Source organism: Tiliqua scincoides, chromosome 6, assembly GCF_035046505.1.
Source record: "Tiliqua scincoides isolate rTilSci1 chromosome 6, rTilSci1.hap2, whole genome shotgun sequence".
Lineage (NCBI taxonomy): Eukaryota > Metazoa > Chordata > Lepidosauria > Squamata > Scincidae > Tiliqua > Tiliqua scincoides.
Genome location: NC_089826.1, coordinates 23,213,455 through 23,335,350, shown reverse-complemented (window position 1 = coordinate 23,335,350; position 121,896 = coordinate 23,213,455). Strand labels below are relative to the sequence as shown.

Here is a 121,896-nt window from a genome sequence, read left to right as displayed (position 1 = left end):
GCTTTAAGCCATTTTCAGTATACTTCTGTTACTCCAATTCTGGAGACTGTTGTTGGTTATAGTTCTAACAGCTCTCAGATTTCTTAGCAAACTACAGTCCCCCCAAAATGCATTGGGGAAATAAAAGTGCACCGAAAGTGGATTAAAGCTGTAGTGGAAATGCAGCCCAGGTCTTCTCCATAAGTACCAACATGTATTAGTACAATTCAGACATGGGAAACTGAACCTTACACTTTCAGTCCAGAACTATGAGGCCCCACCAGTAGGTTACCCAGTTCAGTTCACAGAATTCCCATGCCCCAATAGTCAGCTCCACTCTTTCTTCTAGTTTAGTGTGTGTCTGAGGCTAAGAGGCAAAGAAGGAAGGCCCATAGCCAGGGAGACAGACCAGGGACAGACTGCACTTGCTCCCGTTGTGGAAGGGATTGTCACTCCCGAATTGGCCTTTTCAGCCACACTAGACGATGTTCCAAAACCACCTTTCAGAGCACGATACCATAGTCTCTCAAGACTGAAGGTTGCCAACAGTAGAACACATAGCACTGGATCAAGTCTGCATGTGTTTTGACATTCCTTGAAGGTGCAATTAGTAATATGGAGTACAAATATAGGTCGAGTACAGAAAAGAAAAAAGAGGAAAAAATGAAAAATCAGAAAAGGCCAGTCAAGTTGATTTTGAAACAAAGATCAGGTAAAATAATCACCTAGTAATGAGGGAGAAAGCCAGTCCTTGGATATCCCTTCATTATTAGGAGAAGAAAAAGCAAATGAGGACTTTGATGAGGTAGAAGGAAAGAAACACAATAGCACTACTCAAACTAAGTTACCCAATTCTGATAAATGTTTTCATCTAGTTTCAGGGCCCAATCCTATCTGATATTCCAGCACTGATGAAGCTGTGCCAATGAGACATGCGCTGCATCCTATGGTACTAGGATTACTTTAAAATTAGTACGAACTCTGTGGCTATAGAACAGGGATGCCCAAAGCCCGGCCCTGGGGCAACTTGTGGTCCTAGAGGACTCCCAATCTGGCCCTCAGGGAGCGCCTAGTCTCCAATAAGCCTCTGGCCCTCCGGAGACTTGCTGGAGCCCGTGTTGGCCTGATGCAACTGTTCTTAGCGTGACAGCCAACTGTTCGACCTCTCGCATGATCTGTGGGATGAGGGCTCCCTCCACTGCTTGCTGTTTCACATCTGTGATGCAGCAGTAGCAGCAAAGGAAAAGCTGGCCTTGCTCTGTGCAAGGACTTTTATAGGCCTTATTGCAAGACCTTCATTCATTCATATAAGTTTCATCTCTAATATATTCATTTATGTAATTTTTTCAAATTTGAAATGTAAATTAATTCTTTTTTTCCCCCAGCCCCTGACACAGTGTCAGAGAGACAATGTGGCCCTCCTGCCAAAAACTTTGGACACCCTTGCTATAGAATGATGACTTAAAGCTGATTGTTCATGTCTGAAATACTTTATTTTGTTCAGGGTGCTGATCTCAAAAAAAATTTTGGAACTTGTAAGATTTAGAAATTGTCTTAAAAAAAATCAATGAAAATGTTTAGATCAGGGGTGCTCAATAGGTGGATCACGATCTACTGGTAGATCGCGAGGCAAAATGAGTAGATCGCGAAGTGCCGACCCCCCCCTTCAGGTGCCTCTGGGAGGAAACGCTGGGAGTAAGCCCCATTGTATTCAATGGGGCTTACTCCCAGGTAAGTGTGGCTAGGATTGCAGCCTCACAGCCTAATCCTAGGCATGTCTACTCAGGAGTAAGTCCTGTTATACTCAGTGGGGCTCAAGGTACACCAACATACATTGTACACATAAATGTTATATGTTATGATGGCACGAACATTGTAAAAAAAACTGGTAGATCTCCGGGCCTTGCTGGGTTTCAAAGTAGCTGTCGAGCCAAAAAAGTGTGAGCACCCCTGGTTTAGATAGACCAGGGGTGCTCAATACGTCGATCGCGATCGACCGGTCGATCTCGAGGCAAAATGAGTCGATCGCAGGCTTCTCTCCCGTCCACGAATCCCTGGGAGTGAGCCCCGTCCTGGGAGTGACGCATCCCTGGGAGTGAGCTCCTGTCCACGCATCCCTGAGAGTGAGCCCCATTGACTCTACTGGGGCTGACTTGTGAGTAGTCCTGCAGAGGAGCCGCTGGCAGGCTTCTCTCCCGACCACGCATCCCTGGGAGTGAGCCCCGTTGACTCTACTGGGGCTGACTTACCTTTCCCCTGTTTTTGCACTGGTATGTATGGAGATCTGCTCCCCTCCCCCCAAAATCCATCTGTTGGTTCTGTGTGCAAGGGGTTTTGCACTGGTCTTGCTGTGATGTCTATATAGAGATCTTCCCTCCCCCCACACCTTTCCCCTGTTTTTGCACTGTTCTGTATAGAGATCTGCTCCCCCCCCACTTGTATTGGAATCGAGGAAGATCTGGTGAGGAGGTAGATGTGGTGTCAGCAGTGGCCCCTTTAAGGGTAAGGCCTGGGCATACAGCAGAGTGTGCTGCACAGCTGCAGCCACTTGAAGGCAATAGGGCCCTCAGGGATATAAGAGCACCTGAGGCAGGAAGGGCTCCACTTATTTATGTGAGTCAGCCTTTTCCTACATGAAGATCATTAAGTCCAAGTACCGTTCCACCATGACTGATGAACATTTGGAAGTGTGCTTGAGGCTGGCTGTCAGCAGCTACTGTCCGACTATGCATCCTTGGCTGATTCACTTCAGTGCAAGTCATCAAAGTAAACTCAAGTAATTACAAAAAATGTTTATAGTTAATTATGTTGTGTTGTGCAATATTGGCTCAAGCAGTTATGCAAGGTACACCAACATACATTGTACACATAAATGTTATATGTTATGATGGCGTGAACATTGTAAAAAAAAACTCTGGTAGATCTCCGGGCCTTGCAGGGTTTCAAAGTAGCTCTCGAGCCAAAAAAGTGTGAGCACCCCTGAAATAGACCATAAAGCTTGCAAATCTTATCCATGTGCCACTTCCCCATACTGAGAACTTCTGTGTTTATACCCATAAAATGCACATGTGAATGTTCATAATATATAGTATTTATTTTTTTCCTTTGGGACCAAACCAGAGAGATATATAAAAAACAGCCATAGTGTAGGCAAAAAAGTAATTAAATTTCCCTTTAATTCAAACATTTATCAGCAAAGATAGAAAATGGCCTTTTTTTTACTTGAAGCTAAATTGCCCCTCAAGGATTATGTCACAAGAATATGCTCATTAAAACTGATGACACTGAACAGTGCAATATCAGTCACATCCATGTGGGGGACAATAGGCACACTGTACAGAGATTTAATCCACATTGCTGTATTGTATACCTAAGTTTAGTAACTTAGACCTAAAACATCTGTTGCCAATTATTTGTAGTTACAAGCTTCTAACAAAAAAAAGGCATGACAGTTTTTGCAACTATAGCCAAAGCCTCCCCAGTCCTATGCAGTTAAACACACTTAAGATCAAAGTATGTTGTGTGCCTAATGCAGCACAAAACTGGGTTAACATTCCTTTTTGAAGTTAAGGTTGCTAAATCCCCTTTCAAACCTCTGAACAAAACAAGAGCACCTAAAACAGTTCCTTTCAAATTTTTTGCCAGAGCAACTTCGTTGACATAAAAAACCCTACATGTACATTTCTTTTCTGAAAACGAAACATGCTCATGAAATCACATCTATACCAATATAATTCCCAACTAGATGAAATTAAGTGTGTTTAAAGAATAATTTGATCCAATTTAAAAAAAAAAACAACACCCCATAAAATTGCAGGAAGAGGCAAAAGCAACGACGGATCATTGTGAGCACAGCAATGATTCTGAGTATGTTCTAAATTATCTCTTACTGTTTCATCCATGCATTTTCCATCTTATAACTGTTACTGATTTAACTTTAGGCACATATATATCCAAGTTTCTCTTGAGCTGTGCTTGTATAGTGTGCATATGTCTGGATACCAGAAGGTGGCCATACAGACTATACAAAAATGTTTCTAATATAAGAGATAGTAAACCTCACACTTAAGCTCCTGTCATGTTTTTTCTCCTCATCCTCAGGATAATCTTCAACCAGAGTCTGTACATTTTCTAACTATATTAGAAAGTGTTAAAATATTTAGCAGGACACAAATAGCAGCATAGGCCAGGGCTGCACTATTTGTAAACAGTGACACCTCTATTTTGCAACCCCATATGCAGCAAAAACAAGAGGCTTAAATAAGGCCTTGGTGGTAGTGCACAAACTAGTACATGACATTCAGTTGTGGGGCAAAAAGCCTAAGAACTCAAAAAACAAACAACTGTTACCTACTTTTTAAACCCTTTTCAGAATTTGGTCCTCTGTGGATGATCAGAGTACAAGAGGCTAGCCACCCTTGCTAGAGCTTTCCCTGCACTCAGTTCCTTCCCTCTGCAGGCAAGTGCTAAATGCTGGGATGTTCAGTGTGTTCATTAGATGCAGCTAGCTGGCATGCTTCCACTTGCCCCCTCATTTATTGATTCTCCATGGGGGACTAATATCTGAAGAGGGCTTTCATATTCTCTAATTCCATTACTTTTATTTGTCAGACAGTGAGGTGGTTAAGCCATAAAGCTGTTTTTAAGCAGAGTACTGTATTGTTATTTTTCAAGCTAACAGTAATCTCAAGAGTCTCAGTAACACTTACTTGTTATCCAAGTATATTGATTTATTTATTCTCAAATTTAGCAGTACACATCCAAGATAGGATTAAAAAAAAACACCAAAAACTAAGGAACTTAGAGTCCAAATTTCATAGCATTAACCTTTGAAACAGGTGCTCACCTGATTAAGTTTGTTCATTTCTCTTCACACATGTACTGATTCAAGTTAATCAAATATACAGCTTGACTATCAGATATGTCATTTGGATATGAGCGCAATCTAGAGATGCAGCATGCTTTACAAAGTCCCTTTAAAAATCAACAAGACTTAATGAGTTTCTTAAAGAACTTAATGAATTTCGTATGTTGCAATGGGACACAGGTAAGCTCAGCTTCCTCTTGACACGTCAGCCATTTTTAGTCATTCTTCCTCCACCCTGGAAGTGCAAGTGTGTGGAGGGAAGGACGTATGCGTACTGACTAGCCATGCCTTGTAAGCCCATTGATCACTCTCCTTGGGCATCCCTATGTTTGTATGCAGAGGGCAGTGCTGAATGCATGGAAGGTTCCTCCACCTGATGGGGAAATCTGGAATCTCTGTGGGGTTTGCATACCTGACTGCAGGGATGTGCAGAGGAAGTGACCAGCAGGTGCCCTTGAATAGTTCATATGCAAATGTATAGTGGGCATTGATAGCAGACATGCTGTTGTTTCCCTCCATCCGCTTTCAAGGAATGCAGGAAGAATACATTCTGAAGGCAGTGACTCGTTGGTTACAATCCAGTGCATCTACCAGTCTTGTGCTTGTGAATTTGACTTCTCCTTCCCTATTTTCATTGCAAACTACCTTTAAAACTCAGAACAGTTTTAAAAGCAGGTTTATTTTAATTTAAAGGATTGAGGATGAAGGAAAAGACTTTCTCTCTACCTGTAACTATTTGCCACTAGACTGAGCTTATTAACACGCATGCAACAAATTAAGAGTGTATGGCAGGGAAAAGTCTTCCACTGCATTGCTACTTGTTTTGAAAACATTGACGTTGGAGTCTACCTTGAGGACTGCTTCAAATGCGACAGAATATCTGTGTAGGAAAACAGGATGCAAACCAGGTGCAGATTCTTATGAGTGACCAACACCTGCACACATATTGTGCAATGTTTAAAAAATATGACACACAAGTTGATTTACAGCAAGCCTGTATGCTGTAACCATACATGGAAGTTTTCTCTGGGTGTATATAGGTTTTGTCACATTTCAAGCTGTCCAAAGATACGACCTGAGAAGGTTATTATGGAAAGGAGTCCCACCATGCATACAGCCTTCCCTTTAATCTTCTCTGGATCCTGGTCACCATTTCCTACAGAGACAAGGTATTTAAAAACAAACCCTGTATTGATGTTTGAAATCTGACTATCATTTTATTGGCAGTGCATCTTATTTGTTTGGTTGGCATTATAAGGAGTTATGTTATACAAGGAGTTATAATGTATAACCTGAAACTGGCTTAAGAGTGAGTGAGTGTGTAAAGTATTTCTCAGGATAAAAAATAACCCATAGAAGACAGACATCTAGTTGGTTGACCATATTTTGCTATCTTGCACAATCAGAAAGTATTACTATTATACTAGGATTTGCTGTTGCCAAAAGACCTTCTGAACATTAGAATTAGCTCTGCAGTTTATGACCAACTGGCCCTGTGAATGAAATTCTTAGACCTACATTCTGAATTTTAAATCAAAGCATATTTTCTGACTGCTTTTGGTCTTAATATCCATGGATATCCTAGAAGGCATTATTTAAAAATGATAACATTGGATTAAAGTGAATTCAGTTTGTTATTTTTATGGATGCTATTTTTCCTAAGATTTTTTTGAATAACACAATTGAGAAGAAGAAAACCATACAGCGTAATTAGCTGCTGGATACAGTGCAAATGTCATTACTGAATTCCTATACAAAATGAAAGAAGAGGGCCACTTTAGCTTTTCTGCACATTAGCTTAGTAACAATTAAGAACATTTTTACATTTTATATGTACATTTCATCCAACCAAACAAACCCCAGTTGCAAGAAGGTAGCAGACTAGCACATGATCATTTAATAATAAATAATGTTAGACAATAGCAAGATAAACGCACACCCATTGCAGTGAATAGCCAATAGTCTTGGCACAAGTTTTTGGCCAACTGAAATTTATGCCGAGGAAAAACAAAATGGTGTTCATCTGTAAATATAACACACTCACCTATCAGCCTCCATGTTACTGTATCTTAGACAAATTTTAAGTATTCAAAGGATCAATTTTGGGAGGCTATCTACCCCAGATCAATGCCAATGAATGGAGAATCATTGGGGTCTCATCTCCCATGATAATTCATATATTATTTGCTAGTGCATGGTCATATGTGTATGGGTTACAGCAACAGTCATAAGAAAATGGCCGATCCCACTGGAATGTGGTGAACATTCAAAATCATAGTGTGAACGCGGACAACGCCCACTGGGAAACTGGTCTACACTCAGTGGGTTTGCTTGCATTTTTTGTCATTGCATAAGGGATTGCCAACATTCTCTTGTCATTGCATCTCTCCATATTTTGAACATTCTCTGTAACACAGATAGGCACACACTACACATTCATGCAAGCTAACTGACCAGCAGAAATTTTATTTATATGCATTTTAATAATAAACTATCCCTCCCCTTGTAGAATCTTGACAATGTTAGTAAGTATTATTTCTAGCTATCAAGTAAAATAGCTTTATTTTCATTTATAAAAAAAATTACCACTTTTTAAAAAGAAAGTGTTGAAGTCAGTAGAGGGTAGAGTACTGTATATTGAAATTGTGGTGGCATTCAAGGCATTCATTTTCACTCTCATAAAGAGAGTATTTAAAATTATATATATATATAATTCTAAAACCACTGACTGCCCATTTCTTTTACTCTCTGAATACAGAGAGACCAGTTTTGTGCCTTTAGCACTTACTACAGTTTTGCTCACTGAACTCTGAAGCTCTGAAACTGGTATTTTGTTTCAGTGCATTTATGGATGAGTGATATTTAACAACAGATGGTGTGATGTGTTCTTTGGCACCTCTTAATCTCATTAAGAGACCAAAGTCTTGGATCCTCTTCTCCTTAGGAACATTCTGTTGGCAACCAAGTGCTACCGAGTGTCATTGCCTATTGGCTTTGAGGAGTAGGATTGAACTGTACAATATGACTAGAAAAAAGATATACCAAGGAGTAATATATATTTTGTCTACAACCATCTTTTCTCAAATCAGTTGCACAAAGTTTGGTCCACTTCTTCAGTTAACAATCCATTCTCATAAGAGCTTTGGTTATAGCATAAATGTTTTTTGGTAAACTAAGGAGTAGGTCCATTTTCTTTCCTTCAGTTATCTTCAGGTGGATTTTTCATTGTCTTCTCCCAACTTCTGAACTCGGGAATATTTTTTGCACGAAGACTTGAAACAGCTAGGGGGCCAAGATACTGGCCATGAGAAACAGCAAGGAACTGAGCCTTGCACATTCTTCTCAAAGAAATTGAATATTGGATACCACCATGCTCTAGAAAGAAAGTTCGTCTGTGAAGAGACCTTCAAGTTCTGCATTAAGAAAAGGGGGAAAAAATTCTGTTCAGAATATGTAACTAGCCACACTTGGTAACTGAAATTTGTTTAATCTCATCTGTACACAAAAGGCACTTCTATGAAGCAAAAGACATGAACATTACAAGTACAATGGTCAGACAGTACGCTCCAGATGAGTTTATTCTACTAAATTCTTACCCCATATTGTGTTTTGTGCAAGAATGTCACATTTGAAATAGATGTCTACTAAAATAAAACCTGGCATAGTAGCATTCATGACATTTGTAATCCTTCTCTCCTCTCAGGCGGTCAGAATGCCATATATGGTGTTTCCTAGGCAGACTGTTCACCATTCAGTAATCAATAATTATTCACAGATTTTGTATAAGAACCAACTCCGTCTTTTATGCCTTTGGGGTTAAAACTGCTACACGAATCACATACTCTAGTTCCACTAAAACTGCTCTCTGAAAGCATTATTTTAGACAGACCTGTTTCTCATAATATATTTCTTCAATTCTTTAGAAAATAGGCCAGGATAGTACACAGTTTTGTCTTTCAAAATGTAAAGCCAGCTTTACAAACAAGCTCCCAAGATGTTTGTAGCATTTTGCCCTTACAAACCTCTTTTATTTTCAAAGCATTATTGCTAAGATACCATAGGTGCAATTAAGCAAAAATGAATTTCTATTAACAGCCCAATCCTAACCTGCCCTGGAGCAGGCAGGCCAGCTGGCCTGCCCTGCATCCAGAGCAGGGTTGGGGCTGCCCATGGTTCAGCCCAGGGCAAGGGGAATTAATTTACCTTACCCCGAGTAATGCCGCAGCAGCCCCGATGGGGCTGCTCGAATCTATGTCACCTAAAGAAGTGGCATAGACCCAAGTAGCCTGGAGCTGCTCTGGGTTGCCCGGCCCAGGGATTAGAATCCAGTGCCAGATCCTGGCCCCATCCCCATGCAGCCGCTGCCCACACCAACATGCCTTCATTCCACCTGTCCCAGGTTCCAGCGCCAGCCTGGAAAGACCAGTGTGTACCTACCCCTCCACCAGCTCTGCAGGGCCTGGGGCTGCCTGCGAAGGCCGGCACACATCTGTGCGCTGGCCTGAGTCATCACAGAACAGCTTTATGGCACTTGTGCAATACTCTTCAGCTGGCACAACAGCTTTGTAAGTGCCAAGTAAAGCCAACTGAAAGAAGTAGGAATTATTATACAGCACACATGAGATGGGATTGTTAGTCCCTCTGAATTCAAGTGGATATTTCTGGATTATGTCTTATATTTTCTCGGATGTTAAATCATGCATATCCCACAAATAGATTGCTGGCATTTAGATAAAAAATGAGAAATGCCCAGTCAAGTTCAGCTTAACTCAGCTTAACTCTTAACTTACATTATATACTTTGCAGAGAAATGCGATGAAAACTTCCATATGTGATTTAAAGCTGGTGGATTACTCACCTTTTCATTAGCCATTGAGTGATACCACCAGAAGAGCCTTGTAGTGATATAATAAGCAATAACGACATCTACAGTGTAGTGTTCATGTCCTACTAGGATACAGATTATTCCAGCAGCACTCATCAACCAGCAAATCAAGTGATACCACCAAAAGTGACGAGGAGAGTCTGTTCAAAAAAAGAAAAGATGTCGATTATGGGAATAGTATTTGTAGTGATAAAATAGATGCAGTTTAAATCTGGACTCATGGATATATGCAAATGCATGTATGTGTGCATGTACACATGTGATCTTCAACTTCTGTGCTTAGTTCACTAGAACAAGTTATGGACTTGAACCCTCATTAGCAGGAAAACATCTGTATTACATTGTGTATGGAAATTGTGCAGCTGACTGAACATCAGATTCATAAATGTCCTGTGTGCAATCTTGGGCAACGAGGGCAGAAGGTTGTAGGTTCAGTCCCTGGAATATAAAGCTAAAAGGAAGAGGGAAGTGCCTCTTCCTTACACCTTAAAATGTCACTGCCAGCCAGAGTAGATTACACTGAACTACATGGACAAGTGATTTGACAGCATAAGTAAGTTTCTTACATTCATATAAATAGTAATCTGCATCCTGAATGTACCATTGCTGCTTTTTAAAGAGTTAGCAGTTAATGACCCCCTGGCTCACTCCAATTCCTTGAAAGCTGCCAGTTGGTGGGCTAGGAGCTATCACACATTTTACAGTTACTTGCTGGGAGTCCAAAACAAGGAATAAGGGGAGTTGCTGCAGAGAAACTGTTACCCTGCACATGCCCAATCTTGTCTGATCTTGGAAGCTAAGCAGGGTCAGGCCTGGTTAGTACTTGGATGAGAGACCGCCTGGGAATACCGGGTGCTGTAGGCTTATACCATAGTCTTTCGAGACTGAAGGTTGCCAACCACCATTTGCAGAGAAAGCAAAGAAAAAACCCCTATTTAAGATTTCCAGCTTGACATCTCAAAGAAAGAGATCCTATGGTTGCAGTGCAACAGTTTAGCACACTCAAGTGTACAGTTAAAAATATATCCATGAAATGAATCCACTTATCCAAAGGAGAAACAGCCCAGTCCTATGCATGTCTACTCAAAAGTTTCAGTTCAATGGGACTGACTCTTAGGTAAGTAGACATAAGATTGCAGCCTCAGGACCCAATCCTATCCAACTTTCCAACAGCGGTACAGCCGCAATGCAGCCCTGAGGTAAGGGAACAAATGCTCCCATACAATGAGGTGGCCTCTGTGAATGCCGCCCCACCACAGGATGCAGTGCATATCTCACTGGCATGGCTGCACCAGCACTGGAGAACTGGATAGGATTGGGCCCTCAGTGTCTTTCTACCACATACCATAGTCATCACGACTCAAGAACAGCCCAGCCCTTATGCATAGCAGAACACAAAACATGATTATAATTGAGGAAGGAAAGTAGGTAGGAAAATTAGATCAGACAATCATTCCTTTCCTCTGCTTTTTTGAAGGATCACTGCTCTGGTGTCAATTTAAAGTTATTCTATCCACTTTATGCAATTAAGTCCCCAGCTAAGCAGTGCACTATTGTTTTATGCCGCTCAGTCAAAAAATAAATGGCAAGGAGGTGGGAAAAAGGAAGCCTATATAGTGATCTCTAGCCAAGGAGTTAAAATATATTGATAAACAGGAATGAGAACACAGGAAGCATCTTTATACTGGCAAAATGCCTGTTCAAAGAGATCAGTGGAGCATATTGTACTTAGCTTCATAATAACAGAACACTACTTGCTCTTGCTTCCAAAACCACATTTTTGTATAAATCCCAAGACAGTCATTTTCCTGATGTACAGTCCACTTTGATTGCAAAGCAGCAGCATTCCAATAAAAAACAGTTTGATATTGTGGGCAGAGTTCACAGGCTAGCCTGCTGAAGACTAGCTGTACAACCCCAAAGTACTGATTATTGCAATCCCCTGCCTGCTTTTTTCAAAAAGATGTCTGTTAGTGACATATGCTAAATGAGTAGGTAGTTTTAATGGGGATGCCTCACTGAATATTCATATAAGAGAAAGCATGGGAAACCACTATTGCCTAGAACAGCCATTTTCAACCACTGTGCCATGGCGCATTGGTGTGCTGTGAGTGGTCCACAGGTGTGCCACAGGAATTTGGGGGAAGGAAATATATTAGTAGGGCCAGTGGGGACTGTGAGTCGTCATCGCCCCCCCCCCCCACTGGCTGCATGATGTGCCTTGTCAATTTAGTGGCTTGTCAGTGTGTCATGAGATGAAAAGGGTTGAAAATTCCTGCACTAGACAGTCTCCCCTGCGTAAATACTTCACATTTTCAGAAGCTTTTTCCCCCCACTTAAAGTATGAAATAGTTAGAGAACTGCTGATCTATTCCATTATTGCCTCTACACTACATCAAGCAGTAACAGCTTTCCAAAGTCTTGGGCAAAGGTTTAGGGTCAGACTATATGAAATGTTAAATATATTGACACATATCATATCAGATGCAAACCTCTCTCTTCCCCTACCTTAGAATGCCTGTTTCCCAAAGAATAAAAAACTCATGAGCCTGTGAGCCTGACAGGGACCACATCTGACGGTTAATTTACCAACGAAAATGGAAGCATATCAGTTCGTTTATTCTCATTTGTCATCTGACCCTTACCTAATTCTGGTCTCCGAGATCCCCCAATAAGGAGATGCCAGAGACTGAATCTGGCACTTATTGCATTGAATTGTGACCACTGTGCTAAACAGACCTGGACTGTGACCACTGTGCAATTGTACTTCCATAGAGTGGTTATTCTTGCTCAATACACCACTCATGCCGACCCATTCTCCATGCAGCAGCTGCAGTATTTCTCATGCTAGTGTGAGCTTCTCTTTTAGATGTTTACACTACTGTGAAGAAAGTCTCTCCAAGAGATTAGCTGCTCCACTCTATAAAGGACACGCCTTACAATAAGTACCATACATGAAGCAATTTCAAGAGGCTGCCACACGGTGGCTGTAATGCTTGAACTGGCTAACACACTCTTATTTTCAAGCATCAGGCTATAGTATGTACATGAAGTTGGCATAAAAATCACTGCAGAAACATCCCTGAAGTATTTTGGGGGGAAAGCAAGTACTTCGTAAATACTGGAAACTTACATTCCTTGATAAATAGGTATGTGATCGTTAGCACTACAGTGTGGCCACTGAATAGGAAGTCTCCACATAAGATGTGCGAGCCAGTTATGGAGAGTCCACCACCAGAAATTAGTCGCAAGATCCGTTGAACCTTAGCTTGAGAATCTCCATTGAGCTAGGAAGAAGTTGAGGGAGGGGAAAAAAAAACAACAAGGTGAAGGACACATTTCATTGGGGGGAAAAAGCATTTCAAGCCAACTCATAAAGTGTCATAAATATTCACCAGTTTTTGTTTGTTTGATGTTACCTTTGGAGCACACTGAAAATGCATTCCAGGCACAGGTAATGTGGTGACATACATGGTAATACATCGGTAGAGGTACAAAGTTCCCAGTATAAAAAAGAACCTTCGTCCCACTATGGATCTGAAAACAGAAGACAGACATTCATAGTACTATACCATAAATGCATCTCTATTCCAGAAGCAGCAATCTGGAAAATTCAATACCACTTTCTTTCCACCTTTAATCTGTGCTGTGTACACATAGCATAATGAGAATTACAGATATATTTTAATCCCACTTTTCAGATTTAGGTTCCAAAAGGCAACCAACATAACTAATGTTTGTTTTGTTTTTAAAAAGTTACTTTAAGAAACAATACAAATGAACCCGAGTTACACACAGTAGAGTAATATGAGGGAATAGCTAGATCAGGGGTGTCAAACTCGTTTCATACAGAGGGCTGAACAGCACTCATCACGCTTACTGAGGGCCAGAAGTGATGTCGTTAGGCAGGAAGTGATGTCGTTAAACAGGTCAAAAATAAGCACTTTTTCTCACTTAGGAACTCATTAGCTGCAAATGGCAGAAGAGAAAATATGCTAATCTTGATCATATTTCAAGATATGGGAAAGCCCAATTTTCATGTGGCCTGCCCTTTCAGCAGTAATACTTCAGTACTGCTTAGCAGCCGAAAGTGTGAGGGCCAGATAAAAAGCTTCCGCGGGCTGCAAGCGGCCCCCGGACCTTAAGTTTGACCCCCAAGCTAGATGATCCATCAGCTGACTATAATCTTATCAGCAAGCTGAAGAATAATTTCCTGCTCCATAGAGAAAGTATGAGTAATGAATCATAATCTGAACGATGTGAATGTCACATAATTACTATTTTAATCACAGGAATGAGGCACAGGAAAGTCAAGGTGGATTAGGGAAGAAATCTCACATATTAATGCAACTAACAGCACAAAACTAGTTGCTTCTTGCACCAGGGCAGCAACCACAGTGCTGTTGCGAACATGCTGAAAAGCACAGAAGGTATTGCAGAAGGCCTGCAGAAAGGCCTGCGCTGTTCTGCTGGTGCCAGATCCAGCACCTGCTCATGCAAATTACCTATGAAGAACATATTATTTAGACCTTAGTTTTAGTTATTTCTCTCATAAGAGGTTATCGCTTATGTCATACTCCCAAGAACCTACTAGCTGGCTAAGACAGGAAACAGGATCCTAGAACAGATGGACCTCTGGACTACTTAAAAGGACTCTTAGGTTCTTTAGCCGAGTACTTATAACTTGGTGTTGTAAAAACTCCTACAACATCTTATGGAAGGAGCTTGGGTTTTCAGGGCTTGCAACAGTCACAATCATCGTTGGACTGCTATACAGTATGTGCACTAGAGTCCCTCATATAGATTACTCCTGTGTTAGCTGCTGCACAGAGAAAAGGCTGAAGCTGATGCAGATTATCAGCAATTCTTTTGAAAGCATATTACGTACATGAGCATTGGGAAGTAAACAAAACAACCACCATGGGGAAGGCGCCTGGTTATCACACTTTCCTTTTGCCACATGGTTCTAACTGCAGGACCACTTTCTTCATGGAGATTTTAGGACTCATGAATAACCCAGAGATAACCTTATCATCACCCAGAGATGATATCAAACAAATAACACTACATATCTAACATTTTCAAGAAAAATAATCTTTGCATTATATTTAATCAAATGGGTTGGAACTTCAAAGCATAACTGGTCCAACTGCTTATACCACAAAATCATGCAAGTTTCTAAGAAGAAAGGACTGATCATCCCAAAATGAGCAAATAAATCTCTCCCTCCATCTCTGTAACTGTATTGCTGAAGACTCACGGCAATCTTCTGTCAAACCCATTTCTTTCAATATATAGCAAATATTTTAAATATTTGTTTAAAACATGTTTTAAAACAAAAGGACAACTTTGAGAATTCTCTTTGCAAGAAGAAGCAAGGGCACTTACTTGTATCTAAGAAACAGCCACTGGATTATCCATAATCCAACTAGTATCATTCCATTTATTTCTGATACAGAAAAAGCCCATTCCACACGATCAATATAATCAAAAAACTTATCCGGCAATGGAGGACTGAGTTCCTTGGGAGGCACCCTCTCATGTACCACTGTAATCATGACAGTTGTTAGAACTAAGTTAAAGAGGGCGTACACAAAGGCAATGCCTGTTTTCCACCATTCCAAAGGGAATTTGTTTCTAGATTCAGCAGGCATAGCAATCTGGATATAGTCTGGATATTTTTTGGTGCCCTTCCGCAAGCCATTGGATAAGCCCTTGGGTTTGTTACTGCCATTCTGGCTCTCATCACTAGCAGTAAGAGCAGGTCGAACATAACCATTTGCAGCTTCATTGTTCTGGCCTTCCATGTGCTCTTCAAGCTTTGCTGTCTCTATGGTATCCATTGGGTCTACCATGTTTGGAAAACCAATGAATTTCTATCCAATTTCCAAAAATCTCTCACTTTTTTCCTCCGCAGTCTGCCATCCAAAGTTCCAGTCAATTACAGTCTTTGCACGTTCTCCTTCCAAGGACTTTCAGTATGATCTCTGCAAACAAAGTGGACAAAAAATAAAATTTGCAAAAATCCACACAGCTGATATACTTGGACAATACTGCAAAAGAAAAGTGATATTTAATGAAAGAGTCACTAGCCAAGCTGGGTTTATTGTTTAATTATTGTCATGAGCAGAGGTTAAAAACATTTCTGCTGATGTGAAGTCGGTTAGAATTCAATGTATGGGGTTTCTCTCTAAAACCATTTAAGCTTTTAAAAAGTGCAAGAAGGGCGGTTCAGTTTGAAATTCCTTCCCAGATGGTCAACTTGTGGATCAATGACTTTCGTTGCAGAAGGTTGTACTTTAGATTTCTGGTCTGTACAACTCATGATGACCCATGACCTTCTCCACCCATGCAGTCAGAGAAGCAGCAAATTAATCCCTGGTGGCTCATCCAATCTAAATGAACATCTAGTCCACCAAGAGAGTGTAGTTCAGTGCTGTTCAGCTCTTACAGTTAATTCAGTCTTTGGCTACTATCATGCACAGAAACACATCTGCATACAACCAGGCCTCAGGCCTTTAAGTACACCTATTTACGAGCAAAACAGAATGTCCTTAATCAGAAAAAAAATCCTGTCCATGTTTAATTCCCCTGGTCTTAATGTCAACCTGCGGATTTAGATGGAAGGGAATGTGCTATTCTCTATAATGGGCTGCATGAGCAGGTACAATAATCTCACAAAGTGACCTGCTTGGTTAAGTATTGCCCAATACACAAACTAAAATTTGAACCATATGATCAAGATAATCATTTCGTGCAGGATTATCAAATTAAGCTTTTGTAAATGGAATTTTAGAACAGGTACAACCCAACAAGATTTACCACAGATACTCACCTATAAGGCAATAAATTTGTGCCCAAAAATCATGGGTGAATTGCCCCCTTGCCTTATCTGCACAGTCACAGACAGAGGAGTGAGGGGCCATCTGCACCCTGCCTGAGTTGGTGGACTCTGAAGGAGGATGGGTAGCGGTGCCTCCTCCTGGCCTTGTGTGGGGTTCCTGGCAGCTGCACCTCCCACTCACCTGCGCCCAGGAGGTGTCCTGGCTGCCGCAGAGGGTCTGCCTCCTGCAGAGGGTCTACTTCTGAGTAAATCTCGTGCAACTATGTGCAGCTGCACTTGCTCAGACATTCCTTGTTGCTTTTCTCTCTGCTGTGAATTGAATTACACACTCCCAGTTACGTGTTATAAGCTGCATGTTATATGTAGAACCTCTGACTTAACACACCAGGCGCCTTAGAGGAGGATTTGACTAATGGTTCTGCTAGTATGCTGTTTACTGCGCACTTAGAGCCCAATTCTATGCTTGTCTACTCAGAAGTAAGTCCCATTAAAGTCAATGGTGCTTAATTACAGGAGAGTGTGGATGGGATTGTGGCCTTACTCTGATAGGGTTTACAAAAAGGTTGTGAAGAACACAATTTTAAAAGTTAATGAATAAAAATGTATCTTATGATCAAAGAGATAGATCATGGTTTTTAATAAATTAGAGACTGTTTTTACTATGCTATGTATACATACTATGTATGTACACTGTGTTTTTAATAAATTAGAGACTGTACAGTTTAGGTAACAATTACTGGTAGGTTATTTTTTTAGGATCTGGCCTTGGGTAGAAATCAGACAAAATTAGTCAGGCTAAGTTTAAAGCCCCCAACTTATTTGAGGGTCATAGAAAATTCCATGATTTTTGGCTTAAAACCTGCCTTCGACTTATCTGTGAGATCGACTTATATGTGAGTGTCTGCGATACACTGTGCAATTCTGTCAACTGTGGGAAAATTCTGAGATAATGCGGTCAACTTCCTGCATGCTCTCACAGTGTAGTGCTGCTGCTCACTGCTTTCTCAGTTTCCATACACAGTATCTTTGCTTTCCCAGTCACTGTCACCAGTAGCCTCTCACCTCAAACCTCCACCCACATATTCATACCCAAGCACCAGCTGCCAATCATGGCTTGTGTGGTTTTTTTTCCTCAACATATACCATCTGCATACATTCATATAGCAAAATTTTTTGATTTTGATGTTTTTCAAATGTTTTGACTTTCAAGAATTTAACCCCCATGTAAAAGCAACAGGTGGCTAATACAGCAGGGCAATGACGCTAATTTCCTTATGTTAATTTCTGCCTGTAGCCTAATTTGCAAACATTCTAAGTCAGTGTTTCTGCATTTGTCCTCCACTGTACCACTTCACATTGTCCACCTATTTGAAGTACCACCAGAAATAAGTGGCGATGACATCACTGCCAGTTACTTCTGCATTGTGAGGCCAGATATGACATTACAAACACCATGAAGAGGCTCAGGGTGGACAGGAGGGCTTTTTGAGTGTGGAAAAGCATGATTTGGACACTCCTACTTCGATTGCATTCCTGGTCTCGCTGCTGGTGGTAACACTGGTTGAGAAACACTGTTCTAAATGGGTGAATCTGGTGCAATAGTGACATGTGCAAAGATACTCATATTGCACCACCGTTCTCTCTGTTGATATTCCTAGAGGAATTAGTATTAATTCCACAGTTTTAGTGCTATAGTCAAGACTCACCTACCCTAGTTAACCCTCCAAAATGCTGCACAAAATGGAGGGATTCAAAACAGGGTTTCAGAGGAAGAACTCATAGGATACATCAGATGCTTTTAAAGGTATTCTGGGCCCAGATCATTTAGGGTCATAGTTTCATTTACAGTAAAACAATTATCAAATGTGTATTGCTACATAAACCTGCATGTGACAATAATGTAAGTGGAAGAATAGGCACTTGTCGAAAGGGTACATATCCCTCTCATGCACACTCCCACCCTCTTCCAGAATCCAAACATTTTCTTTTTCTCACTGGCTGAACATGGCCTGGGAGACATTTGCAGGGGAAAAAGAATCAATGATAGAAGGAAAGGTTAAGCAACCCTACCGCCCAATTTCCCCATACAAGTGTCCTTACCTCCTTGACACAATGGAAAAAATTGGGTTAGGAACCCTACATCCTTTTTGTAACCTATGATGTACTCTTGAGACAAGAGCATGCAATTCTTTTTGATGAATGCTTTCCCCTGGCCTATCCTTTGCCAGATATAGCACAAAATCCATTTGATCTCTAGACAAGACAGAAATCATATCTAGCCATTAGAAACCAAGTAACTTGTATGCCTCGAACAATGAAAGTAGCTGGGTCAAGATCACCAGGAACAATATACATGGTCAGAGTAGTGATCAAAGGAACATACTTCAATGTACTAGTCACAGAAGTTTATTTGCTCTGGCTTACCTCTGTCTTCACACCAGCACAAATGAGAGTTGCCAACAGGATATTACTCACATAAAGTGTAGCAAGCACAAATAACCGGAAACCCAAATAAAACTCAAAATTAAAAATGAAACTGAGTATCATGATATCAAAGACAGTGTTAACCACCAGACTTGTATACTTTGAACAAGATTCTAGACAATAGTCTCCATCATACCAAAATATAAACTCATAATTTCAAAGTCATATCCAGACACACACACTTTTTGAAATGGGTAGTGCACAGTGCACAAAGTCTAATGTTTGACTGATGCAGAGAACTGCAATTAAACCAGTGGTTCCTAAACAGTGCACAAAAGTACATCAGTCCACCACAAGAGGGGATGCACTAAGTCTTGAAAAATTAAATCACTGTATGGGATGCATTCACCATTCTGTGCCCAACAAGGTAGGGAAACCTTGTGCAGTATTGATGAACTATCAATATATGTTGCCCTGTCTATATCATCCTTGGAGGGGCAGGGGGAGGAATTTGATGAACAAGCCACTGTAAAGCTGACAATCACTACTGTCCAGAAAGCTTATCCTTCAGCTATGAGTGATGACAAATGAAGGACAATCTTAATTGGGCTATGCTGAAGTTGCCAAGATAATGCCTGTTCATATCTTATAAAAATGCCAAGGAGGAAGTATGCTTCCAAACTGGATCAAAAACATTTGTCCCAGGCATCATATGATTGGGCAACACCAAATAAAGCAACAATCCTATACACATTTACCCAGGAGGATGTTTTATTGAACTCAATGGGATTGACTTCCAAGTATAGGGCATGTTTAGGATTGCACTGTTAGACTTGTAAGGAAAAATTTTACAAACACATCTTATACAACTATAGTCCTCCATTCTGTCACTTTTTGTCTGCCAGAAGCACTGTCATACAAATCAATTGCAAGTTTAAGGGAGAAATGATACCAAGGACATATATAGCTGTGAACAAATCAGAAGCTTTCATAAGTGGAAAAGGTCTGTTATGCTACAGTTCTACCATTCATTCATCCATTATAAATATGTGCTATTTAACAGGAAACTGTCCAGCTCTAGTTCTTCTGTCCAGAATTCAAATAATACCAATTTACTGCAATGGAAGATTGTACTGATGGTGGTTTTGTGGAAACAAAGCCACTTTAATATGCTCTATGCGTTTCAAAAGTCATTTTTTCAAGCGCCGGTACCGTAGATTTGAACAGGACTGCACTGCAGTAGGCATTTTTCTAACTGCTCACTGTGGCCTTGCTCTTTTCGGGGGGGGGGGGGCTGCTCTACGGCCTGTGTCAGTCAGCACCCTGGGAGAGCAGCCAAAATGTGGTGCCAAAGTAGGCACTGCATTCCGTGTCTTGCGGAGCAATAGTAATGGCCTTCCTTAGAGGAAGCTGCTATAATCCCTGCTGGCATCAGACCCGTCTCCCATCTGCGTACGACTTACACACAGAACTTCACTCTATGTCCCCAATGTTCTCCCATTCTGATAGCTAACAAGATTGACCAGTAAATATTCTGAATTAGCGAGAAACTTCACAACTCCCAAATACAGGTGTACCCTGGTATCCGCAGGGGTTCAGTTTCAGAACCCCCCCAGTTAGCTGAAATCACGATTATTGGGGATGCCTCCCCACCCTCCAGAGGCTTCCCCTGCCTCCCAATGCCTTTTAAAGGCATAAAAACATCACTTCCGGTTTTACAAAAAAAAGAGATGGTAAATAACCTTGCTTATGTTTTGTATATAGATGAGCACAGTGTCATTTGTAGTCTTTTATAGCATAATCCTATGGATGTCTGCCCAGAAATAAGTCCCATTGAGTTAAATGGGACTTACTCCCAGGAAAGTACAGCTATGGTTTCAGCTTAGCCACTGTGAAAGTGGCCAAGCTTAAAATTAGAACTTTTTTCTGGTCACCATTGCCAGAAACTCACTAGGTGGCCTTAGGCAGGTCACTTCCTCTCAGCCTCAGATCTCCAGCTGCAATATTGAGATAATTCCATTTATTTACCTTACAGGGTTACTGTAAGATGACATCAAGCTAATACATATAAAACACACACAGAAAGCACTAAGTGTTATAAAGAAGCAAAAGTTATTTGTAAATATACATTATTGGTAAATATACCAATAACTGTATGGTTTTTAAAAGGCAAAACAAAAACAAAATACAACTAGCTGGGCAGCAACACATCCATAAAATGGGCTACAGGGCTTTCGGACTCTGCAAAATACTGTGGTTCAAATCCCAATCACATTCCCCTCTATGCATTATTTTATAATTAGTTCAAAGGGGGGGGGGGAGTTCAAGTGAAATAAATCCCAGTGTGTCCAATACAGCTTACCAGAAAGCAAGTATGTTCAGGGCCAAAGCCCAACATTCTATTTGATAAGGGATGAGTTACCAAGAAAACAAAACAAACTTACAGTCCATTCTACTATCTCACTCTTCTACAGGTGCAGACTAGGCCAAACTTTCTGTTTAGGAGAGGGGGAAGCCATGAGTGCTGAAAGGGCTGTCCTACAGAAAACAATCTTGGAGAGTCAGGGAAGCTAGTGATTGAAGCAAGGTCAAAAACAAGAAATGGACAAGTCTGTTACAAAAAAAAATAGATTAAAGGAGACCAAAACCAACAACCACCTTAATTAACTGAATGCTGTTTCTCAAATTCTCTCTCCTACATCCTCCAAGTCAAAAAGTCCTCCCCATCCTGAGCAGCGCTTACCGTTCTGCCATGACGCTGTGTTTCTTTCAAGTTGATCTGGGCACAGGGATGCAAAACAGTAAGTGCCACTCACTGGTGGGGAGGCTTTCTCAAAACCCAAGATCTGGCCAAAGGGCCAGGGTTTGGAGAAGAAGAATTATCTTGAAAGAATCATATAGCAGCCTTGGAGGAAGAGTGGACTAAAAATAAAGCAATGAACAAAACAAACTTGTGTATTGCTAGTCCAAATTTTAAAAATAGAATTTCATTTGCACACAACCTTAGTGGAAAATTTAGAGATGGGAAACAAAGAAAGGAAACATGTGATTAATTCCTGCTTGTAGTCATCAGGACACCCTTAACTGTACAACGCAAAAAAGACTCCGAGGTTTCATGCCATCTTCTGAGAGACAGGGAAACGCAAAACATGTATATTTTTTGTATCACATTGCTTTTAGTTATTATTTAGCAACAATTCCTAATTTTTTGTTGATTAAAATGAAATCATAGAAATGAAATACATATTCTGCCATTTTCCTATGCACATAAAATAACAGGGCAACAACCCACTGAAAAGCATAATAAATCTGGTCCAAAATAAACCAGTTCATTGTATTGGTTTTGTTTCTTAAAACCATTCTTGTTGCCTTCTAAACTCACACCCGTTTCATGCTTCATGGGTAAAAAGCATCTAGCTTTTTGTTTTTGTTTTTACTTGAAAGCCATTATTTGTTCCACATTTTGACCTTGTGGCAGTGTCTGGTGGCTATGCAGGATTCTTTAAAAAGAAATATGGATTGAAAGAAAACACTGGAAATATAGAACCCGAGGGCTGGTTCATATAATTGCTTGCCATTCTGTTTTCCCCTCACAAGAAGCATCTGCAGGGATGCTAGTGTGTATGTTTTTGAGTGCTTCAATACTGCCATGACCATATAAATTGCTGCACATGATCATGATTTGGTGACCAAAAGAGCCCTAAGGGTACTGAGCTCCCTGGTCTGCCTGAATTTGCTCTGCCCTTAAGTTATTTATTTGTTTGTTTGTTTATTTATTTATTTACATTTTTATACCACCCTTCCTCCAAAGAGCTCAGGGCGGTTTACACAGCTGCTCCTCCCCTCCTCCTTGTCCTCACAACAACCCTGTGAGGTAGGTGAGGCTGAGAGAAAGTGACTGGCCCAAGGTCACCCAGGAAGCTTTGTGGCTGAGGGGAGATTTGAACCTGGATCATCCAGGTCTTTAAGTTAGTTTCATAACTTAAAAATTCTTAAATCAAGAAACTAATTATGGTTTAGTTTCACATTTAAACAAATATAACTTTAGCCATCACTAGTCATGGTTCACTTTTAAACCAGAGACAGAGCCAAAACCTATCCAACTTTCCAGAGCTAATGTGGCTGTGTCACTGGGTCATCTTGCGCTGCATCTTGCAATGGAGGGGCGGTCATGGAGGCGTCCTCAAGGTAAGGCACTGTTTGTTCCCTTACCTCAGGGCTGCAGTATGGCTGCATTGTTGAATAGAATTGGGCCCTGAAGTCACAGTTAGAAACAGGATCACTGAGGTTTGGAGGGAGGCAGTGGCAGACTTGGGACAAAGTGCACCTTAAATTCACCACCACCAACTCCTCACAATCACCACTGAGATTGTACTGTGCAAAATTTTGCAACATTCTTTATCTGCTGGCTTTGTGTACAAAACTGCCAATTTCTTGATGACAGTCTGGCAAAAAAGACAGGAGCATAATTGCCTTATGCTTTTGCTGTGGCCGCAGGTCATTTCAGGACAAACAACTCGTTTCCAAGCATAGCTTCCAGGACATAGGAAAGTGCAATCAAATTAAGGCAGAGACAAACCAAGCATTTTGTTTTGCATGCCATTTCATAAACATTGGACATAGGGCTCATTTGGCAATAATTGTTACCTTGAGGATAGAAAAATGACTTGCTCTCTCCCGCATCTCACACACAGCATCATAAGCAAAGCTGACAGGTATCACTTTCGAACCAGACCAATAGGCAACAGGTTAACAAATAATGGTGCATTTGTCACCTTTGATTTACACCTTATTAGTCAGAAATTGTATCCATGAATATAAATTATGCATTTGGGACAACCTCTATTAGACAGCACTGCACAGATGCAATGGCAACAGTGAAGAGAGTCTTCTTTGCAATTTCCACTCTTGCCAAGTAGGCCCCAAGTGGAACTCTGTCTTGTCCACTTTGGAAGTTCCTTCACTTCTGCTCTAGCAATCATTTCAACTGCTTCATTTCTCTCAGGTTCTGTTCATCCAAGGAGATGTCCAGGCTCAGCCTAGTGAGAGTGGACTTTAGGGAGTAATTGTGTCTACTGCTAGAGCAATCTCTGAAATCCAGAATGTGATCAGAACTTTGATAGATGCAATCAGACACTGAATAAGATGTAAATAATTCCAGTTTAATTTACAGCCCAATCTGACGTATGTCTACTCAGAAGTTCCACTGTGTTCAATGAAACTTACTCCCAGGAAAGTGAGTATAGGATTGCATCCTAAGTAAATACATACTGAGAAAACCAGTAGCCTCAGGCCTAAACCAAACATGCACTTATCCCATGGGAAAATACATCCATGAGTTCAACTCACATGGGATTTATGACCACATGTTCATTGCAATCCAGGACTTTCTTCATGGCCTTTTATTTAGTGGTGCTGATGTACAGAAACAGAAGAGAAGAACAGCAGGAGTGGAGACAGTTTGTTTCCACACTGACTGTCCTATAAGGAATGGCAGAAAGTGTTCTAGGTACAGAACATCATTTGGAAGGATGCACGTAGAGGTACCCCACCTTATGTTTCCGTCAAATCCATTGTGCCTGGTAAAAAAAAAAAAGTCATGGGAAAATATTGACCCACTGGATAAATCAGGAGCAGCAAGAAATACAATGCCCATTATTTGCTTCCTTTTCCCATTGGCAGTGGAAAAAAGAAGACTGGAACCAGCCAGATGAGGAGCCTGTTTTAGGAAAAACTACTTCTAGCTAGCTGCTGACTAAACTCATCTAGGAAGTGTGAGTCACCAATTAACAAAAGGAAAAGTGTTAAGTCAACCAATTCTTTCAGAATAAGTGAATGAAATATTTTTGGAATGCATCGTATTTATTATCATTGCCATGAGAGATTGTACAGCACATAACAATCTGGCATATGTGTGTATTAATAGATGTTAAGAGTTGATATCTAAAACATAATGTGTTCTAAAGATAACACACCATCTCAAAAATCCAGGAAGAAAAACAGTTCTGATTTTAAATCTTTTACAGTTTGTTCTCTCATATATTACACACAGACACAGACACCCAGAAAGAGAGAGAGAGAGCAAGAGAGAGAGCGAGAGAGAGCGCGCGCACAGACTTATGCCCAAAGTTGGTTGTGAAAGTTCTGAGGAACAAGCAGCGCTGTACACACATACAGGCATGTCAAAATAAATCAAACCCAAACAAGGATACCGAGAGACACTACTACCGTTGACACAAGCTTATTTCCTTTATATGCCTAGTATTGAATACACACTACATAAGGGAATTTTCATTAATGGTTTGGATTTCATACTCTTTATTCAGGAAGTGAGCATTCTTTTTATAAAACCTGAATTGGTATCTCTCTTATTTATAGGTTATCCCAAAACTACCACTCAAGAGATCAACATTTCTTTTAGCTATAGGCAAATGCTTGGAGGATGCCCTTATAAGCAACTTTGTTGCAACATCAGACTAACAATGCCTTTGTTACATTCAATATTTGCTAACCTTTCAGGGTTCACACATTTGATATTACAAGGAGGACTGCAAATTTCAAAATTTATAGATGGCTCTTTCTTCAAAGAGCTCAGAGTGGTGAATGTGGCTCTTCCATTTATCCTCACAGTAACCCTGTGAGGTAGGTCAGGGTGAGAGATGGTGAATTGCCCAAGATCACCCAATAAACTTCACGGCTGAGCAGGAATTTGAACCAAGTCTTTCTAATTCAAGTCCAACACACTAACCACTGCAGAAAAGTATACTTTTTTTTTTTTTTTTTTTAAAAAGCAATATTTTCCTCTCTAAACCATGATTGGAGCTTAGGAACCAAGATGCCAGTATGCAGTTGAACACTGCAAGGAGAATTCATTAAACCAATTTTTATGAAATCCTCATTTTCAGACTAATATAACCTGTGTTAATACTGAACATTTCAAAATCTGCAAGCAGCCTTTAGTCACATTTAATTTAAAAAAGTACATATATATCCTGCCTTTTACTGAAGACAGCTCTCTAACAGTCCAATCCTCCTCCCAAAGCAGCTGTGCCAATGAGGCATGTGATGCATCCTATGAGGGGCAGTCCCAGAGGCTCCAAGAGGTAAGTGGACTTTTGTTCCCTTACTCTGGGGCAAGCCTCCACGGCCCTAATGGGTCTCCTAGAATCTACACCAGCAATGGCACACCAGTATTCCCAGGATCCATCCCTCCCTCCCCTGCCCTCTTTCCTGCCCAAATGCTCCCTCCCACTGCCTGCCCCCTGCATTGGCTTACTTGCAGTTCTGTATTTAGTCAGCTGATGCAGCAGGCCTCCAACATTGCCACCATCTGTAGTGATGGTTCCAGAATGGCCGCCAGTGATGTGCTAAACACACCACCATATGCCTGTTTACAACCCTAGGACCACTGTCATAAAGATCAGTTCAGATTGGGCTGTAAGAAAGTCATTTTCAGGAGAGCTCATGCCATGGATCTCTTTCGGGAAGTATGTCTGACAATCTAATCACTTCATCTTTGTTCAAATTCACTTCAGAATCAGAAAATGTATTTTCTTTTTTAAAGTTTACAGTTACAAATACACAATATCTAGTTAATCACAATACACATTATCTCTGGCAGAGATTTCTTTGCAACTATAGGCAGTTACAAGAAGTCATGCTGTCATGGGGTGATTATTTTGGCACTGAAACTACATGGTCACTACCACAATAGTCAAAGAGGAAAGTATTTGTACGAAGTGAAAGGAACAAGGAAAAAGTTACAAATATTCTGACAGGAATCCATGAGCTATACAACAATAGTTGGGAAAGAGGATAATGAATGTACAGAATGACAGTTCAGAAAGTCTTAACATTAAAAATAACTTCTTTTGCTCTTTGCTTTTTTCTCCATCTAACCTGTTATTAGATGCCTTTTGTTCCAAACTCTATATATCATATTATATGCCCCAACAACTCTTTTAGCTGCCATCATAGCCAGTTCCTGTCCAACTGCCTACATAAATGGCTGAGCATCACATGTACTCAAGAGGATTCTAAGGTAACCTGAGAGTAGAGATGGAACTGTTTATGATGTCATCAGCATTCAAGTTTTTTTTTAAAGAAATCCCTATTCAGAATATCCACAGACTTGCTGGGTGCCTTTTACGAGCCTTACTGTAAAAAATGAGACGCATAAGAGTACATCTTTAATGCTAAAATTAAAGGGCAGGAGGTCTGGTCTAGAGGGTAGAGCCTCCATTTGCCTGAAGATAACATCCACAAGGTCGCCAGTTCGAGGCCACCAGCACCGTGCGACCTTGAAGCAGCTGACAAGCTGAGCCGAGTTATTCCATTTGCTCTGAGCGTGGGAGGATGGAGGCCAGGATGGAGGCCAGATCAGAACAAAACATCTGAATTTGTTGTGGCTCTTGAAAGACAGAGCCTTCTTTCAATTGTAAAAATCCCTCATTTAAATTAGCCTGCCTATGTAAACCGCCTTGAATAAAGTCTTGAATAAAGACCAAGAAAGGCGGTATATGAATACTTGTATTATTATTATTATTATTATTATCCAGTTTGTATAGTAATGTTGATAAGTGGGGGAACATACTATCTGGAAGCAATGTACTTGACCCATTTCTTCCAGTTGATTCACTGTCTCTTGAACCATAATACATCTGGACCAAAACACAGTGATGATATGATGGGAACCTCAGCTACTCAGAATGCCTACTCAGCTCTTGAGACTCACTGGGAAGCCCTGAGCAAGACACTAATTTCTTAGCCAGACTTACATTTCAGAGTTGTGAGGCTAAAATGCCACTAAAATTTAATGAATGTAAGACAATAATACAAGTAATACAATAATTAATATAACCAGTATGAAGAAAGAGGAAAAAAACTGTAAAGCTGCTTATGGCACCTTCTGATGGGGAAAAGTGGGATATAAATATTTTCAAACAAATAATTCTGGAGCAAAGAAACACCCCAAATTTCTCTGTCCATTCTGTTTTAAACCCACACCACATCATAGTTACCCAATAGCATTCCAGTAAAATGTAAGGGAGGGGGAGAAAAGGACTGTAACTGGTTTTAGCAGTGTTTCTCAAAGGGTGGTCCTAGGACTCCCCAAGACCATTTCAGGGGCTCTACAAGCCGACCATCAGTTGCTATCATTTGCTCCTTGCCCTATTGGCTCATCTGTCTCTCACACTTCCCATGTTTGTGGCTCTCCTTCCTCATTCACCTCCAATTCCAGCTTTTCTCCACTATTTGGTGTTGGGCCTGGTGCATGCACCATTTGGTGGGCCACTGTGAGATAACAGAAAGCTGGAATAGATGGGCCTATGGCCTGATCCAGCAGGGCTATACTTATGTTCTTAGTGCTCTAGGGCTCCCCAATATACCTTTTTGGAATATAAAGGGCTCAGAAGACTGAAAAGTTTGAGAACTGCTGGGATACAACATGCAAAGTTTTGAATGCAAAGTTCCTAAATTCAGTCCCTGACACCTCCAGGAAGGGCAGAGCTATTTCCCGACTGAAATCCTGGAAAGCTGTTGCCAGTCAGCATCCGCAGTACTGAGCTAGATGGACCAAAGGTCTAACTCAATATAAGGCAGCTTCTTATGAGGGAAATCTTCAGTCCTTTTTCTTCATGATGATATTTTGCCATTTTAGATTTTGAACTTTGTGCTGATCATACAACAAAATTTTTTTAACTCACTCCAACGTCATCCAGGTATCTTCCACTAAGTGATGATAGCTCCTGGTGAACATTTGCAAAAGATTTTAGCACAAAAAGAGAGAATATTTAAACACAAAAATACATTGACAAGAAGCCTCTTAGGAAACTCAGTATATATGACTGCTGCCAAGAGAAGTGATGCCTGGATTTCCCTTTCACAGTGGTTTAGATGACTCACATTCCCACCCAATTATTAATATGTGTCACAAGGTCTTCCTTTCACTCCCAAATTCCACACTGGTGAGCCCTGACTACTACTCTTGGCCTTGGACAGCACACATTCATTTCTCAATGAAAGATTAAGTTACTAGCCAGTAAGTATCCTCACGTAACTCACTTAAACAAAAAATAAAAAAATAAAAAATACCACCAGAAATTAGAAAACCAAAAAGAATTCCCAGAAAACAGATACACTGTATTTTAGAAAATTTTGAAAGCCAACATTACAGCCACAGAATCAGCACCAGCAAGATTACCACCACCATCACATCTTTCATAAACTATTTGATTTACAAATTCCATCTGTCTCCTGATAGCAATATTTTTGAATGGGAATGGATAATCTAAGTTAAATGTAGTTGTAGGCAGAATTCATCCAAACACCAGAGAGGGAGAACAGACAGACACAGACCATGTCTTGTCATACCCTTCATAGTCTTCCCCAAGATTTTCAACACAGACTCTTGTAGCACCTTTAACAGTAGTCAATTTATTTTCACATAAGCTTCTGTGGACTAGAATCCAGAGTTTAACCCACTTGCATGAAACATACTACAGTCCATGAAATTTTATGTGAAATACATTGATGAGTCTTTAAGGTGCTACAAGGCTTGTGATTGTTTTTGCTGTAGCAGACAAAACACAGTAAACCCCCAGAACAGGATTTTTCAACTGCAGTACTTTTCTGTGGCTTCCTAAGACTTTCATTCTGTTAGTCTGTCTCAATCAACTGGCAACACATGGACCACATGAACCTGCCTTGTACCTAGCCATGTAGCCCAGCTTTGTCCATTCTGAATGGCAGGAGTTCTCCAAGGCCTATTGGGCAAGATATCTGCCCTATCCCTGCTTCCTAGCATCATTTTAACAAGACATACCAGTGCCTTGAACTAGGAATGTTCTTCATACAAAGTTTGTGCTCTGCCACTGAGTAATGGCATATCTGCCTCATGGAATGTATTTTGAAAGATCCTCCATTGACATCATGCTTACCAGGGATTTTAAAAAGGTTAGTCACCTGGTATACTGCAACAACTCCCTTCTGTGAATAGCAGAGTATAAGGGTTGCTTTTGTTTTAATATATGAACTGCTCTCTCCAGGCCATTGGTCCACCTAGCTCAATATTGTCTACACCAGTGTTTCTCAAGCTGTGGGTCAGGACCCACTAGGTGGGTTGCAAGGCAATTCCAGGTGGGTCTCCATTCATTTCAATATTTTTAATATATTAGACTTGATGCTACCATAGTATGTGACTGTATTTGGGGAAATGTGACAGACCTGTACTTTTAACAAGCTACTGTGTATATTCTTTTAATAATGATAGTAAATGGGACTTACTCCTGGGTAAGTGTGGGTAGGATAGCAGCCTAGGATTGTTAAAAATGTTCCTGCTTGATGATGGCACTTCCGGTCATGACATCACTTCCGGTCATGACATGAATCCTGACAGATTCTCATTCTAAATAGTGGGTCCCAGTGTTAAATGTGGGAGAACCACTGGTCTGCACTGTTGGCAACAACCCTCCAGCACTTCAGACAGGAGTGTCTTTCCTAGTCCTACCTGGAGACACCAGGGATTGAACCTGGGACCTTCTGCATGCAAAGTTTTGGCCATTCCCCAGATTCTACTTGTCTACTGTTGCTCCTTGTTTTCTATTTAAACTCCCTGATGTCTCTCTTTTTTTCTTTGCGTACTAACAGGGTGGTCATGGTCTCCAATGGCTAAATTGCTATAAATACTAGTTCACATTATATGTGCATGTTGTTCACTAGCCAGTCTAGCTTCACCAACATTTCCATTTACACAATTAGAAACTCCCTCTAAAAGATATTCTATTGTGTATCTTAGCAACACAAATACACACCAATCCAATTACTCACCAGTGATCAGACTGTGACTCATTAGTGAACTCTCTGCTCTCTCTTTTGAGTACTGTTAGGATAACCTAAACCATTTGTCTCTTAAACCGAGAATCACCGTTACTTGCCTGACAGAAATCTAGATAAACAGTTGCAATTTAGTGCTTTCTAGGATGCCAACACTGACAAACATACTGCAAAGCATAGTAAACATCAATTCCTAGAGCACCAGAGAAGATTTTATTCTTTTATTATCAGAGATACAGATTACCTAGATAGCCACTGTTTAAAGTTTGTCAACTGCTGTTGATGAAATGTCTATAACATGGAGTCTGTTTTTGCATACATATTCAATTTAGGGTTGTTATTAGTGGGACGTTTTACTCTTCAAGGGCACTCTCACAGATTTAAAACTTTACAAGCAGTATTTCAGATACTAACTAATCTTAGGGAGCAATCCAAACCTGCGCTGGAGCAGGCATGCCAGGAGGCTTGCGCTGCATCCAACGCAGGTTCATTAGCTACAATGGCTCAGCCAGGGGCAAGGGGAAGCCCGGGTAAGGGCTGCTCACCCCAATGGGTCTCCTTGGACCTGCGCCACCTCTGGAGGTGGTGCAAGTCAGAGGAGAGCGGAGCGGCTTGAAGTTGCTCCGTTCTCCACAGGTAAAGGGGTTGGGATCTGGCATAACTGGGCCTCTGGAGGTGGTGCAAGTCAGAGGAGAGCGGAGCGGCTTGAAGTTGCTCCGTTCTCCACAGGTAAAGGGGTTGGGATCTGGTGTCTGGGCCACAGAAGGCCCCGGGGCCACTCATCGCCCCGCCCTTCCCCCACCCAGAAATGCTCCCCTCCTGCCTCCTCCCCCTGCACCTACCGTTGTCGCTTGTATCAGCACAGGTGCGCGGACACACGCAGCGGCAAGGAAGCCGTTGCAGAGGCTTCTGCCGGCCTCTGCGCGTTGGCACATCTGGATGTGCCAGCGCAGCTTCCTCCCACGGAGGCGCAAACGTGCTTTATGGCACATTTGCAACCCTCCTGGGAGACGGTACTGAACTGATCCATGACTGGCATATAAAGAACAACTAAGTCTCATTGTGAAGGGACTGTAGCTCAAAGACATTTTTTCCATGTAGAATGTTCCAGGTTTAATTGCTTGCATCTCCAAGTGGGGCTGGGAAAGACCCTCTCTAAAATCCTGAACATTCTTGCTTGATCAGCCAATTCGGACAAGGTCATGTACTGGGAGCTTGCCGAACACAAGGTAATCAAAACTATTCATGATCACAAGAGTAGTGCCTTCAACCTTGGCTTCTCTCAACAGCTTACACTAGAGATTCATCATGAGTTATAGCCCCATTGGGATTTTGGTCTATAAAATGCTGTCACAGACCCCCTCGTTGCTGTAGCTTGTGGTTATTACTGCTTGGTTATCTTTTTCTGGTACAACAAACAACCCAGTTCTCTCTGCTAAGCAAGAACCGCTGTTGCAGCTGGCAACCAGGACCACTTTTCTAGCACTTTCCCTTTTTCTCCACGCCCTTTCCTCCAAGTACTTCCACAAGCTACACTCAAGTACCCACTGGGCTGCCTTCCCTGGGGAAAGCAGTCTTGGGTCTCTTGCCGTACTTCCCTCCCTGAACTAGCTACAGCTTTCTGACTGTGCCCACCTCTTTCCTACATGAGAGTGATATTTCTACATCATTTTACTCCAAGTTCACTTATTCCTTTCCACTTTGTAGTATTGTATTAACCATCACATGGCACAGAGTCCAAATTGTCCCAGAGATGCATATTTATAGAGGGGAAAAACCAAACACAATTTAGCCACATCCACACCACAATGAACTACTAAATTATGTTAATGGCTAGCTTATTCATGAGTCTGGTGGGCCACTATGATATATAGGAGATGGAATAAATGAGCTTTTGGACTGATCCAACAGCTTTTACGTTCTTATGCCATGATAGGAATATGCATCATCCTGCGTTTGTTTTTAAGAAGTAGGTAAATCATCTCTAATATGCACCCTCTATACTGCAAACTGTTTAGGTTACTACCATTAAACTTTTCATATTCTGTTTATTACCTGTTGACACTCTATATTAAAATACTAGCCACAATAAGGGGTGTCAAAAAAGTAACCTCCCAAAGAAAACTTGGGATATGCTGTAATAGCTTTGCGATATTGGGAAGCACAGTCTGAGGCCTGTCTACTCAGAAGCAAGCTGCACTGTGTATAAATATTTTTATGATCACAGCCTTAGAACACCAACACAGTACGAATAGTTGGCATAAATTAAGTTTGCTAGAAAAGATGCACCAGAATTTCAGCAATAGCTAAATTTAGAAACAAAAATCATTTCATGGTGATTGCTACCATATACTTTCACCTCTCTAACATGCTGCTGCATTTATTCCTGCACAACAGGCTATACAGTATGTCACCACATATTCACACATGACACCATTAATTACTGTCACTTATCAGGTTAATATAAATCACCATTTTGATCTTCAAGGCAGCTTACAAACATGCCTGAGAGTCCAATCTAGGCAGGTCTGCTCAGAAGTAAGTCCCATTATAGTCAATAAGTGTTGATAGGATTGCAGCCTGAATCAATGTGTTTGCCTCTTCAGCAAGAGACGACATTCTCACTCACACACACCTACCTTCCTAAAAACAAATCACCAAACTCCCTCATCCTATGTCCTACGTCTACTATGGAGTGTTACATCCAGTGCCAGTAAACTTGGCAGCCTTCAGTTATGTCAGCAGGGCAAAGATCAAGCCCTCTCAAAGTTACTCATTCCTCTCCAGAAGCACAGCAGATAATGAACAGGTCAGGGCTGCTTATACCACACATTTTCCCCCCACAGGGACATGCCTTGATGGCAGTTAGAATTGTCACAGAAGAGAGCTTGATGCAATTACTCCCCTCCCCTGCTGACATCAGCAGAGGTTCTAGTTATCTCCGTCTCTGCAGTGTGGGAAACAGTAAGTACTACCTGGAAGCACCCCTCCACCTGAACCCAGAACTTGAGCAAATGGCACCCAGTCAGCCTAGGAGGACAGGTTACTACTTTTACTACTGCTCTCTTTTGTACCTTTTCCAGCTCTACAATATCTTACTAGGGCAGGGGTGTCCAAACCCTGGCCCTGGGGGCTACTTGTGGCCCTCGAGGCTTCTCAATGTGGCCCTCAGGGAGCCCCCAGTCTCCAATGAGCCTCTGGCCCTCCAGAGATTTGTTGGAGCCCACTCTGGCCTGATGCAACTGATCTCAGCATGAGGGCAACTGTTTGACCTCTCGTGTGAGCTGGGGGATGAGGGCTCCCTCCACTGCTTGCCGTTTCACGTCTGTGATGCAGCAGCGGCAGCAAAGGAAAGGCCAACCTTGCTTTGTGCAAGGACTTTTATAGGCCTTGAGCTATCACAAGACCTTCATTCATTCATATAAGTTCATCTTTAATATATTCATTTATGTAAACTTATGTAAATTTATTCAAATTTTAAATGTAAATTAATTCTTTTTTGCCCGGCCACTGACACAGCGTCAAAGAGCTGGTGTGGCCCTCCTGCCAAAAACTTTGGACACCCCTGTTCTAGGGGATGATTATCAGAACTGTAAACAGTATTCCAAGTATAGATGCACCATTGACTTAGACAGAGGCGATATAATACAGGAGGACCCCCTGCGCGCACTCCCTCTGGAGGCAAGGGCTTCTCTGGAGGGTAGGGGGTGTTCATCAGTATCCTCAGTTTCAGTTAACCACAGGGGGTTCCAGAATGGAACCCCGTGGATACCGAGGCACACCTGGATTAGCAGTTCTATTCTCAATCTCTTTCCTAATTACCCCTAGCATGGAATTCACCACTGCCACACACTGAACCAACATTTCCAATGAATCATCTACCATAACCCCAAAATATCTTTTCTGGTTCATCACCAACAGAACCTACCAATGCACATTGAAATTGAGATTTTTTTTAAAATTCAACACGTATCATCTTACACTGACTGACATCAAATTGCATTTGACTTTTGGTTGCCCATTCACTCAGTTTGGAGAGATCTTTCTGGAGACCTTCACAATTTGCTTTGGTTTTCACCATCCTGAATAATGTGGTGTCATATGCAAACCTGGCCACCTTGCTATTCACCCATTGTTTATGAATTGTTGAATGAATCCAGATTGTTTATGAACAAGTTAAAAAGTGCAAGACAGATCCTTCAGAGAACCCTACTTCTTGCTTTCTTCAGGGCCAACCTTAGGGCAATGTGGCCTATACAGTGATATTGGGCCTTGTTCCCTGGAGGCCCCTGCACTGAGGAGAGGACGACAGATCTCCAACTATTGCAGCCATAATCTGGCAGCCTGGGAGGGCAGCGTGGCAGAAAGACAGTAGGGTTGCTCACCCTCTCCTGATACTGTATGCGCCTCCCAGAAGTAGTTGGTGGTGAAGCAGTTACGCTATGTCACCGTCAACTATTTCTGGGTGCTGTGCTTTGCATGCAACACCACAAACGCCTGGCTCGCCATAGGTGCAGTTGCTGCAGCTGCCTGGTGAGTGGGGGGTCATGCACGAGTGCCCCACACTGAGTCCCGAGGCCAGCCCTGGCTTCCCTCCTCTGTGAAAATTGTCCATTTATTCCTACTTTCTGCATCCTGCTCTTTTAACCAGTTACCAATCCATAAAAGGATTTGCATTCTGCACATTAGGAAGCGATAATTGATTGAAGTGCTAATACATATACACACAAAAAAACCTGCAAGAAAATAAAGCCTGTATTTTAAAAGCCTAATCCTCAACATATTTACTCCAAAGTCAACCCCAAATGTCAGCATTATTTTTTTAGTTTCAAACAGGTTTTCTTTGGATTTCAGCAATGCAGCCCAAACCTATTCACATCTACTTGAAAGCAAATCTCACTGAGTTCAATGGTGCTTACTCCCAAGTAAGTGTGCATAGGATTACAATATCCATTGACAGCTGAGCAGCAATGGTCTCGATGGTTAAACAGCTCTCTGAGCAGATGCAGATTTCAGGGAACAGTAGTTCATCTGTCTTCAAGAAACGTTCCCATCAATGCCCGTTTACTCACAGCATCTGTTGGGACAGTACTAAATGCCCTTTGGAATAATCTGGGACAGTAGTGTCCATGGTACAAATAATCCTCCTAACAGGCCGAGATCTGCAAAAACAGCTATGTCTCTGTTAAGAGTCAGCCTCCCAGCATCTGCTTGGCATACAGCAGTACTGTATGCCATATTAAAATGAAGTGACATAGAAACTACATTTACACAGTACAGACCAGTGGTTCTCATGCATTTAAAACTGGGACCCACTTTTTAGAATGAGAATTTGTCAGGACCCACCAGAAGTGATGTCATGACCAGAAGTAACATCATCAAGCAGGAAAATTTTCAACAATTCTAGGCTGCGATCCTACCCACACTTACCCAGGAGTAAGTCCCATTTACAATCATTGTTACAAGCATATACATAGTAACCCATTAAAGTACAGGTCTGTAACATTTTCCCAAATGTAGTCACATGCCATGGTAGCATCAAGTCTAATATATTAAAAATAAAATATTGAAATGAATGGGGGCCCACCTGAAATTGAATCACAACCCACCTGGTGGGCCCCGACCCACAGTTTGAGAAACACTGGTGCAGACAACTATTATGAAATACCACCTATAGTCAATTTGATAATAAGTTTTCTAAATAAAATAGCTTTTCTAAATAAAATCCATTAAATAAGTTGCATTTGGAAGATTGATTTGGGAGTTAAGTAGCTCATTCAGAAAACAGAAATAAAAGGGACATTTAATCCAGTATGCATGCCAAAATAATTGGATTTAAACCAAGAGAAGGTTCAAGACCATACTATTAACCATGCAATCCTATACATATCTACTCAGAAGTAACTCCTCCTGAACTCAATAGGCCTTACTCCCAGGTTAGCGGCAGCTTAATGGCCCAATCCTAACCAACTTTCCAGCAACGCAATCCCAAAATAAGGGAACAAACATTCCCTTACTTTGATGAGGCCTCTGGGACTATCCTTCCACTGCAGAAAGCAGCACACACCCCACTGGCATGGCTGCATCAATGCTGGAAAACTGGAATGGATTGGGCCCTCAGGTGTATTAGTAATCCAGCCATATGTAAGCCATACCCAAAGAAAATCACAATTCTTAACTGAAAGAACATAGCCACACACTGTGAAACATGTTTTAAGATAACTGGACCCTACCTTTTGAACAAATGACTGCTAGACAGCTTACTCAATGCAAAGCCATTACCGGTAGCTTATCTGTTGTGTCTCTTGTTGGTACAGAGTCCAAGAAGGATGATGGTGCTAGTGAATGGTGAGACTGATGTTAAAGCTTTTTAGTACTCCTGCCATGGCTACATACAGGAGGCCTATGCCGAGCCAAAAGAAAATGGCACCCCACCTAAAGGTTTATTTCCAGGCAGCACTGGACATAGTTTCAATAAGAGGGCTTCATCCTCACACTGATCAGGTAGAATGTAGCTTCCAATTCACTTCTTGGTGTAGGGGAGGCTAAAAGAGATCATAGAAGAATGATATTATAATTTCTCCCCAGTTCTCTGGTGTACCTCCTACTGCTGCTGCCCTTACAGTGCACGTGACGTGGAGAGGGGGGATTTGCTGCATGGGTAACAGTCTATCCTCCATATCTACCTTACCCAGGCTTCGCACACTGGAGAGGACACTCTGTTCCAGAACACTATTCAGAGTGCGATACCATAGTCTTCCGAGACTGAAGGATGCCAACAAGAAAAGCACACCCAGAAGAATGATGCTGGCAAAAATGCTTATGACCCATGTACAGTCACAGCAAGTCTGGGAAACAATTTATTTCAGTTCAATAGGCCTAGAATGGCTTCAACCCACATAGCCAGTTTTGTGAATTATGCTGCCTAGGAGCGTATTAATACACTAAGCTCCCAAGAAATGTGCTGGTTCCATTCCAGAGATTTGTCTTTCACATTTGCACAAAAAGCAACACTATGGACATATTGCATCTGTGCAAAAGTGCCAACACTGCTGTCCATAACTTGGCCATCTGAAACTTGAAGACCCAGTGTACTACTGAAACGAAAGTGCTTTTAGAAAGTCAATAAAAACAAGCAGCGTGGCTAAAATATGACTATAAGCCCAACTATTTCAGGTTAAACATGGTTATATTTTGAAGACGGCAATGAAACTTAGACCCTAATCATACATTCTCTGAATTGCATAGGAGATGCTACACTGTGGCTACTTATAGTATCATTTATAAGGAAGCAGTGAACATTGGGTGAAGTGATCAACTTCATTTCCTGCCTACATATATACATGCTAGAAATGCCCAATCAATTAGCCCTTTGATAACTTATGTACCTGTCTCCCACCATGCAGGAAAACCCATCAATCTGGATGTGTATTTGTAAGTACAAAATAAAAAATGCGTATAAGTTTGGCATGAGTAACTTTAACCTTAAAATTCTTATTGAGCAGCCGGTGTTGGCAGCCTTAGAGTATTAAAGTGTCTACTTGGCTTCGGTCATCAAACCATTTATCCCAGAGTACTCCATTTTTGTAACTATGATTGCTTTCAGTGACTGCAACCATTAAGAGCTGCTTCTCATGTTACAATTTCATATACACAAGCCCACAGTTGTTTACAAAGAGGTGTGCATTTTTAAATGTGAAAGCAGATGGAGACAGTTCCTTTTTGGGGGCCAGAGGGGGATATTAGAAAGGGGATCATCATCCAGAAACTTACTATCAAGTAGGAAGGAGGAAGAAAGACTCCTGCATATCCATTTTTACATTACAAAGTGCATACCACAAATAAACTCACATCCAGAGTTCTAAGATTTCCAGTCCTCAAGAAGTGACTACTTGCAGAGTAAGAGGCCACAAAACGAAGCAGCCATTGCACAGCTACACTCTTTACTGGGGATATGTTTTAACGGATGGATGGCCAACATGCAGCATACCATGTACCACTTTTAATGTACAGAATCTTGAACATGCCACTCCAACACCTCCTCTCACGGAAATGATGACAGGGGAAATAACATGGTTCTGAATTATTTCTGTAGACCAGTGTTTCTCAACCAGTGGTACAGGTACCACCAGTGGTACTTGAGGTGGTGTCTGGTGGTACTCACAGGACTCCTGAACCCCTGCTGCCTGGCAGCAAGACTAGGAACACTATGCAACAAACAGCAGTAGGAGGCTCCACTTGGTGGGCAGAGTTCCAAAGCATGCTTTTCTGCTCTTGAAAAAGCCCTCCAAACCATCCTAAGCCTCTTACTGGTGTGTGTTGCATCACATCTGGCCTCTCAATCTGGAACTAACTGGTGATGACATCATCACCAGTTACTTCCTGTGGTATTTTGAATAGGTGGACCATTTGAGTTGGTACAGTGGAGGAAAACCTTGAGAAACACTGCTGTAGACAAATGACAGATTACATATAGGGTCACTTATGGGTCTCCCAGGGGTTGTACGCAGTTTACCTTGAGACCACTGCTACACTGGGTGCTGCCAATTTGAGGTTTGAGTTACTTGCCTCCTGCCTTGCACCAGTAGTTAGCAGCCCTGCTGCTTTAACTGTTTGTTGGGGGGTGGTTTCTGAAGATTGGAGGATAGCAAATGTCATGCCTATTTTTAAAAAGGGAAAGAGGGGGGACCCGGGAAACTATAGGCCAGTCAGCCTAACATCCATACCGGGTAAGATGGTGGAATGCCTCATCAAAGATAGGATCTCAAAACACATAGACGAACAGGCCTTGCTGAGGGAGAGTCAGCATGGCTTCTGTAAGGGTAAGTCTTGCCTCACAAACCTTATAGAATTCTTTGAAAAGGTCAACAGGCATGTGGATGCGGGAGAACCCGTGGACATTATATATCTGGACTTTCAGAAGGCGTTTGACACGGTCCCTCACCAAAGGCTACTGAAAAAGCTCCACAGTCAGGGAATTAGAGGACAGGTCCTCTCGTGGATTGAGAACTGGTTGGAGGCCAGGAAGCAGAGAGTGGGTGTCAATGGGCAATTTTCACAATGGAGAGAGGTGAAAAGCGGTGTGCCCCAAGGATCTGTCCTGGGACCGGTGCTTTTCAACCTCTTCATAAATGACCTGGAGACAGGGTTGAGCAGTGAAGTGGCTAAGTTTGCAGACGACACCAAACTTTTCCGAGTGGTAAAGACCAGAAGTGATTGTGAGGAGTTCCAGAAGGATCTCTCCAGACTGGCAGAATGGGCAGCAAAATGGCAGATGCGCTTCAATGTCAGTAAGTGTAAAGTCATGCACATTGGGGCAAAAAATCAAAACTTTAGATATAGGCTGATGGGTTCTGAGCTATCTGTGACAGATCAGGAGAGAGATCTTGGGGTGGTGGTGGACAGGTCGATGAAAGTGTCGACCCAATGTGCGGCGGCAGTGAAGAAGGCCAATTCTATGCTTGGGATCATTAGGAAGGGTATTGAGAACAAAACGGTTAGTATTATAATGCCGTTGTACAAATCGATGGTAAGGCCACACCTGGAGTATTGTGTCCAGTTCTGGTCGCCGCATCTCAAAAAAGACATAGTGGAAATGGAAAAGGTGCAAAAGAGAGCAACTAAGATGATTACGGGGCTGGGGCACCTTCCTTATGAGGAAAGGCTACGGCGTTTGGGCCTCTTCAGCCTAGAAAAGAGACGCTTGAGGGGGGACATGATTGAGACATACAAAATTATGCAGGGGATGGACAGAGTGGATAGGGAGATGCTCTTTACACTCTCACATAATACCAGAACCAGGGGACATCCATTAAAATTGAGTGTTGGGCGGGTTAGGACAGACAAAAGAAAATATTTCTTTACTCAGCGCGTGGTCGGTCTGTGGAACTCCTTGCCACAGGATGTGGTGCTGGCGTCTAGCCTAGACGCCTTTAAAAGGGGATTGGACGAGTTTCTGGAGGAAAAATCCATTATGGGGTACAAGCCATGATGTGTATGCGCAACCTCCTGATTTTAGGAATGGGTTAAATCAGAATGCCAGATGTAGGGGAGAGCACCAGGATGAGGTCTCTTGTTATCTGGTGTGCTCCCTGGGGCATTTGGTGGGCCGCTGTGAGATACAGGAAGCTGGACTAGATGGGCCTACGGCCTGATCCAGTGGGGCTGTTCTTATGTTTTTATGGTGGGGAATGCTGCCATTAACTCCTTGAAGCTGCTACTTCAGCACATCACTCAGAGTTGCTGTGTCATTTTGAGGGCTGTGTGCCTGCCATTATCTAGCTGTGTGCTGCCACAGCTAGCGACATCTCAGACATCTCAGCATTAGGAGACCTAAGTATTTTGGGAGGCTTGTGCCTTATGACATTTGGAGTAAGCTTTGTGGCAGGGCAATCACCAGATGAAAAGGAAGGTTTTGATCTGCTCAGGACAATGGGGGGCAAACACATCCATTAAAGTGAGGACCACTTGCTACATTCAGGCTGGTTGCCTCAGCACTTTGCATGGGCTTTGGGTTCCTTTAACAAGGCATTCTGGGATGCTACCCAGCTGTCACAAAGCATTCTGGGGCACTACCCAGCTGCCACACTATGGTGTGTATATATGGAGACTTTGTGCATGCCATTTAGAAAGTGTCCACATGCCATAGTGCCATGCATGCAGCAGGTTGGCCACCCCTACTTTAATGGTTATAGATGTGCAAATGAAAATTCTCCTTTTCATTGAGACTCAGGGAGGTGTAGTGGTTTGGGAGGTGGACGTAGACCTGGAAGATCCAGGTTTGAATCCCCCCTCAGCCATGAAACTTCCTGGGTGACCTTGGGCCAGTCACTTTCTCTCACTTACCTCACAGGATTGTTGTGAAGACAAAAGGAGGGGGAGCAGCTGTGCATACCACCCTGAGCTCTTTGGAGGGTCGGTGGCATAAAAATATAAATAAATAAATAAAATTTTCAAGTATTTATGCCAGCAAAAAAAAAAAAAAAGAGATCTAAGAATCTAACTGTACTCCATCTACATGAAGTACCAGATCTATCAGGTACTCTTTATTTCAAGGAAAACCCAAAATGTTTTTGATCAATAAGACAGTCAATGAAAGTTTATTTAGAAAAAGAAACACAGTCCAGGATTTTCATGCCATCAGCTCCTGAAGAAACTATCACTTGTCAGAGACAAATTTGCCCTTATATTAGGTGGCCTTTTAGAATTGTAAACCATCCTGAATGCCTTGGTAGTATAAAAATGTAGTAAATAATAAGCACTAGTCAAAGTCTTGACCAAATACTAGTCAAAGATTACTGCATTCTTATTTGATTTGGATAATATACTGTTCTTCAACAACTGGTAAACGAACATGGCAACTTTCTGGACTTTAGATCCAATAGAAAATTTGAAGCTGAAAGAATGCATGATGAAGATGTATTCAGCTCACAGAAAGACTGTTTTTGGACATAAAGGTAAAAGAAAAGATGTTATTTCACTTGTGCAACCATGAGACTAGATATAGAGCCAACCTACTGTCACACTGTATGAAACTTGCACAAGTATTTGCAGAAGAGCACAAGTAGCTAATTTCTTTTTGTTCAAGTATCTTTGGATCCAATGCACTAAGCCTGACAATTCCATGTCATCCAACAATGATTTGGCATATAACTTTAATTGAAGCAAATGAGAGATTTCAGTACAGCACAACTAAAAGAACAGCAGCACAAGCCTATAACTGTCTACTCAAAAGTTCCATTGAACGGTTACAAATATATCTATATCTATCTCAGTACAAGGTTCCCCCAGGCATTGTAAGCTATAAGGTCTGTTCTCCACACCATAAGCCCAAGCAAAGAGCAATCAAAACAACTGGAATTTTTAACAGACAGTCTGAATTGATTTAAATGAACTTAGTGAGCTAATTGCAAGGACTGCTATTGTCTGAATGAGGAATAGATACAAGAACAACATGCCAGCCAAGAGTGAAAGTCTGGTGTGTGCTCTCAGTGATTGAAAGAAGAAAAAAAACACTCTCTGGAGCACAGACAGATAACACTTCTGCTAATTATACATTTTCTCATCACTTTCCTTTGTGTCTAATCAACCTCATTCTGCAGCAGAGTTTCAGAACTCATCTCTTCATATGTCTCCAACCATATTTTCCAGAGGACTGTCTAAAGGATTAATCAAGATTAAGTGGCTCTGGGTTGCACTCACAGATGGCAATTACTCAGAAGCATAACACAGCTGAATGCTATACAAATTTATTAGGAAGACAGTTTATATAGTAAACTGACCAGTATAAACATGCTGTGTGTAAAACTAACCTTCTACCATGTTTTAAAGATATTACTATACAGTATTCTGCAAACAGATGTGGAAATCAAACTAGAATATAAAATGATCTTATAACTCCACAGTTTAATGAACCCTTGGTGAAAACCAGTAGGTAATTCTCTGAGGTCAGGGGCTCCTCCAATGAGATTTGACCTTCTGGAGATGTTATTGCAATATAATGCAGTATCATCAAAGCAGGAAGACATTGTCACTTTCTGGGAAATGAACAAAATTGCAGGCAAGAAACTTCTTCAATTTTATAGCAGTTACAAACCAACCCATGTTGCCAACTTTAATAAAAGTCCATCCCCTGAAATGTTCTCCTCTATCCCAGTACATAAACAATTTAGAACTAAAATCAGGTAGAGACAGACATAGGAACTGGAAAAAAAAACAATTTTTAAAAATATATTTGCAATCAATATGAACTAAGGGTTATTTGAGTAATTCAGTGCATGCTCTTGGCAGCACAGAAATCTTTTCTCAATGCACGTCAGATGTTCTGCAGGGCAAAAATGCAAAACTCTGGAAAATATTTGAGACTTTCTTGCTCTGTGCAGAATTAAGCCCTGACTGCCAGATCAGTGCTTGCTTGAACTTACCTACTTGTCTGGAGAGGAGGAGGAGGAACAGTCTCAGAGCTGGTTCTGTCTTCCCCCCCAAGGAAGCCTCCCTGACAGTCTCCAGGCTCAGTAGCACTTGCAGCAGCCGTCAGGAGAAACAGCTGGAAGAAAGTTTGCCCACCTCTCCCCTCCTCTTGCAGGCACCATTACCTGGGCAGTGCAACAGCTGAAGGGGTGTCCTGGGAGTCGGGAGGAGACTGGAGGTTGCTGCTGCTGCTTCTGGACCAGCCGCTGTGTTTACAGCCAGTTTCATACTCCCTGCTTGTCCCCTCCCCGTCTGCCACAGCCTGGCCTGACATCATCATTCATTCTCTTACATTCACACACACGCCCACTCCATTTCCAAACAGTGACTCACCCCAGGCTGCTGCTGCTATTCCAAGGCTGGGCTAGAAAAACCGGTTAAGACCTCTAGAGGAGGAAGGCACATTCCGGGTGGGAAGCTCCAGTCCAGCTACTAAAGGTGGGAGGGAAAAGACTCACAGTCTTGGCAGCAAGAATCAAGCAATGGGTTTGGACCGTGGGAAAATGCACTTAATTCAGGTGATGGTTGGGAGCTCGACAACTGCGGGGTAGAGATCAGAAGAGATTCTTCGGAGAAATCTTGCTGAGTTGTCTTCAGGCGACCTTAAGATGCTAAGAGAGCGAAACTCCATCGACCATGAGAATGCTGGCAGATTCCAGCCTTTCCAAGCCACCACTTCGTCTTTCCGGTATTTCCTAGTCAAACCCCAGCTTGCTTCATGGTTTCTTTAGGTTGCAACTATGCAGCCTGCCTGAAAACGTTCTTCTCCCTCCTCCAAAATGTGCTTTCGGGATTAAAAACTTCAAGATGACTGTACTGTAGGGGTGGGAGACAGGGAAAAAAAGTTCCCTTTTTTTTTTAAATCATCCCTGCAACCGAAAGTGCCATACATCAATTAGAAACAAAATAGAAAGCACAACAAAATAGTTTTTTTAAAAAAAAACAAAAACCAAGCAATTCAAAAAACTAAGGTAAACTATGTAAAATTCTCAAAGCCACATACACAAACCAGAGCAGCAGAAACAAGCAACTGAGTAATACTGAGCATATTAAACTGAGACATGCAGCACAGTCCTATGCCTGTCTCAGAGTCCAATCCTATCCAACTTCCCAGCACTGATGCAGCTTCAATACAGACCCAAAGTAAGGGAAACAAATGTTCCCTTACCTTGAAGAGACCTATGTGACTGTCTCCCCATAGACATGGCTGCATCAGCACTCAAAAGTTGGATAGGACTGGGCCTTCACTGTATTTAGTGGGGCTTACTCCCAGGTAAGTATAGAGGACTTCACACTTCTCTGGAAGTCCCATTTAACACACAAGGGTTTACTTCTAAGCAGGGCTTTTTTTTCTAATGGAAGGGGGGATGGAGTTCCAGCACCTTTTTGCAGGGGCCCCTCCCCTTCAGAGGCATTGGGGGGGAGCAAAACAGAGCCATTCGCTGGATGGGTGGGCGGGCAGGTGCCTGGCCCCTGACTGACAGCACCACGACCCCCTCCTGCCCCCTCTCGCCTGAGCCCAGCCCGCCTCCCCTCCCCTCCCCCTGCACACAGAAGGACGGACAGCCAGCCAGCCAGCCAGCCAGGGAGATGGGCTGTGGCACCCATGGAATGCCCAGGTACTGGCTTGGCAGAGGAGGAGGGGAAGGAAGCTGGCTGGTGCAGCCCCCGTGCCAATCTGCAGCACGAGCCTAGGCGTGTCTACTCAGAAGTAAGTCTCATTGTGCTCAATGGGGCTTGCTCCTGGGAAAGGGTGCATAGCCTTGCAGCCTGAGAGCCCAAGCCTATGCATGTCTACTTAGAAGTAAGTTCCATTGTGTTCAATGGGGCTTACTCCCAGGAAAGTGTCATAGCCTTGCAGCCTGAGTAGACAGGCAGAGAAAGGGCTCTGAGGCTGCAGTCCTCTCCACACTTTCCTGGGAGGAAGCCCCACTGCCTCTAATGGGACTGACTTCTGAGTAGACAGGCACAGGATTGGGCCCTGAGGCTGCCATCCTATCCACAGTAAGCCCCATTCACTATAATGGAACTGACTTCTGATAGAACAGGCACAGGATTGGACTCTAAGGCTGCCATCCTATCCATAGTAAGCCCCATTCACTAAAGTGGACTTCTGAGTAGACATGCATAGGATTGGGCTCTTAGGCTGCAATCCTAGGCACTTTCCTGGGAGTAAGCTCCATTGACTAGAACAAGACTTACTTCAGAGTAGACATACCTAGGATTGGGCTCTTAATCCTGGCAGAGAGATATATCTGCACCCGTTTTCACATGCTAAGTGCAGGTGAAAAGGGATTCTACCTGTGTACAACGTGCTGTCCAGCCTTGCCAGAGATCCTCCTCATCCTTCCCCCACAAGCATGCCCTCCGCCAGCCAGCGTTTGCAGCTCCTCTCCAGCAATGCACAGCAGCTGCTCAGGGCAGCAGAGAACATACAATTGCATGCCAAGTGCCTTCCCAAAGACACATAGTATTCTGATACCTGAATTAAACCATATTTAATCGCTTGTTTGCAAACGTAGCTGTTTCTATGTGCACCTAAGGACCGCTCTCATGTAAGAATTCCTTTTTTGTTCTTACTCCCACAGTTGCTTAGAGTAATTTTACTACATGGAACTCATGTAAGCCATTTTTCGGAATCCATTCACTGCTTCCTGTCCTCGAAGTAGTGCCACACTACATACTACATGCTGCAAGTGCACCTGTACAGTATTTTTCCCCATGTGTAGAAAAAGTAGCTAGGGGGAAGGGGATGTGGAGATTGACAGCCCAATCCTATGCATGTCTACTCAGAAGTAAGTTCATCTTTAGGGGGGAAGCACATAAAAAATATTTTATTTCTCCAATAAAAAATGGTTTATAAATAAATAAATAAATAAAAGATTAACAAGTTGTGAGTTCCTGCACCTTTTTTTTTTTTACAAAAAAAGCACTGCTTCTAAGTAAACATGTATAAGATAGTATGGCAAATCAGCTAAAGGCTTATTAAAAAAACCAATGTTTTAAAATTCTCTTAGAACACCAATGGAGAGGGTGTGGTCCAGTTCATATGGGAGTGAGTCCCATCAGCTGCATGCCACAATAGAGAAAGTCCTATCACACGTTAGTGCCAGCTGCACTTTCAAAGGTGACACTAGCAGCTGGGCCTCCTGAGATGATGTCAAGGTCGTATGGGGAGAGCTGGTTCTTCAAATATCTGGATCCCACACCAGTAAGGGTTGAATTGGTGCAAATCAACACTTTCTCTTGCAACTGAAAACATACAGGCAACCAATATAGAAAATATAGGGGTATGACATGATGACAACCCCTAATAGTAGTCAGCAATCTAGTACAGGTATGCATAGCTTAACAACCTTCCACTTAACAAAGGACTGCATATATGAAGGTGTTCAAAGCACAACAAAGAAGCTCTTAATGAGGCAATCAGGTCTCCCATAGCCTGCAGCAGAGTGCCTGTTTACATAACAAAGAGGCTCTTCTTTGGAGGCAGTTGGTCTCCAGCAACATGCAACCAGTGAGTGTCTGGCAGGGAGTATCTGTTTACACAACAAAGGCACTAGATTGGACTGAATGTTCACTTAATGACCTAATCACATAACAACAGGGATAGGATAATGTATTTCATTAATGCATATCTGTAGTTGTATTCTCTAGTAGTTTAAATTTATGAACAATCTTCAAGTGCAATCCCATACAGAGCATGTTGCAGTATTCCAACCTAGATGTTATCAATGTGTGTGTGTGAGGGGCACAAGGTCTGACTGAGTCAGAAATGGTAGCAGCAGCCATACCAGTTAAAGCTGGGCAAAGGCACTCCTGGCCGCAGTTGTCACTGGCCCATTCAGGAGCAAAGGTAGATTCAAGAGCACCCCAAAGCCATGATCCTGTTTTTTCTCTTGTTTTTTCAAGAGAAATGCAACAGGCTGACATTGCACTAGTAGTCAGCAGGTCTTCTGACTTGTCCCAATTTAATTTCAGCTTGTCAGCCTGTATCCATTCCATCATCTCTTCCATGCAACAGTTCAGAGCTTCCATAGTCGGAAAAGAGAGGTAGAGCTGGGTGATCTGCACATTGATGACACCCACTCTATACCCTCCCTGAATGACCTCCCCTACTGGCTTCATGCTGAATAGATGAAATAGATGTTAAAAAGCATGGAGTGTATAATAGTACCCTAAGGAACATAACAGGCCAGTGGCCAAGATGTTGATCTGGAATCTCACAGTACCAGTTTTCAGAATCTACCCTGTAGAAAGAACTGGAGCCAATAGAGAACTGTGCCTCCAAGTCCCATTCCTGCTAGGTATTCCAAACGTTGGCGATGGTCATGCTCAGAGGTCCAGCAACAACACTAGCAGGAACATGCTTCCTCTAGACCAGCGGTTCTCAAACTCCGAGGGAGCTTTAGAACTGCTATAAGTCCTTGTGGGGAAATGGGGAAGGCAGTAGAGGCAGGGGAAAGGCAGCAGGGGAATGCAGGGACCCTGCAGCAGCTTCCTGGGGGTGTGGGGAGCCCTGCGTGAGGGTTCCCAACCTTCAGAAAATGAAAGTGGAGCGATCGTGCTCCACCTCCGGTTTGCAATCTCAAACCAGAAGTGGGGTGCAATCACTCCTCTTTCACTTTCTAAAGCTCAGGGAGCTCTGCGGAGGGTTGTACAGGGGTCCCCACACCCCCAGGAAGCTGTTGCACAGACTGGTAAGTGCATGCCAGTCCCTGTGCTCCCCTTAGCAATGCGATCCTGGGGATTGCGTCACTGCTTTCCCTCCCGCCCCTTAAGGGGGCAGAGTCTAGGGCCCTCAGGCTGGGGTGTTGCAACGCCCCAGTTTGAGAACTACTGCTCTAGACTAAACTGTATCACAACAGAGATGTTGAAAGGGGTAAATTAATTACTTTATTAAATGCAATTAAGGGAAAATGTACATTTACCTGGGAGTAAGCCCCACTTAGTAGAACTTACTTCCAAGTAAACATGCATAGAAGGTTGGCAACCTTCAGTCTTGAAAGACTATGGTATAATAAGCCTACAGCACCTGGTATTCCCAAGCGGTCTCCCATCCAAGTACTAACCAGGCCTAACCCTGCTTAGCTTCCGAGATCAGACGAGATCGGGCATGTGCAGGGTAACAGTTGCTGCTAAACATGCATAAGCTATGACTAAATTTTCAGGCATACGAGTGGCTTGTAGAAACATTCAGTCTGAAAATATAGCCTGTGAAGTGACACTGATATAGAGTTTCCACCTTTCGTCCTCCTCCTGTGTCTTTAATGGGTGGCTGATATACAGAAACAAAACAACTAGTGAAGGTGTTTCTGCAACTTTATTGCAGTACCAGTCTGTAAAAGTGCAGCTGGAGGAACAAAACAGTGACTAGCGCATACTGAAAAGGATGTGATTGTACCTTTCAAAAGTGATGGAAAGATTGATAGAGTAACAGAGGTGAGAACAGTTAATTAAGTAAAAATTGTGGGCAAACAACCAATTATAAATCATATAATGATGATGATAGTTGAGAAGTGAAAAACAGATCACAAAAGCTGCAAACAGAACTTCATTGACTCAGCAATTCTACATAGTTTATGCTTAAAAACTACTTCTAACAATATCATTTTAGTAGACCTATGCAAGTGGTGTATGCATTAAGAGCCCAATCCTGGGCTTGAAGCGCCTGCTTACTGCCGGCGCACACTGTTATGTGCGAGCTCTAACACCGGATAAGCACCTGTGCCAGCCCAGCGCTGGCCGGCTGGCCATTGTGGGGTTGCTCCCTTTACCTGGGGAAGGGGACAAAAATCCCCTTTTATCAAGGTGCCGCCCGTGGCTGCCATAGGAGTGTAGGATGCGGCGGCAGCTGTTTTCGGTGCCGCTGCAGCTGCGCACCACGGGATCTCAGGATTGGGCTCATGGACAGGTAACCTAACCTGAAAAAGAATGTGGTAGGTTATAAACTTGTAGGTCAGGGCTATAATATTAAATCTCTGTGGCTATAGGTAAATTTGACCTTTAAAGGTTCCTGAACATGTTGGAGGTAACAGTGAATGCCCCGTCTTCTGCAAGGCCAACTGTTTGTTTAGGCCTAGCACTAACCCATCAGTTTGACCGTAGTTAGGCACTGGGCCCTGTGGTTGCTCAGCAACGGATTTACCTTCAGCCACCTTCTCCTAGCACTGCCATTTTGCCTTAGTGCTGGAAACAGCAGCTGTTATGGAACAGGAGGTTGAGAAGAGCCTGGATTTAAGGCATCCCAAAAGGTCCCTGGCTGCAGAAGTTGGACGCAGTTTGCAAATACGTTTAAATTCCTGTTCCGCAGAGAAGTTATTGGCTGACCAACAGCTTTTGTCCTCTCAACCTAACTTATTTCATTAAGGTGTTGTAATGGCACATGAGATCATCAGGACAATTTGTATACCGTCCCTGAGAACCTGAGACTGCTTAGGAAAGGAATTTGAATAAATAAATAGGTCATCTTGGTTTTGGATAGAAGGTTTCAGTTGCTCCCACGTTTAAATGCTCTCTACACAGAATCAAAAGAGGGTTGTATCTCAGCCAGCCTGAACATTTTGCCTACCTGAATTGTTAAAACTTTTTGAACAAGGTCAGTGTCAGCAAAGACAGTATTTAGTTTGCATACATTTAAATTACATAATACATGAAATTAGCCCTATGCAGCTCTTGCATTATATTCAGGCACAATTAATTAACAGAGCACTGCCCCTTTATGTACAATCCAGCCTCCAGACTCTTCCTCCCACCCCCTCGCCTAGGAAAAACTGCACCATCCTTATTAAGAGTGCCACAAGAGAGCTGTAAGACCTGTTAATAAACCAGTTCAGGTATCAACACTCATGTGACAATTCCATCCCATAGTCAAGGATTTTTTTTATTATCAGGAATCCTGTGTTGCCTTTGAAAAGTGTTTGGAAGCTTTGGTTCAGAATGCAACAGCCAAACTGTGTTTGTATGTATGTCTGTATGTATGTATATTCTAGACAGTCAAACTACTGTCTGGAGTGAAGAATTCCCATTGGAACTATGCTTCTGGGTTATTCCACTCTGTTGGTTATTTGTTTTCTTTCAGACTGAGTTTGAGCTGCTTAGCCAGAATATCGTTAGGGACATTCTCCTTCTAAACAAACCTTCCTGCAAGCCCTGTGGACTATGCTCCCACCAGTAAGGATACATGACAAAGGGCACAATCCTAACCCACTTTCCAGCACTGACATAAGGGCTATGTCGCTCCAAGGTAAGGGAACAAACATACCCTTACTTTGAGGAGGCCTCCATGGCTGCCCCGCAACTGCAGGATGCAGCACATGTCCCAGTACAACACCTATGCCAGTGCTGGAAAGTTGGTTAGGATTTGGGCCAAAGACTTTTTAGTGGCAGCACCAAAGCTGTGGGATGCTTTCAGCAGGGATGGGCAAGTCAGGCAAGGCTTGACTCAAGTCAAGTCACGAGTCTCCACTCCCCCACAACTCAACTTGTAAACGAGTCATAATGGGGGCACTTTCCGAGTTGCACAGAGCATTTTCATGACTTGAAAAGATTCGAGACTCAAGTCATTCCCTTTAAAGACCCAGCTGTGGGGGAAAAACGGGGCTGCTGCCAGGATGCGTGTGTGTCAGAGTTCTCTTTAAACACCCCCTTATGTCCCCATCCCATCTGTAAACAAGGCAGGATGGGAGGACTGTGTGAGAGCAGGGACAGAAGCAGAAAGAGGGTCACACGCAGCAGCTGCAAGGCTTACCAGAATGACCAAATCCTTTGCAGCCCTACATTACTGAGTAGAAGTAATCTACTCAGAAGAACCAGTCATTCAGTGATGCTTCCTCCTCTCAAGTAACAACAGAGCCATGAGGAACCATGCACTGGAAAGCAGGATCGCTGAGAACCACCTCCACCCTGCTTCCCTGTCTCCTCCCCCTCCCTGGGCTTCTCTAGCCAATTCTAAGTTAAGAATCTCCTTTGGCTCCTCCTTCTGCCCCATCACATTCAAAGGAAAAAATCAGACCACCCATCCTTCATCCAATTATCAACATTGCCAAGTCCAGTGGCCTCAGACTTCAGTCAATGCCTGAGTCATCTGCGCAAGTGACTCGAGTCTCCATGAGTCAGCAACAAATGCTGATTTTTCCACTCACCTGACCAGAGTTCCTATCCCTGGCTCTCACTAAAGATGCCGACATGTTCTCCTTGCTCCTAGCCTTTTGGTATATTAGTAAAACCTTGCAGTCAGGGAAGTATTCGGGGCTGATTTTGAGTGGCTTTTTTCACTGTTCTTTGATTACAATACAATATTACAATATTCTATTATTCTATTAGAATATTACAACACATTACAATATTCTATTCATTATTTTGGGCAGGAGCTCTGGTCTAGAGGGTACAGCCTCCATTAGCCCAAAGAGAACATCAGAAGGTTGCCAGTTCGAGGACACCGGCAGTTCCCTGAACGGCTGCGAATTGCGAGAACTTGAAGCAGCTGACAATCCGAGCTGAGTGATTCCACCTGCTCTTGGTGTGAGCTCTTGGAGGCCCTCCATGTGAGAGATGGAGCTGCTTGTCAGCCTGCGTGGGAGAACTGGAGGCCAGAAGTGAGACCAAACCAGGAAGATCCATTCTGAAATGTTGGTTCTTGAAAGAGAACCTCTATGATTGTAAAAATCCCCTTGAGGGATTTAGAAACGCCTGCCTATGTAAACCACTTTGAATAAAGTCAGAGGAGTAATCCGATGACCAGAAAGGCAGGATATAATGACTGAAAACATTAAAAGAAACCAAGGTCAGTAGGATTGATAATGAAGCATTGAGGTGTCAAGATATGCTGCAGGTAGCTTGGCAGCCTCTATCTCCTTCCGTTTTGTACTGGAAAGGCTCTGGATATGGCAGTTGTCCCACTGACATTGCATCATCATAGCTGTGCCACTGTTGCGGCATCAATATAAGATTGAGCTCTAAAGCTTCTTCTCCTGAAATGACTTGACCAACCTGCACTGCCATAACTCCCATGACATCTCACACTACAGCAGAGGTACCACTGGGGTTTGTGTCACCCAGTGTGAGAGCTCATCGCATCACCCCATGATGGACCTCCTCATGTACCAGACCAGGGGTCTCCAAACTTTTTGGCCAGAGGGCCACATAAAATATCTGGCACAGTGTTGAGGGCCGGGGAAAAAAATTTTAAATATAAAATTTATTTAAATAAATTAGAGATTTATGTACTGTCTGTGTAGATGACATGGGGCCATAGAAGTAAAGCCTCATGCCACACACTGTATCATCAGAGATCTGGTCTCCCTGGCAACGGCTTGTCTGTCATCTGGAAGGTGCTTGGGATATGGTATCCATTCAATCTCATCATCCAGTCCACATCTCTGTCCCATTTTGGCCTGCTTACCAGCAGGAGGTATACCAGCATGTATACACTGTTTTTGTTTTTTTGTTTTTAATTTACAGTGTAATTCTTTTAATGTGAAGTACATTGGACCCTCAGAACGCATTGCATAAGTGTTAAATAAGTAATAAATAAAAGGTTTATTAGACAACTCATGGTGACGGGGCCCTTTTAGATGGCAGACTCCCCCCATCCTCTCATATAAATGTGCAAAATTTAAATGCAGTCTAAACCACACACACACACTCATTGAAATGGTTATAAAGCATATAATCTCTGTGGGTTTTACCATTACATTTACCAGGATTTTAATTGGCCTCTTCCAAATCCATAGTATTTCCTCAGGTGTAGACACGTAGCTCACTCCCCACCTCCATACTAATTGTGGAACTGAGAATTAAGGTTGCAATCCTAACCATACTTATTTGCAAATTAATTTTAATGAAACCAGTCAAACTTACGTTCAACAACAACAACAAAATATACATTTATGATGTAAGCAATGTGGAACACACAGTTAGCTATCTTTCAAAAATCTAACGTGTAGAACACAGCTCACCCACCATCTCTGAAACAGCAGCAAAATTTTGCTCCATGTTTTTTTTTTCTCATAACTGATTGTTATACTACCAGCAGAACATCCTGAACATCCTGAATGGTGCTGCAGAGAGGGAAATAATTTAAGAGCCACAAGACCCAATCCTATCCAACTTTCCAGCACTGGTGCAGCCACAGTTCAGCCCCAAGATGAGGAAACAAATGTTTCCATACCTTGAGGAGGCCTCTGTGACTGCTTCCCCACCGTGGGATGAAGTGCACACCCCGTTGGCATGGCTTCACTGGCACTGGAAAACTGGATAGGATTGGGCCCACAGTGTGTAAGAACCTGTCCTTAAAAAGAAACCAGAAATCTAGGAACATTCATTTATTTTCAAATAATTTCAATAATACAGTCCCTCCAAAAGTTTAAGAAATTTAAGAAAAATTTAAGGAAAATTTAATTTAAGGAAAATTCTTAGAGAATTCTTAGAGAAGCATAACAGTATCATGCCTAATTTTCAGTGGGCAGATCTGAATGCAGCCTTAACTTTAGGATTTTCATATTTCCCTGAGAGCACTTCCTGTTCATCTGAGCTGAAGCATACCATTTTCTCCCCTTCATGATGACATTTCTTTAGGAGATCATGAAACATCCATTTTATTAGACTTGATATTACTATAAATGCACATGTCCAAGCTTGTGCATTAAAAGTTGTGTTGTTTTCTAGAAAGATTCCAGGTAATTCTTTGAATAAGCACATTGTGGCTAAAATGCAGAAAAGACACCAAGGTCTGGGGGAGAAGAGATGAAAAATTTTCTCCTTCAAATGGACTCCAGCAAGTTTATAACAGTGGTTAGCAGTTTAAAACACCCTTTAGACTGCACCATTTTTATATTCCTATAAAAGTACTGTAGTTCTCCTTGAATATTTACCAGTAGAATGTGATTTCTGAGTCCAACCACTGGTATACAGTGTACTTCTGTTTTCAGTAAATAGTTAAAATCAGCCCTCATCTAAGTCACTAGCAATCTTCTGTCCTTATTATGTTCTTGCCAAGGCAGGAGATATTAGCCTCTAAGGTACAGACAGGGTAATGAATCAGAGAGCATAGATTAAGTTAGTACTTTGCTCAGAACCATACAGTCTGCTGCTTAGTCAGTAAATAATCCTCATCCAGTAGTCTAATTCAGCCTACACAAACCACACACCACCACCTATTCAACACACCTACGTTCTATTTATTCTCTAGTACAGTGGTTTTCACACATTTAGCACCGGGACCCACTTTTTAGAATGAGAATCTGTCAGGACCCACTGGAACTGACATCGTCAAGCAGGATAATTGTTAACAATCCTGTCCACACTTACCCAGGAGTAAGTCCCATTTACTATCATTGTTAGAAGCATATACATAGTAGCTTGTTAAAAGTACAGGTCTGTAACATTTCCCTAAATACAGTCACATACCATGTCTGCATGGTATGTGACTGCATTTGGGAAATGTCTAATATATTAAAAATAAAATACTGAAATGAATGGGGACCCACAGTTTGTGAAACACTGCTCTAGTACTTTGCAGAACCAGGGGATCATGAAGTCCACATAGGTGGGACTTCCACCTTTTCCCTGGAAGGATTCTAGTACCTTTAAAGGCTGCTGAACTTGCAGAAATTCAAGAAGCAATGGTTTTCTGTTGCTTCTTCTCCCTATTGGGAAATGCTACTCCTGCTAGATTTTTGCCTGTGATCCAGCTGTGCACAAGTCAAGTAGCTCCACCAGAGAAAGCAGGGGCTCTGGCACTCCTTCTAGCACATATGATTCCCCCATACCATGTAGGGTCACCCTCTAATCCTTTGTGACGTAACTGTGGATTCCATTGCAGGTCTCATGAGTTGCTGCGCAGAAGCAGTTTGTGAGTCCAGGTGGCCTTTTAGGGAGGAGCTATCACTCAGTGGCAGAGCACATGCCTTGCATGCAGACATCCTGGTTTCAATCCCCTGCATTTCCAGGTAGGAAAAAGAAAAAAATTCTGCTTGAAACCCTGGAGAGCCACTGCTAGTTAATGTCAACAGTACTAAGACTGATGTACCGATGGTCTGATGGTATAAGGCAGCTACCTATGTTCTCGTGCTACTTTTGGCATGGCCAGCTCACAATGTGAACTCTGGAATCCTCTGAGAAGCTCCCCCCCTCCACAAGCTGCACAATTTTGCTAGTGCATGTCCAAGGAGAGAAAGGTGGGGAGTCAGCAAAAATGGAGCATAGGATCTGGTGCATGCTGTTGCCACTGTATCCACCCTCTTCTGCAGCCTACCTGCCCCGTTTTGCCTCTTCCCACCCCATTCCTCTCTCCCTTCCCACCCTCCGCAGTGGCTTTCCTACTCCTGCGGGTGACTGGAGCTACTGAGCAAACTGCCAGAAAGTATTTTCCGGCACTTTTTCAGCAGTAGCCGGCAGAGGAACGCGTGTTCTTCTGTTGGCCAGAGTCCAAAGGATTGGGCTCTAAGTGCTACATGTCAAACTGAAATTCAGTGATGTAGCTGTTTGTCAGCCCAAACCTGAGCTGCCTGCTGTGCGGAGCTGCAGCAGTGCCAAAAATGGCTGCTGCTGCATCCAGCATGCTCCAGACAGCCACCTTCAGCTCCTTGGGAGAAGGGAACAAGTCCCCTCTCCTGGGTAAAGTGAGCAGCCCTGCAGTGGAGCTACTTGAGTCTATAGCGACCCAAAGGTCGCCATAGAATCAAGAGTCTTCATGTCGGGTGGTGAGCCGCAGCTCCACCGGTCCTGCCTCCCTTCCACCATGCTCCCTCCCCCTGCAATGCCTCCTCCCCACCCTCTCCCCACCCTCCCTCCACCTCTCCCCTCTCCAGAACACCTCCCCCCTGCCTCCCCCCAGGCCTCCACCAACCTCTCCACTGCTTAGCGGTTCATGCGACAGCCGAGCAGCAGACTCCAGCACTCACCCGGCACTAGCCCAGCACCAACCAGTGCTAGGGCCAGCAAATGTGCCTTACGGCATGTTTGCGACTGTGCACACTGGTGGTGAGCCAGTGCGCCGAGCTCAGGATTGGCTCTATATCTCTGCAATTCCAGTGATAGGAAAAGTGAGTTCAGGGTTGAAAAAACATTCCTGGAACTCATAACATGGTTCTTGCTCAGTTAGATGTTTCCTGCCCAATCCATTCCTACCAGATGGGATTATGATTCACAGCTATACAAACATTACACCATGCATTGATTAGGTAAGGCAGCTTTATCTACTGTAGTAAAGCAGTTCAGGTTCTCTTGTCCAAATGGTTTTGTTGATGTCACATCTCACAGAGGAGAGAGAGAAGCACAATGGTTCAGAGGAAGAGATAATGTGCTATATTTACTTTGAATAGGTTTATATAGCTGAGGTATGTGGTGTTTAAACCCAGTCTTACCTTCAGGATAGTTTTTTATGGGCGGAGACATTTGCAATGGCTAGATGTGAGATGAAAGATAGTTGTTGGTGTTATTTACTTAATGTCCTCATAGAAAAAGTAAACAAATGAGACCTTCAGTGCAACCATGAAAGATTCCATCACTATGTCCTCATTCGGTGTCCAACTATGTCCTCATTCAGTTCTTTCTGCCTCTTTAGTTGCATGGATAGCCCAATTGATCCAGAAATACTGGTACTCTGCCATTTACCACCATAGCAGAAAAGAGAGGATTGCCACTCTTGGCCTCCACCCCTTCTTTACGCACATTCAGCAAAACATCTGAAAATGCATACATGCATATAGTTTCATGCACACATAGGCATGGTCTGAAGGTATGTGAGGCAGCTATCTTGCTAGTATTAACGGAAAACCAGGCAGATCACAGGATAATCAGAAACTGAGAACACATGTAATGATTTTGCAGGTGAGTGTTTAAGAAAGAAAGATGAGCCAGGGTGATGAAGATGAAGTATGTAAAACTTCTTCTTTTTCCCTTCCAACGACCTCACAGTTGGCCATCTGTTGGCATTTGCTTCTTGCCAACAAAAAGCTGGTAACCCTAGTACACCAGGGACAGTTTCCGCTGTGATTTTTATGCTGCTTGGAGTCTCCTTTGCTTCTCACCATGAGCAATATTTCCTTGGGCCAATTTGAATGACACTTCAGTGCTTGAACTGAAGCACTTGAACTGAAGCACCACAGAATGCATGTTAATGCTGTTTGCATGTCCTAGCTCCTTTCCTAAACCCAGGGCCTAGGAGAGGGGGGTAAAGGGGGTAATTTGTACCTGGGCCCAGGGTCAAAAAGGGGGCCCAGGAACCAAAGGAGGGGGCCCAGAAAGTTATTGGGATCTTACATTTTCCTTTTTATTCAGACTTGTTGCCTGGACGGGATGTTGGGAATGCTACCACGTGGCTGCAGCTACTGGCAAGCCATATATGCTGGGCTGAAAAATGCATATATGACACTCCTTAACACAGTGTCAAATCTGGGAGGAAGATGGACTGCTGCAGTAGCTCTTTGGCTTGTGGATCTGCTTACCATGAAGGAGCTCAGGGACACAGCTCCAAAATTTGTTGGAACAAGAAGGAGAAAATATATCCCAGTTAACTGGAAGAATGAACACACCCTATATAAGAAAGTGTGGATCTATCAGATTCTGCTATAGAGATAAATTATTAAAGATATCACAGGAGAAAAAATGGAAAGTAAGAAATAAAAAGAACCCTGAGGGGTAATCTGAGGGTTAAAGAAAATTGGGGGATTTATTCAGCTAATAACAATGGCCCAAATTTATTTGAAGGAAAAAAAAAAGAATATGTATGAAATTGATAAATATGAATTAGAATGTATTAAAAAAATATAGCTGGAAATGTAAACGTGTGGAAGATTTGTTTTATATGTGGTTATTATGTCAAAGAAAAAAAGTGTAATTAGATTGGAGTTGAAATAGCTGAGGTGATAATTTTGGTAATCAGATTATTTTGTTTTAATATTAATGAGCAATTGAAGTTAGTTTGGGCTTGGCAGAAAGTGAATATTTAGAAAATATACTATAGAGCATTAGGGAAAATTTATTGTATATTATATAAATAAATGGATAAATCAATAAGAGGTAGAAATAGATGAGTAAGTAGATTAGGAGATATAGTATGATGAACCTCACATCTGATTTCCTAGTCACACACTCCCCTAAAAGAGAGCATTTGTTTGTAATGACAGAGGTATAAGCCCTCTAAATAAATAAAATAGTAGTAGTTCATATTTGATTTTTTGAGAGGGATGGTTCTGTTAGCTTTGGCATTGGCTATCTGAAGCTTTCCCCTGAAATTGGAAAGCTGGGGTATTCATGTATTGGCAACCTTCAGTCTCGAAAGACTATGGTATCGCGCTTTGAAAGGTGGTTCTGGCACAGCGTCTAGTGTGGCTGAAAAGGCCAATCCGGGAGTGACAATCCCTTCCACACCTGGAGCAAGTGCAGTCTGTCCCTGGTCTGTCTCCCTGGCTATGGGCCTTCCTTCTATAAATGTGTAAAAATGCATGCTGTTCAATATGCATGATGGGCATCTCTAAGCTTTTGCATAGCTTGTTTGCTCGCTGAAAGACCAGTGCATGTTCGTACAGCCAGGAACACGGCCACAGCTATCATCTGGGGAGGGGAGGGGCAGTAGAAATTGTTTTCATGTTTTTGCAATATTGGTAAACATGCAAGAAATAAATCTTTTATTTTTCAGCTAGCAAGGGACCTGTTTTTGTTGGCTATGACCCCTTACGAGCTCTTCTCAGGTTCCAGGATTCCCCCACCCTATCAGGTGGAACTCAGGTTCCCCCACCCTATCAAACAAGGATACAGATAAATATAAAATCATTTATTAATGAACACCAAGACAACTTGATCATTTGGACCTACTGGGCTCCACAGGGGACCATATGATTCCTGTTGAGAATGACTATCTTACAAATATGTTGCCTGACTAGAAAGTGACAGGTTGCCTTCAGTGATATCTAAGTAAATACTGTTTAAACATCCCAAAGTTCCCAAACTCTCTGTTCACAAAGAGACTGATCCTCCAGATGGTCTGATGCCCTTAAATGTCCAACCATTGAGAGAAGCTGGAAAACTGCAAAATAATGTTGTGATGGAATCTTACATACTTGTGAGGAAAGTGATCCTTCAGTACAGCTTTTCTGTCTCAGAAAGAACATAAAGGTAGGTCTGAATGAAATTGTTATACTTATGGGGGGGGATTGGGGGAGGCTGGGGAGAAGTGGTTGCTCAACAGGTTATTGTCCAGGTTTCAGTACGACTTCTTAGGAAACACACATAAACTACAAAAGAGAACTCGGCCATGAGCAATTTCGGAGGAAATTAGCCAAATGTTTGAGTAATTAACTCACCTTCCATTCTGTTGCCCAACTAACCCAACCCTGTTTCACCCTCTAAACCCAGGATTATCCCAATCCACATGATATTACCTCTCTTCCCCCTTCCACTTCCTTTTGAGGCTATACCTCCCATCTGTGCTCAGTTTTTAATGCTCTGCAGCTGGCCCACCTGCACTGCAGTGAACCATAGACACTACCCCAAAGGATTTCAGAATTACTGTTTTCTAAACACTTAGATAAATTCAAGAAGCTAAAGTATAAATTTTAAGCAGGGCAAAGAATATATGTTCTCATTTCTGGTGTATAAAATGCATGCGTTAAAAAAGAAACCTAAAATCAGAAAACTGTTAATAAGTATTTTTAACAGGTTTATGCTGCATGTGTTCACTTTAGAAAGTTGCTTGCTTCAAATAAAAATTAATCACAACCAAATAAGTTCAGATAAGCACTGTTGACAAATTTCTCCACTGACTTCTGCTTCTATGTTTATGACACTGATAGCCCAGCTGGACGCAATCAAAAATTGAGTAAATCCAGTGCTGATCCATGTGGAGGTGTTGAAGTGGTCCTGTGTCACTCAAAAATAATCACAGTTGTTATAAACATTTGCTGCAAAGAGACCAAGGTAATAATTAGCTGCTAGAGACAACCAGCTGACCAACAAACAAGCCACTTGGGTTTGAAAATAATATAATCTAAATCAGTGGTTGTCAAACATTTAACTCTGGGACCCACTTTTTAGAATGAGAATCTGTCAGGACCCACTGGAAGTGATGTCTTGACCAGAAGTGACATCATCAAGCAAGAAAATTTTTAACTATTCTAGGCTACCCACATTTACCCAGAAGTAAGTCCCATTTGCTATAATTGTTACAAGCATATACATAGTAACCCATTAAAAGTACAGGTCTGTAACGTTTCCCCTAATGCAGTCACATACCATGGTAGCATCAAGTCTAATATATTAAAAATAAAATATTGAAATGAATGGGGACCCACCTGAAATTGGCTCGCAACTCACCTAGTGGGTCCCAACCCACAGTTTGAGAAACACTGATCTAAATAGTTTCAGAATAGTAATACACTGAAATGAAGCAAGTTGTGTCAGATATAATCTGGGAATCAAATCTTAAATATTCTGATTTCTTTCTACCTAATTGATACAGTGGTTCTCAAATGTTTTAGCCCAGGATACACTTTTTAGAATGATAATCTGTTGGGACTCGCCAGAAGTGATGTCATTAACCTGGAAGTGATGTCATGGCTGGAAGTTACATCATCAAGGAGGAAAAATTTTTAATAATCCTAGGCTGTGATCCTACCCACTTACCCAGGAGTCCGCCCCAATTACTATCATTGTTAAAAGCATATACATTGTAGCCTGTTAAAAGTACAGATCTTCCCAAATGCAGTCACATACCATATTGGCATCAAGTCTAATACACTAAAAATAAAATATTGACAGGAATGGGACCCACCTGAAATTGGCTCACTACCCACCTAGTGGGTCCCAACCCATCGTTTGAGAAACAGTGGGTTATTATATTACAATTTTTGCCTCCTCTTGAAATGCAGATTCTTCTTTTATGTGCACTAAGAGACAATGGACGCCTCTCCTTCACAGCCCAATCCTAATGAAATTCTCCATGATGATGCAGACACTGCACTGGAGCAAGCGCTGCATCCTGGGCAGGGGGAGGGGGCTGTCCTGGAGGTCTCCTCCAGGTAAGCAAACATTTGTTCCCTTGCCTGGGGTAAGCCTCCCCTACCCAAATGTGTCCAGCAGTTTTTCTGGTGCACGTCCAAGTGGACCCAGGAAGGTGGATCAAGACTGGGAAGGGGGATACAATTTGGCAGTACCACTGCTGCAAATATCACCCCCTTCCTGACCTCAATCTGCTGCCCTCACTGCCCTGGTCTCCATTCCATTCCTCCCCCTCCCTGCTCCTTTCCACCTACCCTCTCCCCTCCTGTTCCCCCATGCTGACTTATCAGTACCAGGGCTCATTAGCAGGCCACTGGCATGTGGCTGCTTGCAGCAGTGGCCTGGCCACGTGAATGCCCTGCTGCCTCTTATGACAGCCATAAAGCAGGGTGCACTGCTAGAACACAAGTTCTAACAGTGAAGCAGCCTAATAGAATTGGGACTCTCTTAAAAGAGTCTCCTGCTGATTTTTAGCTTCCCAAAAATGGCAGCAGAAACAAGTAATTTGAGATGGGGATCTGTGTGGTGCTTGGCATCCTGCTTACTAAAGGGCTGAGGGGTCTCATCTCTCACGAGCTAGCACATGGATTTGTAGATGCTTGCACAGAAGATCCAGTTTTAATCCCTGACATCCCTGACCTTGGAGAGCAGGTGCCAATTAGTGTAGCCAACCATTGGCATTCCCAGAATGGGGCACAGCACTAAGTTTTGAGGGTGCCTCAACATACTGTGTAAGCTGCCTCTCCCCCTTGCCTTCAGATCCATTCCTAGCATCGAGAGCAGCACTCTGCATTGCTCTTGCTGCTGTGAATGGCTGTGAAGGCATTGGGGAGTGGCAGCTTACAAGGCATGTTGAGGTGTCCTGCAAAACTTAGCACTGTGCCCCCTTGCGGAAACGCCACTGTAGACAATACAACTAGATTGAAACACCCGTCTTTAGTTTAAGCAGATACAATTCCTTCTGCGTGACAGTGGAAGTAACAGTGGAAGAGGCAGACAGAAGTGGTCTTGGGGCCCAATCCTATCCAATGTTTCAGCACCAATGCAGCCATGACAACAGGGTGTGACCTGCATCCTGCAGTGGTGGTGGTGGGGAGTCACAGAGGCCACCTCAAAGCAAGGGAACATTTGTTTCCTTACCTTGGGGTTGCATTATGGCTACTTCATTGCTGGAAAGTTGGATAGGATTGAGCCCTTGGTTTCTTTAAAGGAAGATAGAATAGGTTCCTGATTTTAAAATCAATTGGAACCTATTACAAGATCTAGACCAGGGGTGTCAAGCATAAGCCCCGGGTGCTGGCCCTTGGAAGCTTTTTATCTGGCCCTCAGGCTGCCAGCTGCTGAGGTGAAACTGCTGAAAGGGCACCCCACATAAAAATTGGGCTGTCCCATATCTTGAAATATGATAAAGATTTGTGTATTTTCTCTTCTGTCATTTGCAGCTACTGAGTTCCTAAGTGAGAAAAAGTGCTTATTTTTGGTTATGACCTGTTTAAAGAAATCACTTCTGGCCCTCAGCCGGCATCATGAATGCTATTTGGCCTTCTGTATGAAATGAGTTTGACACCCCTGATCTAGACATTCTGCAGGATCTATTTAACGTAGCCGCATGTTGAAGTGGCTACAAATGGAAATAGGTTCTACCACATGAAACCATGAGCCAAAGCCTGTCAGAATTAAATCCTGTTCTTACCTAATCCATTAGTGTTTATTATGGCAGCATTGTTTGTCTGGAGGCCATGTTTTGTTCCCAGAACTATCAGAGGCTCGATCAGTTATAACAGTCTGTCTTTTTATACACCCAACTCAGCATTTATACGATATGGTTGTCTGCCACTCTCCTCAAGTGTTTTCTGCTCAATGTCTTTGAAAATGAGACTTCACTCTAGAATAATTAAGCACTCACACAGTCCAATACTATCTAAATCCCCCCCCCCACGAATGAAGCCCTGCCAACAGAGCATGTGATGTATCATGTGGGGAGGGGAATCCTGGAACCTTCCTCAAGGTAAGGGAATGATCGTGCCCTTAACTTGGGGGTAAGCCTCCATTTTGATTCGCCTATTCAGATTTGCACAAGCTCTTTGGCTGGTGCAACTCTGAGTAGACCTGAGGAGCTGGATTGGAACAGAGGATAGTATATAGGTGGAGCAGCTGTAGATGAAAACCACTCCCTTCCCATGTCACATCCCCATTCTGTCCTGGTCCCTGTCCCCCATTCTTTCCCCTCCCTGGCCTGTTCTAACCACCACTGCTCACCCCTCCGCACCAACTTATCAGCACCAAGGCATCTCTGAAGGCTGTTGTTGTGCAGCTATAGCTGTTTGCCAATTCTGGCAGCAGCCTGCTTCTGCATAAAAGTGTATTGCATTTTGCAACACCAGAAAGGCCACTGCAGCACCAGAACACGTATTCTAATGGCGCAGCAGTCTGTTCGGATTGGGCGGACATAGCTGAACACACAGTTTTCCATGGGATGAAAGCACCAAAGCAGATGGGACTGCGGAGAGAGGGCACAAACTCCCAATTGTCTCAGGACTTTAAAAGGCTATGAGGAAGAAAGTGGTCAATTTCAGAATTCTTTAGCCATACACGCTTGACATAGACACAGACAGGGCAACTTCTTAAGATTTTCCATGGTTGCTAAGTGTGTTACCATGTGAACAATTCACCTTCTTGAAAGTGTGTACCTGCCTGGAAAGATGAATTCATGAAGAAGTGGAAATTTATCTTGGAGTGAACAGGAAATGAAGCTTTTTTACAGCAGCATTGGCTATGCTGGCACTGCAGACCAATGCTACTGGATGAGAAAACAAGATGTATTTTCAAATATTAGAAACTAGCGTCATCTGATGCAAATTGTTGTTTTGGAAACAAAAAGCCACCGGGGGGGGGGGAATTTTCAGCATGAGGGAAAGTGTTAACCGCCCCCTTGCAATAAGCCATAGTCCTAAACCAAATCAAAACCCTCCCCCCACATTACATAGATAATGTGCATTACATGGACATAGAAGGAACACTTTCAGTCCCCTTTCTGGTTTATGTGTTTACATAGTTTGATCTGAAATGTGTTAAGAGTGCATTGTTTTTAAAATAAGCCTTAAAAATCCAAGATAATCTGGTTTATGTCTTGTAGTTGCGCAAACATAATTTAGGAAAGATTACCATACCTTTCCTTATTGCTCCACTTCAAGAAAAAGTGTACTTTACTAATATGAGCTGGGGGCTGAACATGCCCAAAGCATTCATAAAGGAATGGTGAAATGCTTGAAAATGGTGTTATTTATTTTACTCAGCCCATTGCATTCAGTAAAATGGGCTCCCCAATCCTACCTGCATTGGAACAAGTGATCTGGTTGACGTGCTGTGTATCCAGCACAGGGTTAAAGGTGGCTGCCACACAATTTGGAGTAAGGGGATATTTATTTATTTGTCCCCTTACCCCAAGTAATGCCCCAGCCACATCAGGGGCTGCTTGGATCTGTGCCAGCTAAATTGCTGGTGCAGATTCAAGCAGCCCCAGTATAACACTGGGCTGCTCAGGAAGGGGGTTAGGATCCCGCCTAAGTGCTGGAGGCTGGTTCTATTTGGGGGTATTTTGGGGTGGGGTAGAGCAGACCCCTGTTCTGCCCTCCCACCATCCCAGCCCCCCTCGCTGGCCTCCCTAGGCAAAGTTATCTTCCACTCTCTTGGATCTGGCACAGGGAGGCCAGTGCACATCCTTGCGCTGGCCTCACTGACTCCTAAGGCGTCACATTTGCAGCATGTTTGAGACACTTCTGGGCTGAAGCAAGGGACTTTCGCCATCCCAGTGAGCGCTTTGAATTGCGCTCTTAGGCCATTATCCTAACTTAGTGAAATGAATGCATTTATTCACAAAAATAATAGTGGGGGAGGGGGGTTGCATTGAGTATGATACCAACTGCCCCCCCCCAAATATCTGCTGTTTATTATTTCCCTTTTGTAGTACAGAAATAGAACAGCAACAAAGATAATGGGTCAATAATAGTGATATTTTTGTACATATAAAAATGGCACTGAACAGCATGTGCTGGGCAGTTTCAGTTTTTCATTCCATGCAATTGGGGTACAGAATAGTGACAACATAGACAGTGTGATTTATTTGAAAATTTTCAAGTGGGTGGGTGTCGGGGCTTGACACAGCACAGGACAATGGACCTCATTAAGACTGAAGAACATGAGCAGTATGGTTATAGAAGATTGTAACCTTTTTTAATCTTGAAGATTGCAAGTTTTAAGTTTGGAACCTCCAGGTTCCAAGGTGAGGGGAGATGGGGGAGGGCAAGGAGAGGGCAGGGAGGAGGCGTGGCAGGGGGAGTAAGCAGGGAGGGAGGGGATGGGACAGCGGAACTCAGTTTCACCAGATCCTGAGCCCCATACTGGGCCAGCTCCGGCACTGGGCCCGCATTCTACTGCTCGGTAGTCTCCTGGACTACCGGGTGGTAGAGAGGTGTGTGGGGGCGGGGGGTGAGGCGGGGGGAAATGTTCTGGGGTGCGGGGAGGTGGGGGAAGGGCAGAGAGAGGGCAAGGAGGAGGCGGGGCAGGGGAAGTGAGCAGGGAGGGAGGGAGGGAGTGGAGCCGGAGGAGCTCAGCCTCACTGGATCCTGAGCCCCGTGTTGGGCCATGTGGCCTGAATGCGCCTCTTCAATTTTTCGCTGGCTCAAGAGCTACTGCAGAAATGAGTAGTCTTTTTCCCTCTTCTCCAGGTAATTTGATCCTGCTATCAGGTGAAAATCAAAAACCAATATTAGCATTTTGATGTGACTTCTTAAAGAATTAAATCAGCTCCAAAAGAGGTCTTTCAGTCAAATGCTAACAGGGCTGGCTCATCCATGTGGCTTCATGAGCCAACTCCTTCAGGCAACGGTTTGACATCACCCACTTCTGCTCTTTCTCCCCCCACTCCTGGATTCAAACAGGAAGAGAGTGGAAAAAGAAGTATGGAGGAGAGGAGAATGATCCTGTTCCAGTCTTTCCCCTTTTGTTTTTGAGACCAAGAAACCGGAATCAGGAGGAGAGTAGTGGCCGTGATGGATGGCATTTGGTGTGTCATCTCAGGTGCTAGGAGTTCTTAGGCCAACCCTGAATACTAATTACAGTATTGCCTGACTATTGTCAATTATGTAGTAAAGAAAGAAGCAAACTGTGATCAGATTTGCATTTTCAACAGGGGAAACAGCTTGCAGCAGTGGTGAAAATGGGCAGGAATAAATGTATTGTATACTCTATGTCAGCGATTTTCATCCTTTTTCATCTCATGGCACACGGAAAAGGCACTAAAATTGTGAAGGCACACCATCAGGTTTTGGACAATTGACAAAGTACACTGTACTGCTGGCTGGGGACTCACATTCCCCATTGGCCCTACTAATAAATGTCCTTCTCCCAAATTCCTGTGGCACAACTGTGGATCACTCGTGAGCACACCAGTGTGCCACGGCACAGTGGTTGAAAATGGCTGCTCTATGTGTATGTTCTGTTCCAGAAAATATTTGGGAACTCCAGCAATCACAGAGCACAGAGTACCAATCACTTGTGACTGGAAGTTCTTAAAATACATGCACTTTGCCTTTAACTCTGAATTATAGTCTGTTTTCTGAATATTAATTTGATCCAAGGGAGTGCCTGGAAGGAACATGGAAGAAACTGCAGCTAATGGGAATCAGTATCACATGGAAATGCCCTGGCATCTGGGTAGGTTTCAGTTGCCTGTCCTTGCAGTCCAGGACCGTTGCTGAGTCATCCTTCAGTGATCCATAACAGTGCCTTTAATTCTGAATCTGATTACTCATGCTGGCAAGTAGTTATTATTAGCTTCAATCTCATCAGGAAATAGTCTAAGATATAAAATGCATCAGAAGATTTTTCTTGAGCAGAAGAAGGCTCTGAAAATTTCTCCATTTAATAAACCTTATATCTTGTCTAACAGCAGACTCAAAAAGATTTGCCCCTACAGATCATACTTAGTGCAGAATATGTCAACTGCTATGCCAGCATAACATCAGAAAATGTAACATCTGAGTGTCACAAGCAAATATGGTGGGGATGTCAGGGGCCAATTCTTCATTCTGTGTGGCTGTTGTTCATGTGCTGTTCATGTGGAATTTATGTTCAACAGTAGAAATAGTTCATTCATTCAAATAGTTTCATTAGTTCAAATGAAAATTAATTCCCAAGCCATGTGAAAGAGGGTATATCTTTATCATTTATAATACTGTATATAAAAGAGCAGTTTTCAAACTTTCCTGTGGTGGTAATGGGAGGCTGTGAGGGTGTGGTAGTTTCCTATGTTAGAAAACTGTCCAATGTGTCAAACATTGCTGGTGGTTTGTTGGTTTTGTTGCAAACATGAAAGTGGCAAGATCAAACATTCACTCTGTCTCTAACTGAAAGGGTTTTAAGAATTCTACTTTTTAAAAAAAAATTTAACTGAGCAAATTTTAGTTACAAAATTATAGAGCAGCTTGTGGGCAGCAAACTTGTGGGAGGCATATATAAAATACTATCCGAGTTTTATGCTGAAAGCCTCTGTTTCTGTAAAAGCTGGGTGCATGACATGTCAAATATATTTTTTATGGACACTGGTGATTGGTGTGCTATCCTTGCTATATTTTAGTATTAAATAGTTATACGCCATTTATGGTCCAATCCTTACCTCCAATAGTGTTGGCGGAATGCATGTTCTTCTGGCACACACTGTTGTAAAAACACTGTAAAGTGATTTGCAACAGCGCCAAAGCCAAGGACACCGGTGGAAGGATTGGAGCCTTCCTGCTGGTGCTGGCGACCATAGGGATGCTCGCCAAAACAGGTAAGTCTGGCACAGTAGCAGAGGAAGGACAAGAAGGGAGTGGAACAGGATGGGGGAGCGTGGTGACAGATGGGGGAGGGTGGTGACAGAGTTGGCAGATTGGGCCTGGAGGTAGTGGGATTGGTGGTGCTGGTATTTTCCTGGACCTGATCCCTCAACATGGATCAACGTGGACTTTTTTTTTTTTTTGTATTGGCAACCTTCAGTCTCGAAAGACTATGGTATCACGCTCTGAAAGGTGGTTCTGGAACAGCGTCTAGTGTGGCTGAAAAGGCCGATTCGGGAGTGACAATCCCTTCCACTCTGGGAGCAAGTGCAGTCTGTCCCTGGTCTGTCTCCCTGGCTATGGGCCTTCCTTCTTTGCCTCTTTGCCTCAGACTGCTGGCAAAGTGTCTCTTCAAACTGGGAAAGGCCATGCTGCACAGCCTGCCCCCAAGCGGGCCGCTCAGAGGCCAGGGTTTCCCACTTGTTGAGGTCCATCCCTAAGGCCTTCAGATCCCTCTTGCAGATGTCCTTGTATTGCAGCTGTGGTCTACCTGTAGGGTGCTTTCCATGCACAAGTTCTCCATAGAAGGGATCCTTTGGGATCTGGCCATCATCCATTCTCACAACATGACCGAGCCAATGCAGGGGTCTCTGTTTCAGCAGTGCATACATGCTAGGGATTCCAGCACGTTCCAGGACTGTGTTGTTAGGAACTTTGTCCTGCCAGGTGATGCCGAGAATGCGCCAGAGGCAGCGCATGTGGAAAGCGTTCAGTGGACTTATGCCAGCAATATTGCAGGTCTAAGTTAATCTGTTGTGGCTGCTTGGGCTTACCCCAGGGCAATGGGACAAATGTCCTCTTACCTCGAGGATACCTCTGGCAGCCAAAATTCCCCCATGGGATGCAGCAGGACAACAGGCAACAGAAGTGGGCCCCCTGGAGTGCTTGGGCGCCAGCATTTGTCCAAGAGTGGCATGTGCTGGTGCTGGCCATGCTCAAGTGTCTCATCTAGTTGTGCCCTTAGTGACTTATTTCATTCCATCAATCCCATAAGATACACTGTGACACTAAAATCAATATTACAGATGAAACTATGCTAACAGTGAGGAGAGGCTGGCAAAGATTTCCCTCCCAGTCTTGAGGGCTGTGTTCTTTATATAACTATTCATATTCAAATATAAACAATGCCACTTATAAGTAAATAGGGTATTAAAGACACAATTATTCTTGTATTAACAACAAAAAATGCATTCTCCCATGACAAAATGTATAGTAAACACTAGATCAGGGGTGTTCAAACATTTTGGCAGGAGGGCCTCATCATCTCTCTGACACTGTGTCGGGGGCCGAGGAAGAAAAGATTTAATTTACATTTAAAATTTGAATAAATTTATATAAATGCGTTTATTAGATATGGAACCTATATAAATGAATGAAGGTCTTGCAATAGCTCAAGGCCTATAAAAGGCCTTGCACAAAGCAAGGCTGGCCTTTCCTTTACTGCCGCTGCTGCATCACAAACGTGAAACAGCAAGCAGTGGAGGAAGCCCTCATCCCATAGCTCATGTGAGAGGTCAAACAGTTGCCCTCATGCTGAGAGCAGTTGCGTTGGGCCAGTGCGGGCTCCAACAAATCCTGGAGGGCCAGAGGCTCATTGGAGACTGGGGGCCATATTGAGAGGCCACATTGAGAGGCCTTGAGGGCCACATGTGGCCCTAGGGCCAGGGGTTGGGCACCCCTGTACTAGATAATGCTGACCTTCCAAACCTGTTTCTAAACTCTTAACTGTGATGAACTGAACTGTAGTCTATGAAAGCTTATGATGAAATAAACTGATTAGTCTTTCAGGTGCTATTGACTAATTGTTAGCTTTCAGGTGCTAAGATTTGGTGGGCCGCTGAGAGATACAGGAAGCTGGACTAGATGGTCTATGGCCTGATCCAGTGGGGCTGTTCTTATGTTCTTATGACTATTGTTCTTGCTGGAACAAATGGGCAGCCCAGTCCTGACCTGTGCTGGAACAGGCAGGCCTCAGTGGCCTGTGCTGTATTCAGTGCAAGGTTAGGTCCCCAAGTCAAGCCCCAGCCACCACTATGGAGATGCTCAGAACTGCACCAGCTATTTAGCTGGTGCAAATCCAAGCAGCCCATATAAAGCTGCCTGGACTGGGAGTGGGGGTTAGGATGCAGCCTCCTGGGCCCAATCCACCTTTTTCCTGCCTCCTCCACCCAAAGACACCCCCTCCCACCCCTGGAACATCTTCCCACCACCCTCTTCCTGTCCCTATGCCTCCGGCACAAACTTATCCTGTCAGGCCATGCAGGGTTCTTCCGGCTCTTCTGAAGTATTGTTTGGAGCAAGGTCCTCAGGCTAGGGTCCTTGCAAAGCTTGGGGTTCACAAGCTCACATTCATGGCTCAGAACAGGCAGAAAGGATTCTGGGAGTGGAAGAAGTTCTGTGCCCATGATCCTTTTGAAGATGTAGTGCACACCGGAGGAGGTGAAGGCAATGGGAGTGAGACAGCATGCACACCGATGCATGTGCCAAAAAAGGGGGACAGGTTTAGCAACAATTTAGTGACCAGATTGACTTGGGCTGGTCCTGCTGCAGCAATAACATTCAGTGCCTCAACCCTCACTAACACAAACCCTTTAAAGATGGAGGGAAAGGAGGAGAAAAGGAATGTGTTTTTGCATGCACAGTGCACAAAACCCCACAAAGCCTTGCAAAATACAAGTCATATCACATTCATATCGCATTAAAGATGGGCATTTTATTTGTGACTAATGCTTATAATCAAGCCCTTTTGACATTATAAATAGTTACCACCATTGCTCCCCCTCCCAACTCCTGTGGTATTTGTGCCTGTATTGGTGATCTGTAGTCATGGAAAAGACTCTCTGATGGACCACATAGTTGCTTGACATTACTAGCAAGTGTGATATTTTGCCATGGATATGCCCTATGACAAGAATTAATAACATCTGTGGTATAACAGATTCCCCTGAGGGCTGGGGATAAGAATAGGCCCTCAGTTTGGCTGTACTTGTCGTAAGAGGCGACTGAACAGCCACCGGGTAGATGGGACTCGTTAGCCTGGGAAGGCAGCTCATCTGAGAGAAGGAAAACTCTGATCCGAAACCTCCACTGCCTTGTGGCTACATCTAGTTATGGAAAAGGCTTCAGGAGTCAACCTCGAGGCAAAATCCGGAGCTGGAGTCCCTGAGGCAGTTCATGGCTGAACACAGTCACGTTCTGGCAACTCCTGCGACGTTGCTGGAACCAACCGTATTGGCTTCTGCCTTTCCATTGGACCATTTCAGCGACGTGGAGAGGGGGGATTTGCTGCATGGGTAACAGTCTATCCTCCATATCTACTTCACCCAGGCTTCGTGCACTGGAGAGGACACTCTTTTCCAGAACACTATTCAGAGTGTGATACCATAGTCTTCCGAGACTGAAGGATGCCAACAGGGTATAACTAGTGGCCAAAAGTTTATTTTAGTTACCTTTTGGGTACAGCTATTTCTCTCATTTCAGAAACATAAGGGCAATCCCACAACTTGTATCCACAGTCTTCAATCTGATTAAGCTTGTATGGTCACTTTCCATTTTCAGAAGGTATTTGAAGCCATTTACTATTCAAAACTTCTGAGTAAATCCCAGTTTTGTAATAACTTCATTTATTTATAATTATGCATTTGAGACATACATGGTTCTAGATGGCAACTATGGTTTATACTTCTCAGGATGAGTGATACAAGGAAAGATTCAACAATTAACATGTCATTCCAGGTGCCAGTATTATCAGATTGCTGGTTTATTACAATTCATGGAGGATGGATAAATTCTGTAGCTGTTAAGTATGCATCTTAAAATGAAAGAAGGGCTGGTGCAGGTGAAGAGACTGTGGGCCCAATTCTTCCCTTGCTACCTAATGGCAGCATGTCTCTTGTGATAGCGCTAACTGGCTGCCATAAAGCAGTCAATGCCTGTCACAAAAGGTGCTCAGAGTGTTGACGGGAAGACCTGGGCCTTCCCACCCGTGTCAGCAGCCATTGCCCTGATCACCAGAGCAGGTAAGCTGACAAGAGAAGCAGAAGGGTGGAATGGACACAAGGGTGAAATAGGGTAGAAGGCAGGGAGGAGGCAGGGATGGGCGGATTGGGTTCCAGGAGGGAGACAGGATTGGTGATGATGGCACTGCTGATATCCGAACCCCCTTCCCAGGTCAATGTGGACTTATGACAACTATTCAGCTGCCGCAGGGGCTTAACTAGAGGAGACCTCCTGGACTGCCCCCCACCATAGGATACAGCAGTTGCCATTTTGGCACTGCTGCATCAGTGGATGGCAGGGGGATCGGATTGGGCTGTAACAAATCAAGACTTTGCAGTGTGAAACTTCTCTGCGCGATGAACTCCCAAGATGGTGGTCCTGGGCAAGCCACTCTTCCCAGCTGCAGGCACAATAGGAGGGATAATAGTACTTACTTTACAGGATTTAGTAAGAATTACAAGAGTGGCCAACCTTTCAAATTTAGGACTCCCTGAACTTTTAACAATTGTGTAGAAGAGGGAATTTCAGCAGAAGCAGCTCATCATCTCACAGATGACCCTCACAGAGGTGGTTCAGGCCTGGGAGGGGAAGGCAGCAGAGGCTGCCACTGCATCCTACCTCCTCCCTGTCCCTTACATGGGTTTCCTCAGTTCTGTGCCAGCAATTGAACTGGTGCAGATTCAGGTAGACCCATAGGAGCTGCTGGAGTCCGGTATCAACTTTCCTGGAGGAGACCTCCATGTGCCTTGCTGGCCCTGTGGAATACAGCGTGGCTGTTTCAGCACCACTGTACTGCGAGACAGGCAGCCTGCATAGGAATGGACTGTAAGGATTTTATTATTAAAACAACCTTCTGTTTGAGGATACAGTTACATGGGGTGTGTTTCCTTCTGTGAGACATTGTCTACTTGCTGTGGCCACCTTGTGCCAAATCCAAATATTTATCTGCTTACTCACATTTGAAACCTGCTGGTACAGCAAAGACCAATGAGCTGCACTCATTTTTTTACTAGCCTTTTAAAATAATTTTCCCTGTCCTGGTCTCAGAAATAATAGTTTAACCCTCCATCCTTTTGAATGAGATTCTTCTTTTCAGTGTATCAGCTGAAAATAACTGATACCCTAATATACAATTATAATTAAACGTTTTTTCTGTTGTAAACTTTAACTGCCTGTTTCATTTTTTTCTAGGACCTTTTCAGGGGAGGAGTCAGATTTTTTTATTTGTATGTATAGTACAAATTATTTGACTGGGACTTGATTTTCCTTGGAAAAATGAAAAGAAGCTGCTGCCTTCATAATGTGGAATGCCAGTCCTGCCGTGTAAGATTGATATAGATTCTAAACTCTGTCCCAGCAGATTTGGGAAAACTTCAGTGGAACTTATGGGATGCAGAATGTGCACTGGAAAAAGTCTCAAAACCGGACCCTTAGGCATGAAATGCAATCTGATGTATCACTGCTTGAGCAAGGCCCAGACTCTGCAGGGGCTCCCACAAAAAACCATGTGCTTGCTTTACTGACATAACTTAGTGGTGTCACATGGCCAAGGCTGGGTTTGCCAATGCATCTTAATAACATCAGTGTACCCACTCATGTGGACTATCACTGCCCACCTACAAGCCTCAAGAAGGCAAGGAGTTTGAAATTTGGATTTCAACACTGAGAGAGAAGACAGAGTAGGAATGAACAATTGTTGTTGCAGACTCCCTGCTATTAATACATTGTGCATAATTAATTTTAAATGTATTCATATCAAATGTCATTGTTGCATCCTAAATATGTATACCTTATTCTAACAATCTTCTTTTTGCTGGTTTCTGCCACAGAAAAACAGGTATGCTTTCAAGGATTATATAATCCCTTTTGGGAGTGGTAGTTATGAATCATCTATTATGGTAGCCCATATTGGGTCATGATTAAACCCTAGATTTGAGTGTGATGTAATAGTACTGAAGGCGTCATGTTTTCCTGAGAACAAACTTACATAACAGTGTTGACACAATGGCAAATCTGATAGTCTGTCCTGCATCTTGTACTTCTGAACTGCTTTGCTACTGTGGGAAGAAAGATGCCACCAGGAAGCTACAAGTAAAAAGTAAGAGACTGTGTCTGGGGGACCCGTTCACCAATGATACCTACCAAAGGGCGCAATCCTAACTGGCACATAGGCCGGCATAAGTCCCCCGGGAGGGTCGCAAATGTGCCGTAAAGCACGTTTGCGCCTCCATGGGAAGAAGCCGCGTCGGCGCATCCAGATGTGCCGACGCATGGAGGCTGGCAGAAGCCTCTGTGGCAGCTTCCTCACCGCTGCTTGTGTCAGCGCACCGCGCCAAACAAGCGACAACGGTAGGCATGGCGGGGCGGGGAGGAGGCGGGGGGCGTTTCTGGGCAGGGGAGGGCAGGTGATGGTCGGCTCCAGGGGCGGGCATGCGGGGAGTTATGCCGGATCCCAGTCCCCGTCCCCAGAGAGAACGGAGCAGCTTCAAGCCGCTGTGCTCTCCTCAGACTTGCGCCACTTCCAGAGGTGATGTAGGTCCGGGGAGACCCATTGGGGTGAGCAGCCCTTACCCAGGGGTAAGGGGAAGAGCTTCCCCTTGCCTCTGGCTGAGCCACTGCAGCCAACAAACCTGCGTTGGATGCAGTGCAAGCCTCCTGGCTTGCCTGCTCCAGCGCAGCTTTGGATTGCGCCCTAATATTACTTTCCCCTTAGAAATGCATGCAGAATCAATACTACTTTCAAGCCATGTACACCTTTGTGATATCAACAGTCATTACAAAAACCCCACCCCCTCATTCAGATCTGTTTGCATGTCTAGCAACCAACATATCTGGTATTCAAGAAAGACTGCCTGAAAACCAGAGTCAAGAATCAATGTGGGCATGAAGGGACTTGCAACAATCTGCACTTCAGATATGTTCTGAAAACATAACTGAGGGCCCAGTCCTCCACAACTTTCCAGCACCAGTGCAACTGCAGTGCAGCCCCAAGGTAAAGAAACAAACATTCCCTTGCCCTGAGGGGGCAGCTGTGGTTGACCCCCACCGCAGGATGCAGCATGCACCCCAGTGGCACAGCTGCATCGGTGCTGGAAAATTGTAAAGGATTGGGCTCACAGAGACTGTGAAAGAGTTGAAGAGAAAAACAAGGACATACTCTACAAGGGATGGGACAAACCGAAACAACCCAGCCTCATTATGCAAGGACTCACCCTGTCTCCAGGTCACTCATTTCCACTGCCTGATGGACATCTCATCACATGGCCACAGGCAATTGGGAAACAGCTGAAAAATAATGAAGGGAAGTCAGGAAGGGATCCAGCTCAGCTAAAGCAATGATGTATAATGAGATGAGTGTTTTGAAGTTTGAGGATGCGTGTTGAGGTTTGAGATGAGTGTTTAGAGGTGAGTGTTTTGAGAGAGGTCTTTCCTAGCTCAGCTATCTGGGATACTTTAACTAGAGATGCTGGGGACTGCTCTGGGACTTTCAGCATGCTTGTGTTCTGCTACTGAGTTCTGGTCTCTTCTCCAATAAATGAGTGTTATGGATTGGCACAGCTAAACCAATTCTGTTCAAGGGCTGGACTTACCATGAAGCAATGTGAAATGGTTTGCTTCAGGCAGCCAGTTGAAGAGGCAGTGTTATTTTCCTTTCTCTTGTCTCCATGTCCAGGACCCCCTCAGCTCCTGACCAGTAGAGAGCCAGTTGGTATTGCCTAACCTGGTAACCCAAACCTGTAGGAGAGCAGGACAAAGTGTGCAAATTGCTTCAGAAACTTATCAATTGCCAGAAGGCTGTGACCTCAACAGCAAATAGTGTCGCACTGTGGTTCTTAAGACAACAAGGTGCTGCAGTTCAATAAAGAGGCCCTAAATGTCTCTCAAGGCTCCAGGATCCTTAGGGAGCATACATGGGTTGCTGCACAACATAGCTAGAGGGAGAGCTTGTAGCCATGGAGGATTGGCCTGGCCACTTGGCAAATCCCACAAGAGGTGAACATGCTGGGGATAGGAGAAAAAAGGAGGGGGGGGTTCCCCACTCCATATCTCAGGTTTGAGAAAGCCAGACAGGGCCTAGGGATGTGTGCCCAGATACCTACACTCTTATTTAAAAGTGAACACCAACCCAAGGAGGGAACAAGACTGTGACTTTTTGCTTCAGATGCATTTTGTCAGGATTGGTGGTTTTTCCTCAAATGATTATTTCCCACGTTCTTGAAGCAGGCTATGTCAGGGCTGCATTGTGGGATGGTGCCAGGAGCCATGTGTGCACAAGCATGTCACTTCCACTTAGGCTGTTAGATGTGGTAAGTCTGCTTTAAAGATTTGTGTTTGGAACTCTCCTGAACCATAGCACTATGGGCTGGTTCAGACAATACATCTGTTTTTATATCACACGTGGGGCAGCAGTTTGTCTGAACCAACCACCCCCACACAATTATGAACAGTGGAGTGTTGTGCAAGTGGGGGGGGGGAGGATTGAGAAATTTTAATATTATTATTAGGGTTTCTGGACAAGTACAGAGATTTTAGTTGATTAGTCATATGGATTACCTGATTAAGTAATGAATTAAATACAAATAAATCTGCATATGACTCAAGCAGTTCCTTCAGTTTTTGTAGGGAAAAAAAATTACTGTATTTCTTTGTTTTTAGGTTATTTTTGAACCTTGTTCCAGGCACGAAGGACACCTCTTATGCCGGATCACAAACCCCTGTTCCCAAGCAGCATAGAGTGGCTTGAGCTCAAACGGCTAATATTATAACGCCGTTGTACAAATTGATGGTAAGGCCACACCTGGAGTATTGTGTCCAGTTCTGGTCGCCGCATCTCAAAAAAGACATAGTGGAAATGGAAAAGGTGCAAAAGAGAGCGACTAAGATGATTACTGGGCTGGGACACCTTCCTTATGAGGAAAGGCTATGGCGTTTGGGCCTCTTCAGCCTAGAAAAGAAACGCCTGAGGGGGGACATGATTGAGACACACAAAATTATGCAGGGGATGGACAGAGTGGATAGAAAGATGCTCTTCACACTCTCACATAACACCAGAACCAGGGGACATGCACTAAAATTGAGTGTTGGGAGGGTTAGGACAGACAAAAGAAAATATTTGTTTACTCAGCATGTGGTCGGTCTGTGGTACTCCTTGCCGCAGGATGTGGTGACGGCATCTGGCCTGGATGCCTTTTAAAGGGGATTGGACAAGTTTCTGGAGGAAAATCCATTATGGGTTACAAGCCATGATGTGTATGTGCAACCTCCTCATTTTAGAAATGGGCTATGTCAGAATGCCAGATGCAAGGGAGGGCACCAGAATGAGGTCTCTTGTTATCTGGTGTGCTCCCTGGGGCATTTGGTGGGCCGCTGTGAGATACAGGAAGCTGGACTAGATGGGCCTATGGCCTGATCCAGTGGGGCTGTTCTTATGTTCTTATGACTTGTGCCACCTCAGGAGGCGCAAGTCCAAGAAGACCCATAGAGGCTGTAGTGGCTTACCTTACCTTCGACTGAGCCACTCTGCAGCCCTATCTTGTGCTGGATACAGTGCAAGCCTCCTGGTTTGCCTGTTCCAGCGCAAGGATTGCATTGTTATTTTAAATTGATTGATTAAACATTGCAGGTCTCATTATTATTTTTAAAGTTCTTCTTGAAGGCTTTGGAAAACAATCTGTGCACATAAATCATCCAACAAGATCAATGACAATAAAATAGAGCAGGTGTCCCAATTTAAATATTTGGGGGTGGTATTCCATACAAATGACTCTAGGAAAGAGCATGGAGAATATGTAGTGCGAAGAGGAAAGCAAACCTCCTCTGCTATTCTTCAATTTATGCGAAGTAAAAAGGAGCCCAGTATTTGCCAGCAGCCCTTAAACTGTTTGAGGCCAAGGTGATGGCTCAATTATTGTATGGAGTGCAGTTGGGATCTTTTCCCAACATTGCGTTAATGGAGCGTGTGCAGTCTAAGTTTATTAGGGCTGCCTTTAGTGTATCCAGAACTGTTTCAAACACTTTTTTACATCTGGAGTCAGGCCAGATTAGGATAGAGGCCCGTGTCTGGATAGCCATTTGTTCTTACTGGTTAAGACTGCACTTATGCCCATTAGGGCTTGATCCCCTTATTCTCCGAGATGAGTATAAATCCAGGTGGATTAAAGGGCTGGAATGAAAATTGACCTCCTTGGATTTTTCCATGCCATTTTTGTTTGATATGGAACTGGATCAGGCGGGAGTTAAGATCAAGCAGCGGATCATTGACATAGAGCGCCAGGAAGACCTTAATAATGCCAGAAAGTTCTGTATCAAAGAGGAGCTCAGATATATAGCTGCCCGGCACTCTATCTTTTCCCATTGGAGATTCCAAGCCACAGAAGGGTGTTTACATTGGGACGGTGTGATAGTTTGCCCTCAGCTGTAGTGGAAGGACACTTTTGGAAGTTTCCATTCTTAGAGTGATTGTGTCCTTGTGGGGCAAACCAATCAGAAACCACCAATCATGTTTTACTGGAGTGCAATTTCTATAAGGATATACAGTTATCCCTTATCTCCCCACTGTTAGAAGGGTTCACCAAATGCCCGAGTCAAGATTATAGATACTCTCTTTTATCAGATTCAAATTCAGACATCACATGGAGGGTGGCTAAATTTTTAGCCGCTGCAGTTAACATCAGGAGGAGATTGTGGCCTGCTAGGCTGTCCATAGAGGAACATTCATATTTTGGGCAAATCTGTATCTCTATATAAATTAGAAGACTATCAGAAGTAGTTTTTTTTAAAATCAATAATAATTATATTTAGATTAACCCATTGTAATTAGACTAGACTAAGACTTATTTATTTTTAGCATTTTATGTTGACAAGAGCCTATGTTAGGATGCTGTGATGGGTTTTATGTATGCTCAGTTGTATATTATGGATGTATGATATTTTTATGCTGGTCTGTTTTTATACTGGTTCCTGTGTGTATATTTGCACAGTGAGATAGTAAGACATTTTTGTAAAGGTTGCCTTTCCTACAAAGAAGTTTGGTTTGTAATTCAGATATAATTCAAGAGAATTATAATGTCTAGAATAGTCTCATGTGTTCATTGGTAAGGGTGTCTCTTCTGTTGAAGAGAGTTCTGTTTTTGTCAGTTCAGTAGTTTTTAAATTTAAAAACCATGTGGTCACACTTGAATTGAAAGATGTCCTTCATGACTGCCTAATGGAAAATCAAATTTGGGACCTTTGAGCAATGAGTGTGTTAGGGTTTTTTTGGGGATACAGATATAGGGTGTGACTGCTTTATGATAATTATATGTTGTCATTTGCTATTTATTTCTTAAGAAAACGACCTTTGTGGATTGTACCAAAATTAAAGACACAGTGCTTGGCTTTCTTTGAAATATAATGTGCTTTTCCAATAAAAATGATCAGAGGGTTGAAATTTGGAAGACATGTAAATTCAGTTGAAAACCCCACAATTTAATGAACTGTTTCAAAGTCTTTCTTGTACATGGGTAAAAGAAGTTCTTGAAAAACTGAAGGAATGTGTTGCTCTGTTTAAATGGCTATTTTCATTGGTTGTAACTGGAAGAGGGAGCAGTTTTGTGTAATAACACACATATAATGAAAGGGATGCTCAAGATGTGGAGAATGTTATTTTGGAGACAATAATGAAGAAAAGATAGCTGTGATTGCCATTCCACTTCAATGTGTGGATGCAAATGGTAGTTTCTCCATACGGTGACCCTCTTGGAGTTCTGTCTGCTACATCCAGTTGCCATGCTGCAGTGACTGAGAGGGTAGTCATTCATTGTTTCATTTAGCATTCCCATACTCTACTCTCCAGCCGAAGAAACTCACAGTACATCCCTGAACAAGACACATCAAATATTCTGGAAGGAATATTTTTGTGAGTCAGTTGAAGATTGCTTGCAGGCTTGACTTTGCTTAAAATGCTGAACTGGGGTAAGGAAAAATGTTTTAGGGTCCAATTATACATGTGCTTAATCATACAATTTGCCCTGATTGGAATTCAGATTTCATTATAAATACTAACTGCCCCCCACCCCCAATGCGTTAAGATTGTGGGCAAATAGGAATGTTTTACTAGTTTGTCCCTGCCACAGCTTTGATCCTGATCGTGGATTGGGGAGGGGCACAATTGAGATCAAAACTGCGCTGGGGGCAAATTACCAAAGCATCTCTTTTCCCTCTCATGTTTTAAATCTGCTTCATGATCTCTCAACTTGCTACTTATAATTGAACATAAGCCCCAATGAGGGCAAGTTGTGCAATTAACAGCCCAATCCAGTGCAAATTTCCCCACATGATGCAGCAGCACCAGCGCGGCTTGTGTTGCATCCCACTGGGGAATTTCCCAGGTGGGAGGTCTCCCTGAGGTAAAAGGACATTTGTCCCCTTGTCCCAAGGTAAGCCCCAGAGCCGCAATGGGGCAACTCGGACCTGCTCTAGCTCAATCACTGGAGCAAGTCTGCATTGCTCTGTGTCAGCAGATCAGGCCCAGGAAGGGTGATAGGATGTGGCACATACTAGCACCGCCAATCCCGTCTTCCTTAGGCCTGATCCTCCCACCCCAATCCCTGTTGCTGCCCTTCCCCACCCTATTCCAATTCTCCCTACTATTCCCCTGCGCCATAGGGACTGCAGTGGCTTACCCGGAGATAAGGGGAAGAGTTTCCCCTTACCTTCGGCTGAGTTACTTTGCAGCCCTGTCTTGCGCCCATGTGAGTTTCGGATTCCAAAGTGTGGTTATTCTGTGGAAAATGTTCATTTCCTGGTTTAGCCTGGGCCTTAGACCTGAGAGACCTGGGATTTAATCTCTGCTCAAACATGAAGCTCAGTGGGTTGCCTTGAAGAAGTCACTATCTCTCAATCTAACCTACTTCACAGGGTTGTTGTGAGGGTAAAATGGAATCATTTCATGCATGGTGATTACTCTGGGGATGCGAAACAAACTACATGATAATTATTGTACGTATATCTAGGCACTGGAACAGACACAGCATTTTAAAGTTACCTTTGCATGCATCTAGAATAGATCCAGGACAAGAAAAAGCAACATTGGAATAAACCAACAGAGTCCGTTTCTTTCTGAGCTGTACAAATATTTAAAGGAAGTTCTAATTTTAACTAGGGTTGTTTAATCCAGTCAGAACAGCTGATTCATCAGGTAACCTTGTGGCAAGGCTTTGCCTAATTCTTGTCCACTGTAGGGCTGCTATAAACCAGCAATTGAATCTTGGCTGCACAAATACATTTTTAAACCTTTCTGAACTCTCATACAAGTTAGTATGATAGAGAGTGATATGGAGGATGTAAACTTTTCAAAGATAACTCGATATTTTGTACATTGAACATATGAAACTGGTGGTCTGCCATTTTTCACTCATTATGAAGGGAAAGCCACACAGTTTGCAAAGAAAAATAAAAACATTGTATTCTATGTTAAGAAAATTGCTGTAGAAATGTTCGGGAATATGCATAGCTCTGATTCTGCCAGATTGTCTGGTCTTAAGATTCAAACTTGCTTGTTCCTCAGCTTTTTGCCAGCTTCTTTAATACTTCTTTGCCCTCTTACTGCGAATTACTGGCAGGATTATCTTTTTCATTCTCCCCTAGCATTTTGAAACGCAAGATCACATTACAATTTTCTAGAGAACAAGAGCTCTCTATTAAAATGTGATTTCGCAACTTTCCACTTACAGTGCAGGGTTGCAGTCTAATTCAAGGTAAATATGATTAAAAACAGATCAGTAAAGTCCAGAATCTTCTTATATAGCATAATTTCTATTAAGTGGAATTGTCTGATTTACCTGTTTTGGGAAATTTTGATCAGGGGATATAACTTCATGTTAGGAGAGTCTGTGGGATACATAGAAGGAGAAATAGTTACCAGGACAAGGGGTCACGCGTGGTACGTTGACTTTCTGGTGGGTGTTAGAATACCATAGCTGTGAGCTGCTTCAAGCCAAACTCTTCACCCAGTTTCAGCCCAATCTTATAAAATACCCTCCCAAATGATGCAGCTTCACCAGCAAAGCTGCATTCTGTGGGGTAGGAGGTCCCGGAGGTTTCCTCCAGGTAAGGGAGAATTTGTTCCCTTTTCCAGGTGAAAGCCCCCATCACCTAGACACAGTAGGTTTATTTGGACCTGTTCCAGTGATTTAGGTGGCACAAGTCCAAGTGACCCAGGAAGGCAGACTGAGGCCAGGAAGGGAGATAGGATGTTGGTGGAACTGCTGCTACCAATACTGCCTCCTTTCTGCCCTCCTCCCCACCCTGATCTCCGCCCTTTTCATTCCTGCCTTGCTGTCCACTCTCACCTCCCACTGTCCCCTGGGCTGACTTACTGGCACTAGGGGATGAGGATAGACCTCTGGTGTACTGTCGCTGCTGCTCACTGTTTTGCAACTGCTGTAAAGGACCTTATACTGTCAGAGTGCTAGTTCCAGCAGTGTAAGACCATCATAGGATTGGGTCGTAAGTGTAGTTTATTTATCAAGATCATAGGCTCATCAGTTGGAAGTTGGAACTTTGTTGAGCCCACGGAGTACCTCATCAGGGTCAGAGACTGAACACGATGGCATGCAGATCCTTTCCAGCTTCACATTAGAAGTGCCTGCTTTTACTCCCTTGCTTTTGCTGCTATCTCTATGCTTAGAGATATGGATGCTTGCAATCTTCTTTAAAAGTACGAGAAATAAACTGTTTATCAGTCAGAGATAAGCGGGTGTTCCAGAGGTGTTCTGTTTTCCGTAAACAAGTGGGAAGCCAGCAACAAGATGTTCCAAAGGGCAATGGTAGATGAAAGATAGACTAAGAACGCAGTAAAGGTGATGGAAGAAGAACAAAGGGGAAAACCCAAAGAATCTAGATTGGGAGCCTTTAAATGTCAGAGGGAAGAATGGAAAAGGAAACAGAGAGGAAACTATTTAGAAGAACTAAATTCTGCTATAAACACCTTTTTTGAATGCTCTTCCTCCAGAAGGCGGAATTGTAGATGGTAAGTTTCTTTTTCGAAGGGACTGTGAGTTCTCATTTCAGTCACTATCGCCAGCTACATGACTCCATTGGGACTAGTTATAGGCCAACACCTGCTGATGGTTGTTGCCCATGGAGTACCTTTAAAAACAAACAGTCTCTCTCCAGAGCCTTGTCCACCAGGCAGCTTGTGCTCTGTAGCCAACATTTACCCCAGAGATTTGGTATTAAAGTCCAAAACCTAAACAAGTTGTGTGGGTCTCTGTTGCTTTAGGAAAGATTATCCAGAGTGAATGGAAAGATTCACAGACTCCTGGAACAAAAACAGATGAGCCGGAAGAGCCCATAGTGTAAGGATTATGTAGTTGGGGACTAACAGGCACTGTTCTAGACAAGATAAATTTTGTTATGGCAGACAGATGTTTTTATATCTTCTAAATCCCAGTATGTTTGGCTCTAAAAACTTCCAAAATGCAATATCACTAGTACTCCCTTTCTAGGTGGGTGATGCTAGTGGGTGCTTGTATTGGGTTTTAGTTATCTGTATAATAATGGAAATGTAACTGTTCTTATTTGAAAGATCAAAGACTTGACCTTGTAGAGTCAGCTGTTTACATTCTTCCTGTTATCAGAAAAGCCAGTTCCTGTCCATGGGACAAAATATGTTGAGTATCTGCAAAGTATTGTTGAGTGCTCCCCACTTCCCTGACTGGTGAGAAGTTCCAGGGCATTGTGACCTGGCGTGTGTATGCATAAGTCTGAGGAGACCCAACAGCAGCTAGGCAGCATATAGAGGAGGTAAATAAAAAATATTTTTACTTACTTCTCTCGGGCCACCTGGTCCCGTCCTCCCCACATTGTATGCCGTACGTGCTCCAGAAGCGCAACTGCATGGTATAAACTGGTGAGGGAGAGGAGTGGGGTATAAACCACATTGAACTTCTCACCACTTGTATGTGCGGAGCGTGCAGCAGAATTTCATTTTAACGTCTAGTAGTGAAGCTGTGCAATTCCAAATTTCATATATATTTAGCTTCTAACTGGAATATTATGCAACAGCAGGTTCAGAGCCCAATCCTGAACTCTGTGCGCCTTTCTATCTAACTATTTCACAGCCTCTCCCAAAGGTTCAAGCTAGGAGGCCAGCAGGAAAGTATCTTTTTTCACCAGGGGATGAAGTATAGTGAGCCACACAGTGTCCTAACTACACTTAAGCCAGACTGCTGGTAGCCCACCACACAGGATGTAGTCGAGGACTCAAAAGTTCAACCCCAATCAGCAGGCTTGCTATAATCAACATCACATTCACCTTTTGCATGACAGAAACATTCATGGTGGAGACAAAAGAGGAGATGGAGGTAAGTCTTGAACTCACATTGGTTGTTCACAGGGTGGCTCTCGAAGTACTCGACTGTGGCAGAAGACAGATACAGAGTGCCAGATAGGGCATTTAGCATCCTGCAGGGTCACACAACCTGCCCATGGAATGCTGATACAGGACAAGTCCCAGCCAGCAGCTCTGGAGGAAACCTGGGATGTGTTGCCACACCAACATGAATGTGTGTGTGTGGGGGGGGGGGGGGGGCTCACAAACAGGTGCATTGGCTGGGAGCCCACTGAACATGGACCAATCAGGGGTAGCATTGTATGGGCCATTTGGTTGGTTTGCATGTGATACAGGGCTCCTATTGTAGTAGCCCACCCATCTAGACACACACACACACACACACACACACACAGAGAGAGAGAGAGAGAGAGAGAGAGAGAGAGAGAGAGAGAGAGAGAGAGAGAGAACTTTGCATGATTGCTGGCACCTGCTGCCCAACAACCTTGGGCAGAGCTGTCATTATGCTGCCTTCCCTTCTGTCGGCTTCAAAACAACATGACAGCAGTGTTCAGGCAGATTGTGACCAACAAGGAGCATGTTCCCCCTTTGGTGAGGGAATCCCTCAAAGAACCAGAAAGTGTGGACAATGCAGACTCTGAGCTCTGGTAGTAGAAAGACCTCCTTCCCTTACAGAGTCCCACCTCGAGAACAGCTGAGGTGAAGAAGACACCTAGGGTGGAGGGAAGAGATCCCTATCTGCTAACAAAGTGACAAGTGTGATTAAGCCAAAGCTTTATTGAACAGCATCAGAGATAGAGCAGAATCTGAAATGGAAAACACACAAATGCGGTTGCCAGTTGTCCCAGTTCAGCAGAGCTCTTGTGCCTTGGCAAGTTGCATAGTATATGGCAAAATAGCAGGTCTCAGTGAGGTCTGGTTGCACCAGCTGGTTCACTCTTTGCCATGGAATTTGCCCAGCTCCAGAGGCCTTTTGAATCAATATGTTAGCAGCCCCATAGGAGAACAGCCGGAATAGTGGTCACTGGTGCTAGGAACACTGTGGTCTTCCCTTGTAGCCTGCATACTTTCCCCTCTGCTGGATGGCTGCCTGTGGAGAGCAAAGAGGAACAGTAGATTGGGTAGCTATGAATAGACAGCAGCAGCTATCATATGGTCTTTGGATCTAGATGCATACTCAGTGTTTATGAGAGTGAGAGCCCAATCTATGCATGTCTACATATAAGTAAGTCCCATTATAGTCAATGGGGCTTATACCCAGGCAAGTGTGGATAGGATTGCAGCTTGAGTGGTGCTTACCTGCAGTGTGCTTGCAGTAGCGCCCTGGTGGGAGAGAGAGTGTAATATCTAGGGCATCACTGCTCCTTTCCTATGGGGAGTTGCAGTGTAACTCTGTGGGTGATGACTGCTTTATCCCATGTGGCAATGATGCAATCCTGAAAAACAAAAGTGCTCAGGTTGAGCATTTGGCCAGCATTAACAATGGTTATGCCAAGACCAATGAATGGTTCAGAGAGGGAGCATACACTTACTGCCATTAGTTGCCTAATCACAGAAATGATTAGGCAACATGATTTATAGCAAAATACACATGCAACACACATTACATTGCAGCAGGAGAGGGAGAGACATGAGAGATCTCTGCAGCATCCATACATTGAGGCAAGGACTTCCCTTCTCTGCTTCCCTGTGTAGGATGCATTGTTCTTGTACCTCCTGGTGGTGTGGAGTGGAAGTTCTAGGGGGATGTTTGTGTGAGAGTCCTGCTGGGGCAGGGATTCTTCCAACAAGACCGGGACTGTACCACAACTCTTGTGGCTGTAGTTGCACCAACATCTGTGGACACCCACCATATTCTGCTCAGAATGGTGTTTCCAGAACAAAGGATTTCTGTTGGCTCATGCTCATTATGTATTCTGCTAGTACTTATTTTGTTTTCAATTTTAATTATAAGTTGTATATTTATTGCTATCATTATTTTGTCAGTTGCTTTGGAGGACTTCCTGGCAGACATGATAGAAATGATTTCAACATATAAACAGGCTTTCCCTTAAGTGAAACCTTTGCTGTGAAATGCTGAACACAATTCGAAACCCTGAAAGGGCACAATTGTGAACCCTGAAAGGGCACAATTCTAACCCCTTATGTCAGTGCTTTCCAGCACTGACATAAGGGCAATGCAGCTCCAGCAGTGCTGGCAATGCTTTCCAGCACTGACATAAGGGCAATGCAGCTCCAAGGTAAAGGAAAAACATTCCCTTACTTTGAGGAGGCCTCTATGAGTGACACCCAACTGCAGGATGCAGCACACGTCCCATTGGCACCGCTATGCCAGAGCTAGAAAGCGCTGGCATAAGGGGTTAGGATTGCGCCCTTAGCTTGCCATTGTGATGGAAGGTAAAGCAATCCAATCCTGGATCTGGCTCAATAAAATGATGTAAATGATTAAAATGAGCCAGAGAGATTTTGTCAGGTTCAGTGAGCACTTAATCTATCCTTTGAGGTACTGAAATCTTTGAGTTTATGCAGACTTTAAAAACTTTCCCCCCCTTTCTTGATTAATGGCCACAACTTCTACTTACTTCTCAAATAAATGATTGGTTTGGTTATGAGCCTGTTTTTGTACAGTGAGCCAGTTCCATTTCCAATGGTGGGAGGAAATTTCAGTGGATAGGGCAACAAGATCCATAGCACAGTTCAAAAGGTTCACGCTTGTAGTGAAGATTACAGTGCAGTAAAAATCAGTGTATTATAGAGAGCATTTTAAACTACTTTTTGTACCTCATTATAACAATAGCATCATCATCCACACGGCAAAGGTTTTGTACCTTTTCCAAATAAATGTAGTGTATAAGCTAATTTAACTGTGAATAACAATGGTTGACTCACTGAGTAGAATATTTACTTAACCCATTTCTGCCCAGCCCACAGGTGTACACATTTGATCGCTGTTGTGTATATGCAACGTTGGGCAGAAAATGTGATCCTGTTTTGTTCACTACCATCTCTGTGAGAGAAAAGACAGTGGGATCTGGGTTCCTTAGTGAACTGGGGGAGGGGGAAGTTATCCCAGGGGCCAAATCAATATACAATTCCTCTAGCCCACTAGTCCCTATACTTCCTGCAAGGATACTGGGGAAGTCACTGTGGTGCTCTCATAGGTCCTGACCTGGGCTGCAGAGACACCAAACCATCTGGTCATTCCTTCACTGCCACCAGTTCCTAGTGCACCAGGGCTGTGTTCTCTGCAAGGCCTTCAGGGCGTGGGGATGTTTCCCTTCTGGGTTCTCAACACCTGAGTTTAGCTCACCCTCCGGGAAGCTGGTGTTCCACCAGGACAAGGCAAGAGTCTGTTGCAAGAAAGAAAAGTGTTAGTAGAGAGAGACAGTTTATACCGGATTCCCTGGAGACTATACTAGGACACACCTTAACTATAGCTCAGTTATTGCTAAGCTGGAGGATTGAAATGAAGTCCCCTTAAGAATCTGATCTTGAATACAGTATTAAGTTTGTTTTAAACCTTCTGGGACTTGGTGACTGAAAACAAGCATTGCTACTTGAAACGGAAACTAGGAGCCCAGCCTATCGTTCACTCCCTGTGTGGCCAGGCAGCTACGCTAACATGGTGCCTGCTGAGCTCTGTGGGGAAATTCTGGCCTCTGGAGACCTCCTCAGGGTGAGAGAAAATTTGATCCCTTGATCTGATGTAAGCCCGTTCCAGCCCATTGGGTTTAACTTGGTTGGCAACCTTCAGTCTCGAAAGACTATGGTATAAGCTTACAGCACCCAGTATTCCCAGGCGGTCTCCCATCCAAGTACTAACCAGGCCTGGCCCTGCTTAGCTTCCAAGATCAGACGAGATTGGGCATGTGCAGAGTAACAGACAGCTCTATAGCTGGCACTGTGGATCCAGGTTGTGAGATTGAGGCCGGGAAGGATATTGGCACGCGCAAAATCAGCAACCAGCAAAACCAAAAGACCAGAGTGAAGGTGCCTCTGGGAACATATTTTAAATACTTTCCCCCCACATCTCCTCTAGCTGTACATTCTGTACTTATTTGGTTAAATAGCATAAACTTGGAAAGCACCTCACACTTATTTATGTCTCTGAAATGGAAAGTGCTACCACTCTCTTGACAGGAGAGTGAAAATGAGTGGAAAAATAAATTCCTTTGGATTTGCTCATACATGGTCTCTTTTTCTCAGCACTTCGTGGAGCAGTAAACATATTTGAAAGTTGTGACATATGAGCATCTTCATGGAATGCAGCAGCTTAATCATTTGGGAAAAGTGATCAAGAACCTTTCCTATCCATAGTAAAGTATATCTTTTATAAAATATAGCCAAAATCAAGAAAACATTGTGAATGGTTTTTCAAGATATTGAGTGGATGCTACCATGTGTTATCAGTTTATGAATCCAGATACATTTGTAGGGGTAGAAAAACAGCAACCCCTGTTAACTGGGCTAACAGGCGCCTTTTAAAGTGGTATCCTCTTATATTTAGCAGAGGAGAGCAACTGTCCCTCTTCACTCCAGCATACCATTTTTTCCAGTGACTGTTGCTGATGTCTTTTCTGCATCTCTTTTTAGATCATGAGCCCTCTGGGGACAAGGAACCATCTGTTGATTTATTACGCTACAGAACAGGTTTGTGACTACTTTTTTTGTTTAAAATGGTATATAAATATTCTTAATAATAACTGAACTTATATATAGTTGCCCTTGTGGGTCCAAGCAAGTATCTGTCTTTGTGTATATCCAGGTTTCGATAAGCCTATTTCTCACCTGATTCTCTCCCCTCTTCCAGGAAGGCTGTTTTCTGACTATGACAGAAGTTTTTTTAATAGTGAACTTACTTCCTGGGGATGTGATTTCATGGATGGACAGGTTAGGAGCACTGGTAGCTAGTTCGTAAAGAGACAATTTAAGACTTTGAAGCTCTGTTCAACAATCCAGAAGCAAAAGCTTCTGACCCCAGGCCAGACAGACTTAACCATAGCCAGGTAGTGTTATTGCTTTTTATGGACTGTTTTGCTTATTTTCCATCCTCAATTTTTCCTGTAAACCCTAGTTTTTGCTTTTAAGACATATTTCCTTTTGTTTTATGTTTTTAATTCTATGTGTTGGAAGATTGCTTTTATACTTTACCCTGCACACTCCCAGGCCCAGCAGAAGCTTGGCTGCTGCCTGAAGCAGTCCTGGATTAACCCCAGCAGAACCAAAAGGGACATGTGCCCCCTGTCCAGTTCCAAGGCAATCAAAGTTGTCTTATCTGAGTCAGGACACAAGCTGGATTGAAACTGATCCAGAACAATGGCTTCTTCCAGGAACCCTTGGAACTGGGCCATTGCTAAATGCTCAAGCACCTCGCCTGTGAAAGGTCCCCATCTTACAGAAGTTTGAGTTACAAAGTTATGAGTGGGCTTGGTCAGGACTTTGAAGCAGATGCAGCTGTGAAAACATCAATCCTATGCATGTCTATTCAGAACAAAGTCCCAGTAGGGCTTACTTCCAGGGAAATGGAATTGCAGCCAAAGCTGGTTGTAGACATGAGCAGCTCAGTAAGTTTGAAAACAGTGACCCCTTACTGTGGCAACAGGGAAAGACAAGACATTGAATAGAACCAATGGCCTACTTGAGTAGAAGGCACATACCTAAGGGTGCAATCCTAACCAACTTTCCAGTGCTGGTATAGCTGTGCCAATGGGGCATGTGCTGCATCCTGCAGTTGGGGAGGGGCAATCACGGAGGTCTCCTCCAGGTAACGCAATGTTTGCTCCCTTATCTCAGAGTTGCGTTACCCTTACCTCAGTGCTGGAAGGTTGGTTAGGATTGTGTCCTAAGTAACTTTGAACAGGCTGGGCCCTTGAAGCACCAGCCAGAAGGGCTCGCCATCTAAGAAGAAATACCAGAAACACCAACAAACCAGATTCACCATTTTAGAAGGTGCCTCTTTTATGGGAGCAGGTACACAGATCCTAAAGCTGTTTGGGAATTTTAAGGTAAGAATCTGCACAGAAGCCCAGAAATATGCAGAAAGCCAGTGCAAACTAAGCAAAATAAGTGCATATACCCCGTGAAATAGTGTGGTGAGTTGCAATGCTTAGTGATTAGGACTGTGCTCCTTGCCTTGTCAGTCACTCTTCTTAGCCTGCTGTTCCCTAATTCAGCTTCCAAAAACCAGATTAAGAAGGCAAATGGCAGGGACAATAGTTGATAGTATGGAGGTCTCTGCTGGCCAAAATTCAGAACTGCAGATAAATTACTCATTGACTTCCTGTAAAAGTCAGGCAAGAGCTTCCAATTGAGGGTACATTTGTACAATCAATATAGAACCAGCTGTAGTTTCAGAACATACAGAAGACTGAATTACTATTTTAAATTTTTTATTAGAAGCTGCTCTCTTTTTTGCCCTCCAAATGGTGGCCAGTATTTGTGTGCACATTTTTTTAAAGACTCTAATGTTGGCAGCTAGTGCATCAATGTATAAGATTCACAGGTGTACCTTCACAGGTGGCAAATGGAGCCCTGCACTGGAGCTTTTGATTGATCAGTGGAGAAGCCCAGAGGAGTCATGTACAGGAGGGGAGATGGGCTATCTCTTTCTTTGGATAGCTAACCTGACCAACTTTCTAGTGCTGATGCGATTGTACCAAAGGGGCATGTGCTGAATCCTGTGGAAGAGGGGAGGGCAGGCACGGAGGCCTAATCAAGGGAAAGAAATGTTTGATCCCTTACATTCAGGCTGCACTAGCACTGGAGCGTTGGATAGGATTGGGCCCTTTGTGTGCGGACAAAAGAGCATTTGATATTTAGAGCTCAGAACTCACCTCGACATTATAACTACTTGTAAGTGTCTTTGAGCAAGTGACTTGTCTCTGTGTGATCCAATATTAAGTTTCCAGTAGTGGCCTGGTGCCTCTGGAGAGCTTACAAAGAGGTACAAGGGGTAGATAACAGCATTTTTCTGTTGTTTTGTTGCCAGTATCTGGTATTAGAGGTCATACAATCTCTGGACATGGAGGTCAGATTTAACTGTCATGGCTGACAGGGGAATGCCGTAAATGCGCATGACATGAGGCCACTTGTCCTGTCTTCTGTCCTGTCCTGCCACTTGTCCTATCTTCTGAATTCTGGTAACCCTGGCAGCAGCTTCGGTACTGGAGTGGTTTGCTGTGACTGTCTGCAGTGTGTAGTCTGAATTTTCCTCTGTGGAAAAGGGGGACGGGGTGAAGGGATTGGGATTTTCTGGTGTTTTCTCCCTTCCCATCGGGTTCAATAGGTTATTTAAATTCCTAAGCCAGCTGCAACATTGCCAGCATTTTGCTGATATTCAGGCAACAAATATATTTCCTGTTGTCTGGAGGAGGTTTAGGATATGGGATGCATCAATTCGGACCTCCCTGTGACTCCACCAGATGTAGCTGGGCTGGCAGCATAGTGTTGTGCTGGTATCTGTGGCACATCAATTGTTGGAACTGAGGCTGCAACATGTGGCTGCTGTTGTGTGGGTATAACTGTGCTTGCATCAGGAATATATGACACAAGCTTTATAGCTTATATTGGCATTCTGGAGGTTTAGGATTGCACAGTCCAATTAACTGAATAATATACTCTAGTTTGGATATGTTTTCATTGTATTTTATATTTAATTTTCATAAAATCATCTGAAAACTTGCAGAACCAACCAATGTTTCTTGGAATGTTGCTTTGACAAAACAAGCAAGCAAGCAAGGGTTTGTTCCACAGGTGGAACTTTGTGGGGCACATGCCAGGGGTCCACACCAGTAGTATATAGTACATACTTCATTTCAAAACTATCTTGACAGCGGAAGTCCCACCTCTCTTTACCGGAAACCCCGCCCCCTTAGGGGGTTCAAGTGACCCCTCAAACAACTACCCCCATCTCCCCCGACCACTAGGAAGGGGTTTTGTGGTGCCCTGACATTTGGTTTGGCGGGAAAAGGAGCCCACCAATGAAGTGTAGGAAAGGGGTTCATGTGACCCCTCAAACAACTCTCCCGTCCCCCCTGACCAGTAGGAAGGGGTTTTGTGGTGCCAGGATATTTGGATTGGCGGGAAAAGGAGCCTGCCAATGAAGTGTAGGAAAGGGGTTCATGTGACCCCTCAAACAAATCTCCCATCCCCCCTGACCAGTAGGAAGGGGTTTTGTGGCGCCAGGATATTCGGATTGGCAGGAAAAGGAGCCCGTCAATGAAGTGTAGGAAAGGGGTTCATGTGACCCCTCAAACAAATCTCCCGTCCCCCCTGACCAGTAGGAAGGGTTTTTGTGGTGCCAGGATATTTGGTTTGGTGGGAAAAGGAGCCCATCAATGAAGTGCAGGAAAGGGGTTCATGTGACTCCTCATACAACTCGCCCCACCACCGCTGACCAATAGGCGTAGGTTTTGTAGCTCTCTGACCACCGCAGGGACCCCATGGGGAAAAGGGGGAATGGGAACAGGCCCAGGCATGCCCCCCCTGTATTTAAGACCCTGGCCTTCGGGGAGGGAGAAAGCTGTTCAGCCTGCTGCAGCCATGGCCTCCCCTCTGAAAAGCTCACCTTCATCGCCTATCGGGATGGAGACTCCCCAGATGGAGTGTGAAAGCAACGCTCGGCAAATGATCAAGATGGAGAGCCCCGAAGAGACGGAGAACGTGCTACCTTCTGGGCTGGAGACCGCACCCACTTCGCCGGCCAGGATGGAGACTCCCCAGAAGCCCCCCGCTTGTGAAAACCATGCTTGGCAGTTGTTCAAGATGGAGAGCCTCGAAGACCCGGAGACCCCGGTCAGACCGACTGATTCTCAAACCCTACCACGAGCACCTATGAAGAAGCAGAAATGCAAACGTGATGATGATGAAACCTCAGACGTGTTACCGTTTCCATCTCTGAACCTGGTTTACCAGTTTGCAATGGAAGATGCACCCTTTCCTCTTGAAACTGATGCAGAGAATGAGCCAGCGCAAAAAGTAAATCTGTGCACGTGAGTGCATGCGTGTGCACGTGTGTGTGTGTGATGACTGATTTGTAAAATCTAAAATATACTTACAGTGATGTCTCGCAAGATGAAATTAATTCGTTCCGCGAGTCGTTTCGTATTGCAAAAATTTCGTCTTGCGAGGCATCACTGCAAAGTGCAAACAAAAAAAAGCAAAAAAAATTGTCTTGCGAAGCACGGCCATAGAAAAATTCGTCTTGCGAGTCACCAAAAAAATTGCAAACGCTTTCGTCTTGCGAGTTTTTCATTGCGCGAGGCATCACTATTTATGTTTTTCCTGTAGACTATTCCAGTGGATGAGAAGCAAGATGCTTACAAACTTTACGTAACATCCTGGGGGTTCTCCCGCTGGACAGACATAACAATCTGACATCACAAACAAGGCAAAGAATCACAAAAACTGCTGAGAGCAAGCCTGTATGCCATTGTGAAGTTTTGTGTGACCAACTATCTAGAAATCTCGTGCGAAGGGTGCAGAAAAAGGGACCCAGCGCAAGAAGGACACAAACGCTTCGGTTGGAGTCAGGACTTCATTAGAGAGAGACTGTGCAGGCTTATGAAAAAATTAAATATTATTTGCATTGTCCATACCAGTGTGTGTATAGCGTTTTCACTAGGGTAACTTGAAATTAAGCAAGATTTCCCAGAATACCTGATGGGCTTGCTGGAGCAATTACAAAAAGATGGTTCTGAACCACTCAAAGCTGTTGAAAAACTAATAAGATTTGAAGACCGTGTTTTTTTGTTTTCTGTTGAAAGAGTATTCAAAGCAAAATCGTTCTGGTTCTATCTGAATTGAGGTGGGGATGCTTATTAATATGTGTGTATGTATGAAATAAAATACAGGTCTTGCATGCTAGGGAAATGAAGATATTGGCTAATGCTTACAAAAAGAAATGTAGAAATATATAGAGAGAGAATACATATATAGAGAGAGGGTGTGGGGGGGGGATGCTTATTATTGTTCTATTTCAGTGATGGCTAACCTTTTAGAGACCGAGTGCCCAAACTGCAACCCAAAACCCACTTATTTATCACAAAGTGCCAACACGGCAATTTAACCTGAATATTGAGGTTTTAGTTTGGAAAAAATAACTCATACATTAACATCTTTTACCCACTATTACTTGTAACCCTTAATGAACTTTTCCTCTAGAAATTTGTCCAATCCCTTCTTAAAGGCATCTAGGCAAGTTGTCACCACTGCTTCCTGTAGCAAAGAGTTCCACTGACTAATTACATGCTGGGTAAAGAACCATTGTCAGGGAGGGGGTGGCTGCAAGACCTTGCCACTACTCATTTTCTCAAACAACAAAATATATTTATTTAAAAAGCCCCACCCACAGAAGTGGGCTCTAAGACTGCAATCCCAGCCACTCTTTCCTGGAAGTAAGCCTCATCCACTGTAATGGGGCTTACTTCTGGGTAGACATGCACAGGAGTAGCTCCAAGGCTGCAATCCCAGTCACTCTTTCCTGGGAGTAAGCATCATCGACCCTAATGGGGCTTACTTCTGAGTAGACACACACAGACGCAGACTCCAATCCCAGGCACCCTTTCCTGGGAGTAATCCTCATCCACTGTAATGGATGCGCCTGTGCTGTGGAGGAAAAGCCTCTTCTGTCTCTGAGTGGGGAGCTGCTCAGGGAAAGATGGGCTGCAAAGACTGGAAATGGCTGAGGAGGACGGCAGCTCAGGATTGGCTGGTGGTCAGCCAGTGAAGGGCCCTGAGCCATTCCAACAGAAAAAGCCAGGAGCCTGCTGGATGCTGATTGGCTGAGCCTGCTGGAGAGATGGGGAAGGGTAAAACAGGGACCTTAAGCCTGCAGGTCGGGCAAAATTGAAAAGGGAAACAAATGCAGGGCAGGTGGGGGTGGAGAGGAGGGCAGTGAGCTCAGGGGGTGGAGAGAAGCAGCCTGCCCTCCCCACACACAGGGGCTGTTTCTTTAAAGTGACACGCAGCTTCAGCACCCCTCCCCAGGCTGCCTGGCTCAGCTCTGAGTGCCCACAGAGATGGCACTGCATGCCCCGCCTGGCACACGTGCCATAGGTTCGCCAACACTGTTCTATGTGATGCATGGAAATAAAATAATTACAGGACTTGCATGCTAGGGAAAAAAGAACATAATGGCTGGTGCTTACATAGAAGTATAGAGATGTGAAATAAAGATCCCAATGGAGATTCATCTGACTGTATGGAAATAAAAACTCAAATTCTTTACAGACCTTGTGTGTTTGTTGCTTTCAGGGTGCTTATTAAGGATTATTTCATATGAATTTGGAAGACATGGCTTGGGGGGGAATGTGAAAATAAAGAGCTCATATGAGAATAAAACAGAAGAAGCTGCTCACACAGGGTTACACAATATCTTTACCCCCATGTGTAAACAAAACACATAAACTGATCACACAAGCTGTTCCAGATGGGAAAATAACATCTGGTAATTGATCAATCCAGGGGCATGGGAATCAGATATTGGGTCTGTTACAATTTATTTTTGCACATGTATATACATCCCACTATTTTGGTAATGGATCATTCCATGGCCTGGGAAGAGCATTTGACCTGTTACAGGTTATGTTTACCAACATGTATATACATCCCACTATTTTGGTAATTTATCAGTGTGAACTGGGAATCAAATTTTGGGGCTGTTACAATCTATTTTTCCATGTGTATATACATCCCACTATTTTGGTAATGGATCATTCCATGGCCTGGGATGAACATTTGACCTGTTGCAGGTTATGTTTACCAACATGTATATACATACAACTATTCTGGTAATTTATCAGTGTGACATGGGAATCAAATTTTGGGGCTGTTACAATCTATTTTTGCACGTGAATAAACATCAGTGACTTCCTTTTAAGTTTTATGGTGTGAAAAACATAGTATCTTACCTTTTATTTGTTTTTGCATGGGCCTGGGAACAGAAACTAATTGGTATGCCCAGATGTGAGAGGTATAGAGATTTTCCTATAAAAGTGGGACACATTTAGTGCCAGAACATCCAGGACCAGAGAAAGGACCCAACGGACTGGTGAGTAATAAGTCCCCCGCCCCCCCCCTCTGCCCTTGAATTCTGTCTGTGTGGTTGTGTCAGAAACCTAATAGATTGTCTCTATTCATGGGACCATGCTTTTTTCAGTTTTCATATGCTGTGTACATTCTGTTTGAAAGCTCATACTCCTAAAATGCTGTCTCTATTCAAGGGGCCAGGCTACTCACTTTTTGGGGAGAAGGAGGGGGTGAAATGATTGCATGTGCTCTGGGCATTCTTGTCCTGAGTAAAACTTCCATATGCTGGCTTATTCAGGGAATATGCTTTTTCATGTGTTCTGTGTGTCTGTGTGAACCTAATAGAATCAAAAATTGCTGCCTTTATTCAGGGACCATTGAAATCTCTGTTGTTGTTTTTTGGGAATGTTAGGAATGTTCCTTTTCACCTGTCTGTCTTGAAATTTGGTCATTTTTCAGCAGGGCAATGGCTGTGTGTGCTGTATTGGGGGAAAAAATCTTGAATGGCCTGAAATGATTTTCATGTGCTCTGTGTGAACTTATTAGATTCAAAATTTGCGGCCTTTTATTCATGGGGGAGCTGTCTTTTCACTTTTTTTTTTGGCCTGAAATGTTTTTTCATGTGCTCTGTGTGAACTTATTAGATTCAAAAATTGCTGCCTTTTATTCATGGGGGAGCTGTCTTTTCACATTTTTTTTTTTGGCCTGAAATGTTTTTTCATGTGTTCTGTGTGAACCTAATAGAATCAAAAATTGCTGCCTTTATTCAGGGACCATGCTCTGTGCATTTTGATTGAAATCTCTGTTGTTGTTTTTTTTTGGGGGGGGGGAAGGTTACGAATGTTCCTTTTCACCTGTCTGTCTTGAAATTTGGTCATTTTTCCAGCAGGGCAATGGCTGTGAGTGCTGTACTGGGGAAAAATCTTGATTGAGCTTTTTTCTGGGTGTTTAAATTTCAGACTGAATTATGAATATGTCAGAGGAAGAAGATGGTAATTCACAAGAATCTGATGGTGAGAATTATCTTTAAATATTAGTATCCTGTTAATTTTTAAAAGTACAAGATACAAATCTTTTGTCTTCTGTTTTAATTCTCTAGTTCTTTTTGTTGATGTGCTCAACGATGTTTCAGCTAGGCCAGGTAATTCTTAGTGGAATTTTTATTTTCCTTTTTAAATAAATACTGAGCAGACAAAAAAAAATATGGCTCTTTTATGTTTTTGTCAGATCCCCCTACTCAAGCAGGCCCACGTCTGTCAGGTGGGAGTTCTGGTAAGAAAAAAAAGAGGGGTCTATAACATTTAATTGATTATTCATGTCTATTTTTTTAATACTGGTTTTCCACTTTTTTCAGGCTGTAAGCAAAAGGCATTTACTTTTCGTAAAGGTAAATTGTATCTGTGTTTAAAAAAAGTTTCCAGAGTCTCTCTTTAAAAAAATATCAGTAACATGAGCTTCATTTTCTTTTCTTTTTAAAGTAATTGGTGGAGGACCTTCAGGTATCAGATCCTCACCAAATTCTGGTGTGTTATACTTTACCTCTTAATTTTTTAAAAAACAAAACTGACACCCTACAAAAATTATAATTAATTTTTCTGTTTTATTTATTTTGAAGGAGATTCAGCCAACATCTTCAAGAAAGGTAATGAATTTGATTTTCTACCCCTTCAATTCCACTTTTATAACCATTCAGTGTAAAAAAAATAAAATTGGTTATTTCAGGTGTAGGAAATTCCGCTGCTGTTGCAGACAGAACCAGTCTCAGTCAGAAGCTTGCTCTTACAGGCAAATGTAATGGCAGTACAAACCTCTTTGAGAGAGGTATTGAACCTGATTAATAACAAAGTTTTAGAATTTCTATAATAAAAAAAATTATTTTAAAAAAGATTTTCCTTTTTCCTTTTAGTTGCTGGAGGGTCAGCAAAATCCAACACAGACCCAGGGGGAGGTAACCTTGCTGCATCCCAGGAGCAACCACTCCGATCAAACCAAACCAATCACCACTCAAAACAGCAGCAAATTCGGCTACCCGCCCACCCCAAATTTGACCATCCTCCCTGCCAGCAAGCATGTGAGCACTCGTCAGCACCACCAGTTCCTGTGTGACACCCCACACACCTGCCTGTGTCCCAGCAAGTGTGCATGCACACAACCTGGTCCAGCATGCACCTTTTCATTGGTGCCATGACCTCCACCTTGGCTTCCTGCAAAGTGCTAGGTCAGGAGGATCCTGGGAGCAGAACCTCTCCACTTCCAGCACTCACCCCACCTGGTCACTTAAGAAAAAGAACACAGTGGTGACAAATCTGGAAGAGGAGGTAAGCCCCCCCTCCAAGTGTTCTCTGAGCATGTAAGAAAAAGATGGAGCAGCCCTGAGTAGAATGGCTGGGCTGGGGGAGGAGGCAGGCAAGCAAACACAGGTCACATGACACCACCCACCAGTTTGCAGTCTCCCCCAATTGCTGCTCAAAGCAGATGTTTCAATTCATCTCATTCAGTGGCATAGCTAGGGGGGTGGGGGAGGTCCGCCCCAGGTACCACCCTTGGGGGGGTGTAACACCACAAATGCCCCAACATCGCTAACATTATGAAGGTTAGGAGTAACCCCATTGAGCTATGTACTGTTGGTTGTGGAATTTCCAGCAGAACGCAATGCAAAAAAACAGATTGAAATATCTCCTTTCCATCAAAAGTTATGGCCAAAAAACTGGAAACCAAAAAATGCATTGAACCCTATGGAAAATGAGCCATATTGCGTGTTTACTCACGAGTAGGCAAGCTTGCCATCGTTCATCGGAAAAGGGCAGGCTGAGAAGAATCCAGTGACACCAGAATGGTTCCTATCCAATGAAAGCAGACCCCAAAAAACACCCAAGAAGGAAGTCCCTTCCTCCAAGCAGAGGAATTGAGGCCTATGGAAAGCAAAAGTAAGCGACACGGCCGTGTTTACTCATGAGTAAGCAAATGTGCCTTGGTTGCTGGTCAAGTCAGGCAAAGGGGAATGCAAGGCTAGCTGCATGGTCCCCATCTGATGAAAGCGGAGCTCAACAAATGCTCCAGAAGGCAGCCCTTCCAAAGAATAAACCAGAGGCTTGAGCTGGTAAGGTGGGCACTGGGGAGGGCTGAAATCTCACTGCTTTATCTGTGTGTGTGTGGGGGGGGGGTGTTATTTCAGGCAGGCTACAGAGAAAATTCACTTGGTGAAACAGGGCTGGCTTCCCCTTATTTATCTGTTTTTCTTTAATTTAATTATTTATAATTATATATATATAATTATTTTATTTTGCTTGATGATGTCATTTCCAGCCATGACATCACTTCCTGGACAGATGGTCATTCTAAAAAGTGGGTCCCAGTGTTAAAAGTTTAAGAACCACTGCCTTAATTCAAAACAGACCAATGAAACATCCGGGGGAGGGGTGACACCCTAGTGACCAAAATTCTGGAAATTGTGGCATTTAGGAACAATACCATCATGTTATATACCATTTGATGCAGAATTTCATCCATTGGGACATATTCACTGCATTTATTTTTCTGGTCATTATTATTATTCATTCCATGTCATGACTATTACTATATCTGTCTCACCTACCTCACAGGGTTGTTGTGAGGACAAAATAAGGGGAGGAACCATGTACACCACCCTGAGCTGCTTAGATGAAGGGTGGTATAAAAAGTGAATTAATTAATTAATTAAACAATATAATTAATAATTAATTAATTATTAATAATAATTAAGTAAGTAAGTCATATGGGGTGACAAATTTATGGACCCCAGGTGTCAAATGACCTAGCTACGCCTCTGATCTCATTTATGGGCCACCTCCACCCATCCCCAAAAGTTATCTGTTGAGAACGTCCCTGAATCTCTCTGTGCCTGAATCCCTGAAAAGAAAAGCTGGGCAAAAAATCTAAAAACCAATTTCTTTTTCTACCATTATAAGACTGAACATTGCCCATAAAGGTATTAGTAGGATTTACTTCCCCATCCTTGAGATAATGTTTCACCAAATTAATTCCCAAACTATGCCCTTGGCATTCTTAAATGGAAAATACTGCATATTTGGAATTCCCTGCAGAATGAGTGCTTTTGTATTTGTGGAAAAAATAAAATAGTTGATGTGCTGCATTATCTATTTCGGGTACAATCGCAACCAGGTCTACTCAGAAGTAAGTCCTATTTTGTTCAATGGGGCTTACTCTCAGGAAAGTGTGGTTAGGATTGCAGCCTTCATTGCCTACTGTATAGAGCTAAATGGTTTCATAATTAAATTATCAGACTTTATAGAGGCCCAGAAAATGTGTTTTCTTCTTGCAGATGCAGATGTTTGTATAACAATGGAGGATATCTCCAGTTGCTAAAGCTGCTCAGAATCTTAGAACTAAGGGCCCAATCCTATCCAACTTTCCAGTGCCCCTGCAGTCGCAATGCAGCCCCCATATAAGCAAACAACCATTCCTGTACCTTGAAGAGGCCTCCATGACAGCTCCTTCACTGTAAAATGCACCAGACATTCCATTAGCATGGCTACATCAGTGCTGGAAAATTGGATAGGATTTGGCCCTAAGACATTTGAGAAAAATTACGGTTCCTTGTTTTGGTAATCAATGTATATAATTCTGGTCTTTTTAAACTGTACTTTATTTCTATATGTAAACTTCTACTCCCACAGCACATTGCAAGGGACTTTGAGCAGGTTAAAGGAATCCTAAGAGTAGGGAATCCTAAGAGTAGGAAATCTAAAAGAATTAAGAGTTCCTCATTACTTTGATTAGATTTGCATAAGAGCCAGCATATGGTATTTCATTTTGGTTTTGACCCTCATAGCCTGATCCTTTGCAAAGTTAGGCATGCATCCAATTCTGCATAGAATTGGGCTGTTGCTATCCACATACTAATCTCAGAGCACTTCCTGTACATGTGCATTTCCTTTTTCCAGCATTATGGGTTCTTTTGCTGTTCAATAAATCACCTTATTTTCATGCATCCTTATGGCTATATGTATTCCAATCATGTGTCATACGCAACAGGTGTTTGAAAATTTGTATCATAGAGCTACAATGTGCATATTTGTTCGGGGGGGGGGCTTAGCTCAGTGACAGATCACATACTTCAGGCAGATGATCCCAGGTTCAATTCCTACGATCTCTAGGTAGGTCAGAGAAATTTGCCTGCCTGACATCCAGGAGAGATGTTGCCAATCTGTGTCCACAATACTGAATGAAATGGACCAATGGCTTGACCCAGTCTAAGGAGTGCTGTCTTTCTCTCACCAGAGAGAGAAGCATGCATTCAGTGGGAAAAGCAAGAATTGTTGCTACATAAGGCATGGAACAACTCAAACACAAACACACAACTGGAATACAAACTGTGACTGATCATGAAGTGAATTACAGACAACGTCCCACCCATGTGTAAATTATCAGTAGCAGATCAGAAGAAAATCTACTAACCTGGACACAACAAATATACTTACAAAGTGTTTTGGAAGCATATTGACCCATCAATCCAATTGAACACATTATATATTATTTTTAATGTGTAGACTGGAATCATTCTAACCACACACCATTAATCTACAAGGGACTCGCATTTTAATAGCAAACAAAGTTTCATTCCTTTTGTTTTTTGCAGTCCTATTCTAACTTTTATCTAAAGTCATCTTTGCAAAAGGAGGAAATAATCTTATTCAATCAAACTAAATGCCATCAATGTAAAGAAAAAAAAATAAAGCCTTGTTCTTTAACCCAAAATGGGATTTATTAACAAACAAGTTCTTATGTTCTACAAAACAATGTTTTATAGTCTAAACAGTTCGGGAGAATGGATAATCTAATAAAGGTCCATTTAAAACAAAATTATTAAAATATTATGTGCTAATTATTTAGGACATAAAAATCCACAATTCTTAAGACAGCAGCTTTCCAGTTTTGAAACAATGAATGTCAAAGTTAAATGATCAACAGAAGACTACCCTCTTCAGAAGAATACTCAAAACCATTCTAATTTCACAGAGAAATACCAGAAGCAGCAATTGAAGAAGATTCACTAAATTGCCCTGTGGTCCTAACATAATAAGCACAATTTCAAGGATTGTAAACTCAAGGGCTTCTCTTAGAATATATTTCTCATCATTCTATATGTGACTATGTGTTCCTATAATCATGTACCCCATGTAGTTCTCCCTCATCCCATGGCAACTCTGGTAAAGCTCTTTGCTTCTGATACATAGGGCCAAATCCTATCCAGCTTTCCAGAGCCAATGCAGCCCCATAGTAATGTTTGTTCCCTTGCCTTGAGGAGGCCTCCGTGAAGAAAGTTGGATAGGATTGGGCTCTAAGAAGTGCTATTTCCTGGAAATAAGCCGCACTGATTTCAGTGGAATTTATTTTCAAGCAAGTTGGAAAGAATACAGTCATGTTAGCAAGAGATAAGTGAATGAATATATTGTACCACTGTTGATTCTGATATTATACTCACATGGAAGAATTTCAGATAATTCCAAAATGTTGCTAAACATAGTCTATACATTTAGCTGGAGCAAATAATGTTTTTTCCCCCTCTATTGTACAAGGTTGGGGAAGTCTGTCTGAATTCCCACAAAGCCAAATTTCCTGTACATGGGCAAAATGGAATCTGTTTCTCTTGACAAGCTCTTTTTTTATATTTGCAGTAATTTTAAGATGTGGGTGCACTTAAGCTGATGAAACTCCACCTGAAGCCAGTAGTAGTACAATCAAGGAAGAGCTTCACCCTGAGTTTTACATAAGAACAGCCCCACTGGATCAGGCCATAGGCAGAATCACTGCAGAGCAAGTAATCATAATGGCCATTTCACTGACTAGCATAGGGAAGCTGCTCATTAGTCTGGGCTAAATTTAGCATTATTTGTCATCATTCTTGTTGCTCTTCCTCAACCCCAGTATCACCACTACAGTCTTCATACCAATTTTAAATCGAAAGCTTCAAAAAGTTTTAACACATGTAGATGTTGTCAGGTCATTTCACATTTGCAATGTGAGTTGCATTTTTGGGTGATGGCAGGTATTTTGGTAGCATTCCATTAAAATATACATCTGCTGCTAAAACTTTGCTGAAGATGCTTCTTTGTCTATGTGACAGCAAAGTTCAAAAGCGAAACAATTTGTGCATTCTTGCTCAAGTATTGCATTTTGTTTCTCCTTGGAAATAGTGCATGCTACTATTTATACTAGTGATAAATATTTGAACACATTCTATTATTAAGAAGCTCCTGAGAATAGGTCAGCCAGCTGACAGCCCAATCCTATGCATGTCTACTCAGAAGTAAGTCCCAGTGTGTTCAATGAGATTTATTCCCAGGAAAGTGTGGACAGGATTGCAGCCTGAGTGACTTTGCAGATTCTTTCTCTCTTTTGGAAAATGCTTGTTAAGGCATTCAGTATGTTTCCTTTTCAGTGTTGATTGAATCTTAGCAGTTCAGTTGCTGTATCATATCAAACCCATATCAAACATATATTTCAAGGACCTATGTTTGTCTGACTCTGTGACAGTCTGGCAGGTGACTTTTTCTGCAATCCTTAACTTTTGACACCCTCTACTTCCTGTGGAATGCAGAATACCTTTGCAGTTCAAATGCACATGAGAGGAGAATACAAAAAAGAATGGAATAAAGATGCTATGTTCCTAATCAACTCCTGAGCTGTTCAAAGGTGATAAGGACAAACGAACTGGATAGATTCAGGTAAGGACCTTTCCTTGTCCTTAGTGTTGTCATAGTCACCAGGCAACAAGCAGAGAAAATGTCAACACTCATTGTGAACACCTAAGGGCCAGAGGAGCCATGATGCAGATCTGTGATTAGATCTTCCAGGTTTGTTTTTTTTTAAACTTAAGTGCAGCTGTGGAAGGGGGAAAATGGGATTGGAGCAGCAATAGTTGAGAAGGAGGGTTTAACCCTTCTCCCTAAGCCTTTTTCCCAATTGAATCCTTCCTGGAATCTGCTATTAGCTGGGCTTGGGGGGGATGGGACAGACAAGCATAATATGTACTGTATATATGACAGCATCTGGGGAAGGGATTTTGACCCGGAAAACAACAAGGGGAAAGGGTTGTCCTCTCCTTCAGTGCTGCTGTCCAGCTCCAAATCCCACTCTTGCCACATTAGCTCTTAAACTTTGAAGCAAAATCTGGTTATCTGGATGCAGAACTTTTCCATCATTACCTGTTTGAGTCCTAAGATCCTGGCCAGCAATTAGTCTCATGAAGAGCAATTATGAGGCAGGGGGGTGGACAGTGCTGGGCAAATCCCTTCACCCTTTCACAGCAGATTTGCCCCAATTCTTCCATTACCTAGCCTCTAATTCTTCTTGCTCTGTCACTTCTTCCCTTTTGATTGGCAGCTGGGGGAGGATGCAGCCTATACTCCTCTGGGAGCAGGATTTGGCCCTGGATATCCAGCTGCTGCTCCCTCATCTGAGATAAAGCATTGCCTCAGCTGGGAATAGCAACAGCTCTTCCAGTAATCTGAAACACATTGCATGATCCTAAGTGCTCTCGCACACTCACTTATTCTCTCTCTCTCGCGCGCACACACACACACACATGAATATGGGAGAGCCCTTTCCACAGCATTCAAGCAAGCGTGTAAACCATCACAGGCTTGTTTGGAAGTCAGTCCTAGCCGTGATCTCCCCAGAGCTTTTGATTTCCTGCCCAATCTGGTGGTTTCACTCTGAACGCTTGTCTTATTATTCCACCTTCTCTTCAGGTTGTTACTCTCCACAACAAGGAGCAAGCGGATGGCCACAGACTGCTGTCTAGAACAGCTGTCCTTGTTAAGGGTGCTGCCAATGAAGATGGTTGCCAACAGTCTGCACTGGATTGTATGGATCAGAAATCCATTCCAGAGACAGAGTTCTGGATGTTGGGGACAAAAGACGGACAGAGTCGTGCCAGTTACATAGTAGTTCCCAAACTTTTTAGCATCAGGAGCACCTGAAAAAAGGTTTTCACTTAACCAGCTGCTCAAGCCTCTGTCTGTGGCTATTAGGCAGCAGTGCTCCCCCCCCCCCCAAGAGCAGGCTGTTGAACCCCCGATGCACAGAGTCCAATCTCCCCTGTCGGTTTCTCCAACCACCCAAAATTGGGCAGTGACTCTCTGGTGGGCCAGCCTGAGAACCACCAGAGGAGCTCACACACAATGACATCACGGCTCAGGGGCAGGTGAGGGCGCGAGGGCAGGAAAGAGGCGCGGTCCTACCTCGCCCTGCCGGTGGAAGTGCTTCAGCCCCTTGCCCGCCTGGCCCAGGATCTTGCCCTTCCTGCTGCCGCCGCTGCCCAGCGCCAGGCCCTGCGGGAAGGCGGTGGAGCGGTTGGTGGCCTGCGTGGGCGCCTCGCCCAGGAGGGTGGCCTTGATGGAGTTCACCTTGGAGCCGTCCAGCTGGGAGCTCTCCACGAGCAGCACCGCGGCCAGGACCAGCAGCGGGCGCGGGGAGGAGGAGGTGTGCCGGCCGAGCATGATCATCGCCGCTCTTCCCCGGAGTGGAGGCGGCTGCCGGGCCGCAGGAAGCGCGCAGGGGCGCGAATCAAAGCCTGGGCGCGGGCATCCTGCGCGCCTCCTTCCTCCTGCGCGCGCCTCCCCGCCCGCGGAGCCCTGCCGGGGCTTCAGAGGCAGCGAGAGGCGGGCCGCCCCCGCTGAAGCAGCCCCCAGTCGCGGCAGAGCCACTGGCCGGGAGTGCTGCCCGCCCGCCCGCCTCCCCTGCGCTCAGCTGGTCCCGAGCATCCCGCGGGAGCGGAGAGCGAGCGCCCCACGCGCAGGACGCAACCGCAGCCGCGCTCTCCTGCGCCCTCCCGCTGCCCCCTTCGCTCTTATAGCTCCCCGGCCGGGGCTGGGCTTTCTCTCCGCCCCCCAAAGCCGCCGAGTGACAGGGAGCGACGCTGACTCACGCCCTCGCCCACTCCCCATATCTCCTCCCTGCCCCTCCTCTTCCCCCCTCACCCTCCGGAACGGGCCGATGGACCAGAGCCGCACTGGCATCAAGGCGGAGACTGGAGAGGATGGCCATACAGTCATTTGCATTCCCGACAGCGGAGCTCCAATTGCCTTACTGTCCCTCCTTGACGTACCCCTCTTGCGTTCACACGGCCTTTACCACCCCCCACCCCCCCACACACACTTCGTAGTCTTGGGGTTTGGCGTGTGGGTTCCTTAAAGTCGCTCCTGCATCCGTGTCTCTCAACTGGCCACGCCCGACAGAGGGGGCTCTGGTGAAGGGTTCGTTCTCCAGCCTCTCCGGGGACTCTTGGACATGCGATGGATGCCCCTGGCTGGCCCTCTGGCCTTGCCACCGAGATGGGAGGAGTGAGCTGATGTGCTGACAAAGGGCTGCTGCAGGCACATTTCGCCCCCCCCCCCCACTGCCTGGACAGAATTCACCTTCAAGGGTTGGCAGGTTTCCTGCAGGTTCTGCCACTTGAAGTGGACCTTGTGTGGGCCAGGCTGAGCAGAGCTTCTTCCCCACAGACTTCCCCATCTGAGGGATGGGCGTGGAGGGGCTGTGCCTTTCATTCTGGGCTGCAGAAGTTCTCACCAGAGACAAAACCAGATGTGAGGTCAGAGCCCCGCTGCAATTAGGGCTCCTTTCTTTCCACAGAAGAAAACTTTTCTGAGGGAAAACTCTATCACAGGTTACAAGCCACAATGGGTATGTATAGTCTGAGATTAGCAGGTCACTCATCATTAGGGGTGGGTAGGAATTTTTTTTTCTGTCATGGATGGTAGTTTTTTCATATACCTCTGACTGGCAAAGGAAGGAAGGTAAATTCAGTAGGTTTAATGCATTAAAAATGGGTCACTTGTTTTTAATAAAGTGGCCCAAGTTAAACCCAAGCCACAGGCTGGAATCTTCATTGGGTGGTGCCAGGGCAAGTAGAAAGCCGGGGAGTGGCAGCAAGATGCATATATCTGTTGCCTGTGTGTTCCCTGAGGCATTTGGTGGGCTGCTGTGAGATGCAGGAAGCTGGACTAGATGGGCCTTGGTCCTGATCCAGCAGAGCTCTTAGGTCTTATGCAGGGCTGGGGTGTGGAGCAATGTGGAGAGGCATGATTTGCAACAGGGTTTTGGAGCTGGCAGAGGGAGGTGTCATCCTGCCCTACACCAGCTTCGTGGCTCCGAACCATCGTCCCTTCAGGCTGTTGTTGGCCAGTGGTAGGAAAGAAGTTGCTGAGCCATCCACCCCACTCCCCAAGACTAGTCCCAGCTTCAGCATCTTTTCCTGGCCAGTGGGGATGGATGATGAGCCCGCCTTGGGCAGGTGCCCCTCTGCCTTCTTATGCACAGCCATTGAGGGTGACTCATTTGAGTGGCTCATCCCAAATCCAGGTGTGATGGACCCAGCACAAGAGAGAGGGATTTCAAGTGGCCTCACCCATCTAAGGCTCACTAGTCCAGTCCCACTGTCTTTTGGAATAGGGCCATTTATAGCAGGGATTCTATTTCACAGCTGAACTCCAGGGAGGGAAGGTTAGGAAACATAATAAAATAAATATTTTTCTAAGTTTAGATTATATGCAAAATGGTAATTGGCTGTTTGCTGTGACCAATCAGAGAGCAGTACAACAGAATGGTAATAATACTATGTTTGTTACATCAGAGGGGGAAAGGTTAAGCTGTTGAAGCAAAATAACTGCTGCAGTTCCTCACTAAGGGTCCTCCACCACAATATCCAGGGAGGGGGAAATTATTCATAGGAAGCAGCATTATACCATGCCAGGTAATTACTTATCTAACCAGTGTTCCCAGCGATGCATAAGTATCCTCTGGCTCGACCCTGAACAGTTTGGGGATTTGTGCACTATCCAAGTGGTGGTGATGGAGCTCTCTAAGGGCCTGATCCTATCCAATTTTCCAGTGCCAATTCCGGGGCAGTTGTGCCAATGAGGAGTGCACTGCTTCATGTGGTGGGGAGGCAGTCACGGAGGCCTCCTCAAGGTATGGAAATATTTGTTCCCTTACCTCAGAGCTGCCTTGTGGCTGCACCAGTGTTGGAGAGTTAGATGGGATTGGGCCCTAAGGCACCTCTGCCACTGTCACCTCCTTCCACCCCAGTTCTGAGGCATCCAGAAGCTTATGTTGGGAGAGGGGACATGTCTGATGGCGGTGACAGGGGTGAAAATGTGCCAGATCCAGGCCCCAGCAAAATGTCTTTTCCCCAACAGGGGGGGGGGGGGCTTCATTTGAACTGAAGGAAAATTTCTTTAGGATGTATATCTTCATGCGACCCAGCACAGACTCACAGCACAGTCCTAAGTAGTGGCCCCACAAGTTCAGCAGCAGCTGCACCAGCCCAAAATGTCACGAAAGCACGTTTAGTGCTTTAGTTTAGTGCCAGAAAGCATGTTTGTGACTACTCGAGAGCCAGCAGCACTGGCAGAAAGGCCTGTGCTGGCCTATTGGTGCTGTAACCAGACCTCTGGCCACTGGCAGAAGTATGAGAAGTGCTGAGCCTACTTTGAGATGGAGACTAACATCCCAATGTGACCACCCGCCAGTCCATAACATGCAGCACTGCTGACAGAATGTGCACTGCCTGCTATGCTGGGGAGGGGGAACCAGACGGCCTGGTAAGAGGTAAGTAAAAATAACTTTTACTTAACTCTGAGTAGGCTGCCTTGATGTCAATGGGTTTCCTTGGTCCTACACCAGTTATTTTGCTGGTATAAGTCTGAGGAGCCTTGGGGTGGGTCCAGGCCAGGAAAGAGAGAGAGGATCCTGCTGCCGAGATCCACGTCCTCCCCCCTCTCCTTGCCCTGATCCTGCCCTGAACCATCCACAAATATTTTCCTCTGCCACTTTGCCTGCACTGGTGGAGCATCTGGGTAGTTCTGACACGCACATAGAGGCTCTGGCTGTTTCTGCTGGTGGCTCTGCAGCATACGGAGTGGCAGTGGAACATTTGTGGCATCTCAAGGTGACTTATGGCAGCAGATCATTAGATCTGCTGCTGTAGGTGATCCATTGGATTGGGACATTTGTGATACTCTTTTAGGAAACAAAAAATTTGTGAGAAAGGTCGGAGAAGGAATTTGTGTCTTACCACTGGTGAAATCCAGAGGTTGAATGTGGCTAGGCAGTTTGGAGTGCCTTTATGTCATGGGTGGGAGGCAATTTATCTGAACTGGTTCCTTATACAAGAAGAAAAGGGGTAGATTAAAACAATACAACAAATATATTGTCTCTACTAATGGCCTCGTATAAAAAGCTCAAAAACCTGCAGATGTGGGAGTTGTAATTAATAGATCAGTGTTTCTCATGTTTTGGGTCAGGACCCACCAGTGAGCCGCAACCTAATTGTTGGTGGGTCATGAAACTGAAACGGACAAGCTGATAGCTGACAAGGAAAATGTATTGAGCCCTATGGAAAGTGAAACCGAGCTGCACATGTGTGTTTAATCATAAGTAGGCAAATGTGCCTCAGTCCGTTTTGATGCGCAAACCAAGAAGAACGCAGCACCATCAAAATGGTCCAAATCCGATGAATCCAGGCACCCAAAAACACTCAAGAAGAAAGTGGCCCCCCAGCTGACAAGAAACAATGTAGTAAGCCCTATGGAAAGTGAAAGTGAGTCACTCATGAGCTTTTACTCATGAGTAGGACTGTGCCTTGACTCCTATGGAAGGCCAAGCACAGAGCAAAGCAAGGCTGCCAGAATGGTCCGGATACAATGAATGTAGAGCCCACAAACACTCCCAAAGGGCGCCCCCCCCCCACAGTAAAATGGATAAAAACATAGGTTTGCTCAGCTGGTAAACTTTTTTCTAATCTTCTAAAACTAGGTGGGTCCCAACAGGGTCATTTTAAAAAGTGGATCCTGGTGCCATAACGTTTGGGAACCACTGGAATAGATCACTGGATCATTCCAGGAATAAAGACAGTCATGGGCACCACAACAGGCCAGATGTGAAGGGGTGCCACAGCACCAGAGACAACTGTCAAAACACATCATCTGATATGCTGCATGCAAACAATTGCAAATAAATGGCTGCCACTGCACACACCATATGCTTGCAGGAACGTGATAACATGCATGGTGCAACATGCTACATGTATATGGGAGCTGCAAGAGTCAAGTACAAGCTGTCAGTATGAACATATACACATACGGGCAACACAACGTGCTACACAAAGCCAGGGGCTGCAGTAAGCTAGATGCAGGTGGGTGCCGCAACATGCTTGTCTGCATGCTGGAACACAGGTGCTGCAATGTAATACACACATTATTGTACAACATTCCACAACTGGGATGCCACCATTGAAAAGGCTTTGTCTGTTACATAGGGAGAAGAGTGGCCTCATCTGGACCTTCAAAGAAATGTTGTGTTCTGCAATGAGTTTTTTATGCCAACTGGTCTGCATTTGAAAAATCCATGGTGAGTGCTCTTTAAATACTCTGCCTGCAGTTCTCTCCTACTGTAATTACCCTTCCTGCAATGGCCACTGGCACAGCTCAGTGGTTTAGCAGGGAAGGAATAAGAAGGTGAAGGTAAAGGTGCAAAAAACAAACTTTTATTGTGGGAATGATTTTACAAATGCAGAGGAGGGGGATCAAATTAAAAGGTCAACGTGTTATTTCTTGCCCATTCCTATGCATATGTAGTTGCTTTCCTAAACATAAGTAGTTGCTGGGGGGGGGGGGGTAGAGTGAGAGATCCATAAAAAGAACAAGGAGCATGTAATGCAACTGGTAAAGAGGGAAGAAGGAATATAGGGCTATCAGGAGGGTTAGCCAGGGGGAATTGAGACTGAAGAACCAGGGATTTTGTGCTAATGGGAAAGGAGAGGGAGAGGAGGAATGCTGGGGGAAAAAAGGAAAAGTGCTGTCCCCATTACTCTGGCTGCAGCAAAAGACCCTGGTTGAATTATGACTCTCTGTAGACTGAGCCACAGAAACATGGGGTGGAAAAAGGGGATCCCAGAGGCAGCGGCTTGTGCCAGGATCCTATCCCCACTTTCTAAATAATTTCTAAAGTGGTTTGTACCCATACATCCAATTCTTCACCGTTGTCCCCCCTTCGCAAGTCTCACTAAAACATCAACGCATGGATGTTTCTTTTGGCAGTTCTATGCCCCATTGCAGGTCAATAGAGTATAATGAATGGTTAACAAATGGACAGAAGTCAACTCCCTGATTGGGTTAGCAAGCTTGGTCCTTGCTCCACTGTGTTTTCACCCTAATTTTGCTTTCCATTCTCTGCTCCTTCCCTTAGGATTTCTCTCTCTCATCAATCACGTTTGTATGCTTCTCACTTTTCCTCTCCTAGAATCCCATGTGCTCCCAGTATATTCAGCACTTTACGTAAGTGCTGCACCTTCCCTTAAACAACTCCTTGCTAATCCCTTGCATTGTCTCCTCCCCTCTGCTGTTCCTCCAGTGGCACCAGACACATTATCCTTTTGTGTCAGTTTGGGCTCCAGTTCACATCTCCCCCTCCCCCCATTACTGTCTGCATGTCCCTAGACATATATGTTATGGGTGCACATGTTTATTATTTTTTTTCTGGGCATTTGTATGCCACTTTGCCACTGCCTGAGAAGCCCTCAGTGTGGCTCACGTTCAGTTTAAAAACAGCTTTTAAAAGGTCAGCAGGCTGGGGTGGGGATTATGATTCCTGCCTTGCTTTCCTTCTTCAGGTGTATGGGATCGCACACATGTCCTCAGAGTCTCTGTGGGCTCAAGCCTCTTGTTAAACACATGCCCAGGATGCTTTCTTGTAGTTGTTAGTCAGAAGCAGCTGAGGGCACATCAGCCCTAGAAAATGGGCATGGGGAAATGATTTGCTTATCAAGTATCTACTTATTATCTGCTTACCTGATAAGATCTGTTTATCAGCTCAGTATACTTGGTGATCTAGAGCACCAAGATTTCAGAGAGGGACTTTTCCTAATTTTACCTGGAGATACAAGGGCTATCCTAGGGCCTTTGGCATGCAAAGCATGTTCTCTCTCACAGAGCTACAGCTCTACTCCAGAGTTGTATTCAGTGGCAAAATGCCTACCTGTGGCTGAATCAGGCCCTATATATTTTGCTTATATACTTTATATTATGTGGCTTAAGTGTATTATGGAGTGTAGCTTTACATTAATGCTTACAGCAGGGGTGCTCACACTTCTTTGGCTCGAGAGCTACTTTGAAACCCAGCAAGGCCCGGAGATCTACCAGAGTTTTTTTACAATGTTCACGCCATCATAACATATAACATTTATGTGTACAATGTATGTTGGTGTACCTTGCATAACTGCTTGAGCCAATATTGCACAACACAACATAATTAACTATAAACATTTTTGTAATTACTTGAGTTTGCTTTGATGACTTGCACTGAAGTGAATCAGTCAAGGATGCATAGTCCAGACAGTAGCTGCTGACAGCCAGCCTCAAGCACACTTCCAAATGTTCATCAGTCATGGTGGAACTTAATGATCTTCATGTAGGAAAAGGCTGACTCACATAAATAAGCGGAGCCCTTCCTGCCTCAGGTGCTCTTATATCCCTGAGGGCCCTATTGCCTTCAAGTGGCTGCAGCTGTGCAGCACACTCTGCTGGATGCCCAGGCCTTACCCTTAAAGGGGCCACTGCAGACACCACATCTACCTCCTCACCAGATCTTCCTCCATTCCAATAAAAGTGGGGGGGGGGGAGCAGATCTCTATACAGACCAGTGCAAAAACAGGGGAAAGGTGTGGGGGAGGGAAGATCTCTATATAGACATCACAGCAAGACAAGTGCAAAACCCCTTGCACACAGAACCAATAGATGGAAGTTGGGGGGGGCAGATCTCCATACATACCAGTGCAAAAACAGGGGAAAGGTGTGGGGGAGGGAAGATTTCTATATAGACATCACAGCAAGACCAGTGCAAAACCCCTTGCACACAGAACCAACAGATGGAAGTTGGGGGGGGGGCAGATCTCCATACAGACCAGTGCAAAAACAGGGGAAAGGTGTGGGGGAGGGAAGATCTCTATATAGACATCACAGCAAGACCAGTGCAAAACCCCTTGCACACAGAACCAACAGATGGAAGTTGGGGGGGGGGGCAGATCTCCATACAGACCAGTGCAAAAACAGGGGAAAGGTGTGGGGGAGAGAAGATCTCTATATAGACATCACAGCAAGACCAGTGCAAAACCCCTTGCACACAGAACCAACAGATGGAAGTTGGGGGGGGGGAGCGGATCTCCATACATACCAGTGCAAAAACAGGGGAAAGGTAAGTCAGCCCCAGTAGAGTCAACAGGACTCACTCCCAGGGATGCGTGGACAGGAGAGAAGCCTGCCAGTGGCTCCTCTCCCAGGGAGGAGCCTGCCAGGGGCTCACTCCCTGGACTCACTCCCTGGGCTCACTCCCTGGGCTCACTCCCAGGGATGCGTGGACGGGAGAGAAGCCTGCGATCGACTCATTTTGCCTCGAGATCGACCAGTGGATCGCGATCAACGTATTGAGCACCCCTGGCTTACAGTAATATTCTTCTGTTGTCATTTTACAGAAAAATGGCTCCCAAAAAAGGAAAGGATGATGCCAAAAAAGGAAAGGAAGCAAAAGGTCCCACCGGTATGTATGCTGTAAACCCTGAAGTCATTCAGTCTACAGGCCTGCACAGGAAGGGGGAATTGATATTCTGAGATTTTGCAAAACCTTTCAGAGTAAGAGTAATTGCAGCTGTGCCAAAACAGGCATGGAAGTTGTAGCTCAAAGTACCCATGTTAACATGAATGCCACATAAGAAGTAAACACTGAGATGTGCATTAGTTTCAGGATGAACTGAGAACATAAGAAGCAAAGCCTATTTTGTTCTCTTTAGCGTCTCCCTAAGCCAGTGATTTTCAGCCTTTTCCATCTCATGGCACACTGACAAGGCGCTAAAATGGTCAAGGCACACCACCAGGTTTTTGACAATTGACAAGGCACACCATGCCGCTAGTGGGGGCTCACATCTCCCATTTGCCCTATTAATAAATGACCTTCCCCCAAATCCTGTGGCACACCTGTGGACCACTCACGGCATACCAGTGTGCCACGGCACAGTGGTTGAAAATGGCTGCCCTAAGCCAAGCACAACTGGCCACAAACCAGTCTCAAGGAAGCAGGAATCCCTGTTGGCATGTACCTCTGCTTTCCCCTATGCTGAAATCACAGAGGCAGGCAGGGAGAACTTGTAAGTGTAAGGTCTCCAAGTTAAAACTCATACATATTTCTTTGTGTATGTGCCACCCTTCAGCCATAGATGTACCTAGGTGGCTTACAGACTTGAAATACAATGGACAGCAGTGCAGCAAAATATTAAAAGAATATGCAAGAGCAAAACCACAGCAGCAGGTTTCGAGGGCTGATCACAGCATGACACCACAAATCGTGCAGAATAGAGTGGTTTTCAGGCATTACATAAAGATGGTGAAGGAGGGAGTCAGCCTAACCTCCCTGGGCAGGATGTCCCAAACCTCTGTGGTGGCTACCAGAAAGCCTCTGCTCCTAGCTGCTGCTGACCACATTCTGAGTCTAGAGGATGCACAAGCAGGGCTTCTGTGGAAGGTATGCAGTCCAGGAAGTTGCATATAAAAGAATCCAATCCAAGGCTGTTTACGGCTTTCCTGGAATTGGGTCTGGAAGCCTCCCGGCCACTAGGGGAGCTGAACCAAACCAGTGTGATGTGCTCTGGCTGCTTCATCCCAGGTATCACACTCATGGCTGCATTTTCCACCAACTGTGAGTCCTATTCAGAGCCTTGGAGTCATCTAATCTGGATGTAACTAAGATCCAACTGACTTGTTATTTAAAGGTGATCTGAGATAGTAGAATTCTGAACTGTTGCACTTCAGACAGACTAATCAGATGCCTGGAAATTGTGGAAGGTGAAGGCAGATGAGTGCAGTTAGTGGCAATCAGGTATTCCTAAATGAAAAAGTGCTAAATTAAAAAAAAAATCTAGGTTGTCAGGTTTTATACCCCTATGGTTTGACTAGCATCTTGGAAGATCATCTTTTCATAAACAGCTATTGAAAATCACCTTCTGAAAGACAAAGGTTTCACATCTCCAATGGTTCTCCTCAACCTCATGATGATGAAGCTTACTTAAGGAAATGATCCAGTGGTTATTCAACTGGCTGCCACATCGTTAGCTGCATGGTGGGACAAAAGAACCCACCAGAGGTCCTAAACCTCCTGACTGTGGGCCCAATCCTATCCAATTTTCCAGTGCTGATGCAGCTGGGTGCATCCTGTGGTAGAGAGGCAGTCACAGAGGCCTCCTCAAGGTATGGGAACATTTGTTCCCTTCCCTCAGGGCTGCATTGCGGCTGCACTGATGCTGGAAAGTTAGATAGGATTGGGTCCTGAGTCACCCTACCTATGAATCCCATAAGATTCTGTGGGGTCAAAAAAATGTATAAAACTTCTGCATTTGAGCCTCGTATTCTTTGGTCCACATTCATTCCTGATTCCTACCTGCTTTGCTGTTGGTTTGTTGTGGATTACTAACCCATGGTGCTGCAACAAGTTGCCCAATTCCAACCTCCATTCAACAACCAACATGACAGCTGGCAACCAGGTCAGTAACACACTACCCCTTTCTTTTCTGGCTTCTCCTTGTCTCAGTGGCCCTGTACAAGTTCAACAAAAACCTTGAAGAAAGTCCCATTCAGAGAGGCACATACTTTTTTAAAAGCCCTGCAAAAAAAGTATTTCATTCACACAAAGTCCCTTCGATCACACTCAAAAGCGCCTCTCCTCACACACACATAACCACCACATAGTGTCATAAACACTTGCCTTATTCATCCTGCTTCTTTCAATAGCAACCAGCCTCTTCCTTGTTCTGACAATGGAAGAGGAGGTTGTCATACCGAGGAGTTTGACATCTCAGCAAATTAGTATTTTCAAAGACAACTTCCACTTTGAAAATGCTCCTGTGAAAATGTATGGAATTCTACAAAGTCAGTGCCCTACGATCATGCCCTACGAGCACAAAGCAAATTCTAAGGAAGCAGTTCTGAAACTTTTAAGAGTCTGGACCCACTGGTGCATGCACAGAGTCTCAGAAAACCCCAGAGTGCTGGCGCATGCACTGAATAGCACAGTGCCAAGCAGATGATGATGATTAACAGTATTTATATACCACTTTTCAACGAAATGTTCACAAAGCAATTTACAGATGGCAGCCACTTATGTACGTATATCCAGTGCTTTTTTTTGTTAAAAAAAAAAAAAAAAAAGGTGCAGGAACTCACAACTTGTTAATCTTTTATTTATTTATTTATTTATTTATTTATTTATTTACCATTTTTTATTGGAGAAATAAAATACTTTTTTATGTGCTTCCCCCCTAAAGATGAACTTACTTCTGAGTAGACATGCATAGGATTGGGCTGTCAATCTCCACATCCCCTTCCCCCTAGCTACTTTTTCTACACATGGGGAAAAATACTGTACAGGTGCACTTGCAGCGTGTAGTATGTAGTGTGGCACTACTTCATGGAGAGGAAGCAGTGAACGGATTCCAAAAAATGGCTTACATGAGTTCCATGTAGTAAAATTACTCTAAGCAACTGTGGGAATAAGAACAAAAAAGGAATTCTTACACGAGAGGGGTCCTTAGGTGCACATAGAAACAGCTACGTTTGCAAACAAACGATTAAATATGGTTTAATTCAGGTATCAGAATACTATGTGTCTTTGGGAAGGCGCTTGGCATGCAATTGTATGTTCTCTGCTGCCCTGAGCAGCTGCTGTGCATTGCTGGAAAGCAGCTGCAAACGCTGGCTGGCAGAGGGCATGCTTGTGGGGGAAGGATGAGGAGGATCTCTGGCAAGGCTGGACAGCACATTGTACAAACGTAGAATCCCTTTTCACCTGCCCTTAGCATGTGAAAACGGGTCTGCCAGGATTAAGAGCCCAATCCTAGGTATGTCTACTCTGAAGTAAGTCTCGTTCTAGTCAATGGAGCTTACTCCCAGGAAAGTGCCTAGGATTGCAGCCTAAGAGCCCAATCCTATGCATGTATACTCAGAAGTCCACTTTAGTGAATGGGGCTTGCTGTGGATAGGATGGCAGACTTAGAGTCCAATCCTGTGCCTGTCTACTCAGAAGTCAGTCCCATTAGAGTCAATGGGGCTTCCTCCCAGGAAAGTGTGGAGAGGACTGCACTACAAAGTCAGTGCCCTACGATCATGCCCTACGAGCACAAAGCAAATTCTAAGGAAGCAGTTCTGAAACTTTTAAGAGTCTGGACCCACTGGTGCACGCACAGAGTCTCAGAAAGCCCCAGAGTGCTGGCGCATGCACTGAATAGCACAGTGCCAAGCAGATGATGATGATGATGATTAACAGTATTTATATACCACTTTTCAATGAAATGTGCACAAAGCAATTAACAGATGGCAGCCACTTACATATATCCAGTGCTTTTTTGTAAAAAAAAAAAAAAAAAAAAAAAAAGTGCAGGAACTCACAACTTGTTAATCTTTTATTTATTTATTTATTTATTTATTTATTTATTTATAAACCATTTTTTATTGGAGAAATGAAATATTTTTAATAAGAACATAAGAACATAAGAACAGCCCCACTGGATCAGGCCACAGGCCCATCTAGTCCAGCTTCTTGTATCTCACAGCGGCCCACCAAATGCCCCAGGGAGCACACCAGATAACAAGAGACCTCATCCTGGTGCCCTCCCTTGCATCTGGCATTCTGACATAACCCATTTCTAAAATCAGGAGGTTGCGCATACACATCATGGCTTGTACCCCATAATGGATTTTTCCTCCAGAAACTTGTCCAATCCCCTTTTAAAGGCGTCTAGGCTAGACGCCATCACCACATCCTGTGGCAGGGAGTTCCACAGACCAACCACACGCTGAGTAAAGAAATATTTTCTTTTGTCTGTCCTAACCCGCCTAACACTCAATTTTAGTGGATGTCCCCTGGTTCTGGTGTTATGTGAGAGTGTAAAGAGCATCTCCCTATCCACTCTGTCCATCCCCTGCATAATTTTGTATGTCTCAATCATGTCCCCCCTCAGGCGTCTCTTTTCTAGGCTGAAGAGGCCCAAACGCCGTAGCCTTTCCTCATAAGGAAGGTGCCCCAGCCTAATCAGACTAATCATCTTAGTCGCTCTCTTTTGCACCTTTTCCATTTCCACTATGTCTTTTTTGAGATGCGGCAACCAGAACTGGACACAATACTCCAGGTGTGGCCTTACCATCGATTTGTACAACGGCATTATAATACTAGCCGTTTTGTTCTCAATACCCTTCCTAATGATCCCAAGCATAGAATTGGCCTTCTTCACTGCCGCCGCACATTGGGTCGACACTTTCATCGACCTGTCCACCACCACCCCAAGATCTCTCTCCTGATCTGTCACAGACAGCTCAGAACCCATCAGCTTATATCTAAAGTTTTGATTTTTTGCCCCAATGTGCATGACTTTACACTTACTGACATTGAAGCGCATCTGCCATTTTGCTGCCCATTCTGCCAGTCTGGAGAGATCCTTTTGGAGCTCCTCACAATCACTTCTGGTCTTCACCACTCGGAAAAGTTTGGTGTCATCTGCAAACTTAGCCACTTCACTGCTCAACCCTGTCTCCAGGTCATTTATGAAGAGGTTGAAAAGCACCGGTCCCAGGACAGATCCTTGGGGATCACCGCTTTTCACTTCTCTCCATTGTGAAAATTGCCCATTGACACCCACTCTCTGCTTCCTGGCCTCCAACCAGTTCTCAATCCATGAGAGGACCTGTCCTCTAATTCCCTGACTGTGGAGTTTTTTCAGTAGCCTTTGGTGAGGGACCATGTCAAATGCCTTCTGAAAGTCCAGATATATAATGTCCACGGGTTCTCCCGCATCCACATGTCTGTTGACCTTTTCAAAGAATTCTATAAGGTTCGTGAGGCAAGACTTATCCTTACAGAAGCCATGCTGACTCTCCCTCAGCAAGGCTTGTTCGTCTATGTGTTTTAAGATCCTATCTTTGATGAGGCATTCCACCATCTTACCCGATATGGATGTTAGGCTGACCGGCCTATAGTTTCCCGGGTCCCCCCTCTTTCCCTTTTTAAAAATAGGCGTGACATTTGCTATCCTCCAATCTTCTGGCACCATGGCCGTTTTGAGGGACAAGTTGCATACCTTAGTCAAGAGGTCTGCAACTTCATTCTTCAATTCCTTAATAACTCTTGGGTGGATGCCATCAGGGCCCGGTGACTTATTGATCTTTAATTTATCAATGAGGTCTGAAACATCTTCTCTTTTAACCTCTATCTGACTTAACTCCTCGGTCAGGAGGGGCCGTTCGGGCAGCGGTATCTGCCCGAGGTCTTCTGCCGTGAAGACAGATGCAAAGAACTCATTTAATTTCTCTGCCATCTCTAAGTCTCCTTTTATCTCCCCTTTCCCTCCCTCACCATCCAGGGCCAACCGCTTCTCTGGCGGGTTTCCTGCTTCTAACATATTTGAAGAAGCTTTTATTATTCCCCTTAATGTTGCTGGCCATGCGTTCCTCATAGTCTCGTTTGGCCTCCAGTATCACCTTCTTACATTTCTTTTGCCACAGTTTATGTTCCTTTTTATTCTCCTCATTAGGGCAAGACTTCCATTTACGGAAGGAAGCTTCCTTGCCCTTCACAGCCTCTCTAACTTGGCTGGTTAGCCATGCGGGCATCCTCCTGGATTTAGTGGAACCCTTCTTTCTTTGCGGTATACACCTCTGCTGGGCCTCCATTACTGTTGTTTTAAGCAGCCTCCATGCACTTTGGAGAGATTGGACTCTTTTTACCCTCCCTTTCAACCTCCTTCTAACCAGCCTCCTCATTTGAGGGAAGTTCGCCCGTCAGAAGTCAAGGGTTTTTGTTAGAGATTTGCCTGGTATTCTTCCCCCAACGTGCACGTCAAAACGGATCGCAGCATGATCACTGTTCCCCAATGGCTCAGTAACGTTTACATCTCTAACCAGGTCCTGCGTACCGCACAAAATTAAATCCAGAGTCACCTGTCCTCTGGTGGGCTCCGTGACTAGCTGATCTAAGCCACAGTCATTTAGCATGTCAAGAAATCCGGTTTCCTTATTGTGACCAGAACACAAATTGACCCAGTCAATATGAGGATAATTGAAGTCCCCCATGATTACAACCCTGTCCCTCCTTGTCACCTCCCTGATCTATTTCCTCATTTCAAGGTCCCCATCCGATTTCTGGTCTGGAGGACGATAGCACGCCCCCAGTATTACATCGCTGCACAAGCCTGGTAATTTAACCCACAGAGATTCTACGGTGGAGTCGGACCCACCTTCAATCTCTACTTTGCTGGATTCTATCCCTTCCTTAACATAAACGGCCACCCCACCTCCAACACGCCCCTGCCTGTCCCTCCTGTAGAGTTTATAGCCCGGGATTGCAGTATCCCACTGATTCTCTGCATTCCACCAGGTTTCCGTTATGCCCACTATGTCAATATTTTCCCTTGTCACCAGACATTCCAGTTCTCCCACCTTTGCTCGTAGACTTCGGGCATTCACATAAAAGCATTTGTACATGGAATGCCCCAGGATGTGCTGCTTATTCGCTCCTTTGTCCCCGCATCCTCTCATTGTGCCAAACCGTCTATCACATCCCATCACACTACCTTTCCCAATTTCTTCTCCTACTCTGCCTTTGTCTTGTTGTTCTCTAACCTCCCCATCCTCATCCCATAGGGATGAGGAGTCCCGAACCGGATGCCCCTCGGCTCCTGTTGGCCTTCCCCCAGGGATCAGTTTAAAAGCTGCTCTGCCACCTTTTTAATGTTATGCGCCAGCAGTCTGGTTCCATTCT

At 43.8% G+C, this 121,896-nt stretch overlaps 1 protein-coding gene and 1 pseudogene across 1 annotated transcript; both read right to left on the bottom strand.

The window, feature by feature from the left end:
- Nucleotides 1-3,566: 3,566 nt before the first annotated feature.
- Nucleotides 3,567-43,864, bottom strand: SGMS2 (sphingomyelin synthase 2). The gene is made up of 6 exons (XM_066632703.1): nucleotides 43,758-43,864; nucleotides 15,120-15,718; nucleotides 13,151-13,268; nucleotides 12,865-13,018; nucleotides 9,705-9,871; nucleotides 3,567-8,259 (listed from the first exon to the last, which is right to left on the bottom strand). The coding sequence occupies exons 2-6, from the start codon at nucleotides 15,584-15,586 to the stop codon at nucleotides 8,056-8,058; spliced, it is 1,110 nt and encodes a 369-aa protein (XP_066488800.1). The 5' UTR covers nucleotides 15,587-15,718; nucleotides 43,758-43,864; the 3' UTR covers nucleotides 3,567-8,055.
- A 4,962-nt stretch (nucleotides 43,865-48,826) lies between these two features.
- On the bottom strand, nucleotides 48,827-48,946 carry LOC136656441 (5S ribosomal RNA; annotated as a pseudogene).
- Between the last annotated feature and the right edge of the window lie 72,950 nt (nucleotides 48,947-121,896).

Bases quoted from the DNA above. Each gene is read 5' to 3' on its own strand.
- SGMS2 (XM_066632703.1), bottom strand. From the start codon at position 15,586: ATGGTAGACCCAATGGATACCATAGAGACAGCAAAGCTTGAAGAGCAC. The intron at 13,269-15,119 runs GTAAGTGCCCTT...TTCTGTTTTCAG, and splicing joins TGGCTGTTTCTTAGATACAA to ATCCATAGTGGGACGAAGGT. The intron at 8,260-9,704 runs GTGAGTAATCCA...TTCTTAATGCAG, and splicing joins ACTCAATGGCTAATGAAAAG to AACTTGAAGGTCTCTTCACA.